The following is a 144,179-nucleotide window of genomic DNA, read 5'->3' as shown; positions in this document are numbered from 1 at the left end:
ATTGACGTCACCATGAGTGAAAATATCACCGTACTCGGCGATAGGTGAAAAATTGAAAAAAACGTCATAACTCCGAAAATACGAAAAATCGCATAACATACATGGGGGTGATTCGGATAGCCCTTTAGGTCCTCTACCTCCCAGCTTCCGTTCATCACTACTTTTTGGGACACCCTGTATATCTTTATTTTTAACAAGGTTACCTGACTTCATTTATAATTTAAAGATGATAAAAAACCACACTAATATTATAAAGACGATTTTGTGAGTATCAGATATCCAGGTCCTACCAGACCAGTTAACATGGTATGTGTCAAATAAGTACGAAACATACCATTAGTGAGTCAGACTCGCACTTGGCTGTTTTTTTTTTGTTAGTATTGCTTCTTTTTCGGGTCTATTAGCCGTCCCCTACGCTGCGCTGTCGTACGTTTCTGTACTTTGTATAATTTTTTTTTACATTTAAAATGATAGAATATATGTTACATGTTAATGTTTTTATAATCTGCATTAAACGGCCTTTCAGACAATATTTTTTATGAACCAAGTTTGATACAAAAATATAAAACTATACTGGTTTGTTTGGATTTTGTCACTACTAAAAGTTTATTATTTTAAGGATTGTGACATATTTTGTTATGGAACCCTAAAAATCTGGTATGGAGAATGAATCGGGCATCATCTAGTTACCTGATAACGACACCAAACTCGACTCAAAGGTCCAAATTTAGCCACCAGAATTTTTTTTCCGAGCGCCGGGCGCTCTGTTCTTTAACCCCCCCTCCCTCCCTCCTGCAGGGGAGTAATGACTGGCTACCGGGCGATTTGGGCTTAGGTGGACGAGTACAACATTCGTACCAAATGGCATTGCTTTACTCAAAAATGTATACCTTTCCATACAAGCATGCCCATAAGAAAACGGACTATTTGTACGCTTAGATCTTTGAAACTACGCAACGGATTTTGATGCGGTTTTTTTTAATAGATAGAGTTATTCAAGAGGAAGGTTTATATGTATAATAACATCCATTAAATAGTGAAGAAGTACTGTTATTTTTGAGGTTTCTAATGTGATGTCGTAAATAATTACATTTCTTCCGCTTACATTGCAAACGCAGGTTGAACCCTACGAGTTTTATCAAAATAATGTACTAAGTATTGTACACATTGAAAAGGTCTACAGAAAAGTCCGCGATGGCATATGTCTATCTCTTATGGATAACCCACAATAACTTTTTTTTGTCATTTACTTTTTACGACAAATAATGGCTAATTTTCGAAGCGATTTTAACCAATACAGCATTAATCCTTAACCAATTAATCCGTCAGTCCTCGGATCCGAGACACAATAGAAAATCTATTGTGTCTCGGCCCGATCGGGCCGCTCGGTGGTCAATGGGTTAAATACCTTGAATACATTGTTCATTTAATATAGATCTATATGGCCCTTTACACCGTATGATTTAAGTGAATATTTTCGAAGATATTACAGATTTAAAAATTGCGGGACGTACCGTTTGCGGCGGTACCGGCCGGCCGGGCCGCTATGTTTTTATATACAACGTTAAAAGTTTTTCTGTAGTGTATTTTGTATCAGCATTGCACCCGTGCGAAGCCGGGGCGGGTCGCTAGTACTAATATATAAATGGTTACACCATTTAAGCTCTTAACTTAAAACTGATCTGTAGATGTAAATGTCATGATTCTACATTGGATTTATATTTTGTCCGCTTATCAATATCTTCAAACATACATAAAAACCTTCACTCAGATGTAAAATCTTATTATCTTCACAACAGCATGCATGCAATTGGGCTTTTAAATATTTCTTAAAAAAAAATCATTTATAATATTCTATCAGCCAATAGGTTCTATATATAATAGGCAAAACACACAAATTTCATCTTCATGTGTCTGTTAGCAAATAACTTGAACACAAAACACACTAACTAGACAACGTATCTCGCATCGAGATTCAACAGAGATTGCGCCATAAAATATATATTGATGCAGTGGTCATTGTTGTGGATTTATAAAGTAAACATCTCAAGAGCTGCCTTACACGGAGGGAGTGTACGTGACTCCTATACGATACAGTCGCTATTCAGTTCAAGCAAAAATACGACACCTCTATACTTATGTGGATATAATTTAGTGCATTGTTAACATTCTGGTGTAGCTATCGCGTATAGAATTAGCTGTATTGTTTATTGGCTTTGATGTTTTGATGAAATATATTAGAATTTAAGTAAATATTTGTAATGAAATAGCTATGGAAAGACAGTGACAGTATTCTTTAGTTTTATATGTGCAGACCCATTCTTCCCATTCCTTTGTACAGGTAATCCAAGCTTTCATCTCTGTTGAAAATGTTTACAACCTAACATGGTAAAGCTGATCAACCACTAAGTCGCAAAGTAATTTGGTCAGTGTAACAGTTGTGAGTATTTGCACCTCGCTCCACAATACAACGTGTAGGTAACTTAAGTTTTATTTTCAATCGATACACTTTTTTTTATGAATTATGTATGAAATACAAATTGCCTTCCTTATTTGTATAGAATAACAAAATAATATGTAAATTACTGAAGTGTATCGAGATTATGGGTAGCAAATAGAAGCGGAGCGTGGCCACAATCGTGTACTTCCGACATTGATCTATTGAATCATTTCACACGATTGTGCCGGGATGATCTCGCAGTGGTCGCTCGTTTGTTAGGATTGTCTGGCGCCTCGCAGAACGTTCCAGAACCACGTGTAATGCCATTGTTCTATTAGTTTGCACCATGTGTTGCAATGCAGGCTTTCAGTGCTGAGAAAGATTAATGTGTACCATTGTTTTGTTCGTTTTAAAAGCGCAAACAAAACGCATTCATTACAAATATTAATTCAACGTTTTTTCTCGAATCGCGAGCTGTAATTTAAATAGTTTCCCGTTGGAATTTATAAATAATGTATCGCTCGATTGCGTTACATGAATTCGTAACACGCTTTTATTTCATCATTTTTACTTTTACACTGATAAATATTTAATGCGTACTATTCAAAACGCTGAAGCATCGGTGGAAAATCTAAAAATGTCCAGCTTCGTACCAAATTAACCGAGTCGACCTTTCGGAAAGCGAATTTAAATTTTTCAGTGGACATAGTAAAAATGTTCGTGAAACAGCTAACCTCTTTGCGGGAGCGCAGGACATTCCCGTTTATTGGTACAATGAAATTAGCATAGTAATGAAAAATATTGGCCGGTTGCGCCAGCCCTGTTCCCTCCGTGTCCGCACTCAATTTGCGAGTTGTTCGAATACGACAAATATTGCCTACTTTAGCTATATTTATACTGATAAATAAGTCGCTTCTGTTAAGGATTCCATATTTTTGTTCAAGATAGGCTCATCGAATGTTGTGGCATCTGTTTATTAATATAAAAAGAAATGTTTTTCATGTTATAAAATAAAAATTAGTTTCTGACAAGCTTGTTTGCACTTTATTGAGATGATTTTGGTACATTATTTTTTGTAAAACTTACTGCGTGTAAGACAGTATTAAAAATTATTTTTAATAGCTCGACACCGTAATGCACACCGTAGATAAAACTGATGTTAACATGATTAAAATACACTCTTAAAGCGTAAAATGTTTAACGAAATTAAAAAAAGATATCTGAAGGCGATATTAAATTTAACATTCTCATCGTGTATGCAAAATGTACGGTTTGGAGCGTTTTACCGATAATAATATGTATTCGCGCGTCGTGGAAGTAAAAAATTTGTCACGTTCTTAAGCGAAGCCACGCATAAGCTGAGATTTGTTTAATGAACGAGTATCATAAAAGCTATTTTGTATTGTAAACAAGAAATTCATTAGCCGGTACCCTTGTACGTGACTCGGTGATAAAATGGGAAGATGCTGTTTATGAGATTGCCGAGGCCGTAAATTATCAAACAAATTTTCCTATTTTAACACCTTTGCTGGATTTAAACGATTTCTACTAAGATTAGCGCAACAACACACTTTGTAAAAGGACACACCTAAATTAGAATACGTATTACGAACATAATAGGTATAACACTGAAAGCATTTTATGACTTCCTAGTAACAAATGACTTTTGACTGTAACAATATACCTTCAAGAAGGTATATTGTTACCTTTGACGATATTGGTCTTCGATTGAATTGATATTACATTGATGGCAAATCAAGCATGAATGCAATCAATATTTATAACAACAAATTTCTCCTTTATTGATCATGGAATGCTTTGCGAATATACTTAATATTCAAATTGTTCACTACTGATATATCGAAACCAACAAAACGAAACCGCCTACTTCATATCAAACAATACTATGTAAAGCGCTTCTATACTTTAGAATATAACAAAAATACAATTTTCCAAACAATAAAAAATTGTTTTCATTCATAAGATGCCAACCTATTTTTAATTACTGTTTTTCTTGCACAAATTAAATTTATAGCGAACCGAGTTGTGTTGCGGGGACCACGAAAAGATAAACATCGGGCCAGGCGAGAGCAATTAAAACTTTAACTTAACTTGTTAGCTAGATTCTAGAGGCCAAATAAGTGCAACAGAATACCTACTGGACCAATTAATTGTTAGGGACAATCGATGAGCTCAGCTGTTTGCGATATAGTGGTATAATTACATGCTAGATACCGTCCAAGCATTAAATTGACGTTCATTGCTAGTTTAATGCGTATTTATAGAAAGAAACGACTACAATAAAATTTAAGCTGGAAGCTGGTATTACGTCTTCTAGGATTGAAAAGTCTTCTCATTCTTGCGTCACACAAATACAGAGAATTACATGATTTTTTTTATATTTATATCACCTAATATCAGTTAGAATAGTTAATACACTTTTTCGGACTATTTATAGAGCAAAGTCATGTAAACTATACCTAACGTCATAATAAAATAACTATAGGTACTTAAGAAGAATTCTGAGAATTGATCACTAATACGAATTCTAAGAGACTAGAACTCAAAGGTATGTTAATTAATGCTATATTTTTTTTCTTTGAACGTTAAAGATGAAAATATTTTCTATACCGTTAAACCTTTACAAGTATAGGTACTAAAATGAAAAAGTTGATTTACCTAGAAATCTATTCTATCGGCATAACAGAATTTGTACATTGATTGCCCGAATATGTATGTACCTACTTTATAATCCAACTTATATTTAATTATTACACCAAATATTCGTACGCAATTTTTAGAATAGTCCTGTCACCTTTATCCTAAGCCTTGTTACCCAAATGGCCGAGAAACACCGATTAGAGGGTTGACATTGGAGCCAAGACAAGCCAAAATGTGGGTGACCCGAATATTTAAATCCGCTAAGACCCTTAAACAGAAAGGGTAAATGAAGAGATTCGTTTTAGATACATACTCCGCTAAAGTTTTACTGTGAATAAAGGAAAAATTACTATTTGAAAGAATAGAGATTTCACTTTTGAATAAAAGAGCCCTCAGTTATTAATTTATCACTATTTCTTTATTTTTAGGTCGCCATAGGAATATTCCAAGTATGTACGAAATCAAATGAAATCACAAGATAATTATTTGAGTATTCTAATACTACACTTAGTTATTGTAAAACCAAAAAGGCCTGCTAGGCACTTAAATAAACGGCTTTAAATCAATCTAGTATATTTGAAGTTTTTTTTGTGTATTTTCAGTAATACAGAGAACACATGATGAATAGTATATTTTTTATATATACCTTTAGGTAGTAAGTAGGTAGCAGAGGAATAGCGTTTGCATAGTGAACTAGTTTTAAATAAAATTATAACACAGGAAAATTTAACTTGCGTCCTACATAATAGCGATCGTATAACACCGTTTAAGCTTACAAGAACAAATGTACCGGATTCTTTTATAATAAAAAGATATAATGTAGTAGAAATTATTACATCACGTTTTCTACTACCGCTCCCAATCTCAGATCTAGCTGCAACTGTAAGAACCGAACATAATTCAAAGAAATCCCAGATTAAAAATCGCCGGTGGAGAGTTCTTGAATTTATTTTACGCGACGAAATTGCTGGCGGTTGGCCTTCCTTCCACACCGGCTTCCTTCTCAAGTATAAATAGCATGAAATTTCTCCGAGCCACTCCGATTTCATGAATTTTTGTAGCTTCATATTTCGTGACAAATAGTTAAGTGTAGCTTCCTCTTCCTGTTTTGAAATAGCTATTTTATACAGGTGGAAAATTGCAGCGGTAACTTATAAATTCGAGACCGTTTCAATGAAATGCAGCCCATATATACTGGGGTAGAAGCCTTTGAAAATAATGAAAAGATAAAAAAAATCGCAGTCGGATGAAACCCATTAGAAAAGGAGGGGAATATGATAAAAATGTAAGGAAAAATAAATTACGGTCAATCCGAGTTCGGGAAGCGGGAGGGGGGAGCTTTTAAGAGAAAAAAATGGTTTCTCTCGATTTCCGACAAAACTACAAGTCCTATAGAAAAAGGTTCAATGGCAAAGTTGTAGGTAATTAAAAGTTCTACAACTTTTGTGTTCACAATTTTTTCACATAACCTAAAAATTTAGGTGAAAAATTCAAAAAACCAAGTTTTTGGTCTTTTATTTCTATCTACTTCAAAATTTATTTTTTTTTCTACGAAATTTGGTGGAAACTTACTTTATTATGTCCCAAATACACTGTAATTTATCTGATTGAAAATATTTATTTTTTCGCCTTATTTTGAATTAATACCAAAAAAACAACCTAATTTTCAATCGAAAAGTCACCCGTCAAAATATCAGCTTTTTTCAAAAACTTGGGGTGCTTTTTATTCATTGAAATCTCTACTTTCATATGGTGTTAAAAAAAATAAACACCACTATAGTAAATGTTCTCAGGAAATGCATACAAACAGTGTGATAATGAGCTTTTACTAAATCAGGCACACTTCTTGAACTCTATATCTTCTCTTGTATCGGCTTTTCGGTAATATTTCAAAAGAAAAATAATTATCTGTTCTAAGTTTAATATTTTACAGCATATTCAAAAGCAAAATGATGTCGATAAAAACATTTCAGGTAGTTCGAGAAGTGTGCCTGATTTAGTAAAAGCTAATTTTCAGACTGTTTGTATGCATTTCCTGAGAACATTTACTATGGTGGTGTTTATTTTTTTTACACCATATGAAAGTAGAGATTTCAATGAATAAAAGGCACCCCAAGTTTTTGAAAAAAGCTGATATTTTGACGGGTGACTTTTCGATTGAAAATTAGGTTGTTTTTTTGGTATTAATTCAAAATAAGGCGAAAAAATAAATATTTTCAATCAGATAAATTACAGTGTATTTGGGACATAATAAAGTAAGTTTCCACCAAATTTCGTAGAAAAAAAAAATTTTTTTGAAGTAGATAGAAATAAAAGACCAAAAACTTGGTTTTTTTAATTTTTCACCTAAATTTTGAGGTTATGTGAGAAAATTGTGAATACAAAAGTTGTAGAACTTTTAATTACCTACAACTTTGCCATTGAACTTTTTTCTATAGGACTTGTAGTTTTGTCGGAAATCGAGAGAAACCATTTTTTTCTCTTAAAAGCTCCCCCCTCCCGCTTCCCAAACTCGGATTGACCGTAATTTATTTTTCCTTACATTTTTATCATATTCCCCTCCTTTTCTAATGGGTTTCATCCGACTGCGATTTTTTTTTGTTTCAAAAATTATCTACTCTAGTCTAATATTAATGTGTGCATTTATATCGTACGAAACCTTTACAGTAGGGAAATAAATAACGTCTATTTTGACTATGTGTATGTTTTATTTTTCATTTCTTATTTGAATAGGTAATGAGCACAATGATAATGTGATTAATTGTACTTTTACAACAATTACCCTAAACGTAAAAATGTACATATTTTTGGTTAAAAAGCATTGTATTTTTGTATAAGTTATACCTATTATGTGTCCTTGTCTATTAATAATAAAATTGCAAATTCTCAGAGCGTACAATTTGGGAACTAAAGACACAATGCTTGACTTGTTTGAGAGTGATCCTTTGTCATCATGCTTATATTCTTTTGATCTTAGTACTTTGATCACTATCTTTTCTCTTCACTATCTATTTCTACTTTTAATATTGATACGAAAGTAAAGACAGACCAGCTACTCAAATATCATTCTAAGATATTTGCAACAATGAATAGGAGGTCGTAAACTCTTGAGCTGAGCGTATCAGAAAATCTCAATTCGAAATACATAAGCCCGACGCGATTACATAGTAAATCTGAACATTGTGCGAATGCTACATTCTGCGTTCAAAAATCAGTAGCCATGTAACGGTCGATTCGGATATAAATACAATTTAGCATGTACAAGCGTAATTGTGGGGGCTGTGCAACCCACGTGACGCGCGTCCATAATTGATGAGCTGTATCACGCTGTTCCGGCATCACATCAGCATCCTTCACTTAACGAATACGATGAAATAAATTATACAAAGCGGAATACGCTAGCCGTTTGTACCGATCATTTTGTTTGGAATAAAATTATTTAACGCGGAAAACAATCCGGTTCAATACAATAAAATCATTAATTACACTGAGCCTGGTCTTAATGTCCCCTGACAAGTACCAATTATTCATTATTCGTTCATTATCAACGTGGACCGTTTACGTGATTAAATATATAAGTTGTTGACCACGTAGTGGGGTTTGTTCTAGTTAAATTCTTTGAGTTTATTTTCGGTCTAGATGTGCCAATTTTTATAATTTTGAATCTTATTTAACAATTTCAAGAAATTTCAGAAGTAATTTTGCCCAATACTTATTAATTGCTTACCATTGTATAGTTTGTTATCAAAAGAAGGTAAGGAATTGATTAAAGTAATCGTTATGTATGTAAAGGTTATACATATAAAATACAAATTACGAAGCGCCTGGTCTGAAAAAGCTACTAAATCAGAAAATGGGTGACATTTTCGGAGAAACCAGCTTTCCAAATAATTATTTCTGCAATACTTTTTTAATATGCAACAGTTTTTAGGTAGACACATGTACCTATTTTAGGGAAATATATTTTTTTTAAGTTTTAGCAAGCTTTCAAAGAGATTACGTAGTTTTACTATAAAACATGCATGCCTGCCATATTTTGTTACATTTGTAGAACTACATTTTTAGGATTATGGCAGTAGGTATATATTTTATATCTTGAAAAAGATTACTACATCAGTGTTACATTAATGTTGAAGACATTAAAGGAAGCGCATAACATAGGCGAATGAGGTTTTTTTTTTATTATTTTGATATTAAATTGACTTAGTATGACAATAACATTTGCCATGCGACTGCACCCAAAACTACTTCAATTTATAATCTGAGCCAAAAATAATTATATACCAATAATTATATTAACCCTTAACAGTCATCTTGTTTTAGTTTGAAAACCCTTGTCCTATTAAATATTTACAATATAAGGAGATTAACTAAGCAAAAGCAACGGATGTTGTGTACTTTAATATCGTACAAATCACTAATCAGTCTGCATGAGCGTTAATTCAAATTTGTAATTTATTTCAAACAGTATAGGGTCTATTTTAGAATACACGATAGGTATCAATAAAGGCTGCAAAAGCCTTCATAATGTAATCATGGTAAAGTTTATGAGAATAGGTCGTGTTCCCTGAATCACTTATTGATAAAACATCTTCGCCTTTAAGCCACTTTATCTTAGTTTTTCCTTTTATTTCACATTCAAAAGTGTAACAGTGCATTTTGGTAAGAAATTAAAAAGGTTTAGCTGAAATTTCACAAACTATTTCTGCTATTTTTCGCTAAACGTTTATTTAATATTAACGTAGCAACTATTAAAAATATGATAAATATTTCTAAATACAAAATAAAGATTGTAAAGGTAAAATTATATGTAAAAGCAATAGATACCTACACAAATGCTCAAATGCCTATGCGAACACTCACGAACACTATTCTGCGAATGGTGTTCCATGCCATGCATGAAAAATAGATCTATTCAAAAAAAATAATTGGTTAACGAAATACTAGCAACCATCTAGCAACTATAATCGATAGATAGATAGAGACAAATTGCGCCATAGTAATTAAAGTCAATGTCATTCATATACAGTTGTAAAAACTGGTAAGAGTCTTCCCATCGTAACAAAACAAACCACTTAACTAAATACCAAATTCAAACACAAATTGAACCCTTTGACGCCACACACTTGACCGGTGTTGTTATCAACGCTGCCAATTCTCTTCTTAGAATCCCGAAATCAAATATCCAACAAATAAGCTGTCAGATCTCAACTGAATGCGTGTCGCGGTAGGCCGGAAGGTATTTGTGTAATTCTGAACCGTGTTGGGCCCTACGTGACTGAAATAATCGGGATTCTAACTCTGTCGAGTCAGAAATCAGTTATCTTTGAAATAATCTGTTAAATTCGCAACTAGCAAATTAAACTGAGCACGGTGGGTTTAATATCCTCGTTGTTAAAAGCTCACAGCGATTAGATGTTACATTTCAGATAGTATACGTATATTAAAATAGTCATAAAATATTGTAACAACACGGAGCATTAATAAAATAATAATTAATTAATAAATTTTATGTCACAGTCAAGATATTTAAAACAGTGATCAAATGTTAACATGGAATTAAATGATAAAAATCTAAAATTTTAGTATAACTTCAAACAGTTAAACCACTTGAGTTACTTCAATAAAATATTTAAAGTTTTATTTATTATGAAGAAATAGTTCTTCATAAAACAAAGAACTCAAATTCAGGCCAGTGGAATAACTGAGGGTAAACAATTTGAATGTAAAATAACTTTGAGAATTAATAACAACGCCTACATTTATTACTTAATGATATACAACTTCAAGGTTACCACAATTCGTAGAACTATGTTCAAGTTATATGTTAGTTTTGATTTCATACAACAAATGTTATTATTAGCCATTAACTGTTTTAATGTGACGTTTATGGCATGCACCTACAATGTACATTGTATACATTCTATACATAATATTATACCTAACACGGTTAGATAGTATAAAACATTAAATATAAACATTAAGTATAAAAAATAAAAATCGCTTCCCGCTACCTGTATGTATGTCCGAATGTATAATTAGATCTTAAAAAAAATTACCCAACTGATTTAAGATTCACTTGATGTGGTATTTTTGTATAGATAGAGTAGGTCAAAAGAAAGGATGATAAGGATGTCCTAGCAAAAAACGTTGCTGGGTCAATAATTAATATGACCTATATAAAATAATAATCATGACATAAATCGTAGAATTGTGTTGTATCAAATAAAATTGTTGCGTATTTCAGGATACATGTTCTTTGAAATATGTGCCGTCTCTAGTGTTACCAGTAAAGATAACCTAGCATCTTTGTCATTTTATTCTATAGTTTATTCTATTCAAAGCTGAAATTCGATGAACGTATGGACTTGCTTCCACGAAGAGAATAGCACGTGAAGATGGTTTATTATTTCTTCTGAATGCTGTAGGACAGATTATATAATACAATGCCATTTAAGTAAAGAGAATGATTTTTAAACTTACGCTTCCGCCTAGACTAGAAGTGTATTCAGTTACGTAAACTTCAAAAGACTCTTTAGTTACAGATAAGTGAGCTCATTTTGAGCAAGGCATAATTTCGTTCAGATAAAAAAATCATTAGATATTGAATTCCTCACTTATTTATCACAAATTCGATTATTTGTTGTTGGAAAATTGTACTTATGGTATACTTAGTACCTAATCCAATGATACATACCTTGATTACATACTATGTATATAGTAGGTACTTACTATATGATTTTATTTTCCAGTATTTAACGTTGTAAGCAAAGAAAGCGTATATTAACTCCGGAAACACTGTTATTACACCACGGTTGTCACGTATACACCAAGTAACTACGCAACTACCGACCGTATAATTAAAAGGCAGATTAGCAATGTAATACATATTTTTATAAAAAGCGGACGGTCCGGTGTCATTATAGTTATTTATGTGTGCGTCGTGCCGTGGCTTTGTTACGTGACTCCAATCCACAAGCGGGGAGTATCAGATACCTCCTTCTGTCATTGATTGCTTTTTACGTTTGCGCTCGGCCACCATCTAATCTCGCCTGTAGCCGTGGACGGAATAGCTATGCAGTTATGTAATGCTTAAATGTATCTGTGAATAATAATTTGTTCCTGATATCTTTGTTCATATGTAAAGTGGGAACGTAACGAAGGAAGAGGCAAATAAGTTATTTTTACATTTACATATTTATTTATTTAATTTAGTTACATTCAATTTTAAACATTTTCTTTTTATTCTCATTGAATATAAAATAACGTCATAAATTGAGGTCATATGCGATCATTGAATTGTAAAGTAAAATTTAATTACACGCGGATAACTTTTGATTATGCTCTATTAATTTTATTATTGCGACAAAATGTTCCATCAGATTTTGCCTATAATTTTATTATGTTTGTTGACAAGTTGCGGAAGTTAATATGCACTCTGGAGTTCAACAAGTAAGCAAGAAACGCAGACTGCTTTTTGTTGCATCCTAGTTTCCACTCAAATACACTATATGCTTGTTAAACTTTGCATAAGCCATAGAATAATTAAACAGCAAAACACCCGTTTATTGAAATCGTATGAATTATTCACGATAGCCATTGTTCAGCTCTTTATTTTATTTCATAGAAGAAGAGCTTTGAAAGAAAATCTGATAGACCGGGAGATACTGACACAAAATTTCGAGTCATTTGTAACAAGGATGGCGGTTCTACAGGGGTCTTAGTACGCAATGACAAAAAGAAAAATGATGGTGTGAACGCTGGTACCGGTGGCTTAGTCGCGTGGGCGTTTATCGTACTCGTCGGAAAAATAGCGAAAGTCAAACGATTTGTAACACAAAAATTTTAGAATTTACCGATAGCCCATAAAAAAGTAGTAGGCGGTAGTGTCATGCCATACTTTTCCGGTGTGACTTACAGCCCGCCATACCGACGCGAATATGTTGATTTAAATAAAACAATCATTCAACCATTTGTACCAGGCTAACTTTTGCACAGGTAACTATCGTCGTGCAGCCATTTACGAAAATCGCCATGCCATACTTTTCGGACGATTCCAAATGGTCGCCATACCGCCGAAAATCTGCAAAAAAATTTTATTTAGCTAAACTTTTTGTACCAGTATTGCATTTGGATTTTTGGAGAGTATTTGATAAAATGTGACCATTATTATATTTGCCATACTTCTAGTAGGGGGAAAAAGTGCTGTCATACTTGAAAACTTAATTTATTATTAATTTATATAAGTGAAGATTTCCAACACATAGATCTTTGAAATTTTGTATTTATATTTGTTGATCCTCAAACTTACAGGAAAAATAAGTGCCATACTGTTACAAATCGTTTGACTTTCGCTATTTTCCGACGAGTTCGACTAACGCCCACGCGACTAAGCCGCTGGTACCAGCGTTCACGCCATCGTTTTTCTTTTTGTCATTGCGTACTAAGACCCCTGTAGAACCGCCATCCTGTTACAAATGACTCGAAATTTTGTGTCAGTATCTCCCGGTCTATGATATACGCAGCGTTTTGTAATTTGATTAAGGATTTTCTACTTTATCTGTAAAAGGAACTTAAGATCATCTGCTAGTGGAATAAAGCGAAATAGGCAGTATAATATTTACGTATCATAATATCTCTACTTAAATATTGTACCGAATCTCGCTGTTAAAAAAGAGCTATAAATATTTTTAACATGAGACTGAATTATTTTCTTTCGACTTTACATGTCAATGAAAATCCTGAAAAATGTCAGGTATAGAAATACCTGACATTTTAAGCTCTATATCTATTGATCTGATGACTGATGAAACTCAATACTTAAACAATTTTTAAAATACTTTTACCTATAGCGACTGACCAAAATTATTTATTTATTTTCAAGCGGTCCGAACGGCTAGTACAATAAATAATTTATATTATTATATCATTTGAACCTGAAGGTACTGTTATAACCAAACCTTTTCACGCGTGACCAATTCCGAATCGAATTAACTAATTAACAGTTGCTGATATGTTGTCTAAAATCCTTCTGAAGCAGACACGTGTTGAGAGGATTAGGGTAGGCTCCGCGGCTCCGCTCTTTGTTAACAGTGGCCATGTTTACAACGGACAGCGTAATCTCAATAACATTGACTGAGTACTGCTATTTGTAATTTACGGGCCGCACTGCTTTGTATGAATCAAGTCAACAACTGTTCGTGGCAGTCCATCACGTACGCTGATTGTGGGTATTTATCAACGTTATTATGTTTAAGTGCAACGTCTGTGTTAAGTTTTCATATAAATGTTTGTTCAAATAGCTGATTATGAACCCTGTGAAAAATATTATTTTTCATAAAGGCACTATAGCATGTTATGTCAATGTATACGACATAAAATATAATACAAGCCGGCATAGGAAAAAATATTGGTCAATTGAACCACCAGAGGACATATCTAGAAAGATAGAAGAGCATAAAATAATAAGATTCATCACTATGCCGTCACTTGTAAGCTGTCCAACTGAGTGCAGATGAGAATTCAAAAGTACAGGTAGACTCGGTAAATTTTGGTCATATATTTTTGTACGGCATTCTTAATCGATAGATCCATTAAAAATAATAAGAAACCGCTCAGTGCCGTACAAAAATGGTGGTCCACAAAGTCGGAATTTTTATTTAATTTCCGAGAGTTACCGGGGGTAAATTTGGTCATTTGACCATGTACGGCATCTGTGTCATACTATTTCTATACTGCTTTTAATCCATTATTCCGCAACGCCATACAAAAATCATGGGGACAAGGGGAAAAAATCGAGAGTTGCAATCCCCTCTCTTTCCCCACTCCAGGGGGTCATTTGACTAAGTACGGCTTCGGTTCCAAAACATTATCTAGCCTACTAGCATTAATTTGCCGAGTCTACCTGTACTTTTGAATTCTCATCTGCACTCAGTTGGACAGCTTACAAGTGACGGCATAGTGATGAATCTTATTATTTTATGCTCTTCTATCGTTCTAGATATGTCCCCTGGTGGTTCAATTGACCCATATTTTTTTCCTATGCCGGCTTGTAGTCTAAAATCCTGATAAATTACATTTTAAAACACCGTTAAATATAGTTTATACAACATAGTATTGACGTATAATATGAACGTGAAAATGTCTAAACTACAAGCCAATATTCATACGTCATCAATACCAAAAGCTTAATCAATTAAAACGATTCACAAAGGCGTGGTAATAGGTTAGCCATTTGTCAGCTTATACTTAGATTCTCATCAATCTCCGCGCATTAGCACCGCGTCTAGATACAGTCACCCTGGATCCCGAGCGACCTGACCAAATGCAGGTACCTAATTACCGGCTGGAGGGAAAGAAATAGCTATATTTAGACCCTTTACACACGAACCGTTAAAATAATCATTTTTAAATTAGAATTATTCACGGAAAATGGAAAGCCTCGATAGTTGTAAGTGAATCTCACCTATGCTTTCTACCGAAAAGTTTTATAGTAGTAATATTGCAAACGATGAGATGGAGTAAACGTAAATAGCAATTTTTATTCATTGCTTATAATTAATAGCTAATGTATGCCTGTGGACCGAAGTATTTGATATGTATATGATGAGTCAAGAAAACCATATAATGAGAAAGAGTATAGCTCCAATAAACAATCGATTACCTATTAAATATATACATTTTTGTAGAACTACGTTTATAAAAAACTAGCTTTCCACCCGCAGCTTCGCTCGCGCAGACAAAGAAAAACCCGCATAGTTCCCGTTCCCGTGGGATTTCCGAGATAAAACCTATCCTATTTCCCGGGATAAAAAGTAGCCTATGTCCTTTCTCGGGTATCAAAATATCTCCATACCAAATTTCATGAAAATTGGTTCAGTAGTTTAGGCGTGATTGAGTAACAGACAGACAGACAGAGTTACTTTCACATTTATAATATTAAGTATGGATGTACAGCGTCATCCTCTCATATCACGACAACAGAAGACCCCTATGCCCATCCATTCGACTCCAGGAATGTGTGGAAAGGGTCTAAATTATAAGAAAGAGAGAGTCGTAGTCTGAGAGTCAATCTGTCAATGTCGTATTGAGTAATCTTGTAGAGCGGGTGTGATAAATCCTGAACCGTTGGCTGAAGGATGATTTTTGTTTGCTATTATTTAAAGAGGTCTAAGCGGCGTTTATACGAATCCCACTTAGGGCGCGGGCACACGATGCGTTGCGGCGCCGCACCGCAAAGATTTCACCGTGTCAGTGGGCACACGAGCGGTGCGGCGCCGTAACGTTGTTCTGTCGCAGCGGCGTCGTAGCAGCGTTGCACAGCGTGTCCTTCCTTGTGACGCAAAACAACTAAGCGGTGCCGCTCCGACGTCGCACCGCATTCACCCCTCCCCGCCTCGTCTTGGTGGTTACAAGTCCGGTGCGGCGCCGGAGCGCATCGTGTGACATGCCACAGATATTTCTATGTAAGACGACGCAGCGACACCGCTCCGGCGCCGCACCGCCGCCGCAACGCATCGTGTGCCCCCGCTCTTAGCTTTATTAGAAACAATACATTGAACATAAGTCAAATGCTATTTTTTGTCTAATACAGGTATTGCAAATATTTTCTACATAGGTACTTAATAAGTATTATAATATGAAGTAAGGATCATTTACCTACACAATTATTTTTTGATGTATACCTACATAATATAAAAAAAAAATCATTTTCTCAAGATTGGAACGGCATAAAAGGTTAACTTGTATAAAGTCTTTAATCAATTTAACATTCTATTTATAAATTTATATCAATTTCACTATCCCGCTGCTGGGAAAAATATAATATGTAATTTAGGTATCTGTCTGTTAGTGGCATTCTATCTCCGGCGGTTCAAAGAGATGTCTTTATTTAAAGGTTTCCATTTGAGTGGTTTAATGAAAATCTGTTTTGTTTTATTAAAGCTGGATAACATTTATTTTAGGTAGATTACTCCCGAAAGCTCTGCTACTTTCATCCTAATTTTCTGATTGTAAAAGAACATAAACATACAATGTTTTCATTAAACAAGCGGGGAACTGTTCACGAATTTCTCCGTAGCTAAAAGCGACGAAACAAAGTCCCGTCTCTTAACTAAAGCCAACAGCCGATAGTTAGCGAATTGTACACAGCGCGGCTATTAGTCGGGATATACGCTGGGAACTTGCAACTTTTCCAATAAATAATATCCTTCAAAACGCGTTCATAAAGTTCGGATAACAGCATTCTTTCACTTGATAGAAATTAAACTGTGGCGATTGTATTCACTTACGCATATCGATTTGCTTGCTCTTTTATGGTCATAATATTATGTACTTTGACTGTCATACAAGCTATAACCTACATTTAAGAATCGTTACACTTTAACATCTTTATAATATGCCTTATTTTAGCCTTATTTTACATATATAAAAATGAATCGCAAAATGTGTTGGTAAGCGCATAACTCGAGAACGGCTGAACCGATTTCGATAATTCTTTTTTTATTATATTCCTTGAAGTACGAGGATGGTTCTTATGTAGAGAAAACGTAAACATGTACCACGGGCGAAGCCGGGGCGGACCGCTAGTTTTACATAAAAACAACTCTTACAATTTTTTAACACATTAAATATATTTTTTTATATATTTTTCTAAACATATTTTCCCATGAGTTACATAAAATAAAGATTAGAATAAATTAGGAAACTTAATTCAAGCTTTAACGGAAACACTCATTAGGAACATTAAATACTGCTGATCTAATTAAGTCGCGATGTGACGTAGCGAAGTAATTCCTACAGAAACGTATACTTCAGTTTGAATGAATAATTATTTTAACTTTCGTTTCTATTATGAAGTAGAAAATGAATCCTGATCAAACATATTCAAATGACGGTAATATTAGATTAATAGAGATGTAACAATGTATTGACTAGTAATTGATAGTAGATAATAATAATTATTCATAAAGCATACTGTTCGTTTTTTAGCTATAGATTCAATTATATTTTTTATTAGTAGTTACTTATTATTAAAAATATACTTATTTACTACTTAAATACATAATATCATATAACCTACTTACGCTGTGAAAAATCACATGTCATTTTTTACATCAGTCCGTGCACGTAAAATTATAACGTGCGTATCTTTCAAATTAATGAGAATGAAAAAAAATGAGCACATTATGTAATGGGAAAAAAATATTAAATGAATTCCAACAACATTCAGTAGAATTGACACGATTCCGTGTTTTCCTCTTTCTTAATTAAAATATGAAACGAATTGAATTCAGCTTGAAACGTGAATTTGTTTGAAGTAATGCTGGGTTTAAATTGAGAATGATTTTCAAAATGTATCACTAAAGCATATTTTTATCAGAAATACGAGTATGTTGATAATAACAACCAATACACCAAATTTGTTGCAGCAAAAATATATGATATAGTTGGCGGACTGCTCGTTATTTGCTTTTATACTATATCAACAATTATATTCAGGGAATTATATAATATTTGCGATGTACAGGAGAATATTAAATAACAAAATAATTTCCAGTTTAACGTAATTCAATTCAGTAAACAAGGTTCAAATGATTTATCAGCATTAAATATTGCATATCATTGTTTTACAAGTTTTCTATCGCATAGTTAACATCCGGGCTTTAAATTAAATTCGTTAAAAGCATTTTTTATGTCGAGCATTGATATTGAATTCATATTTCCAAAAATAATAATTAAGCTCCTCATTCGAAAGCAAAATAACTTAGAATAACGTCGTTATTATATCGCGGAAGTACTGAATCGCCAAACAATTGTACAATGAATATTCATTCTATCAATGAGCATTACAATTTAATAAGAAAGCCAAAAATTAAGCGGTTCAATTGAGCAAATGAATGGATCAGTAATAGAGTGCGAACTGTCGAGCGGCGACAAAAGAAAAGTGGGCTAGGAGCGCCTTTGTTCTTAGTAAATCGACTACTGAAGTCGTTTGTCGCCATTATATCACGCTGATTCGACGTTTATGGTCGACCTGCAGCGTCTTACTGTAACTCTTGGTTTGTTCACTGATTATTATATGGGCGCTCGTTTAGATATATCGAGTGCTAGTGTTACGAGTACTGTTTATTAGCTAATGAGACATATTGAAAAGGAATATACATATCTATTATTATAGCTAAACAAAATGATTACGATAATATTAGTTTTCATATAAGTTGGAATGCCATAAAACATTAGGTATACCTAATAATTAAAATATTGTATATCTAGTATCAAGCATCACGGATACTTTCATGAAAACATACGTAAATACAATTTGACCTGTTTTTCTTAGCAAACAACCCAACATAGTTCTTTCAAAAGTTTATGAAATATTTTTCTTGTCATATTATGAAAATTTTATAAACTTTTTTAGTGAGAGCAACTAGCTGCAAAAATAATTTCATTTCAAAATTGCGTTTATTTTTAAATTTGCATAGGCTGGTGGTGGGCTGGTGGTTACACAAAATGCACTATTTATTAATATTAGATACCAATTTGCCTTATAGACACTTTACTTTGAACAGACACATGTTTTGATGAAATGAGTTTACCTATAGGTATTATTGTCTGTTAAGAAAAGTTTCTATGTAGATGAGTTATATGATTTTTGTATTTATTCTATTATCTTCAAGTTCATGCAATGCATATCAATTTCTGTATAATTGTAAAGTATAAATGAAATATTTCTCATCCAACTTCTTCTTTACTTGTATTTTAATCTGCTTAATTCAATTTTATTACAATATATAATAAATAATAATCTTTAGTAGAAGTATAACGCTATCGAAACTTTTTGAACGGATAAATTGCCTTTCTATAATCTAAAATTAGCATCCGTTTTGAAGGACTGCCGTGAAATTGCTATCTTGATAACGTTATATTTTTATTTAAAAACTATCCAGTATATTTGCAACGAGCACGTCAAAACAGTCATTCATCATATTTATCTTTCGCACTCTATCGAATGCTGTAAAACTTATTTAATGTTTTAGTTGCAGTTTTTTAGTTATTTAAACAGACAGACAAACTTAGGAGAGTGCTTTCACACTAATAATAATATAAAGAGGAAATATTAGGTTGTTTGTTTGTTTGAATTGAATAGGCTCTGATACTACTGGACCGATTAACAAAAAAATATTTTACCATTAGATTACATATAGAATAGACACTTTATCCCTGATGGATATAGGCTATAATTTAAGATTTTTTATCCCAGGTCAAACTGGGCGGAGTCAAGTCGCCGCTGGTGTTTTTAAAAATAGATTTACGATGAATAATAATATTATTATCGAATTATATAGTTCATGTTCATTAGATTTATTTGACTTAAAAGTTTTAAAGCTTTGTTCATAAACTGAAGAATATGAATGATTTTATAAATATATAGAATTTCACAATAATAAAATAGTCAATAGTGTAGGTATACATCTTGATAATCTCACTGGTTGTCCCAATATGCTTTGATCAGTTTTTTAGAAGTTTTGACAGTAACAAGTTGACTCTCTGAGTGTTTGCTAAAATAAGGATGAAAATAGTTATCTCTGTGGAAATGTGAATCATTAAGTATAACCGTATATGTTCAAATATTATTGAACATGAAAATAAACGCTTGCGCTGAAAATAAAGCAACAACCCACACTACATGAAACAAATTTTTATAAATAATAATTATTTGTGTTTGTGTTGTGTTGTATACATCCCGCCTAATAGTCCGGAACGGGACTATCTACTTTTATTTCAAATACTGGAAGAATTATGTACTAAATATAAGAAAGTAATAATTGTTGGCGATTTTAATATGTTCTCGTGTCCTCTAAATGTTAAAAATTATTTTGAATATTTCATGCACTTTTGCGAATTCACCCAATGGAATAACGTTCCGAACAGTTTAGGCCGTCAGTTAGACTTGGTGCTGTGCGCGGGTTTTGATGAAGGGCCGGAGCCGCCGGTGTGCGTGTCGGCGGCGGATGAGACGCTCGTGCCGGTGGACGCGTATCACCCACCGCTCGCGGTGTGCGTGAGCCTTGCCCCCGTCGCCCCCGTCGCGCCCGCCGTCCGACACTCGCCGGTTCACACTAGAGATCATGACTTGCGGCCGAAGTGGAACTTTTACAAAGCAGACTATAATTCGTTATACACTAGGATTATGTCTGTCGATTGGAGCGCCCTGTATAAGATGCATGATATTGATAATATTTTAAATTATTTTTATCTGATACTAAACAATATATTAGAGGAGTGTGTTCCTAAAACAACAGTAAAAAAGGCCAACTCCAAATATCATTATCCAGATTGGTACACTGTTGACTTAATAAACAATATTAAAACTAAGTATTTTCTACACAAAAAATATAAAACAACAAAGTTAGAATGTGATTACAGAGAATTTTCAGCGTATCGAAAAATAGTAAAAAATAACATTGATGATGCTTATAAAGCATATATAAATAAAATTCAAAATCAATTTACTAAGGACCCAAATCAATTTTGGCAGTATATAAAATCGAGACGTGGTTCGTCAAATAAGGCCAATGTTATAATGAAAGAAGGGATACCTCTAACGGATGCTGAGTGTGCTGATGAATTCGCAGCCTTTTTTAAAACTGTTTATAATAAAGAACGGCCACTTCTCGATACGCAGGTAGCTAGTCAGTGCGGAGCCAGCAGCGCGCGCGTAAGTCTCAACGCTCTCACCGTTGCCGATGTAAGGAAGGCGCTAACACGGTTGAAACCGAAGCGTTCAGCTGGCCCGGATGGGATACCCGCTTTTATTTTTAAAGATTGTTCTCGAGTGCTGGCCGAACCGTTATTGCATATTTTCAATGCCTGTTTGAATGCAAATATATTCCCAAGGCAATGGAAAATTACGCGGGTGGTACCGGTGCCCAAGGGTAAAGTGAGTGCATGCGTTCAAGATTACAGGCCTGTTGCAGTACTTTCAACACCTGCAAAGGTTTTTGAAGCCGCTATACAGCACAGGATGTACGAACAGGTATCAGGGCAGCTCTGTGATGCACAGCATGGGTTTCGGCCTGCGCGTAGTACTTCCACTAACTTGCTCAATCTTATGGCTAACTTAGTACCGGCGGTGGATGCAGGAGTACAGGTAGACGTAGTATACCTGGACTTCCAAAAAGCATTTGACACCGTCGACAATGATGTCTTATTGAGGAAGTTGGCAGAAGTAGGATGCACACCGAAATTCTTGCAATTCTGGGCATCTTATATGCAAGACCGGCAGCAATATGTTTCGTTCAAAAGGTGTGAGTCCGACCCCTACCTAACGACATCTGGCGTAAGTCAAGGCAGTAATCTCGGTCCTCTGGAGTTCGTTTTAATGATTAACGACTTACCGGATGTCCTGGAGTACAGTCAGTGCCTATTATTTGCCGATGACTTGAAAGTTTTTCTACGAATAAATGAGGAGGCGGACTGCGAGCGTCTACAAAGTGACTTACGAAATATATTCGAATGGAGTCTGCGAAATAAGCTATATTTCAATATAGCAAAATGCTCTGTAGTTAGTTTCACTCGTGCAAATAAAAATATAAAACACACCTACTCGCTTGGATCCGTTCCTATTCAACGGGTGAATAAGGTGCGCGACTTAGGGGTTTACTTCACGCCGGACCTGATGTTTCGTGAGCACATCACAAACATATGTAAAAAGGCTTACAAAAACCTTGGATTCCTTCTGCGTCAAACAAAAGATTTTACAAATATTGCAACGATAAAAGTGCTCTTCAATGCGTTAATACGCAGTCACATGGAGCACAATTCAGTTGTTTGGTCCTCACACGAAGATAAATACAATGTAATGTTAGAGCGGGTCCAGAACAAATACATTAGATATCTTTATTTTAAGCTGTATGGGGTGTACCCCTTTTACCCGTTAATGTATCCTACACTATTCATTTTGGGTATGGTAGGATACAATGAACTGAGGGGGCGACGGGAATTCTCCATTGCGCTATACTTTATACAGTTATTGAGGGGTTTTGCACATAATCCCGGAGTACTCCAATCCCTCTCGCTGTATGTGCCGGACAAGTACGTTGAGAAGCGTCACAAGCCCCCACTACTCTACGTGCCGCAAGCACGAACCAAGCTGCTTGCGAAGTCTCCTCTGGTGCGAGCACTCCGCGTTCTTAATGACCTCCATGGGAGAGTGGATATATTTACATGCAAGTTGGGTGAATTAACAAAGGTTCTTCTTTATGTCATTTGTTATTAATTATATTGTTATTATTGGATTGTGTTAATTGTATGTTCTCTTAGTAGGTTGTAAGTTATTAGTTTAAGTTGTTAGTATAAGTATTAGTAGTATTAGTTTAATATATATGTATAACATCTATAGTTTTAAGTCAGTACCGCATTAGGAAATCCTGTAATGGTATTTGATATGTGTGAATAAATAAATAAATAAATAAATAAAATTAATTATAAGAATATACTGTTACTTTTTAACTATCCGTCGATAAAAATAACCTGAAATATTTCGATATTGTGAGCAATTTTATAAAAATGTAATTTAATTTTATACATAAGGTAAAATGCAATAAAGAATAGCACAATGAAAAAATACCGGTAGCGGGTAACAAGGATATTTTTAACGACAATGCTAATTATAATAGACGGGCTTATTGTAAAGACGATTTCTCATACACTTATCATTATGGTATACCTACCTAGGTATAATAAAATTTAGAATGTTTACTATTAGTCTTGTTCATGTTAAGAAACTATTCGTCACACAAAAATAAATAAATTATGTAGGTATGTGCGAATTAGAAACAAACTTCATATTATGAGTTTTAATTTATCATATTATTTTTCTGCCCTAGTGTATTTTAAATTAACTAAAAATATCATTAATTCTCAAGAAAAGCTATAACGATAATAATATCAAATTTACACCATTGGCTGATCATTATTACGGCATTAAATAAATCTATAGACGATAGGAGGAATAAATAGGTAATTTCTCAGTGGCTATCCACATAAAACTAATGGCTCGAAGGGAACAAGTGAAGCGAAAACCTGTGATAAAAGTTATCAAAGTGTCATTAAATTAGCTATTTTACTAGCCGTCATTCGGAACAATATCTGTCCGTGGGAAGCCATTACCGACTTTATATTTGTTTTAGTCTCTTCCATAATTACTCCGCGTTTGCTGAGACTTGAAAGAGTTATGTATTTAGATTTAGCGCTCTATATTTATGTTGCACTTCATAACCATTGGATATAAAAGTATGTGGAATGAATGAATAGTTTTCAGAGATTTAAGTATTCTCTCATATTCTTTGAAACCATAGTTCAGGTAATCATATAAATATTTCTCCTTGCACATAAAAACATATGTTCCGTGGCATCTTTTATTATCATTGATTGTGTTATGAGCTGCAAATATAGCTTAAACATTTGCAAAATAATACGATAAAAGACCCGTAACAAACACTCCCATTGACTGAACACACTGTAACATTTGCGAAATCCGACACACACGATAATATACAATAATATAATAATACATAACGATCGATTGAGCGCGAAGGTCAAATATTTGGTACATTTTATCTCATTCACAAAACAGTTTTCAAATTTATGACACTTGACTCGTCTAGCTGGACCCAAGGGGTTTAACCTGAAATGGACGCGGCCGGCAGCGAGGAAAATATATTTCCAAGTTTACTCGACCATAAATAACTGTAGAGTGACAGGGCGATGATAAACTCTCAAGCGAGAGTTCATCACGCGTCGCTTACTGAATATTGAACAAATGCGATACTGTTCATAATATCCCGGATTATTGAATTCAATTTTAATAGCAGCTGTGACTTGGATGTTCTGATTGAGAGAACCCGATGTTGATACGCAGTACCACGCCGTTTAATCTAAAAAAAGAAATATATTTTTCACGTCATCTTCAGTAAATAAATTGTTGGTGATAGATGCACAGAAATAATAACAATTGGTTTAACAAAAGAATATAAATAATAAAATATCACACTACTTAGGAATTGGACCGCTTGGCAAAATAATATCGTACAAGAAAGCGCTAAATCTATTACAAATTATTTAATTGATTTTATTACCCTTCATATAACCACCAACCCTTCATATAACAAGTATCCTGATGTGCTGGACATATATTATTAATATAGAATAAATGAAAATAAAACTTGTTTACGTATCTATAAACCCAGGTCTTACCATAATGCATAAAGAAGTCATTTGAAAGTTCTCAAAAGTAGCTTCTGTTTGTTGTCAGAAAGTTTGGTCAACCACAAACTCCGCTGAGACTGCAGTTTTATTTTCTCAAAACGTTCGGGAAACCTGGCAACAAACAACAGTTCACGAAAGAGAATTGCGAGTCGACGAACTTTTCAATAAAACTATAAATTTCATCTTGAGTTAGTTTTTATTCGCAACGGATACATTTTGCAGTTCCAAAGTCCAATAAAAATCTGCACTAAATACTGTTTTCAAGTAAAGTTCCTTTGTCTTCGCACTCTTTGTTTGCTTTGCAATTGTGAGTGGAACAATACAAAAAGGTTCGAATTTCGCTAACAACCTAAGCTAGAGTCGAAGTTTTAATTGCTTCGGAATAAGTCCACACCTAACCCTGCACTGAGGCAACTCCCGGGAACTTCTTTGAAGGAACCCGCGCTGATTTAAACTCATTTGCCTAAAAGGCTAGTGTTTACCAACGCAACTTTGAAATTACAAGGTTTTATTTCTTGAAAACAAAGTAACTTCTTGCTTATTGTTTATCTTAATAGCAAGCTTTCTTATAGTTGACCACGCGAGGTGCTTTGCGAAGCATTTTGAATAATAAGAAATTATTACTGAGACAAATATTATATCCAACTCTAATTCTTTCAAACTCCGCTCTATGGGTTTTTAAATCTCCTACTTGCAATTAAATTAACTTTATATTGTTAAAAGTTATTAAAAATCTTCATAATTATTAGAACAACAATTAACATTTTACATAACCATATCACCAGTATCACGTAAAAATAAAAAAGAAACATCCGCAAGAATCAATCGCAAACTGGACATCATTTATCAGGCTGACTTACATAATCTATAACGAAGTGTCCTCATTAGACCGTAATAAATCTAATAACGCTATCATTAGACTCGATCGAGCTAATCCAGTTGAAATGTACCGGCACGTATTGGCAAGTCCATAAAATAAGCGCAACGCGAAAACATAACAAAGTTTATGACGTCACAGGTGCGCGCCAGCCATAAATTCCTAAGTAAATAACGAGTGCATTTATTAATTCTAATAAACATAACGCTTTATGCACGTTTGTATTGTTAAAAGTTTTATATGGCTTTCATATAATTTCGGCACTTGCGTCGTAGCAAGCTGGTGGCAATACTATAATACCTACTACATTCTTTTGCCATGTTTCTCATATTTTCACGTATTCGCCTTTTTGGCGTCAATGTTTGATAGAAAAAAAGGAGTTTCTATTAAAAAAGCTTTTGCTTGATGGAATGAGAAATCATTCTGATAAAAGGAAAAATACAACCATCAATCGATTATCATTATCTAATAATAATCTACAACCTTTAGTTTTTCTTTGGAAAAAACTGACTATGTTTAACACCGAACTAATTCCATGTCAATAATGAACATCAATAAAGTTACCTTATTCTGGAAAGACCCATTTAACTTATAGACCTCGCTTTCTATTTGATTTATATTTTACTAGCAATGCCCTGCGGTTTCACCCGCATAGATGCGATATCGTTACAGTGAAAAGTCTACTATAGGTCGGACTATAGGTTTAATTTTTAATCACATGAAAATCACCTTTACCCCGTCCCGCACTACGGCCTTTGTTTTTTTTTTTTTTTTGTTTTAGTGGGGAAATCTTTCATAGATACCCACGGCCTCCGGGGGAGGGGCCGTGGGTTATGTCGGATTCCTACCGACCAAAACCCCACTGTGTTCCGTCAAGACGCATATTGGTAGAATTCCTCCGTGACCCCCGCACTACGGCCTGCTCGAACAGTATACCTACTATTTTCTGTAGATTGACACTTTTAAAAATTCGTTATATCTTTTGAATGGAATATCCAATTCTTTTCATTTAAAAAGTATTTTGCTGGTATTGAAACAGCCTATAATAAAACATCATTTAATGGGATAAGGATTAATATATGTGTATGGATAACATGGTTTGAATACTGTCGGCACTTCTATTTACTTTGAAAACGTAAAAAAGTTGTTGTAGTAACATAACTACTGAAGATGGACATATGGTATCGCGGACTTTCTTGTAGATATTGATCCATTCTATAATACCGTAGAACATTTTTTTGTTCTATCTTCAATAGATTCCGCAGCGCACGCGATGACAGAAGTTTTATTGAGGATTTTTGTACACCTTGGGTTACATTATTGCATTTTTGGTAAGGATCTCAAATTTTTTTGAAAATGCAATATAGCCTATGTTGCTCAGTAAAGATGCAGCTTTCTAATGGTGAAAGAATTTTTGAAATCGGTCCAGTAGTTTTTGCGTGAAAACCATACATACATACATACATACATACATACTTACAAACTTTTCCTCTTTATAATATTAGTATAGATTACTAAGTATTGGTATAGGTATTATATTATACCAAAAACGCAATCTCTTACACATCTTGTTTCCCGTTTAAGTCACATATAAAACTCTATAAAAACCCGCAATAAAATTATATATGAATATACCAACATTAAATGGGATTATGCTTATCTTCTCGTAGTTTCTCTTATATCCAGCGCACGTAATTATACCGAACATAATAAGTTATCATCGTTGCTATGTCTTTCGTAGTTTAATGGCAATAATATATGGATCATAATAATGAATGAAAATAACTTTATTGCTCAAACACAATCACAGAGGGATAAATAAAGATTAGACAATCGCGATCCGAGGGTTTACCATGATGTCTTATAGCAGTCATATTTCCAGTGCGGAAAAGCAGTGGCGCTAGACGATTTATTTTAATTAGTTAATTTTTTTATACAATTTTATAGTATTATTTTAGACCTGTAAAATAATACTGCCTTATACTGCCACATAGCCCGCAGGACCGATGCTCGTTTGGGAATACAGGTCCTTGAATGGCGACCAATGATCGGATCGGATCGGAAACGTCGGATGATATAGTTTAGATAGCTGGAAGCAGATGGCAAAGCCAAAGATCGGCAACTGTGGCACATTATGGAGGAGGCCTACGTCCAACAGTGGACTAATCCAGGCTGAATGGATGATGATATAATACTGCTTTATTAATTCACAGCACGGGGCCTGCATCTCTGCATACAGATTTTTTTCCAAAGAACCCATAAAAAAGAAAAGTAAATATGAAATTAAAAATAAAGACAGAACAATATTATAATTTTGTACAACTATCCGAAAACTAACTGAAGTTAAGACGATACACAAAAAAAAATCCACTGCTTGGCGGGCGGAGTCTAATAGCTCGCTATCGCGAACGCGGGTGTGCGCGAAGTCATTCTTGCATACTCGCCGCGCTGCCGCTGGCCGACTCGGGACAAACATGTATGGAGTCGTCATACAGTTATAATATTGTTATACATATATTTAATTGTTGATTTATTGGTTTTATTTTCTTGCTTATAAACACAAAATTATCTTCTTTTTAACAACTACTTAGACATTATTAATGATTATTAATTATTATTATTTCGTAATGTTTACTTTATTACAAAATAATACAGGTTATAAATAATCTTTAAAATAACAAAAAATATTGTTACTCTGAAAAAATGAAATGGTAAGTACCTAATTACGCGGACTACTGAATTGATTTAGATAGAATTTGATGCTGACGTAGATATTACATCATGCCCAGAAATGAAAGGTACTATTTCTGAAAGAAGTTATAAACCCTAATTCTTCTCAGTCAAAGTCAAGAGTGGAAGATATCGCTAATACAGTAAAACTGATGCGAAACTTTGGATGTTAATTTGTATATTTTTTTGTTAGTTGTTACTTAATCACGTCAAGACTACATTACCAATTTTGATAAAATATAGCTAATTGCCTGGATTTACACATAGGATACTTTTTATCCGAACTGAAACACTTCTGTGGGATAAAACAGGATTCACGATATAACCTAATTCCACGCGGGCAAAGCCGCGGTCGGAATGATATTTTTTTAAATAAAAAAATTGTTTAAAAAAAACACAAAATATATTGACGCATGTATTTATTTTTTGCACTCTATTTTAATTGTAATTATTCATTACAAATAATCAAAATTAAATAGCCAGAACAAAGTTAGGCCCTGGTAGGATAGGTAGGCAGGTGTGAGACGAACACTGGCTTATTTATACCAATAATAATGTATTATAAACATTAAATTAAGTTTACTTTCTAACAACAAAAATACATAATATTAGCTAATGTGAAAACGAATCAACCAATCATCCCACAACAATGAAATGTGCACACAAATATTCATCCAAATCGGTTCATGTGATTAGGAGGAGTGACTGCAGCGCCATCCTCCGGGCCCAATTGTGTTTCCAGATCACCCAGGAACTCAATTTAATATACTTACACAAAATTTTTCGAAATGAAAACTCACATTACTATGTAAATATGAATATAAACCGGTTTTAGTACTAAGCAATTTCCCGCACAGGTGTAGTAAGTATAAATGAAATAAATATCAACATCAAATTCTTTATACAACATACTTATCTACCACCTACTAAGAAATTCTTGAAATTTTTTCGTATTTTTTTAAAATATAATACTACTCCAACGAGCTCCTGTTCCATAATTCCATATTACGTCCACCATACTTCCACTAAGTTTACCATGATTTTTTATTTCTTTGCACTTTGTTGCTTTTTGCTAAAAATGGAATCATGCGATAAAACCAGTAGAGCGTTGATAACATACATTTTTGACTGAATAAAGGTACTTACGAAGGAGTGGGTTCACATTGTGAACAATCAGTGGGTTTATTTTCCTTCTGGATTCCGGATTTCTGAAAAGATTATCTATGCTATAAATAAAAATCTTACACATTCGTTATGTACTTAAAACAGGGGTACATATCAAACATCGTCTATAATACAATTATCATCAAATTTAAAATAAAACCAACTTACTTAATTAATTTGTTCCAATTGTAAGCATTCTTTTTCCTCCAACCTTTATGTTTCTTCTTCTTATTTTCTTTATTGTCCCCATTTGTCTCATTTTGTCTTATCGTGTTGTCACCCTTTTTTACGATTGCGCAAGCGACACAAGTTCCCCGTGTGACGGCCGTAGCGGGAATGACTCGTGCAGCGATCGGGGTAGGAAGGTACAGGGCGGCTCTCGCTATATTGGCTGGTCAGGCGCTAATTTCAAGTATTTCTTGTTTATTTCAAAACCATCGCATATTTCAAAATTCTAAAACGGTAGACGTATCGGTTGTATATTTTATAGTTAATATCCAAAAAGTCGTAACTTTACGTTTGTTATTTTGAAGATGCCAGAGATTAAAAAAAAATAACAATGAGAACTTTGTATTTTTTTTCTATCGAGAAAATATCATGGAATCATGTTTCTAAAACGGTAGACGTATTGTGTTACTATTGAACTTTCTTGTCAAGAATTTTCATCACGACAACTTTAATAATATAAAAATTACGAAGGTTTAAAAAGGGCCGTAAATGTTAGAAAAATTAATTCATCACCTTAAGTAGATATATTATGTCGGTAATACAATATGTAGGTATTAGCACAGACTAATAATAATATACTACGTATACAAGTATTAGTATAATAACACGGACCAATTTCAAGTTTCTACCTACTGCAATAAAAATATTAAATCAGAACATTATGTCCTCTTATGCGCGACGGCTATTGTTTTTTTGAAATACCATTCCAGTATGCCAAATCACAATACAGCGATATCGATTTACAGCATTTTGCAGATAAACATACTTTCCTTTTTATAAAATTAATCATTTATCACACTCACAACTCCAACTTGACTCGAGTCACCTGAGTACAAAAGCTTTAAAAATGTCTAAGAAAATATTTTCAGTGTTTGTGATTTTATTTTTATTTTGTAAGTACAAGTTCTTTTAAGAAGACAAATATGAATTTGTAAATATTTATATAATACAATTTATCGATTATAGGTCATCCACAACACATTAAAAGCGAAACATATTCAACAATGTACAATGACGAAGAAATTCAAAATCTTAATCAAGGATCTAAACAAACGGTCCATACGTTAAAGGGTCGTTTTAATGAAGAAGCACAAAGGCTCGTCAAATGTGGAGAAATAGAAGAAAATACGAAAAATATTACTCAAACGGGCCCGCCATACAATGAGTCCCATAAAGATCAATCAATTGATGAAAAAACTGGCAAGGATATGGATATTGCAGATGTAGAAATGAAAGTTTTAGCTGAAATGTTGAAAGACTTTGAAGACCATCCCTTGCGACTTGATGAGGATGAACCCGTCAAAACTGTTAACAATAATACAGATTCACATTCAAACGATTACGTAGTGGACAAAACTCACAAAGAGTTTGAATTTGAATCTTTGTTGATTAAAAATGAAGCTGCAAGCATGTTCAGATATACAGATGATGACAATGATGATAATGATGACAATAATAGAACGATAACTACTAATAAAAATAACACTCGAAGAGTTTATCCATACGATTCAAACCAGGCACAAATTCCGAGAAACTACTACAATCCGTTTGAAAACCCACCACCACGATCTAATATGCAATCACCTGTTACGAATGCGGATCTAAGTCGTAAGGTTACGAAAGCTAATAATCTTAATAATCCAAATAATATAAATAATCTAAATAATCCAAATCATCCAAATAATATAAATAACTTAAATAATCCGAGTAATCTAAATAATTTAAATTACAATTACAATTCCAACCCATCATTCGGCAACCTGAACAAGGAAATATCCCCATTGAATGCCGCTCGTGAAACAACAACAGTTTCTAACGACATAGCAAGTGAGTACAAAAACAATACATTAAAGCAAGACATTGATGATGTGGACATTGATTTATTCAGCAATTTAAATCGCAATTTTTCATCTGAGGAGTTAAGAAATATCACAAGTGATCCAACTAAAGGTTTTGGTATTTCAGACATGGTCAGGTCGAATTTGATGCTAATCGATCACCCCCGAGTTTGTTATGCTTGTAGTAGCACAGTTAGCCCTTCGTGCTGGTCTCCGGATAGAAGAACACCAACAAAATACTGCCGACAGGACCATAACGCGTGTTTAACGAAACTCTACAGACATAGAGGTAATTCAAATAATAATTCAAATAATACTTTCAAATGTAGAAAACATTAATTTCCTACTGACAAAGTATATAATTTGCAGGTATATCTTTCATTATTCGGGACTGCGGTGACGCCTGCTTGAACAACAACTTAGCTGAATACGGCATTCGATACAAATCTTGTACAATTTGCCACTCCGATTTATGCAACGGTGCTTACTCTGTACAAATTTATGCACTAAATATTATAATTATGCTACTAATATTTTTCAAAAACACTATTTAAGATCTGTATAAAAGTAATTATAAAATTGGTCCTTATAATACAACCTATTATTTTGATACTATGTATGGTTTTTTTTAATTTCGTTCCTGATGGGGATATATTTATTATGAATTATAATAATATGGGAATCTAGTATTTCCGCACTAATTCATTTTCTTAAAGATTTTCAGCAATCTGTTCTTCCAAGGATGCCGTTTGCTTTTCCTTTATAAATAACACACACACATATTTTTTATGATAGGTACATATACTAAGACATTTTTTATTTGGATATAAGGAGGCATATTTTATTTCTTGTTTTGCTACCTCGTTTTACATATTATGAAAGTTTTATCCTAGTCACGGCACGTCACGGTGTGGTCTGCGGATGACTAGTACAAAAATGAATCTCTTTATATGGATCGAAAAACAATCACTGTGAAATAAGTAAAAGTATAAAGGAGGAGAAATTATTATATGTATGTAGGATATATGTCTTGTAATCATATTTAATTAAATACTTTTCTAGTACTAGTCAATTTTAGAGCGCCTACCTAAATGCATTTGGATGACAAAAGAAAACTCCTTCACGAGTAGTACTAGGTATAGTCATATAAAATAACACTTGGAAATTTATGCAATTATAAAGCAAAGCACAACCAGACTAAAGTTTTCTTTAAAAATTCTATTCGTTAATCATTAGTATAAACTTCGGAGTTCAGTTGCGCCCGCGCCGGTGTTGTGTACGTACGCTGTTAAGATTTGTGATACCATTGTGTTTAAGAATGCAAGTCGCCATGAATAAACGATTTTTGAACGAGTATGGAAAATCATTTAAAATAAAAGGGAATTTAATTTAACAATTGTGGAGATGTGTTATTCTAACAGTATTTTTTTTTTATTATTAGTTATTTAATCGTAAGTAAGAAGTAAACTAGAATAGTTTTGGCAAGAAGGTGAGAATAGTTTAAGAAAAATAAATAATTTACTTCACCATCTTTAAGACGATACACAAAAAAAAATCCACTGCTTGGCGGGCGGAGTCTAATAGCTCGCTATCGCGAACGCCGGTGTGCGCGAAGTCATTCATTGCAAACTCGCCGCGCTGCCGCTGGCCGACTCGGGACAAACATGTATGGAGTCGTCATACAGTTATAATATTGTTATACATTTATTCAATTGTTGATTTATTGGTTTTATTTTCTTGCTTATAAACAAATAATCTTCTTTCCAACAACTACTTAGACATTATTAATAATTATTATTATTTCGTAATGTTTACTTTATTACAAAATAATACAGGTTATAAATAATCTTTAAAATAACAAAAAATATTGTTACTCTGAAAAAATGAAATGGTACTCAATAACGCGGACTACTGAATTGATTTAGATAGAATTTGATGCTGACGTAGATATTACATCATGCCCAGAAATGAAAGGTACTATTTCTGAAAGAAGTTATAAACCCTAATTCTTCTCAGTCAAAGTCAAGAGTGGAAGATATCACTAATACAGTAAAACTGATGCGAAACTTTGGATGTTAATTTGTATATTTTTTTGTTAGTTGTTACTTAATCACGTCAAGACTACATTACCAATTTTGATAAAATATAGCTAATTGCCTGGATTTACACATAGGATACTTTTTATCCGAACTGAACACTTCTGTGGGATAAAACAGGATTCACGATATAACCTAATTCCACGCGGGCAAAGCCGCGGTCGGAATGATATTTTTTTAAATAAAAAAATTGTTTAAAAAAAAACACAAAATATATTGACGCATGTATTTATTTTTTGCACTCTATTATAATTGTAATTATTCATTACAAATAATCAAAATAAAATAGCCAGAACAAAGTTAGGCCCTGGTAGGGTAGGTAGGCAGGTACAGCAATGTGAGACGAACACTGGCTTATTTATACCAATAATAATGTATTATAAACATTAAATTAAGTTTACTTTCTAACAACAAAAATACATAATATTAGCTAATGTGAAAGCGAATCAACCAATCATCCCACAAAAATGAAATGTGCACACAAATATTCATCCAAATCGGTTCATGTCATTAGGAGGAGTGACTGCAGCGCCATCTTCCGGGCCCAATTGTGTTTCCAGATCACCCAGGAACTCAATTTAATATACTTACACAAAATTTTTCGAAATGAAAACTCACATTACTATGTAAATATGAATATAAACCTGTTTTATTACTAAGCAATTTCCCGCACAGGTGTAGTAAGTATAAATGAAATAAATATCAACATCAAATTCTTTATACAACATACTTATCTACCACCTTCTAAGAAATGTAATTCTTGAAATTATTTCGTATTTTTTTAAATATAATACTACTCCAATGAGCTCCTGTTCCATATTATGTCCGCCATACTTCCACTAAGTTCACCATGATTTTTTATTTCTTTGCACTTTGTTGCTTTTTGCTAAAAATGGAATCATGCGATAAAACCAGTAGAACGTTGATAACATACATTTTTGACTGAATAAAGGTACTTACGAAGGAGTGGGTTCACATTGTGAACAATCAGTGAGTTTATTTTCCTTCTGGATTCCGGATTTCTGAAAAGATTATCTATGCTATAAATAAAAATCTTACACATTCGTTATGTACTTAAAACAGGGGTACATATCAAACATCGTCTATAATACAATTATCATCAAATTTAAAATAAAACCAACTTACTTCATTAATTTGTTCCAATTGTAAGCATTCTTTTTCCTCCAACCTTTATGTTTCTTCTTCTTATTTTCTTTATTGTCCCCATTTGTCTCATTTTGTCTTATCGTGTTGTCACCCTTTTTTACGATTGCGCGAGCGACACAAGTTCCCCGTGTGACGGCCGTAGCGGGAATGACTCGTGCAGCGATCGGGGTAGGAAGGTACAGGGCGGCTCTCGCTATATTGGCTGGTCGCGCGCTAATTTCAAGTATTTCTTGTTTATTTCAAAACCATCGCATATTTCAAAATTCTAAATCGGTAGACGTATAGGTTGTATATTTTATAGTTAATATCCAAAAAGTCGTAACTTTACGTTTGTTATTTTGAAGATGCCAGAGATTATAAAAAAATAACAATGAGAACTTTGTATTTTTTTTCCATCGAGAAAATATCATGGAATCATGTTTCTAAAACGGTAGACGTATTGTGTTACTATTGAACTTTCTTGTCAAGAATTTTCATCACGACAACTTTAATAATATAAAAATTACGAAGGTTTAAAAAGGGCCGTAAATGTTAGAAAAATTAATTCATCACCTTAATCATAACAGTTCAACCCAGAGAAATCTATAAATACTGTTCACATTTTGACACGGATTAGAGCCATTTACGTGACGTCACTGGAGCAAAACAGCTGTGCCGAATTCCCACATTTACGAGAAAATACGACGTGCCTTATTAGTCCACTTGTAGTTATCGTATAGGTATTTTTACCATTCCTACTACCTGGCCCTACATTTTCTTCATTTTTGCTTTCTTGGAATCGCGACGGTGTAATAATCTTTGGTATTTGTATCAATAGTATTTTTAGTAATATATCCACTTATTGGTTTGACGGAAGAATTGTAAATGTTTTTTTTTTGCGTTTGTATTTTATACATACAGTACATAATGTAGGCATTTACCTATTATATTGTCGACAGTACATTATACTGGTTATAGCGAGATGAACGAGTAATGCCTTCAATTCTTATCAATGTAGAACAAAAAAACACATCGCAATCGCATCCATATTATAATCTTATTCACTATTAATATGATTCTAATATGCAATCTAAGAAAGTACCTACTTTTAAGAAAATACAAGTCCAGTTTTCTGTTAATATATAAACCGATTTTCGAACACGTATCATATCGAAAAGTCAACTCGTGGCAGAGGCCAAGACTGTATCGGTTGCAGTAAATGTTTTTTGGTTTTTTATATTTTTGTTAGACTGAATCGGTTGAAGTGTTTTTATACGTGTGTTATTTTATAATATTATTATTATATTTTCAGAACTATCCAGACACCTTTAAAAGGATTACACCCGAACTTCTAGAAGCTTAACGTGGAGACATAGAACCAACATTGAACTGTACTTTAGACAAGGTTAATGTGTTGTACAATTAATTATTGTCATTAAAAGCAACCGTATACAAAAATTTCAATAAAAACCGAGTCTTGTAAGAATATCAGTCTTTGTCTAACTCGCGAGATGACGTGACGTGAGCGAACACATTTATCTCCTGTAACGCGTGTGTCATCAGATAGCTGGCAACTTATCTCACGACTGCAAGTTCCTCCGATTTTCGCTCCACTGAACTTTTATCTTGAGTGATGGACGCTTCTAATACTTTTAATGTATAGTAGTGTTTTAGCACGATTGATTTATGCTTGGAATGGTATGGCCACTTTGCTAATACTACACGTATATGTTGATAAACAACGCTTTTTCTTTATTTGTAGCCGTCATTTTTTGTATTCCCAAACAGACATTTGAATAGGTGATTTTAGATGAGTAGACTGTAGAGTATAGTTATTACATAGTGGAGTAGAGTAAAATATCACTTATTTACAATGTAAATCTTTCTCTTCACCTTCGTTGGTATAGTTTTACTCCGAAGACGCAGAGAAAAAAAATATTACAGTTTTGAACTGATTATAACAATAAGGACATGTTTTCGCAAATCACATTTGCCTATTTTGCGTGAACCTTTTTAATATTATATTCACAGCTTAATTATTTAAATTATAATATGCAAAATTCATTGCTAAATTTTTAATTTTGTTTCATACATAAATACATTGTAAAATTAATAATAGCCTTTTGTTCAACATACTTTTGAAATGTCAGTCTAATAATTAAGACAATAATTAAACACAATAACAATTCTGTACTCTGTTCACGTCGTAAACAGCTCTTCAGATGCCCAATACGAAGTAAGCTCGTTTGCACCAACTTCATGGAGTTACGAGCGAGTAAGAGCGAGTTGGTTACTTCGTATCGGATACCTAGTGTTACTTTTTGATACCCTCCTAAGCAACAAATTGAGATTAGCGATGTAAAAACTAATACAATACCAGTATTAAGTGCTGATTTACTACATATAGACTGGGGTAGAAGCCTTTAAAAATAATAAAAAGATAAAAAAAATCGCAGTCGGATGAAACCCATTAGAAAAGGAGGGGAATATGATGAAAATAAAAGGAAAAATAAATTACGGTCAATCCGAGTTCGGGAAGAGGGAGGGGGGAGCTTTTAAGAGAAAAAAATGGTCTCTCTCGATTTCTGACAAAACTATAAGTCCTATGGAAAAAACTTCAATGGCAAAGTTGTAGGTAATTAAAAGTTCTACAACTTTTGTATTAACAATTTTTTCACATAACCTCAAAATTTAGGTGAAAAATTCAATAAACCAAATTTTTGGTCTTTTATTTTTATCTACTTCAAAATTAATTTTTTTTCTACGAAATTTGGTGGAAACTTACTTTATTATGTCTCAAATACACTGTAATTTATTTGATTGAAAATATTTATTTTTCCGCCTTATTTTGAATTAATACCAAAAAAACAACCTAATTTTCAATCGAAAAGTCACCCGTCAAAATATCAGCTATTTTCAAAAATTTGGGAAGCCTTTTATTCATTGAAATCTCTACTTTCATATGGTGTAAAAAAAAATAAACACCACCATAGTAAATGTTCTCAGGAAATGCATACAAACAGACAAGATAAGGAGCTTTTACTAAATCAAGCACACTTCTCGAACTCTATATCTTCTCTTGTATCGGCTTTTCGGTAATATTTCAAAAGAAAAAAAATTATCTGTTCTAAGTATAATATTTTACAGCAAATTCAAAAGCAAAATGATGTCGATAAAAACATTTCAGGTAGTTTGAGAAGTGTGCCTGATTTAGTAAAAGCTCATTTTCACACTGTTTGTATGCATTTCCTGAGAACATTTACTATAGTAATGTTTATTTTTTTTTACACCATATGAAAGTACAGATTTCAATGAATAAAAGGCTTTCCAAGTTTTTGAAAAAAACTGATATTTTGATGGGTGACTTTTCGATTGAAAATTAGGTTGTTTTTTGGTATTAATTCAAAATAAGGCGAAAACATAAATATTTTCAATCAAATAAATTACAGTGTATTTGAGACATAATAAAGTAAGTTTCCACCAAATTTCGTAGAAAAAAAATAAATTTTGAAGTAGATAAAAATAAAAAAGCAAAAACTTGGTTTTTTGAATTTTTCACCAAAATTTTGAGGTTATGTGAAAAAATTGTAAATACAAAGGTTGTAGAACTTTTAATTACCTACAACTTTGCCATTGAGCTTTTTTCCGTAGGACTTGTAGTTTTGTCAGAAATCGAGAGAGACCATTTTTTTCTTTTAAAAGCTCCCTCCTCCCTCTTCCCGAACTCGGATTGACCGTAATTTATTTTTCCTTTTATTTTCATCATATTCCCCGCCTTTTCTAATGGGTTTCATCCGACTGCGATTTTTTTTTTGTTTCAAAAATTATCTACTCTAGTCTAATAGAGGTTTTATATCCTGTGGATGAATCCTTGGACATTGTATTTTTACGCCAATACTGTTTCTTGCCCCTTGAAATCGATTATTTAAAATGCCACCAAATAAAATGATTCTTTGTTTTACATTTAGGTACTCTGTAATTTTCTTTTTAACTTTATTGATTCAAAAATAGATAGCAATACTATAATATTAAGATTAAATAATTTAATTTTCAGAATTATCAGCGCAAGATCAATCCAGAGATGTGTGGAAAATGCAATTAATTATGAAATATTTTTTCCTGGCTTACACTATGTATAAATTATGAATTACACAGCGTTATAAAAAAAGATTTTTCTGTGCCAATTTACTTAACTATCATAAGATTAAAAGTTAAATCTCTTATTTAACTTCAATATAACCATGTGTTCCAAAAATTACCATGATCGAGTCTCAAATAGCGGCTAATTTTGCTGATAGTTTCCCCAATTTTGGTCCGCTCCATCAAGAACCAAGTCCTTTGTTTGTCATGTCATTAAATAGTGATATGGGTGTACAAAACGAGCTGGGGCACTTAATGCCAGTCATTGTGATGCTTTATTTTCCCGCTATTTATAGCTTATGACTTATTATTTATCCGTTCGTTAATTAGGATAATGATTCTATAATACGTTACATATTGGTTATAATGATTTGTGTAATTAGTTTCCAATATAGATGTTATCATGTGTCAGCGTATTGGAAAAGAATTATAATGGGTATTTGTTTTGCAATATTTTTTCAGTTTTAAGATTATTCAGTACGTAATACGTATGAAATGGTTTTAAAGAAGGGTGGAGAACGTATATGAGAGCCTCGGTCAAATATTGTATTAGATTAATTTAAAAAATAACGATCTTACTTTTTCGTATTTAATCGTAATATTATATTGTGGTAATCTGTTAAATATACACAATGATATGTTATATAAAGTAAACATATTATTGCCGATTTTTAATGTTGTCATTCACTGTTTGTTAATAAATAGTATAGTTAAAAACAACGATAACAATGAAAAAACAATTTTATGAGTCATGTCAAATGTCTTTGATACGATGTACCGTTTTTAATAGTATGTGTAAAACATTGGAACAATAAAATAACTTGTTCCATAAAATTTGTTCGTTAAAAAGCGAAATTTCATACCTGAATAAAACATGTTCATGATTCATTAATAAATACTGAAACATCGATATTCGTGAAATAATTAAAAGTGGCAGGCTATAAATTTAATATCACTCCGGCGCAATATCTCATAGGCGGGAAACCTCATATCATAGGAAATTGAAAATAAATTCCTTTAAGCTTCCAATTACCCCAATCGAGAACATTGAGTTTTCAGCCAAATAATTTCACTGGGAATTGTGATTTGTGACGTGTCAATTGTGGAACGTACCTGTTATTCAATTTGGAATGTTCTAAGCATGTACCTATTTATTTATAGCAGATACATTGAAAAGTAAAATCTTCAATGTTAATTGATAAGGTCTGGCGTCTGATTTGTCATAACATAAAAACAAAATACTATTTCTTTATCATTATTGAATTGTTTTGTAACTACATATAAACTAATGAGCAAAATACTTAGTATATTATTATGTATAATATTGTGCATCAAAATTTACACTACATAATATATTAGATATTATTATTTGATCCGTTGGTCAGTTTTTGTTTCACGCCTACAATGCTAGAGCAAATGCTAACTTCAATATTAATTCAAAAATGATCAAAACAATCAACCTGGCAAAACTCCATCAGCTACCTAAGTCGACTTACACAACAAAGTTTCAGTAGTAACAACTTAAGTAATTGGCACGTAACATAAGACCTTCATAAGAGACCCACTTCCAAAGGGTCACTCTAACGTCAAAGCCACGCATCAATATTGAGCTATAAAGTCGGGTTTGTTTGAAGGCACAAGTTTTGTCGAAGTGAGATGTTGACCTTAGGCATTTTGCTTATGTGCAAGCTCTCAGGATGACATATTCGAAGGACTCTGTTTACCTACCGCTTATTAACTGATGGAAGATGTTCTTTCTTTTTTCTTTTTTGAAGTGAAACTTCTTGAGGCACGTTGAGAGTAAAATTTGAAGGTCGCGTCATGGCAATATCGTCACGGCATGGAGTAAGACGAAGATTTTGGTATCTTTGAATTTTGTCAAAGAAGTTTCACTTCTGACACGTGTGCTCGCGGCACACACGTTCTTTTTTAAATTTTTTGAGATAATAATATGTTGATTATATACCTACGTAGTAATTATCTAGATTAGGTACTAGTGTGGTTATACGTGAACATGGAAATGTCATAAATGTTATCTAACTAACTGTAAGCTTTCACTCAATTATTTATTTATTTATTTGAAATGGAAGTTTTACTTTTGGATTAATTTAACTCTACTCGTAAAACGACAAAATTTAGATTACAGTACGGCGCTTTGTCAACCGACTTCTAAAATAGGAGGTGGTTCTCAATTCGACTTTATTTTTAAGTTTATTCCCTGATACCTCAGAGCTTTTGACTGGGAGAACTTTCCGGTTGGTCCCATTTAAAATATGTCCATTTGAAAACGGTTTAACTTTTTGTTTCAAAATAATTATTTGCGATATACTCCGGAATAAACCAAGCGAAAAGATACAAGCAGTCACCAATCATGGACCCAAAAAGATTTAACATAACCGAATGAAACATGTTTTAAGCGGACCTAATCTCACATACTTCGTTTAAGCGACGTTGTCACCAACTTAACAAAACCCTTTGAAGTATTTATTATCAAAGCTAATTAACTCGAGTTGGGCTGTTTTCAGACGTAATACGGAGAGGTCATTAAATAAAACACTCTTTGTTTTCCTTGAAGATGTCACTAAATTTCATACACGTACTTGATGTGTTGTTTGTTACTAACGATAAAATTTAAATGAAACAAATCCTCTATACCTATACTAAAATGAGTCATAAAATTAAAATGAAAGTAAAGTTCAAATGTACAATCTAATTTTGTTAATTGTAGAGCAAAATTTGTAAAGAATGTTCTGCTAAACAATTTTAAAGCAACTCGTCACAAATCAATCATGACTCACGAAGTCCCTGTTTGTATTTCCAAATTTACATTTCAATTCTCAGTTCAATTATGCTAATTTGTTGTATTTTGAGACCCAACTTGCTATGATTTATTACCCAGAAACATTGTTAATATTACTTCACGAGTAATGTTGTTTAAGAATAATTACTTTCGATAAATAATTTACTATTTTCAATTTCCCATAGGATTTATAAGAATTAGTATAATGCGTTCTTACAGAGTTTAAAACAAAATCTTAAAATGGTTGCCTAAATACGTTAATTTAATAAAATGTTACAGTCATCTTAATAGTAAGCAATTACGAATATTTATAAATTTTCTAAGAAGCTAGTTATTATATAATATAATATCACTCTTGTATTGTCTCTACGTGTGGGTGTAGCTTTTGTGATTGGTGAGTGGTGAATAAATATACATAGTATTAAAAACACGCAACGCATGGAATTATAGAGTTGTCACCGATTCTTGATAAGTGTCAAAAGCTTGAATTATATAAATCTGTCCGTTTAGAGTGGGTCAAAATTGCGTCTAGAGAAAAAATAAACACACAGAAAAAAGTAAAGAGGGTTGAAAAGGATACCAATCTACACCTACTCGTATACTTTTATATATTGCAAAATGATTACTCAATCACTAGTGCACTACAATAATGGATTTCTTTATATCAGAACAATTTATCACCTAGCAACAAGAAGACATAGGAATTTATATTTGACATTGTGATATATCACCTTTAAAGGGTCATCAGTTAGTATGATAAATGTATTAGACCTTAGGAGATTATAGCTTCGAATAAAACTCTCCAAGAGACTTTTTTAGCAAACACTGTTATTATCTGTTTACTTTTTGTTTTAGAATTGTATTAAAGAAACAATACATATTTTTGCATTATTTTTTTTTGTTTAGAATTGTATTAAGGAAACATTATATTATTAACATAATTAATTTGTGTATTTTTTTCTACATTCCGAACAAACCATCTTAATAACGACATAAAATCTGTGACATATTTCAATAATATTTTGGACAGCGTTCATTAATTAAATAACTTCTAATTGGGGGGGCAAGTATCTCGCCTCGCGGCGGTGTGAAAAAAAAAACTCCGGCTGAGTGGCCAGACGGCCGGAGTCTAGGGCGACTGAGTGAGGAACCTTCGGACTATTCGAGCGTTATCCAGAAGGACTGCCCGCTGTATCCCCACTGTCATGGGCTTTACCGGTAAATCCAACCTCCTTAAATATTGTTTTAAGGAGGCAGGAACCAGCCCATTGGTGGACACAACTATAGGGATTATCTCGGCAGACACACCGTCCCACATCTCGACAACCTCGTGCGCCAGATCCAGATATTTGAGCCGTTTATCTGACTCGGCCTTAACAAGATTGTCGTCATGTGGAATAGTGATGTCTACCAAGAAAATCCTAGAAGTTGCTCGGTCCATCACCACAATATCAGGTCTATTCGCTAGGATAGTCCTGTCTGTGATGATGGGCCGATCCCAGTACAACTTGGCACGGTTATTTTCCAGGACTGGCTCCGGCGCGTACTTGTAGTAAGGCACTTTTCCTTCAAGAAGGCCATACTTCAGAGCGAGCTCTTGGTGGATAATCCTGGCTGCTAGGTTGTGCCTGTGCAAATACTCAGAGTTGGCAAGCATGGAACAACCGGAAGTAACATGTCGGAGAGTTTCTCCAGGACGGTGACACATACGACATAAGTCCTGGGTCCCGTCCTTTATGATGTACTTCCGATAATTGTTCGTCTTAACCACCTGATCCTGTATCGCACAGACAAAACCCTCGGTTTCCCCAAAGAGGTCACCGAAACGCAGCCAGTGCACGGAGGACAAGAAATCTACGTGAGGTTCATGTAGACTCCTGTGAAACCTACCGTGCAGCTCTTTCTCTTTCCATATGGCCTCCCTGTCGGAAATGCTGAGTACCGTCGGCTTTTGCCAGTCCTGTTTGGCCAGGGATAGGGGAGTGAGTCCTTTGTCACATTCTATGACTTCAGCATGGATTGCATGACCAACCTACTACTTCTAATTTATTATTAATGGAATAGAAAATAAATAAAGTATAAAAAATACGCTATAAATATGTTATTTAAAATAAGATTAATAATTTTTATAAATAGTGAGAAGCTAATAGAGAGGTAGTAATATGTTTTAAAAGAGTTATGTCAAGCTGTGAATTCACATTAAAAAAGTAACACTGAAACGAAGTTAAGAGAGAATGTATCGCGTATTTGGCACTGGCCACAAGGCATTGTCTAATTAAACCAGGATCAGACGGCGCGCGGCGGTGACTTCTGAGAGCGTCTGACTGCTTCGTTTTGGTTGTTCGCCAACTAGCTCCTTACAAAAACGATCGCCTTGTGGTTGTTTGCAGAACAAGCAATTATAAAGTTTTCGATGCTTTTCAGCTTTTACTAGGTATCGTAACGAGGCTTACGACGACTTAATTAGTACAAGGGTTTATAGCGAAGTCAATAGAGCAATGCCTGAGACGTCTGGTTTTGTAGTTGACGGCTTTATGGTATCGATAAAATTTCTATTCAAATATTTAAGCGAATAATTTGCTTTATTATACATGTATATTGCTTTTGCTTTGAATACTACATGGTTTATTGATACTTACGTCCAATATTTTTGGTAAATTAATTCTAAACTTTATTGTGACAATATCTTGGGACTGCCGTGGAAAGTCGTTTTTAAATTATTAATCATTTTATCGCATGCTTTATGGCTACAATTCTGGGTAACTTATTTTCCTCACAAATATCCTTCCATTTAGCTTTCTATTGAATTTTCTCTTGAATCTCTCTCATCACATACTAAAATGCATTTTCATATCATAAATCAGCTGCATTATAAAAATAAATGTGTATTATTTTAACGCGTTCCCGACCTCGTTTCGAACTGGTAGGTAAAAGTGTGGCAGCGCTATTAAAACTTCGAGGCAAGCTTTGGTCGTTAGAGAGCTATACTTTTGCTTGTACATGATGCAATATCTATACTATGTTTTACTTTGGATCCTGATTCCTGAAGATCTGCGAGTGAAAGGGTTGTTGTGTGAGCATACTCCCCAAAGTTTGGTTAACGATACATGTCTTATTATGTGTTCGACGTCTGTTAATATCGGTTGTTGTGTTTTATGATGCAGTAAATAGCGTGCCTTTAAAATGAAAAAGGTGGATTTATCGTTAACGTAAAATAGGAAATAGTTATAAATAGAAAACATGAATATATTAATCACTATATGAATACAATTAAAACAATCAAGACCTACCTATTTGATTACTTAATGAGACGATTTTGCTCATGGTAATGTACCTAATAAACAGCTTTTCATTATTACTGCGAATAGAAATTGTTTTTTCAAAGCCTCTTTATAACAACCTAAAGTAAACTTGGATGTTGTTAAGCGAGCTGTATTTCTAATGATAAATTACCAACCACAACACCAAAGTAAGAGTCGTAGTGATATAACTGGTGTAAATGTACTCCATCTAACTAATGTTAGCTCGGCTAGTTACTAAACTTTCTGCAAGTGTAGTAGGAGAGTCAAACGTGATGTTTGTCGTTGCCATAGCAGAATTAATTAAATTTGTGTGTACTCTAAAGATTACATGCGCGTCCCTGTTTGGACAGAGGTTAATCTATTATTAAAATGCAGCTGCATACACCGCAGGCGTATCATAGGTACTTGTATTGTACGCTGTTTGCTATATGTGTAAACGAATTTATTTGTCAATTTATTAATTTTATGGTTTACTGGTTACAGCTAGATCGTGTCGGATCATATCATGTCGTCGATGATTTTTTGCACGTTGTGAATATTCTTTGACAAAATTGTATTTGAGATTGAAATGCATTATCATTTAAAAGCTTTGAAAAGTAACTTCAGTTTACACGTTCCATATAAATTGTTAAATGTCTAAAAGCTTTATGAATTTCAACATTATATTAGATTTTTCATGGAAGTAATAAAGATAACGGACTGCAGAACACACAATTATAACAATCACAGCTCTTACCTTCGCTCGCTTGTAATTGCAATGTTTTAACGTTCGTTGATTATTTTCAATTAAATTTAAACGCATATGGGTAAAGGATGTTTTATCAACACAATTGTATTTTTGTATCAGCCTATAAAAATACAGTTAAAAAATTTAATTACGGCAATGCTGGCTCACTTTCCGCATGAATAATTTATTTTGTCCTATATAAAGCAACCCGTTGCTTAAATGTTTTTAATGATATCTTTTTGCCCACGCCTATGAACCTTTCACTCGTATCATATTAAGACCTGAATAAACATTTTTTCAAACAAATGTATTTTGTAATATAGCTTCGTCAGAGATCGGTTAAAAAGATTTTAGGAAAATATTTAAAAGGACTGCCTATTATATAGAGGTTAAAAAGCTACCTACTATTTAGTAGCTGCTTTTTAATTAAAAATTATCATTTAGTTACATTTCTTGCTTTCAAATGACCTCTAAAAATATTCAATGTTACTCAATATAAAAACTAAAAAGTATCATTTCATGGTTTGCGCTCATAATTCTCAAATTTTCTGGTTTAAACATCATACGGGCTTTTAATACGTTGATGAATTTATAAACCTTTTTAACGAGGTTGTACCTTACCTGTAACAGCTATAGCCTTGTCTGTTGTCTCCGGTCGAGTAGCTGTACCTATCCTAAAAGACCTATTTGTTTTCTACGAGGCTCCAACTACAAACAAAATTCAACGAGTATTCATTCTACGCTTTTTGTCTTTACATCACAGTGCTATTATGTTGCGAAATATATTGCGCCTGCAGTTGGTTAAACTACCGAAAATTGTCTAGTGGAAAATTGGTCGTTTTAGAGATTTATAAGTATAGTCAAAAACCGGGCAATAGAAAAATTGCGTTCTGAAACACTGGAATAAAAATATAGTTTTGAAGAAAATTCTTTTAATTTAAAGATAGTTGTATAAATTCTACTACTAAACTAATATTATATAATAAATGCGAAAGTTTGTGAGGATGTGTATGTATGTGTGTGTTTGTTACTCTTTCATGCAAATACTACTGAACCGATTACAATGAAATTTAGCACACATAATATAGAGGGTAAATTGGATCAACACATAGGATAGGTTTTATCTCGGAAATCCCACGGGAACGGGAACTATGCGGGTTTTTCTTTGAAAACTCGGGCGAAGCCGCGGGCGGAAATCTAGTCTATATTCTATGCTATGATTATAATATTATGAGAAATTCATTGTTTTTTTAGACAAATTACTCTTAAAAGTAAGTGAACCTTGTAGATCATATAGGTTAATTTATATTTGAGTATAATTAAATAAGCTTTTCGCGTATACCAAGGTTTAACCTATAAGTATCTATTAACTATGTTTAAACCGTGCAAAGTTTGGAAACAGGAAAATGTAAACTGAAGCCATTAAACAGATTTTAAACTACTTCGCAAGTTATAAATAGCATTTTCGCAACTTGAGTTTTGACCCGCACAATAAATTTTTGTCACACAATTAGGGTTGAAAGATAAATATTTATATGAGTTATAGCAAGATGTATTATGAGGATGTTTTTGTTCTTACTTTTACCTAATTTCAATTTAAATAGGTACTTACTGTTAAATACCACGCTTAGTATTCTTTCAATCTAGGATATCATGATTCCACATCTAGTGTCTATTAATCTATACGCTTTTTGGTAAACAATTTGTGATTTTAAAATGTCCAATGTCAGAAAAACAGCTTTAAACATAAAGTGGATTAAACCTGAATCCGACACCTGTTATCAATCCCAGATTCTTACGGTATATACCAAGGTACCCATTTTAATACTATGTATAAGGTGTATACCCCATAACAATATAATATATTCGAAAACAACATATTAGGGATGCAAGACGCCTTGTTCGCTCTAATTCTCGATCAAACATATCACAGCAGATGCAATCAATAGTGAATAAGATCTTACGGCTCTATACGAGGGATACGACAAAACCTCTGCTTCGGCCTTTCAATCCTTTGTATTCATGACGCCTAGTAAACAAGGAGGATCCAAATAAGCCGATCTAAATTGTCGATGTATTCTGCTATTCAATTTGACCGCTTATAACACAAAACATAGAGTTTATTGTTTGTTGTACCTGTTATACACATGTGTGAATTGTTAATTCGATCGTTGTTAGATGGAAATTTAAAAAGATTCCACATTATGGAATTATGAAGATATTCCAGTTTGTTTTCTCACTAAAAATAGGCAACGCTGAGTGCTTTTTTATTTAATTATCGGAAAGTTACCGCTGTCCGAACCGAAATCTAATATTCAAACTCGAACTTAATTTTGCTTTTATTTCAATGTGATCGATTTTTATAAAAAAAAAACTAGCTGTCCCGGCAAACGTTGTTCTGCCTTACTCTTATCACTTGGGGTATGAAAAATAGATGTTGGCCGATTCTCAGACCTACCCGATATGCACAGAAAATTTCATGAGAATCGGTCCAGCCGTTTTAGAAGAGTATGGTAACTAACATTGTGACTGGGGAATTTTATATATTAGACGTATGCATTTGGTATACATTTTTTACTATCATTAAGAAAATATTGAATTATTTATGGAACCAGCTAAGGGTCAAGAATATACATATAAACTTATCTAGTATTTATTTTATTATAATAACTAGGAAAACGGAATGATTACCTACTACATAGTAATAAACGTATTTATTAATATCCCTTGCTGTTGCCATCAGCATATCCGGTCTATTACCTTTAGCTTCGGTGACGATCATATGGAGGACTATAGGGCTGCCAACGACATTTTTACATTTAAATTTAAACTATTTAACAAAACCCAAAAGTAGGGTAAATATAGCACAAGCACAGCAAGAAAAAACTTTAATTTAACCTTAATAGTTCACCATTTATACCAGTTTTAATAATAACTATAGCTTTATACAAAAAAAAACATTTATTCATTTGAATAAGGCTTTCTATCACAAGATACATTACCTTCAACAGAAAACAATTTCAATATAGGTATCCATTATCCAATCAACGTTCAGTACCTATTGAATATACATTTATCGGTCTATATAATATATACTAAATGAATGAATATACCCAGTAAACATTATTAACTATTCATATTTAATTAAAGTTCGCATCCCTAAGCTTTCTATATTATTTAACGTACGTATGGTTGACATCCTTAGTGGGCAGTAATATACAGGCTCATAGCAATTTACGCCTTACCAGCCTTCAATACACATAGCTATCTAATTTGAAACCCGTTCATCACAGTTTCAATTCAATATGTTAAATTTTCCAAACAACCGAGCGATCTTACCAACCAATGTTTAGATAATTGGAGAATAAACAGAAACGGTTTCAAATATATCGAGATAAAGGATAAACATGCTTACAAAATTAATCATGTGTTCATTAAGCAGCTTAATGGTCTACTTTGTATTACAATAAATTTCATTTCGTATAGCTTATATACTTTGATATAGTCGCTGCTTTTTAGTATAGTGAAAATAAAAATAAAAAAAATTTCTAAACCTAAATTACGGTAATCCATTTTGTAGATAATATTTATAATATCATTTAGATATATCGCCATTAAATTCATTAGCTATCCTTGAAACTATTTTTAACAGTATTTCAGTCAGACGGAACACTCAGTATCGCAACAAGTCCGATTTTAAATTTCACAGCGGTCCATTCGAGCGCGGGCTTGGGAACACAAGACTTCAATTTCAGCCAATAAAAGATTGATATACTTGTAAGTATCGGGGAAACTTAAAGCGGGGTATTGCAGAATCCATACGCAGGTAGGTACATACTCACCGACTATTTCTATCATCAGCGTCACAGTGCTATTGGAAAAGTTTTTCGATCAACTGAATAGTGCTTTCTACGTGCCATATAAACGGGCAGATGGGACTCTTTTGTAATTCCACACACAATGCTACGAGCTAAACAGTTTCATAGTTTCATCTTCACGCAACGTCTTCAAATTGGCCCGTTGATAAGATAAAACTATTTTTCCAAGTCTGCCAATAAAGGAATGTTTATTTCGTTTACTCGCTTTCAACCCGCAGTGCCACGCGCAACGAGAAAATGGCATCAACTTTTTTCTTACAAATTTGTTCATTCAATATAGTATTGGCTGATTATCTACGTCTGTAGAAGTAGTATAACGAAAAAGTAAAATTTATTTGAATAAAAATGAATTGAAAGACTGTGTGCGTTTTATTTTTCATTGTTCGTTAATCATAATATATTCACAGTGCTTATACTTTATCGAACGCTAAGGCATACTAACAACTAATAATAAGTAATAATATTGATATTTTTTTTAATTTAGATAGAAAGTTAGAAAGCATTGGAAGGCAAAGAACGCCTCTTTCAAATAATGTCAATAAATTTACTAATAAGCAATCGAATGTAATAGCTTAAAAATATCATCTAGAAATAAACCCTACAATACATTGGGAACAATCGCTACTTAAGTAATAAGTATATACAGGTTGAGGAGGGTAGACTGACAGGATAGGTTATAGTAAAGCAATAATCATTTGTCTAGCCACATGAGGCCGAAAAAGCAATTACGAAAAAAGCTGATAAAATAAAAACTAAAGAAATATATCGACTTACTTTTCTATATTATTTAGAATTAAACTGGTTTGAAATGTTTCAAAGCCATGTTTGAAGAAATAGGTACCTGAACAAAAACAGATAGATCGTAAATATAACTACCATATACATATAAATGTTTTACGTACCGTCTCAATATCTCTTTTACATAGTATGCATTATACAAAATCAGATTTGCAATTGACGGTCGCCGTGTTTGAAAAGGTTCTAGATAAACTGATTTATTCCCAAATCCTCTACGTAAGCATCGAGTAACCATCAAATCCTTTTTCACGGGGCCAGAAGTCATAAACAAAGGCATACTCGTTCACGAGTGCGTACCTCTGGGGATCCGCCTTGCGTTCCTAGGAGCATACAACTTAGATGCTGCCGTAGCGAACCCACCACGCAAATAACATTAGCATAGTTATCGAACGCGCTGGGATGAGACCTCCGTAAAGGTCCCGCCGGGACCGGGACGGCTCTTAAACCCGCTTTTCCGATAATGACTATCGATGATTCCACCCCGAATGTGAGCCCGGCCACAATATTATTACGTAGTTTAGCCGTTGTGGGGAATTGCGAAATATAACACGCGTGCTGGTATTCAGTTATTTGCTCGCGGGAATTCTGAGATGTTGTAAGGAAGTGGTTTGGGAGAAATTGTTATTTTAGTAAATGTACATCATAATTTCGCAATACTATATTCAAGCGGTACCACTTAATTGATTTGGGGAGCAAATTATATGTTCGAGCAATTAAAAGTTTAATGAGTTTGACTCATACACGTATTTTATTATATAATACCGAAAATTTGACGGGATTAAAATAAAACTTCAGTATTTATAATTGAATTACATAACCATAATAATTATAATTATTTACCTACGGATATTTGAAAACTAATTTACCTTAGCAACTGACTTCAATATAGAACAATTTCTCAATGTTTGGCGTATTTTATTTACTTTTCGTCAATTGTGAAAGGATTATGGTATTGATTTCTTTGTTGTGTAAAAACTTCTTAAAGGTTCGGTGCCTTGTATTTCCATTTTAGTCTTTGTACATTTAAAACGTCGTAAGCATATTATGTATTGAATATCGTATAAAACTGTCGTGTAATATTACATATAGGTAACTCAAAGGTTATTATATATTACCATAGAACGAGACTGAATAATTTCTTTAGACACTAACACTGGTTTAACTTGCTCCTTTGTCACTTCAATCGAATTATAGCTTAGTTTATGTCCTATTTTATCATTTAAGAGGGAATTTGTCAAGCTATTGCTGTCTTTCTGTCAAACCAGGAAGGGCTTAGCGATAGAAGAATGGTTCGTTTTACTTAGAAATCAAAACACGAATATTTCTCATCGCGAAGAATAAAGCATTCCCTTGGATGGGAAATTTTCGATTAATAATCTTTTCGTCGCATTAAAGGAAGGCGATGAAATAAAGGATTGAGCGGGCGTGAGATTCAATTTGTTACAGTCTTTAGGAAACGTTTTCAAATGAAACATTTTGTTTCGCGTGGAAGTTAAATTGTGTTTCTTACGAGATTCTTGTTGGTGTAGCTTGTTTTCTTGACAGAAGGAACTTGATATAAAGCCTTTAATATTCTATAGTACTTGCAGTGAATAAATAATTATATTTAGGTACATGATGTTTGTTTTGCTACCTATTTAGATTATTTTCATTTTTATAGAAAATCTATTGTGAAATATAACAACAATAAAAATGTGTCTCACAATTTACACTGCATTATATAAATACTAGTGGACCGCCCCGGCTTCGCCCGTGGTACATATTTCGCAATAAAAAGTAGCCTATGTCCTTTCTCGGGTATCAAAATATCTCCATACCAAATTTCATGCAAATTGGTTCACTAGTTTAGGCGTGATTGAGTAACAGACAGACAGACAGAGTTACTTTCGCATTTATAATATTAGTATGGATGTATTCGAATTAACTGTTTTAAGTATACCTCTTTATAATAATTTTAAAGCTCTTCGTTACGTTAACACAAATTCACTTCAATATTAATTTATTTCCCTTATTCAAACCAATTCACATCACATTTGTGAACCACCCCAACTTCGAACGTTCGTTACGAACAACGTTTTTGTTATTATAAACACAACACACATTTATAAAGAACTCAAAAGCTCGCACAGCAAAAGCTGACAAGCCGACAATCGGCCTGACAATAGCCACATAAAACATTACAACATAACGCCCGGAGGCGCAGAAATTCGACTTGTTTGATTAAAATGCGAACACATTTGCGATTCAAATCTTCCTTTTTTACTGATCAAAAAGTATTCAAATGGCCGAGTTAATATTTCCGACACGTCGGCGAGCGTGGTGGCATTTTTTCTCTTTATTTCAGCCACGGGACGGACGCAGCCGCGAGATTTATGCGATGTAAACCTTCATTTATCTGCAGCAATCGAAATTATTAAATGATTCGTACGCGCAATCAATTCATTTAAATTAATTGAAATTAAGGACATTATTTCTGTATTCGTAGACAGTGTTTTTCGAGTGGGATGGCAAAAAATAAGAGTTATGGTTGAAGAGAGATTTGCACACGTAATTAAAAACTAGCCTTATAAAATAGAAGTTAAAAACAAAAAGTAGTGAACATATAATTTGAAATCAATGTGCCTTTTAGAGAAATAGAAATTAAGATTAAGTCTTAAACATCGCAATAATCATAATAGAAATAATAATCTCGAAATTAAGTCTTATTGACAGTATAGCTACCAACTGGAATGGAATGATGTTATATCCAAAATGACAAATTGCTCGTAAAAACCTATATTCACATAACACATTCTTACACATGCATATAACACGACCTAATACCGTGTACGATTCAACTGTACTCAAACTTGTTACAAATATATCATTCCTCCGTAACACGATATCGGAATTAAATTTATATCCTGGAGCATAGCAACGCGGAGGATCGGAGTATATGCTGTATCGAGAGTAACAAATGCAATACCTCTCAAGTACGCACTCCAGGGTTATTGCCACCCTCCTATCGGATAAATATGGCCCGTAGGAAATGATGAGAGTGGCTATCCAAGGGAACCTGGGGTTTAACTCTGATGTATTGAAAACTGACGAGCCGTACAGAGTATTAACTTTGCCGTGTCAATTTCGTTTATTTGTACGACGGTGACACCCTTAAAATTTATTTTGCGTCGTAAATTTTGACTGACCTTTAGCGAGGTTTAACTTTTCATTGATTTTTTTGGAACGGTTTTTTATCTGGATAGTCTCAATCCAACAATGAAAACATGTAAGTATAAACATTTTATGAGTGTTTGCTTATTTTCTCTTTATAGATTATACCTATTTTTTTAAATGTCATGTAATAATATAAAACAAGTGCCATATTTAATCCTGTTTTTATTTTCTACGTTTCCTCTTATAAATTATTATTACCTCAACTATGGAATTTGTATTTAGTAGAGCAGCTTTATATGACTGAAAACATGTATAATTTAAGACAGTCACTATGAACCAAACTAAAAAGTATTAATTGTTTAGTACATAAGACGAAGTATGCTTGTAATTTAGCCTTAACTAATAGACGCATACAGCCCGCTGCTCCCAAACTCGATATATAGAGATAGCTTATAGTGTCAAATTAGCGGAGCCTTGCAGTAATTAAACGCTCCTATCTTCTAACAAGTAATGAAACTACGCTTCCTTAGTTCAAATTAAACTAAGCTATTGGAACAATCCGCTCGATGTCACTGCCAATTGGCTGTGTAATTAAAATACAAACAATATCTAATAGACATTAAGAAAGTATTTTATAAAAAGGTTGGTGATTAATACTTTATATTTAATGGCATTAAATGTTTACTGGCTCGTATAACAATGTTTAAACTCAAAAAGCCTTGAAAACGTACCCAAAACGAAACCCAATATTCAAAGACATCAAAGTGAACGGCGTTCATTAAAATCGATACCAATTAAATTAGCTGTCACATTTCTACTGAGGGGCAAATAACTAACTAGGTTATCGGACCAAATCCAAAGCTAATTTGTCAAAACCTCGTGGCAGTTAACGATACCCGTCGGGGTACAAATAACAAGATCGCTGTAAAATTCAACAGAGTGTAACGGTTCCGGAAGTCCTCATCGTCGGCCTGACTCAAAGACACTTTGATAACATTTGCCTTGGCCGACCCACAAACGCAATTTAAATAAATCAAATTTGACGCTATGTCTACAGTTAAAATGCCCATTGGAGCAAATATTTTGCATAATGACTAGTATAGGAGCTTCTCCGCCTTCAAATTTCTATTAGGTTGCCAAGGCAACTGTTTTACTTCGCATTTCGGTTGAGGCAAATATTATAAATCATTTACGAATTATGCTTGGAATGGTAGCATTTATAAAATATGGAAATAATGTAAAGAAGAAAGAAAAGGTATAGATGGTTACTAAAAAGAAAAACAAATGTTTCATTATTATAATAAATATTCAAATTTTATTGTCATCAAGTATAACTGGTTCCAAAATAAAAACAACAGACAGGGAAAAAAACATTTTTACCGCTTGTTTATAATATCTCGCCCATATACTTCTATTTTATTTTCATTGTTATTTTGTCCCCCTCAGTATATCTACAATTCCACGCAGTAAAAATAACGCGTCATCATGAACGATGATATGTATTTTCATTTTTTATTTTCAATAACGCGTCAACTTGTCAAAGATTTGTTGTAGCGAGTGTGTCGTTTGTAGCTTTTCATTGCCTCGAGGGCGAAGGGTGTAAGGGGACGAAAGCTTGGGGTTATTTTCTAAATAGAACTTTCCATGCATTATGGAAAAAGGTATTTAAAAATCAATAAACAAAATATTTGATGGTTGTGGATGGGGTGGTTGAAATTTAAATGTGATTTAAAATATGTTGTCGAAACGAATATTATAATGAATAACGAATTATCTCAAAAACTTGAACGATTAATAAAAACTAAATATACCATTAGAAGAGTACATCTCTTCTAAGCCTAATTTATTAAGCCGCTAGTAAGCAATAAAATATATTATAGCCCACTAAGAAGGTGTAATACTTCACACATAAATTTGACCAATCTTCATTTACCTTTCCTCTGGCTCAGATCCAGAATTCCGATAATGTACGGCACACTCCTTATCACATAGTTATAAGTAGGTACTTATGTTAGTGAAGACACCAAAAAGATATACCTTATGGAATTGTGGTATAATAAAAACATTTAATGACAGGCTTTTAGATAAGAAACCTATGTGAACAACCGCTGTATATGTATACTGTTTTAATTGTATCTCTAATTCAGTCAACATCAATCGTAAAATAAACGGAAAAAAATGCGTGAATATTATTTTCTTGTGTATGATTTTACGCGAGTATAATACGCTTTTTGCGCGAATTGATTATAATAAAAAAGTCTTATGCTATCTAAAAACAAGACTGCATCACGTAAAATATTATTTTGTCAAACGTGTTTGCGCGATCCAGCAAAGTTAAAAGTGCACCTGCGAGTAGGGTAACCATGTGTATGCTTTTTGTTCGAAACTCAATACAAAACTACCCATAGAGCTATGAAGCAGTAGACGAAAAATGCTTTGTTTCATTGGCTTTATGAAAGTGAATCTATAGAGTGATATTTCGACATCCTATGACAGTTGAAGTTTCGCTGACAAGCGTATCTATATTTCTAGTGCACGATATTTATCTCCAAATAACATACGATATTAATACCATGTTGTACCAAAAAACAATAGAGTGACGAAGGACTGACAATGATTAGTCTTATCTAACTTATATAATTACATAATGTATCATACATGGTAATATCTGCAGTATACGTATAATATAATCCATCAATCTATCGACGTTTCCCCGAAACGAACTCAATCACAGCAAGAAAAAAGTACACAAATGTAATTTTTGCAGTCACAAAATCGGTGATTTTATAGATTTTTAGTACCATATTTTTTGATTAATAAAGCAATAGAAGGAAAAACATCGACAAAGAAAAATTGGTCAACGTGTATTTTTTATTCCTAATATTTTCTCTTTGATGGTTGTAATTGCAAAGCGGTATTTCCTGCAGCGCTAGCCACAGTCACGTTTGTAAAACCAATAAAACTGGTTGTAAAACTGTATATTGTTACTCAGTAATAAAAAATATAAAATACCGTGATTTATTCCTGAAAATATAAGTGGTTTTGCACGTGTATGATTGATTGGGTGGAATTTAACTTTGTTATTTATTTTGTGTTATATAGCGTAGTTGAACTTTTACTGTAGCTTTCTACAAATAATTTTAAAACATTAATAAAATTATAGTTGAGTCTAAAATAGTAAGATAAATATAATATATAAACGAAGAAGCCCTACAGTTTGTGGTAAATGTTAAAAAACTATGTAATGACGATTCGAAAGTGCTACTAAATAGTAGTCTAATTGAATAAATGAATGTTTGAGTTTGAGTTTACCTATTTTTATAATTTTACTATAAACAAAGTCTCTCAATATAACACCGTGAAATCTCTAAAAATAAAACATCACACTGAAGCGCCCCAAATAATAGCTTCAATCGAAAGCAAAACCGTCATTTGCGAAATAGCTTCAAAGCGGAGTCATAAAATCGATCGTACAGGTGTTAAAAGTATTGACAACGCCAACCAACTTTACGGCGCGTAGGAAATACGGTAGCGAGAAAAAACACAAGTCTCTGATTGAATTGTACAGCTGTTGGTCGTCCTTGACGAAATTATTTCTATTGGAGCATTTTGTTCGGCGACAAAGTTAAATTGGATTTCTTATGGTGGAAGTGTCTTATGAAAGTGTCGGCGGGGCGGTGGCTTTATTCAGCCGCTCTGTTTTATATTATGACAATAGGCATTTTTACCACCGAACTCTGAGATTACAAGTTCCGTTTATTAACTTGTGTTATCTAAATTTTGCGTCTTTGTCCCGTTTCTTTTATCTTAGACATTGTATTTTTAAGAATGTCCCGAATTACTACTGTCTACCGTGTGACCTTTGTTGTGACTATGTTGCCTTTTAGGATTTTTGTAGAGCATCATGTATTTCGATGTATTTATAACCTAAATGAATTTGATGCAGCTATAATAATGAAATACCTTAAGTTTAATAGCGGTACATTATTTAAAAAATATTATAAATCTTGGTCGCTTCTAAGTTTTAAACTTCTCACCGAATACAATTCCAGAAACAGACCGAAACAATTTTCTGAACAATTCCGTTTACACCCATGAATAAATGAAGAAATAATTAAAACTTTCACGGGCGTTTATTTAATTTCCTAAAACGTGAAACAATTATAAAGTTGCAGCATATGTAGAGTTGAAATGAAACGTAATGTTCGATAAATTGTTTCGCCTAAAGTTTCAACAAAGCGGCTCAATTTTCTGTTACTATTAGGTCTTCGTAAATACATCACGCGTAAAGTCATTTGTGAAATTCCCTTTCTGAAATTGTAATTAAATTACGAGAGAACCTGATACACTTAACTACACCTTCTACCCTTTATCTAAACTTAGAGTTATTTTGTACAATCTGAAGTATTTGGAAGAAAGTCAGCTATCCCGAATTAATGCCGAGACATGGTGCCAGCTTTATCGGATTATTTGGACGTTGATGAAGTTAAAACTTAGCAATTACGAAGTATTTCACTCCGTTGTTTAGTCCCGGAGAGAGAACCAGATATTCATTTCAAAATGTTTGATACAAATTAAATTGTTCCTGTTTTATATTATTGTACTAAGTAATACAATCATACCTACAACAGCAAGTAATGAAAGAATATGAATTATTAAACAATAGAATAGAATATAGTTTATTTATAAATACATCGGTAATGTACCGGGTTTTCGTGATCTGAATTTAAGCTAAAAACAAAAAATGAAATCTTCATTATTTATGGACCACCAACAAAATTTCAAAATACCTATATGAGCGTGTGATGTGCTCTCGCCAAAGTCATAAAAACGAGCCCTATCACTTTAAAACTTGCGATGAAAAATGTTTAAAGGAGATGGTACAACTAAATAGAAAAGTGCAACGAAAAGATCTTCGAAGAATATTGTTGTATACTTTTAAAGAAGTAAATACAGATAATAATCAATGTTTTTCCGTATTTTCATACATTTTGTAAGTATACGCAATTTAACACAAGTAAATATAGTTAAAGTGAGAAAGTTTGTGTTGTGTATATATTTGAGTAATCTTTTGAACTTTATAACGGGTTCAAATCTGTTATTGTATTGTCGTGATAGTGGTTAGAGCTTTGCTTAAACTCAACAATATAATACTATTTCTATTGCGTGTATCTCTCTTTGAATACTAATTTCAAACTTTAAGCTTAGATAGAACTAACATTGAATCGTAAGTACATACTAGTGAAAAATGAACGAAAGAGTTTACGTTTTCATTCGATTTATGTAATGCACGGTTTATTTTTTTTAAATGCTATCCTTTTTTGGGGACAACATAAAAATTATGCATAGATGCCTTGATACTTTAAACTATTTAAATCAATTTTTAATAAAATATAAACTTGATATTATAAATGTGAAAGTAACTCTGTCTGTCTGTCTGTTACTCAATCACGCCTTAACTACTGAACCAATTTGCATGAAATTTGGTATAGAGATATTTTGATATCCGAGAAAGGATATAGGCTACTTTTTATCCCGGGAATTAGGATAGGTTTTATCCTGGAAATCCCACGGGAACGGGAACTATGCGGGTTTTTCTTTGACTGCGCGGGCGAAGCTGCGGGTGGAAAGCTAGCTAATGAAATATGCGTACAAACATTTGTTAGACGTAATTGTGTATTTATATTTGTTTACGGTATAAATAATTAAACTGTTTTCTTTATGAATACAAATATATAGTTACGATTCTAGGGCTTCCTATCTAGGCCAAACCTGTATTATGAAAGTGAATCTATTCCCGGTGTCCTATAAACAGTATCAAAAGTATTTAATACTTTAATTAATTTACTCTGTGCGTATAATCTCTTCTAATATTATGAATGCGAAAGTATGTTTATTTATCTATCTTACACATTGTAATAGATTGATTTTATAATACCTGTGATTTTTAATTATTATGTAATATGTATATGTGTAATTAATTATAACGATCGTCATTATATTATTATATTGAATCTCTTTCATAAATAAACCCAATGAAAAAATTAAAAAACCCTCTATAAGTCATTCACCTCTCTATTTACCACTCTTTAGTTCGTTCCAGATTGCACCTCGCATGATGAAGAGGCGGTTAATATGATACAGTTGATTTAGCTGAATCAAAGACGTCTTGTCCAGTGTGCACGAGGACCCTCCACTCCGGGACCAGCGCGATAAAGCACGACCCTCGCTCTGACATACACTCAATAGTTGCACTCGAAATGTAGTTAAATTTCATGTATATTTACGAGCGTTTATTCACGTATGGAAAGAATTAGCTTATACTTTTAATGATGATGTCGTTCCTAATATTTTTTAACAAAATATAAACTGTACCCCGTGGTTCCACCCGCATTGCTCCGCTCCTATTGGTCTTAGCGTGATAATATAGCCTTCTTTGATAAATGGACGGATGATGGATGGATGGATAAAATGAAATATTTTTTTAAATCGGGCCCGTGGTTCCTGTTAATTAGCGCGTACAAGCAAGCAAACAAACAAACTCTTCAGCTTTGTAATATTTGTATAGATAAGATGTTTTTGTGTAGTGTGGAGTATCAATGTTTTCATGGAAAATTTCATATCGAAGATCCCCTGACAAGGTCTTCAATATAAATACATTATTTGTCATATAACGCTGTGTTGTTTGTTGATTTTATTTTTACATTGTTTGTCATATAACGCTGTGTTGTTTTGCTGATTTTATTTTTCATGTTCCCCATAAAATTATTGAATAAATTATTCTCTATTCTTCTTATGCCAAAATAATATATAGCTTTTCACTTACGTTAAATACTGTTGCATTATTTGATACGCTTGTATATTGAAATAATATTATAAAAAAAAATAGTTTACTTCCTTTCTAAATTTTACACAATTTGGAGTAGTAGGGCCCTCCTAGTAAAAAAAATAAAATAAAATAAATCTAACCTAAAATCTATTTTCCGGAACGCTTAGGTTATGTTATTAAAATTAATTATTCAAAAATAATTATAACTCGAGCATCAGATTAAATTACTTAGCCAAAATCTCACAAAGGATGAAACATGAGACCTCGTAGATGGAGCCTCTGAAACAGTGGCTCTATTGCGGTAAACATTAATGCTTATTTTAGCAACTCCGACAAAATTACTTTATACAATACTAACATAAATTAAACATTGTGTACTGTATTATTGTGGCTTGCTGTATGTTTCATGTCTGTTAAGTTTATGTAAAACTGTTTGATAGTATATGATTGTAATTAAAATTGAAAGTTGATTAAGAATAAATTAAAACAATTGATTTGTTTACACTGATAGCACTGTAGCTGGGTTTGTATTCAATAAAAAACAACTTTGTTTTATCAAAAGGGATTTGCTCATAAGAGCAAACTTACCTTACGCGTTTCAAAATTTGAACATTTCCTTTAGTTTAAAGTTATTTTTTTTTTATTATAAATAATAATCTGTGCCATTTTATATCTATAAAAGTTCTTTAGTGGTCGAAATTCTACTTTCTGGTTATAACTCTCAGTTCTCACCTACATTCTAGTGCACGAACCTACTGCAATGAAACATACATTCTCGAATTCCAAATTGCGAGAATAGAAAAATAATATAAATACGTGGAATTTATATTGAACGATTATTTTACTTTTTTTTAATAAACAACTTACAACTGCGCATGCAATAGACAAAAATATTTGTCATTTCCCTTTTGACAGTTGTCTACGTGCACAAAAAACAAGTGAATACTTTCCGAACAAATGCAAAATCCAACTAAAAGCAACTACATGCACATCTGAAAGCTATAAGCGAATTAAAGAGCGTTTTTTACAAAACTGTATCGCACAGTTTTTCTGATTGAGAGCGCTAGGGTTAATTCTAAAAGAAAACGGATAGCGGTAAAAATAGGTTGAGAGCGACATTCGAACAATTTAAATTCAAGAATGTCCTTTGTATTGATTCGCTGCACATTTCGCTTCGAACTTTTTATCAGACGTTTAGTAAATTACCCCTATTTTTCTTGTAAAATAAAGAGAGAGATATGTTTTTTAAATTATGTACCGAGTCTTAGTAGTCGTCCGAAAGATTTTATCCTATTTTATATTTTTCTTTCAATTCTGGAATATAAATAACGACTTTATAATAAAAGAATTAAAGATTCGTTAATGTCGTAACTTGCAAGTATAACAAGATGAAAAAGACAAATAAACTGGCTTTATAGTTTAAAGCACAAAAACATAACTTTAATATTGTAAAAAGCTACAACATAAACATAAATCAAAGTCTGAGCAAAAACAGATGACACAAAGGGCTGAACATTATCTCCTGCTGGATAAACAGAAACGCGTCCCTGGGGAAAAATCGGGCCCCGTAGCACTAACTCGAGGGAACGATATTTCACCCATAGTGGTAGCACGTGGGAAAAATTAGGCGTAGCCATAAACGATGTAAACACGCTACGCTGCGTAGCGCTGTGCTACGAGCTTTGTAAGTTGATTTTTGAAATACTGCGTCAGTGATTTCATTGATTTTATTATGTGTTGAGCATGTTTAATAATATGTGATGTGATTTCGATTGAGTATACGAAATTAAATACTTTTAACGCGATTTATTCACCATGTATGTTTCGATGTTTTACTAAGTAAAGCAAACGTGGTCACAGGTAGAGTATTTTCAAACGATACTATTCAATAATAATGCTTAAATTTTTGTTTAGTATGGTTTTCACTATACTTTTAGAATTTCTTATACAATATTCATAACACTTGTTATGCTAATTATAGATTAACGCATTTCTTTAGAATGATTTCATCAACGTCGACATAGCATAACAATTAACCTTTTTATCTAAATATAATCGTAATTTTTTCCATTACTTATCCACAAGAGCTCTATCATAAAAGGTTGGGGGAAAATTATGTAGAAACTAGGCATACAATAGTCCGTACAATAGAGATGCAACTGCAAACGAAACGAGGCTGTCAGTCAGATTCATATTCCCATTTAACAATATCTGCCCCTTTGACGTTGTGGTTCATGTTGTATGGAGAAAGATGATCTTGGTTCAATCCCAGGGGAATATAAAGTATATAAGCTTCTAGAGAGAACAAAATATATTGTATAAACATCTGCTATTTTGTAAAGAAAAAACCACGTGTGAAATACTCCAGAAGTACCCAACGTTTTATTTATTAGATAAAATTTTATTAGAATAATAAAATACTATTAGTTACACACCTTTATAATAGTTAGTCGTGTAATAAGTAAAAAAAACTATTTCTATTAAAGAAAAAGCAATCATAATTCGATCAAATTAATCGAAAATGACGTAACATTCAGCTACCTCGTTTCACTTTCATATTACGTATAGTAACCTACAAACATAAACAAATGTTTTTCCTAATTATTAATTAACATTTAAAAACTGTCCATCTGACATTGAGATAGGTCTATGATTTGAGTACTGTTGAAGGACGTTAACTGGCTTGCCCGGGCGTGCCTTATCTCTTCAAGCTACGCAAAGCTGTTTCTCTGCCTAATATTATATCTCGTAATTTATTACTGTTACAAATTCGTTAAACTCACTTTTCATGATATCTGCTTGTAACCGGCATTAATCTTCGCGAATAATTGTCATTGTTTAAGCGAAAGACTAAGAGAATAGATGTAATTTTAATACGATTTATTGAGTATACTATTTATTATTTAATTCAAAGCTTTAACAATAAAATTAATTCACAGATATGTTTATAAAATACATCACACAGGTACGTGCTGCAAATAGTAAACCATGATATAATTAAATCAATACACCAATATGTTTAAATTGTTATACAGTAACCAATAAAAGAACTATTAAGATAAAATTTTATTAATTAAAACATGTATATTTTTGTATAATAACCCGTATTTCTTTGAAATATACTCTGTCGTGATGTTATTATCCGACCGAAATCGTTTCTTAAAAAAAAATAAACAATAAAAAAATAAAGATCGACTCTATTCAAAATAATATTATCTATCATAGACTAGACTTCGCCAATAGATATTCATAAGCTTAGTCAGTATTGAAACAATGAGCATGCAAATTATAACCTAAACCAACACGGCCATTCCACACCGTTTGCGAAGCTTAATAACATTTCAAAAATCATTTTCTGGATGTTTTCGTGCTCATAGTTTAAATTATAAAACTGTGTGCCATGACTTTGCTTGTGTTGGCTTAACGCCGTGTTGTTTAAGTTGTATAACCCTTCGCAAACAAACAAATTTAATTACTCGCTGAACCCCTTGCCAAGATAATGTATGTATTGGCTGTTTGACTGGCACGTTCCTATCTTACGATCAAAAGCTCACTAAACAAACTATTTTGCATGTATGCTCTGTGCTGTTAAAGAAATTACTCGTTTTATTTCACTCGAATTCTAGCGAATCAAATTCAGTGTTAGCAGAGAATACATAATAATGTTACGTGGTATTGGTAACGATATAAAAATTGACTAATGTTATGGGAACATAAATTTGTGTTATTTATAAAGAAACGAAATCAATTGACTTAATGTAAAGAAGTACAACTTCTGCATTTATTCGCATTATAGTCACTAGTCATTAATATATCAGTCACAATTCATTCGAACTTGTATGAGACAAATTAATAATTTCATTTGTAATTTGAATATTGAAATTTGTGGTTTGTAAACGTAGCTCTACAGATTATGATATGATTTAAAACTCTATCATATCCAATTTCTTTGCAATTAAATAAAATAATTTGGAAGAAAAAATAGGAACAACTTACAATAATTATTGTTTGTTGGAATATTCCGAAAGCACGTTTTATAAGAAAAGTGTTGATAATCCCGAAAGTAAAAAACACAGGAGTTATAGAAGAAGGAAATTGCAGCGTGTACCAAGATCACGTGGCCGTGTAACTTCTGAAATAACTACAAGTTTGGTGAGACTGTGCTCATAGAAGATGTAATGAATAACAAAGTGCTACTTTGTTGTGCTTTAAAAGAGACTAAATCTTTTACATTTGTTCTATGATCTTTCTAGAAATCCTAAACTATCGCATAGGGTTTTTATTGAGTCAAGATTTATTTGACGTCTGTAAAATCAACTAATGATTACGTATGACGAGGTCTTGGAAAGATGAAATCTTACTTTTTTCTAGATCTCCTATCCATAATGATCAATCATTTCATAATCATTTATTCACCATAAATATAAAATTAAATATCTTAAATTAATTAAACTTAAAAAATACAACAATATTATAATAGGACCTGATGATTAAAAGATAATATGACCTGCAGGCCTACACTAAGACAGCTTGTATCTAGGTAATTTTAGAACTTCATAAACTAGACACTACATATAACTGACAGTTAAACTACAATAATACGCATAGCATTGCACTTTGAACTTAAGTCAAAAACAGTTCTATTTCCGACAAACTGTTTTGCAGGAATATGAAATGAGTTGAATGCTAGAGCGTGTTAAACGAACTGTACATTATTGTTTTCTGTTCGTTTTTTCTCTGAATAAATCTGTACTGTTTACCTCAGTGAATCTTACGTCTCCGACAGACGACGGTCTAAGCTATGATTTGAAAGGAATTTACATAGAAGAAACCAAAATTGAACCCAAAAATGACATAAAATATTGTTTGATCTGCATGTTTTAGAATTGTATCTGCATGTTGTAAAATTTAAAAGCACATAATGAAGCAATTGTCTGTTTATACATTAATGATAAAAGTATGATAAATTGTTAAGGATGTCTTACATCTCACTTAAAGTAAATAAATTTATTTATTTATTTAAGCCTTTATTGCTGATACAAACATACATATAAAACTAAATCTATCTTAAACATTATTATTTAACACATGGGATTTTCCGGTTTGGTGATCAGCGTGTCTTGTGACACATAGGCCTCTTCCAGCTGCTTCCACTCATTCCTATTGTTCGCATATCTGGTCCATACTATTCCACCAATCTTTTTAATATCATCTATCCATCTCTTCACTTGTCTACCTTTCCTTCTTTTTCCATCACGTGGTTGCCATTCTGTTAATATTTGTGTCCATTTCGTTTTACTGTCCCTAGTCATGTGTCCCGTCCATCGCCATTTTAGTTGCCTTATTTTCTTTATTATATTTTCCACCTTGGTTATTGAACTTATTTCTTCCGCTGTTTTACGATCTTTAAGTGTTACGCCTATCATACTTCTCTCCATTGCCCTTTGACATGATCTTAGTTTTAAAAGATGTCTTTGAGAAAGTAAATAAATTAATAAAACACAACTTTATAAATAAATGGTATCACAATAAAATACTTAACAAGCAATTTATTTCCCGTATCGAAGGCCATTCATTTCCATAATATGCTTTCTTACTTTTATTACTTTACTACCTACCTATTTACTGTATTATATTTCTTTCAGGCTGTGTCGATTTCCTTTCAATGTATTAAGTAAAGCTTTTCAATAAGAAATGTTCTTATTCGTAAAATATGAAATTCTTTCCTTACAATCGAATCGAGATGAGTGAGTCGAAAGTAGCCGATGAATGCCGAGAGCGGGCGAAATCCTCACCTTTGGAAAACGTCGTCCAATGCCGTTTCAGTAGTACTTCGCGGCTCGGCGCGGATACATGCGGGAGCTTGTCAAAGCTTTCGGCACGCGAGTCTCGTCTCATTTAAAATAAAATTAGCAACCACATTACAATAATTACCTGTGAATTGTGACATGTTATTAATTAAGCTCTGTACTGACCTGTTGATTAGATATGGGTTGAAAACAAAATGAACCACATTGCTGAAGTTTGTTTGATTTTTGTTTGTAAATCGTAATTGTGGAAACTATTTTGTAAGTAAATATTAGTGTGTCAACTGAATGTTTAATTCTTAAAATATAGGTTGGTTTCTAAAGCAGTAAATAATAATAATTTATACAGATACAGTTTTATGTGTACGTGTGTTATAAAATAATATCGACTACATTAAACTAAAAAACATTTAAATATAAATTGAGCAATATATAAACAATAATTATAGCTTCATCTAATATATTCACTAGGACAATCACTAAGACAATATTGAGTATCGCCCGCATAAGGCATTAACGGTTAACCGTACATAATATTATGTATAATATAATCATCTGATACCTAATTCTACGTTATATAAATTTGCATATTATTTAAATTTGCTTTTCTTTCCGTATAAAACTGACCCAGTTACAGTTTATAACACCGGCGCAATTTTGTGACTTAGATCGTCATATTTTTTATGTTTTTATTCATATGTAATGACGGCTACTTGCTCCGCAGGTTTGCTCGTAAAAGCCCCGTTTTTCAATACAATAATTATCTTCACTTAAATGTTACTATTGTATAAAAATTCAGAGCTCCTACAGAATTATTAGTGTAAGCCTTAATAGGTACTTTTCTTCAAAATAAAGTATTGGTTTATTTTCTAAATATTAAATATTATTGACTCCGTAGCTTTATAAGCTGCAATAGCGAACTGTATGAATAGTCTTATATCCACTATGAAGCTATTTAACTGAAGGACTCGACATAATGAGAGGAAAGGTTTCTCACATTCGTTATATACGCTACTTTTATTTTATTTCACGCATTTATTAACTTTTCAAGAAAATTATATGAAAGGTCAAATGATAAGTTTAATTATTAAAGTTCTCGGAAAGCCAACAATAAAGCTTTATTCCTATCTTAAGCTTTATAATATTATCTTCAATGTCCCAAATTAAGGTAGAGTCTGCTGCGTCTTTTATTTCTGGACTAAATTATCCATTTTATATTAAAGCATTAGTATCTAATAATTTACAGTTTTAGATTTTAATACGCGGCATTTTATACGCGGATGATGAAAATATCAATCGAGGTATAAAGTGCGTCACACACGATGAAGATTTTATATTACAGTATCTTAAGATAAAATATTATAGTATCTTCACCGTGTGTGACGCGCTTTATATCTTTGATTTATAGTTTATAAATATGAAAGTCACACAAATGTTCAACTTAATAGGTATAAGTTAAATCTTAAAATTATGTTTGCGTGATATTACTATATTATAATGTTCGTAACTTGTTTAATTGTATAAAAAAAGTTCAGTTATAAATGTTGCCCGCATGGTCAATGTTCCCATGGATGTGATATAGGTATTTTAACGCCGTAAAAAGTAAAGAGTCACTCTCTAGCCTCCTAAATATCTCTACACATTAAAAGTATTACTCGAACATACTAAGTACATGCATATTAAAATTAATTTTAATTAAATAGCAATTATATTATTTTGTAAATAATATTTGATTTTATTGTAAATATAATATTATTTACAAAATTATATAAACGTATGACGAAACGTTTTAATTTTATTGTTTGTACCTACTATTATTTAAAACGCTGGTTACTACGTGTCAATTATAGAAAAAAAGAACGTGTGAGTGGAACCCACGTGTCAGAAGTGAAACTTCTTTGAAGAAATTCAAAGATGGTACTTACAAAAAACTTCGCTTTACTCCATGACGTGACGGTATTGCCATGACGCGACCTTGAAATTTTACTCTCAACGCGCCCAAAGTTTTGTTTCACTTCAGAAATATAGGTTTAGAGACATTTTATATAAACAAAAAATATACAGTTTAAAAGACGTAAAAAAACAAATATAGGCTTTGACTTAACGATAATATAATTATATTTTATTATGAAACAAAATACCTACATACACGAACAATTCGCATGTGTTCTTATTATCATGTTACGCAGAAACAATCGTCGTTTGCATAAACTAATAAAATGACTAATTAATAATTATATTACTTGTCGATAAGCTAGCACGCATGTGAATCAACTTCAGATTTATTTTTTCGTATTTTATAATTTTAAGTGTATTAACTATTAAGTTAGTAAAGGCTAAGTCGTCGTTTTATAGTTCAACATCTAAATACACCTAGCCAGATCGTTCATGGCAGATGTCATATTTTACTGACACTTGCAAAAGATCCCTCGAGCCGTCCTTACAAACTCCACCAAGACTATGAATGATAGAGACCACAGATAAGGAAGGCATTTGCGTGGGCTTGGTTTTACCTTTTCCATGCGTTGTTCAATACGAAACGTACAAACCGAGTCCTAACTGACATCATTTGTTCAAACCATTTTGAACCTTATGTCTAAACAAATTAATTAATTGCCTGGCCATTGTTTAACAAAAAATTCTTAACGGTTTCGTAATAAACTCCAGAAACACGTGCTTATTATTTTTACCCCTCTCGTTCAACTTTTCCATTATATTGATTATAATAAACCCAATACTTGTGACTTTGTACACGTGGACAAAGTTTTCCTCAAGACTAAAGACAAATAAAATGTACTGTGATAAAAATAGCCAATACATTCCACAAAGCCATCGTTTTTAGAAATAGAACTTTCGAAATTGGCTCAAATGTTTCATAGATTATTACCCCCGAGATACCAACTAAACAAATTTGCAACCTTTTTCTAATATTAGTCAGTGAGAATTTTTATGAAATTACTATGATGTCCGTCTCGGCAAAAAGCGTAGGTTTTGTTCTTAGTTCTTACAATTATAATGTTTATTAATTTGATACATTTTTCTATCGTGTAGGTTTTCTGTTTGTTTCACAATAAAAGTATAAAAATATCATGATTGTTTGCCAGAAAACGTATTAAAATAATTATAGCTTTATGTTTTTTTGTAAAAACCTACATGTAATCACATTGTGATTTGTAGATACAATGAAAATTTATTTGTAAAAGTCCCGAAAAGAATCGACTTCAATCACTCATGGTTAGACTAATGCATTATGTACAGAAGTATAGCAAACACACAAATGTAGCTAACATTTTCTCACAGCAATCGCTCTTTGTTAGAAAATCAAATCGAACCGAAAGTAATGGACGCACGATAAACAATTACATGTCTCGGTGAGAGCTCTAAAGTGCACGCTAGTGTTCGTTTCAGAAAGCCTTAGCTAAGAGAATTTCTTTCTATTCCAATTTTCCGATACACTCTTCGTGACTTAAACGTCGACGTGTTAACTTTGCCTACAAACTTTGCGTAAAAACGAAAGAAAGTCCTCCGTAATTCATCGGCCTCGGCTCGGATAAAAAAGACGCAACGCTGAAATAATCGCCTCGAATAAAGGATAAGATTAAATAGCTGCGTAATTAGAAGCTTATTTTCCGGCTATAAAGACGAATCTTTACGGACTCATAATCCTTTTAATTACGAAGAATGTAATTAATTCTTAACTAAACCGATGATTTAAATTTTATTAAAGCACAATCGTCACAGCAGTTTTAATAAGCCAAGACTTAAAACAAAATCCGGGGAGTTTTTCGTAAAATGAAATTAGTCGAAAAAGCTGGCGCCATTAAAATTACATTAGCATAAATAAGAGGAATGCTAATCTAAGGGAAATAAATCTTGTTGGAGAATAAAAATAATCCTCGCTGGCCTCTCAATGATTTGGTGACAGATTTACTCTACGACTTGTGCCCTGCTACTAAAAAAAAACATAATAAATGTTCTTAACTTACGTATGGGTAAAAAATCAAGTCAATGGAATTTTTATATTGAAATGGAAAATGTATTACGCAAAATAATGAATTATTTTCCTCCTAAATAAACAACTCATCACTGAACCAAAAGAACTACTATAATTTTTATAAAACAAAATTTATTTATTTTGATAAGCACGCCCGAGTTCACATTTATGTGATTTATTTAGCTTTTTTGGCGCTTCAATTGAACAAATGAGTTTTAGCCATCTTTATTAAACCCTAGGTGTTATATTAATAATACCCTGGCATTGCAAAAGTTTTGTAAAGTTAAACTAGATTTTCTTTTTTATAATTGTAAACAGCAATGGCTCGGAGTGTGCATATCGTTGGAATCGTTCCCAACAGTTATTTAAAAGTTTAACACTCTTTTATTCTAATTAGCCCTCTGGGATAAAACTTATACGAAACGATGGACTAACGCAAGGGACATTCGAGTTCTAAGGGTTGTACAATTCTAATAATTTCGGACCGTTTTAATGTATGCAAATACTTATGTAGAATTAATTAGGCCATAAATCGAGCGCAAAATTATTCATCCCAAGTTTCAAGTATTATTGTCCCTCGATGTTCTGTTTGTGTAAATACAAATTTGATACGAGTACAAAATGTTTTTGACTAAAGTTTAAATTGAGTTCGTGGAAATAACACCTAATTACATTAGTCGGCTAGCGTTTATGCAATAAATAAAACATTTATGAATACTTATTTTCGTTATGTATAAAACTAACGAACGGTTAACTAAAAATACTGAAAACTTGACCTTGAATATATAAGCAACGAGAATAGTTAGAACTAAGGTTACGAAAAATAATTTGCGGCCTAAATTCAGCCTCTTTTGGGCAATTTTCCCGCCTGAACGCCCTAACACAATGTTAGTATACTTGAAAAATGCCAACCATACCATATTTGAAAGAATTCCAACCATTTACAAAAGACGCTGCGACTGGAGTTAAACGTTAAACGAGCTGAAAAAATGTCTATAAGAAGACGTTCACGAGTAACCTCCGTTCAACCGTTGAAGTTGATTTAGAAAATATTCTTCCGCGCTTAATTTTCTGGAAATACTCAATTTACTTTTTAAATATTACTGTCGTGAAGATAAATGGTGATTTTCTAAATTAGCTTTATGTGAGTATTAAAGAACGTTACAAAGATAATAATTTTTGGTAACAATGTTTTTTTTAATACTTTATACCTACTGCTCTTTAATTCATTGATATAAAAATGTACCTTTTCAAATATAAGGCAAGATAATAGTTTTGAAGGTATTTTATAAATACTGTAGTTAATAATTTAGGTAGACCAGGAAGATAATGCTTATACTTTTCACCTCGTACTTTTTAATTATTTCTAAATCAGTTATGTTATAGAATATAATACAGTTAATAGTTATAGAATACGTATATAAGCCTCTTATCAAATAAATTTTAATTCAATATAAGTAACAATACCGATAAATATAAATAAACATCGATAAAACGCATTCACCTTGATCAGAAAAGCACACGCACGACAAAACTATTGAAAAAGCCCCCTGAGATTCAATTTCCGAAATAAACCGTATAATACAAGTTTTCTGATGACACACAATACATCCATATTCCCCGCGTCAGCAATTGTCTTCCCCTACCGACACGTATTACGTCGATTTCAATTCAGCCCTAAAATATTCCACGTGCAGAAAAATAGTGGAATCGGCTTCCTCCTAAATCGATGGAATGAAGCGAAAGGACCCTGGGAAATATGGCGTAATATCACAACAGATGTCTACGACGGTTATGTCAACTGGCCATCCATTCACAAAGCTAATAAAAGATTCAGGATCGTCGTTCACCCAAAAGAGGGTCCTTCCAAGGCATTGCCGTCCTAAACGTGTATGAGAATTTTGAGGTCGTCAAATCCTCGGCTGACATTATCGGGCTACATTTTATTAAGTGAATATGAATAATTTATATAAGTTACGCTAATTTTTATAAGTTTAATCATGTATACATGAAACATGTACGACGGTTTAAACAGGCCGATTTTGTGTAATTTAACTTAACCAATAAATAAAACTCATCTAGTCAATCTCTCTCGCAAGCGAAATCCAAATTGCGTAAAAAATACATCATATTTCGCCTTTTTAAAAATAGCAATAATAAGTGTAAGCGAGCTATTGTCGACACAAGTGAAAGAGGTAAATATTTTGCATATACAAATATTATTTGTATAAAGACACGTATACTGAACAGCTTATCAACTAAATAATTTATCCTCCATCAAAATAGAAATTCTAAGAAATATTAGAGTGAAAGTTACTGAATAACATATTACATCAAATAGCGATTGCCAATTCCGGATTGGAAAGGTTCGGCCTATAATGTACGTGAGGCGGTCAAAAACAAACTTGTGCAATAAATAAAGCCATCCAATAAGAAAAAAAGGAAGGCTCGCGTTGTATATTCAATAAAAGATAAGATAAACAAAGACTTATGACCTACAAACTGGATTTATTGCTAATGCGGAGTCTATGACCTATAATATTATCATCGTTCAATAAAACGCAACGTTTATCACAAGATCCATCATATTACATTATATATAGAACGTTTAGATACTTTTATTATTATATCAATAGAGTTGTTGTAATCTGCTGGGAATATATCGTCCATTACAAATATGAATAGTAGGTAGTTTACAAATTTTCACCCATTTTTTGATTAGGTATGAAAAAAAGTCTGACAATGTTCTTTCGCTATTTAAATCTATACAGAGATAGTCAAATTTTTGTTTAAAATTTATTGGAAAAATGAATTGAAACTGTAATAAGTTTCATATAATTCAGTCACGTATCCGATTTAAATTTACCGTCCAATCTAGATAAGGAGCCTCGAACTAGCCCTCTTCCCTTTCCAATTGACCGAATGTTATACAACATAATCGAAAAATACATTTTTCGTTACTGTTTCTAACCTCCCGCGAACTTTCTCCCGGAATAAGGGTCAGTCGTTTGTGTGGAGATTAAAAGACATTATTTACTCATGTATGCTATATAAACGTAACCGTGCGTCAAAGTTTTATATATTTTTGACAGGGGTATAATATATTATATCGTTCACAGAGTTGTCTGTCGTAATTTGATATGGAAATGGGTAACCTATTAAAAACTCGAATTTCTATTACCCGAATCTTAAAACCCCGAAAACGGTTGTTAGAACTTTTAAAAGACAGATGTAATGAATGACAAATTTTTAAAATTCCTTTTTTAATTTCCCAGATGAATCAATTTCCAGATGCACCAAAACCAGATTTTTAAAAAGTATTTTTTTGTTTCCCGTATTCTCATAATACAAATCTCATTATACCAGATTCTCAGAATACTTTTTTTTGTTTCCCATCGTACCATTTTCCAAATAAACTATTGCCAAATTTTCATAATCTTTTTATTTGGTTCCCATATAATCGTATAACAGATAAACTATTGCCAGATTTTCATAATCTTTTTATTTGATTTCCATACAATCGTGATTATACCTTTACTATCGACTGAAAATAAACATTGTCAGTAAGTAAATTTATTGTTTTACTTGTCCATTACAGACCGGTTTCAGTGTCAAAGTCGACTCAGTAGGTTAGGTTAGGTTTGAACTGTGACCCCCCATGCACGAGCCGAGCGAGCGAAGCGAGCGTGCCGCGGCAGCGGCCGGCGAGTGCCAGAACCGACTCGCTATTGTTTTACTTGTCCATTACAGAAAGGTTTAAGTGTCAAATTCGACTCAGTAGGTTAGGTTAGGTTTGAAGTGTGACCCCCCATGCACGAGCCGAGCGAGCGAAGCGAGCGTGCCGCGGCAGCGGCCGGCGAGTGCCAGAACCGACTCGCTATTGTTTTACTTGCCCATTATAGAAAGGTTAAAGTGTTAAAATCTATTCAGTAGGTTAGGTTAGGTTCGTGCTGCGACCCCCTGGAAGGATTTCGTTTTGCTGGATATCGTTTATTTGAATTTTAAAAATCTGGACATTGTTTGTCTGGAAATCAATTAACTGTATTTCAAAAATTTGTATTTTAAAAATCTGGCTTTCGTGCATATGGATTACGGTCATCTGGATTTTGTGCATTTAGATTTTGTATGTCTGGAACTCATTCGTCTGGATTGTAAAACGTCGTACAAATAAAGAAATGGGCAAATGAAATTCGGAGTTGCGATTATATGGCAAACAAAACTTCGAAATTTTAAAATTCGGGGTTATGAAAAAATGTCCAAACGTTTTCTGGATTATGATATTCGGAATATTAAAATTCGAGATTAAGATAGGTAACCATGGAAATGTTATGAAGTGGCTATTAAATAATGTAACAGTAGATTACTTACACATAAAACGAGCTGCATTCTCGTTATAAGGCATTAACATTGTTTCGTGCTTAGAAAACAAAACTTATTCTTTTTTTTTATTATTCTTCATTTAAAACATTAAGTACACAGCAAGCACACACAACTATTTCAATTTGACGTCGTCCGTAAAATTATCATTATAAATAATAGTGTTTTAAATTTTTAAAATAATTAAATATATAAAGGACGGTTCCTATACGGTTCCTCTGTTATACATTTTTCATAAAAATATATTTATTAAAAAAGCTGATTCAAGTAATGACAGTCCCTTTCAAGTCAATCTGCCTGAACGGGTAACCTTATTTAATCTGTGACGCATGTTAATATGTAAACTGAAATAAAGAAATTTTAATAAAATATAATATTTCCAATATTCAGACATAATATTCGTTAACACACTTATAATTCTTTTTGATGTATTATTTGGATTTTTTATCGTTTATTTTTATGCTGGCACAATGCTGGCAAACAATAAAAAAAGAAAAAGAGATCATTCCATTTTCAAAATTAGAAGCCGCTTTGCCGCGCATTTTGTTGCTGCGTAGTTTGTACGTGGTTTTTAAATCGTATTTTGTAATACCAATTAAGTATCTAGGTAATAAAATAAAAATTATATTTTCTTATAGAAGTCAGTTAAACATCTCAATGTGAATCAATAATAAATAAAAATCATATTTTCTTATAGAATTTAGCTAAAAACTCAATGTGATGCTCCAATAATAAACATGCCAAGGAACAGTGTTATCGTGACGAGAATGAAACAGTACCCGTTTATAAAGCAATTTAAGTGTGTGTGAGTGTCCATAATGTAACAATGTGTACGGTTAAGTGGATACGGTTGTTTGTGATGCTGGCTGCTTGCTGGGCTCAGGAGGGGGAGTGGAGCGAAGATGCAGAGGATCTTGGTATGTAAACATTCTATGTAATTTATTCTATAGGCTCTGCAGTTGTGTAGATGTGACGCATCAATAAAGATTTATTCTCGTAATAATATTGATGATTAATGATTCTAGTAAATGTGTGTTCTTGTTGACGTTGTACCGTGTATAATTCTTTTAGTTTGTGGACCGTTTGGCGAGGAGTACAAATAAAAAGACAGTACAAATATCTTCAATAGGTACGGAAATTATGAACTCTTTTTTTTATATTTTATATGATGAGCAAAATATTTTAAGTTAGAGCAGTGGAAGGTGAGATGTATATATGCACGTGACATTCTACTAAATTATCTCGTCAAGACAATGCAATATTGCGTATCTTCGTTCAAATGATAGTAACTTAAGTAAAGCAGTGTGATCTATCACTCTATAAATCTATATAAAAGCCCGGGCAAAAATGAAACTAATTAATAGCTCTTTGAAAATACTTATTATTCATATTTTATATATCTTGTGATACGTAAAATACATTTCTATAAAGACTAAGAAGAGCATCGGTATCCTTTACAAATACCGTGTTATGTATTCAAAATACTTATGTATGAATATTAACCTTTACTATAATATAAAATTACTGAACAAACACTAAAAAGTAGAAAAGCCAAAACTCCAGACTGGAAAACCTCGTGGGAACCTTATTGCATAACTCAGCCCCTGAAGTTAAGCGGTTGTCAGGCATTTGTCTTAATTATTCTTAACTAGCGCCTCGTGACTCAGCTTCCTCTTTTCATTGTTTCAGTTATTTTCTTCGCCTTTTACAAACTATTGTTTATTAACCCCATTATTAACCACAATTCATTAGAAGTTTCTATTTCTTTCGTTTAAAAATGAATTTATCTTTAGACGCTTACTTTCTAGACACCCATAACCTATCAGCTCGAAATACAATTAATCTAACGGAAAAAAGACGCAACTATAAAATCTTCAACTTACCTTTAGTTCATACTGTAGCAGCAAAACGTTGTAAAGCCTATATGGGTCCTTTTCTCTATAACAAAGTTAATAAAATTTTGAATATCCACAACTTGACGTCTTTTAGCCTTAAATATAAAATCACAAACATGCTACTCACCTTATCATATGTGGAAACTGAAGAATTTATAAAATGAACGGATGATTATATTGTGTAAGAATTGAAATTTAATGTGACTAATGTATTGAAAAGATAATCTATATAAAGCCCTCATTTCATGCATACTTATCCATTTAAACTCACGCACAATCTTATACCTATAAACTCAACCACACGCATAAACACACGCACACACACACACACACACTAACACACACACACTCACACACACAAACTCTAACACACGTTATAATGCTGGCACTATGTCTAATGGCTGGTTCACACTTTGATTAGTGCGAGTGCAGGTGATGAGTAGTACTACGTGTGGACAGCGACTGTTTAGTGCGAGTGTTTAGTAGGCTGTGTAGTAAAGTGAATAGAAGCGTGTTCTATTTTTTTGCGAGTGGACTGCGAGTAGCCACGTCCCGCGCGCCCTCCCTTCCCCCTCACTCGCAGCGTGCCTGCACTCGCACTAATCACCTGCACTCGCAGTCAATTGGACACTACTCGCACTACACACCTGCACTCGCACTAATCACCTGCACTCGCAGTCAATTGGACACTACTCGCACTACACACCTGCACTCGCACTCATCACCTGCACTCGCACTAATCAAAGTGTGAACCAGCCATTAAAGAGAGGAAAGCGTCGATCGACTTTAGCACAGGTCTAGTACCTAGTTTAGTCGATCGTCGTGTCTTTAATTTATTGTGTAACTATTTTATAATGTGTGTATACATAAACGTTTTTCATTCATTTTTCATTTCAATTTTACAATTTTGTTTTATTTATTAACCGACTTCAAAAAAAAGGAGGAGGTTATCAATTCGGCCGGTATGTTTTTTTTTTTTTTTTATGTATGTACACCGATTACTCCGAGGTTTCTGAACCGATTTACGTGATTCTTTTTTTGTTCGATGCGGGATGGTGTCGAATTGGTCCCATAAAAATTTTATTCGGATAGGCCCAGTAGTTTTTATTTTATGAGCATTTTTGTCTGTATATTTGTAAATGTCGCAAATGCAAGTTTGAAGTCGGTTGTTTTTAACGCAGTTATCACTTGTTTCTTCATAATGTTCGTGTGTTGCAATTGAACTTGTATCTATCCTCCTTTCTTATGTAGGTAAAAGTATAAGAAGCTTTCAAGCAACAAAATCAATTAAACTTTTGGAATCAAGGCTGTTAAAGATAATGATGGCGACAATGAGAGTAATAATTATTATTATAATATACGTATAAATGACTATGAACTAATTAGCAAACTTGCAACTTAGAACAACCTGCAAAGTGAACCAGCTCCTATTATTATATTACTCCGAGAAAGTTATCTCCATAGTAAGCTACTATGAAATTTTAGTTAGATTAAAACATTTATTCCTAACCTAGGTCAGGGTAAAGCTCTCGCTCGAATAGACGCTGACTGCAATAAAAATTATAGAACCATTATTATGAAGTTGTAAAAAATGCTATCTCTTCGTTTTTTCAATGAACTTGGAATATAAATTACTGCTACATATTATTTTCCTCTAATATGTTGAAATATTTGACCCGCTTCCAATACCTTTGAGTGCACAAAACTAATGACTTCTTCCAAAACATACGCGAATGCCTGGCGAATGCTATCCATACCCTTGAAAAATTTAAGTATGTATCTCTATAATTTTTCAATCCACTCAAAACATTTATAGAACTAAAAATACTTTTAACATTACATATTGTAAATACCTAACACAAATATATGCACAGAAATCCAAATAACTTTTATTGCTTTTATCCTACATTCCGGCACTGAATCGCCGACGCGATCAAATTAAACAAAATCGAACAAACTCAAGTGGGAATCGCGATCAACCCATTAAACGCGATTGCTTGTCGAAAATTAAAATGGGGATACATTTCCGTTTGTTCCATGCCTGTTATCCCATGCTTCTCTCTGATTTTTATTGTTAAACCCACCGGGAGTTCAGCTTATCCGCAACCAATTGCTCACTTTGACGAATTTTAACGTAACTTATACTACAGAGCATTGCTGAAATGCATTTTAAATGTTTTCACTTGTTAATCCATAGATATCAATATTATAAACGCGAAAGTAACCTAATCACGCCTAAACTACTTACTGAACCAATTTGCATGAAATTTGGTATGGAGATATTTTGATACCCGAGAAAGGACATAGGCTACCTTTTATTGCGAAATATGTACCACGAGCGAAGCCGGGGTGGACCTCTAGTATAAAATAACACAAATATCCCGTTAGTGCCAGACTTCAACTTTCAAAGAATAGTAATTGTAAAAGTAAGCATTTTCCGAGTCAATTAATTATTTTAAAATCCCAACAGAACGTCTATTAAATGAACATATTATCGAGTTTGCTCATAAACAATATTGTTATAACTTATAACTCCAACAAACATTCGTCTGCACAAAAGTTGTATAAGGAGCAGAAACTTTTAACCACTTAGTTAGCGGCCGCGGCGTCTTGAAATCGCCTTCATACAAAAGAACAACTCACTGAAGTTTGATTTCTCGTTGCGCTGTCTGCAAAGAACAAAATGAACGATCCAATTAAAAGGTACTCATGCATAGGAAGCTCTATTCTACTTCAATTTTATTGGAACGATTAATTTTATTGCGAAAATTTCTGGACAGCGGAACGAATGGGAAACGAGACTCGGCCGTAGCTTCACCGACCTTTTGTGGTTCGGCGATGGATGGGTTTGTTCAGTAAAAATCTAATCAAAGAGCAGACAGCCGAAAAAGTATTCGTTCGATTATTCCGATCGTGATGAATGAATTCAAATTTTAATGTAATTGGAAACCGTTAATGATCGAGCCAATTCAAAGCAGGTAATATCGAATGAAGCGGCGAAATATCTTAATAGCATCGTATCGACTAATATCGGCTACCTGCTTCGTTGGTTCTCTTTTATTATTTGAGCGAATACGGAATAAGCATTCGGTGTTATCGGTGTATTATTTTCCTTCGCGTAATTAAAGATGTCTCGATATAGATATACTTATGACTTATCGGAAAACTTCCTGACGCTAAGTGATTAATGATTTTTATTAGGAGTTGGAACGTTCATGGGAATACTCGGAATGCGAACCACAGAAACTATTATTTTACCAGTTTACATATTTATTGTATTTGTGTAAAGTCATCACTCAGAACTACATGTGTAAGTAAATGTATTGGTAAAAGTGAATTCACACCTTTTATTTTTATTAAATACTGTTCTACTCTAAAAAAATTAAAACCATTTCTAACAAGCGTTTGGTTTTTTTTACAAAACAGCAATAAATAGTTAAAAATAATCTACAAATTCCTTAACCTGGCACCAATCTGCGATGTATTACTAAAATATGCAAGCTATTATAACAATTTGCTATTTGCGACATCTAAGCATAGTGTAACAATGAAGTTTGCTCAATGACTAGCAGCACGTGTTGGACGGATAGGTCGTGCCTGAAGCCCGCAACGTGTCCCCACAATAATTTTATTAATATTACCCCGGAAGCCTGTCACGCTCTAGACCGCTCGTATATCACCAGACGCGGGAAAAAATATGATATATTGAGAGAACGAGAGACGTAAGAGCTTTTCTTAGCCGCTCTCACTGTGTTTAGTGTCTTTTTAGTGAGAAAACCTTTTGCTTATAACACAACATACTTGTGAAAACAATACATCAACGTAATAGTCTGTCGGATGGGTTATTTACTTAGTTTATTGTTTGATTCTCGAGATGTAACAATTGTATTACGTCCCACACCGACAAAGATTATTATTTTAGACCCATCTTCCATAAATAACAAAGTAGGTATAGTACCTCTGTCTCAGTCTCTACCAAACAAATTATTACCATACCTAAATAATAGTTAGGGTAACATGAAATTGTTTAATTAATATTATGTCTACTACAAAAGAATATTATATGTCTATGAGATACGTCTATAATACTTTAATTAATCTTGTATTTAATCACTTATAATATACGATCGTAAAATACATTCTTGCAAAACACACTCATCATACACAAAATCATAATAATATTAATGGTTGCATGTCTCCACAGTGGCACTCGCAGTTTCGTTCGCCGCAATTATGAGTGGCACAATTCTTTAGTGCCCTCAAACACGACATAATCTCAGCGTTATGGCTGTACATTACGCCCGAACCCTTAATTTAATATAATTTATATTTCCTATACATTATGTTAAACATAACCAAAAACTTTAGTTTTGCCTGAACAGCTTCCTTAGTTGAGTTTGTATTTACAGGTCATTTTCTTTTATAATCAATAGCATCGAGCCTCTACAAGTTTTATCGTGTTTACTGAACTTAATTTTAAACAGTTAACATTTTCAATAAATCGTCTACTAAAATAATAGTAATCCGTGAATTTAAAGTAATTCAATTTAAAAACATAAACTAAAACATTTTATTAGCAGTTACATGCAACAACAAATTACAACCAGTTTGATTGATACATCACCTAGCAAGTTTCAATAAAATAAGCACAACTCGTGTAACATTAGTTTGTAGTTATTGTATTTATCAAGTGTTATTCCCACACGTGCTTGTAGAATAAATAACTATTCTTTAGCCTTTCAACAAGACTCTTCGGCCTCCGAAACAAGTTTGCCCGAGGCAGAAGGTCAGTAACTTAATTTACCACAAGTAAATTATTGTACACAATGGAACGAAGAGCAAATTTCAAACATCTAACTTTAAGGACCTTTTCATTTTTAAATGTCAAGCACAAAATATTAAAAAAACATTATTTATTTTACATGGTGAGTTCACAAAAATGAGGTACTTTCTTGTTAGTGGGTAAAAATTACAAAGGATAGTCATTATTTGATTTTATTAAAAAAAAATTCTCAACCCGTAAAAATATAATTTACAAAAATTATAATAACAACGGTCAAGTGTATGTTTAGAGTGCCTTACTGAAAAGGGTACGATATTTATTTCACGCAGCCGATGATATTATACACTATCGGTGTCCCACTATCGGTATACTAAGCGCGAAGGGAATTGTAGACTTGCATACACTGATCAAGTAAAAAATACTTAAACAGCAAAATTACGCCAAATTTTTTTTTAATTTTTCCATAAAATTCATTTTTTCTTCTCTAGCTTCGCGCAGCCGGCATATAACGCTTTGCTATGAAAACATAATCTTAAACGATAGCTCACGTGTGCGTGGCAAAGTTGGGCGGATTGCTTGTATTTATCTATTTGAAAAAAAATGCATCTGGAATTTTATTAGTATTTTTTACGTACTTGCAGCGTATGCAAAACAATAACCTCCATTGAGCTTAGGATACCAACGGTGGGACACCATGTATAATTTTTTTTTTCATATAATATATAGGTAATCAATTTGATTTTAGCCTTCGAAAATACTACATTAAAGCCTATCTCAAACTTTTGTCGTAATTACTAAATAGAGTTCCGTTTAATTACGAAATATTTGCTCAGGGAATACTAGAGCTAAATGTAACAATTTTGAAACATGAGAAAAGACTAATAGTATAAAATCAATGTTTATTTCAAATAGCTGAAAATGAAATTGGAATATGATCTATAGTATTTTACTTCAGATTTTTCCTCAAACTACGTACAGCCTAATATAAAAATAGCAAAAACTGTTTGATATAATTCATCCAAAATAGTAATCTATCTTTATTTGGGGTATTCTTCACGGGAAGTAAATTGAAAAGTCCAACTAAGTATGAATGATGTTGCATATTACTTGGCCTGAACACGTTGACAATCTCCCGTAAAGAAAAGAGGATTATTTGATGCGGTGCGAAAGCGACATTTTAATATTACTCCTATTTATATTCATGTCCTCTTATCGCGAGAGGGGAAAATCAAGAGTCATAACCGTGTTGGCAACGAAACAGTGATATTCACTTAGTAATTCTTGGTATTTCCGATAAATGTTTCTGATATGAGAATGTAACGGTTGTTAGCAAATTTCTGCTTCTGCTTTTAATGCCAACGTTATATTATTTCATGTATGATATTTAGACATTTTCTCATACGTGTTATGAAACTTGAAACATTATACTTTAAAAAAATTAAGGTTTAGGACTCAGATTGTTAATGCGTTTTCAAAGAATTGAAATCCTAATTAATCACCTAAACAACTTACTTCATTTCATAAATTAATATCGATATAGTTACATATATAAAAATGAAACTCGTTTTAGCATCACGCGTCAACGGGTGGACCGATTTCGATAATTCTTTTTTTGATAATATTCCTTGAAGTATGAGGATTCTTCTTGTGAAAAGAAAAATCTAATCCGTAGGCTGTATTTTTCTCTATTTATGTGTTGAATTGTATTGTTTTGTATTACATATATATTTCAGCATCGGCAGATTCGCTACCTATTCGAAGTCTCATAGGTACGTGGCAACATGAACTTGACAGTTTCTTTTTACAGATAATTACTTAGCCTTTTATCCACATCTTGATATAATATCTAAACGATTTATGATTCATATAATGAACATTCGTTAATATTGTTGCAGTATCAACAGTGGACGTGGACGCAGTGCTGGGTCGCACCGCGTCGCTGCCGTGTGACGTCACGCCGGACGCCAACGAGGACCGAGTGTATATGGTGCTGTGGTTTCGGGCCGGCAAGAGCACTGGAGGGAAACCTATTTATAGGTATGGTATAAAATAAACGACGACGATACTGATCATGAGGACATTTTTTCTCTTTTTGAATAAGATCTCAAAAACTGGTTGATTCATTTATACCTTATTTTTTTTTGTTTTAGCTTTCCATTCAAAATAAAGTTTAATTTAAGAAATAATAAAAACCATGGACACTACTTTTTATTTTAATAACGCGAAACGTTAATTACAGTGTAAATTACGCTTTGATACATGACTACATTGTAAATTTAAACTTTTTCACCGTTCTCAATAATTAAAACAGTGCCCAAAATGGTGAACTAACAATATTTTCACGAATCAAAAATAATATCAATCAATACGTCGTTGTTGTTTGTATAAAAATACATTCGTTGGACGCTTGAACCTTTTTTATCGCGAAAGTTTGAAAATTGGCTTTTGCCCCATTTGTTCACGTACGAGCATACATAGATAATCAATTTCAAACGAACTTTGATTAGGATGAAATAAAATCTGCAATTTTGATTTCACAACTGTTAGCTTAAAATTCTTTACACTGTGTGTGTTTTTTCATCCAATTTTAGATATTAAATTGACATTTCATACTTGTAATCTAAAACCATACATTAGGTGTACATTATGCATTGCATTCCTCCTCCTCCAGTAAACAATTCCTGATTGAAATACCTAAGTGAATCTGCAACATACTTGGAATACTTACTACCAAAAAAAAATAAAAGCTCTGATCGAACATTTATATTCCAGTATTCAATGCTTGCTTCATTACTATTAAAAAATCCTGCGAGTAACACGGTACGACATTCTCTTTGGTAGACGGAAAACGGGTCAAGATAAACATGTACGCTAAAGCACGCCAGGAATTAATTTTGCTTCGTTTTCTTTTCGTATGTCATTGATTTTTGATCCTAGAACGTCCTCGTGTTTAATGAAACTCCATTATGCGAGTTTGTGCTTTGATTGCAGTGTTTGTATCATTTGTACGGGTCAACTCTTGAATCAGCAATTGAAACAGGTATAAAAAGTCGATAATGATGTTTCAGTTTGAAAATCTCTTACCTATTAAGTAGAAAATCAATATAAAAATAACTTTGAAAAGGGTAAATTTCATTTAATGTCTACTAAAACTATCTCATCTACTAAAATGAAGTCATAAAACGTACGTAAACGTAAACATTATTTTTATCAGTACCAACTACCAAACCCTGAAGAATATGTTACAACTACAAAATATCTGCAGTGTAATAATAATGATGAAAACAACAACACATAAATCAGATTCCTCGTAAAATAGGTACATACTTGAATACTTCAAATAAAATCTTCTTCGTTTTAAATGATATAATGGATTCTACAATTTCTTTAACATTTTTCCTCTCAATATCAATACAAACTATTTGTTCCCAGTATAGTTTATCATTCTTGGTTCTCTTTCGCTGAAACATACCATAATATCATTAAATAATTGTTCTCGACCAAGAACAAAATCGTCACAGTCGTATGACAAATATGGGTCCCGTGTGACCACCTCTGCGACAGAGTTTATAATTTCATTTCTACAGCAGTTGTATTATTCTTGGTGTTTTAAGTTTTTCTGTTGCATATTTCAGAACGTTGCACTTACCACAATTTTCCAACACTAAAACTTACCACTGCAGTCATAATTTTGTTAAAATATGTCACATAAATCTCATTTAAAGAAGAAGTACGGACCTCTTAATGTATATGTAGAATCTCTTTATGGGCAAATAGAATGAAATTTTAAAAGTATGCCGTTATTTATTGCCCAGGCATTTTATATGAGAACAATTTTTATACTTCGTTTAATATTTTGGTGCACTTAAGAATGTACTGGTCTATCTATAAATTTCTTTCGGCTTTAAAAATTCTCAAGAAAAGAGCTATTAAAAAAGTAGAAAGACAGATCTTTGGATTAAAATAGATATTCTTTGAAACATTTATCGTCCGTTCAGATTTTAAGCTGATCTTAGCCATTTTGCACCGAGAAATTTAATTGTCTTGTTCTAATTACAGCGAAGTGAGCTATAAGTGTAATATTTGCAAACACAACGCTGAAAAATGTTGCAGTATCACGTATACACGTATACAAAGTTAGATGGTTAGTTAATGTGCGGTATCGTACAATACGTATACGGTGATGAGGTATTGAGATTATCATCAAGGACGGACTAATCATATGCGTCGCTGTTACGTGAATAATTTATTGGAACCTTATTTCTACGGCAATTTGCCCAACGCGAACGTTAGCTCATCCGCATTAATACTACATTGAATTTTGAATTCTAATATTGAACGAAATGACCACAAATCTCGAATATCGATCAGTCTCTTTCACTTTTATTTTTGTTAATGCATAATTCTGCTTAGTGATTTATTTTTCATGTTTCTATAAAAACGTCTCTTTGAATCAATTATTATATTCATACTAACATTGTAGAACTTGTCCATAAGAAGTTTAGAATGAATACGATGCAAATGTTTTAATTTAAATATATCGTGCGCCCGGTATCTCGTCTTTAATACTGCATAATCTAGTGTTTTGAATATTCAAAGATAGTTTTATGGAAAAATCTATTGCATATTCATTAAGTAATATCATTTATTATTAAATAACAAAAAAACAACAGATTTTCCTTCATTATTATAAATTGTTTAATGAAACATTATATTCTGGATATCATTAGTGCTATTAAATTATCGTATAATGCTCTCCTTACGTTAAGCAGCAAATATTGTTCACGGTACATGCGTGTACTCCATTAACTGCACCGACAATTAATTATAATTACACAAACTATAAAATCTCGCAGACAATGTTATATATTATAATTATTATAGTACAGGATATCAAAACATAGTTATACTATTTACTGGTCAATTACACCTAAGCCCAGTGATTCAATGTTCGTCGTAGGTATGTATATTGTATAATAATGCAATACGTACGATAGAGTTTGCGAAATACGAGAATTTCACCAAAGTTCGGTACACTCGAGGATTTTAATACGACCTACTTACGCGGAGCCTACCTGAACAGAGCAAAAATTTAATTATCATGTTAACATTTTAATTAGTAACGTAATTGCTGTATCGTGCTGCGATACTCCTTCAGCTGTTGCAAATTTGGAGTGTTGTTTGTTGGAAATTTTAAAATTTGTCTGAACTGGGACAGGATTAACTATAGATAGAGTTAATAAAGGAACAAAATGATGGAAATAATTAATGTGTGGCAATATTTTTATGACTTAAATATGCGTGTTTTGAATTCACCAACTGCAATTTAAAATTTTAAAAGAAATGCGCTGTCTTTTCTTTCTGTTCTTAATTGGGTCATTTGAATCTTAAGTATATATAGTATGATACACTATAGAGATACACTTTATGGATTTAGTAGATAATTATTATTATATGAAAATAAAAATGATGTGATTCGTATTACGAAACTTAACTTCAAACTTACAAATAAGTGCATTGTTTATATTGACACATCTTTTTAAAGGTGCAATAATAAAAAGCCGATATTGCCAGCACACGTTTATTAGAAATCAATGCATATAAAAATAGATGAGTTAGATGAACGTTTATAAATAAAAATCATAAGGTTATATCAGCTCGCTGTGCTTTCAAATCACGAAAATCATAAAGTAGATGCCGATAACGTCAGTACTCGAAATTGTGGTCGTAAATCGTTCAGGTCATATTTTTATGACATACTTGTGAATCTAGAAAATAATTTTTAATTTCAATTATATTATAATTATATTTATAAGTTATAACTTATAACGTATATTTTGGATTTTACAAATCGAGGTGTGAAAATGAAATAAAGCATAAAAATCGAATATATTGACAATTTACATCCAAAATAATATTGAATTGACCAAAAATATCGAACCAAGAGCTTATGATAGTACCGAATAAAACCGACTAAATTCGTGACACTCAAGCAACATATAATACACAGAGAATTCAAGCCTTACCATGAAACCATCTATTTAGTTGCTTTCAAACGGATATCCTTGCAATGTTTCCAATTAAACAAGTCCGTTTTGAGAATGAGTGAACTTCATACAATAATAGTCTATCCCATTTCGACCATTAATCACGGCACGTCGTTTGCCCTGTTATTAGGGTAACTGCCGACACGACGCCTTTTAAATATCTACGCCCTAACCAATAAACTTCTGTTATTGACATCAATAGCTGTTACTATTTTGTGAACGTGTGGTATAAATGCGTTAGGGTCCTTACTTATTTATGTTACTCTTTTAATTTAACTTATTATTCAACAATTAAAATAAAACTTATCTATTCCTTAAAATTATATTATCAGTAGATTTAATAAATGCTCAGTAAAGCGTCTGTTAATTATCTATGTGTTGTCTAAGTTTTAGGTTTTATTTTAACACTGTATTTTTAAAATTGATTCATTTATGTAAAGCCTATATTCACCTCAATACTAGATGCCTACAAAATACTCCGTAACTATCTCATTAAATCCTATGTAAGAGAAAAATAGTATCGTAATTTTCTATCGGAAATTCATACAGTATTTTCCCTGAAATGTTACCCTACATTAGTCGCTAGTAAGGTGTTCGTTGCGCTAACAACTAAGCCGTCCTTAGGGAGTCGTGTACGGCTAACCAGAACATAATGTGGTCTATGCTTTAATCCATGGAATAAAGTTACTGAACAACGTTATGGTCTTCATGGATAAAACCACATTCAAGAGCAACGTTAGTAGCTAATAAAGCATGTTATGTAAACTATGCTCCTAATTAATTGAATGTTTTAACTGCCGTAATATGCAACAACCACCATACTATAATTTCTACATAAGAACAACCACATACGGATCGTCTGCTGTTTTTCACTATTTAGTAAAATAAATCCAAGCTTTTGCGTGTAATTCTTTAGTTAAAAGGCACCTACTTAATATGTGTTAATATTGTTACTTATATCTATATTCTTTAAATTATATACATGTATTTTTGTTCAATTTGTTACAGTTTCGACGTCCGTGGGCGTTCATTCAACAAGGCGCTGCAGTGGTCGGATCCCAATGTGTTCGGTCCGCGCGCCTACTTCGCGACCGTGGCCCGACCCGCCGCCCTCACGCTCGACACCGTACAACTCGACGACGAAGGCGTGTACCGCTGCCGCGTTGACTTCAAAAACTCACCCACAAGGAACTTTCAGATACGACTTTCCGTTATAGGTAAGTTTTATTGGACGTATACACACGCACCAGTGATAACCGACGCGCGTGCACCTTATCGCATGCTTTTATTTCCTTTTGGATATTAGGTAACTCCTACTATCGCATAAAATGTTACACATAATTATTTTATAGATCGAATAGAAAATTGCCTCTAATTAAACTATGTCATAAACAATTACAGCGCACTATCCAGTTTGAATACAATATTAGGTACTCAGATAATACATTTCTCCAACACGATAAATGTTACTATATCTAATACAGAATTTGAATGTATAATTTATTCAAGTGCAGTTTATTGTCTATAAATATCTTACAAACAAATTAATCGAACGTGTCGACTGACGGCTCGGAATAACAATGGGAACTGCAGCAGATGTCCGTATTTCTCCAAAAACTTTAACAGAGCGTTTGCTTCAGAATATATAAGGAACCTTATCTAAAAAGGCAGCCTTTCAGACGCTTGCGAGCGAGCGATGCAAAACAAAGCTTTGTTAAGGCTGCTTTGAATTTCGGTAAGGAAAATGAGAGGTTACACACGACCGCTCCCGTCAAAGACGCTCAAAATGGTGGTATTACAATAATGTCTTGCCATTTTAGAAGATAATTCTATATCTCTCTTGTTCTCTAGACTCTATATATACATATAAATATTTTCATTCCTTCTATTTATAAAATAGTATGAAACTCGCATTTATTTACACTAATCAACAATTAATGTTACAAACTCATTATTATTAAAGTTTTAGATATCTTCAGTATGTATACCGTCGTTACCCCGAGAATAGTCTGCGTTATAAAAAACAATAGTTATAAAAATGAGGCATCTTACGTTATGACTGAACTGAAACTATTAACCACCTCAAAGAATTCTTACGTAATTTATACTAGCTCTGTTTCTGTACTAGAAAGCAAAACTAATTTTATAGCACATTTAACTCACGAAACGTACAATTCCTTCAGACACATTTATTGTTTGCTACAAACTGAATTGACTCACAAAGTATTTTTATTTACACTCACCCAGGGCTGCCACGGCCGACGAGGGCTAAAAATTTATTATGTCGGCCCTATCTGCATATTGTATATCGCGGGATTTTAAATTGTAAATTAACTTCGTCTGGAATTCGGTGGGGAAAATTAAATGCATGTCTAAATCGAACCTGCAATCAAGAGCCAACAGTGGAAAATTTCCCCTGTGTAAATAAAATATGAAGCAATAAATTACTATTTGAAAACATTATTAATAATAGATAAAGATGACTTACTAAAAGGGAAACTAGATAAAAACTGACTAAAGAACAGAAAACCAAAGAGGAAACAACTTTAGTTAAATCCCTGCATTTAGAGCTTGCTAGTTGATTGTCTGCGTTTCATGACCTAATTCAAATATACAGGCACATATGACTCTGTCAGATTCGATCGGCGAGTTAATTTTTCTAGGTCACAAGTCAGTACAGCGCTCATTTGTAAATACCTGAGCTTCAATATTATATTTGCTGCAGCCCAATAGACGCTATTTGTGCCGTGTTAAAGCTAATGTATTGATCATAGATTCTGTGATCTGTGGTATTGATGTAAATGAATAATACATTACAAAGCATTTTAACAATAAATAGAACTAACAAAATCGAGAACTTGTCGTTTTTGAGTGGTAGAAATAAAAAGCATAATGACTTTTGTTTAATGATAGGTAATTATTTTTGGTTCTAAAAAAGATACTTAGCAATATTTTACTGAAAAGAAAATGAGAGAAAAGTATTGGGTAAATATTCCTTCTCAATCTCATAAATAATATCTACCAATTTCTATTTTTGGTACAGTGTGTCAACGAAAAATGTTGTCATTCATTTGTTTAATATAAATCGAATAACCAGTTATTTATAAGCCAATATTTTCACAATAAAAGAGGACTAACTCCTTAATAAAAGGAAGTAAAAGCCTTATACATCAAACTGTTTAAACACTCGGGTTCGAGTAAACTGATATTTTACCGAGTTTGTCAACATGTTTTTATGGACGGCGACCCTAGTAATGTGCTGGCTTTCATGAAACTAGATATATTATCAATACATTCTGAACATTTGAAATATACTATGTTTTTAATTTTAAGAGAAAATGATACGACGCGGACGTTGATATTATACCTATATGTCCGTCCGAGGTTTTCATTAAAAAATAATTTGACGGTAACTTTAGAAGGTTGTTCCCAAAGGTTTATATTTTGTGATGAATTTTTACGAATACCTATTATAATTATTAAAATATTTCTTTGAAAATTGTGAACATAAGTCCGTCCCGGTAACAGGGCCGCAAAATTATACAAGGCGTTATTTCTGCAATTAAAATTAATTCCATTTTATCTTATGTTTAAAATTAAAATGAAAAATATATGTTACGTTGTCCATTAATGTGTATAAGTATCCGTGGTATGAAGTCTGAAGAGCTCTATTGAAACATATCAAAGTTTCGACTTGGAGATGTGATTATGTAACAAACTTGCAAACTTGTTTTATAGTAAACGGCTTAACTGTAAACTTTGCTTTCATACAATCTGACTTTTGTAGTCAAAGTACATAATTCTATCTAACATATTGTTACTTGTAAACTTTCAACAATTCCTATCAAACCATTACAGAGTGAAACTTATTAGAGACCTTTAACATATGATATATAAATTAAATATTATGATATTAAGAACTAGTAAAAGTAACTTTTGCTTCACATTTTCATACTATTATTATTATATTTTGATATTATAAATCTGAATCTCTTCTCGCTCAAACTGTACAGAACGTTATTTCCTATGAAAAATTTCACCATATAGGTCTCATCGATAGGTCATTTCCTAGTCCACGAACGTTTGGAAAATGGCCAATTTTCTTTGCAACTAACTGTATTATGCTAATAACTTAGAGCCTTATAGCTCTCTCTTTACATTGCGAATATTAACGTTGTTGGTCGACCAAATATTGCTATTTTACAAAAAAGATACTTACAAGATTATAAATTAAACCGTAAATGGTTTACCGCACACGACCATAGGGCATTACTCGAAAAAGTCATAATAGTGAAAATATTATATCCAATATTCTTATGAAAAATATACCTACTGAAAACTTACTGTGCCTTCAAAAAATCTCAGCAATACATGTAATTACGATTTCTGTGTAAAAGTCAGATTTTTATATAGGCCGAGAGGTAATCACATCCTTGAGTGTAAATACAGACCTACATTATAATATTATAAACCAGAACGCAATAAAAGAGGTTGCGATAAAAGCCGTCGATAAGGCCTTCATACAACCCTTCCCGAGTGCTTTTCAAATTCTAAAAACTTTCTTAAATGGATACGAATATGCCGTGAATATAAAAAGCAGCCTGTTTAAGTCGCGACGTGCGGAGAAAACGTTCTCTTGAATTAATAAGTACAACACGAAATTTGAATTTAATGAAACAACTTCGTGGAGCAGCTGACAGAATATCGATCCTATAAGAAATGAAACGATGTGGGCTTCTTATAAATTAGCTACAAGTTTAAGATTATGTTTACCGGGGAAGTAATTTGTGGAAATAAATTTTTGATGCGATCTTCAAATTTGTGCAAAAGTTGTATTTGGCTTTCCCACCTCATTTGCTTTTAAATTGTATGAGTTTTGCCCGACGAAGACGAAATTTTGTTCTCTGATCTATCCAATAATATCGAAAGTACAGATAAACAAACATTTACAAATTACAAATAATTTATCCTCTAGTTGCAACATTACGACATCTATTATAATACAGTAAGCAATATAGTAGGGATGATAAAAAGAAAAATCGATTAAATAAACATCCCAACAAGTCTAATTACTAGGTACTCATAATGAAAAAAAAAAACATAATGTTTCAGTAAATGCCAGATGATATACATTATCAGCAAAAGGAAAGTTTAAATCGAGTGGTTCTGATGATGCCCGAGAGAAATATATTAGACTTAGGAACCGCTGCAATACGTTATGTAGGGATGCTCAGCGACGACACATACATACTTCAGTAGAGAACAGTGATTCATGTAAAATCTGGAAATTCCTCAGGAGCCTGGGTGTTGGCAAGCAAAAACACTCCTCGTCTGTATCCAAAATTAACACCGACGAGCTAAACGCACATTTCTCTAACATACAATGTAACTTTGACAGTGCAACTAAAGCTAGGACACTAAATAACTTATCTTCTACATCCTCTTTCCCATCCTTCTCTTTCCAACACTTCAGTGATTTAGATGTGAAAAAGAGCTTGTTATCCATATCTTCTACAGCAGTCGGTTGTGATAACGTTAGCCGTGCTATGATCCTTCCTATAATTGATATTGTTATCCCTGTAATTGCACATATACTAAATTTTTCTATCTCTTCTGGCGTATTCCCTTCAGTCTGGAAAGATGCATATGTGATCCCGTTACCTAAGAAACCTAATCCTAGTTCCTTCTCCGAATTCCGTCCCATATCTATTCTCCCATTCCTATCAAAAATTCTTGAACGTCTTGTCCACCAGCAATTGAACACTTTTATAAATAAGCACAATATCCTTAATCCCTTACAATCCGGTTTTCGCCCAGGCCATAGCACGGCTACTGCCTTGGTTAAAATTACAGATGACATACGAGCTGGTATGGATGACAGGCTGCTTACCGTATTGACACTGCTAGATTTTAGCAACGCGTTTAATTGCGTTGACTTCGACATACTTCTGAAAATTCTAAGTTCTCATAACATGTCTGCGTTAGTATTGCAGTGGTTACACAGCTACCTTAGTGGTCGTCGGCAAAGAATTAAAATTGATGACTCTTTGTCCTCCTGGTCGAATCTCACTGCTGGCGTTCCACAGGGCGGCATCCTCTCTCCTCTTCTTTTCGCTATTTATATCAACAACATAACAAAAGACATTTTATCACAGCATCACATATACGCAGACGACCTTCAAATATACACTCAAGCTCCTATCTCTGATCTCTCATCGGCTATTTCCACCACAAACACTGACTTGGCCACAATAGTAAGTTGGAGTAAACAGCATGGATTACATGTGAATCCAATAAAAACTCAATCAATAATTGTCGGTAGTTCACAATACATCCAAAAATTAGATTGGGAAAATCTGCCGCCAATAACTGTTGATGGTGTTGTGGTTCCGTACAGTAAGAATGTTAAAAATTTAGGTCTCTGCATTGATCGTTCTCTGTCTTGGAATGAACAGGTAAAGCAGGTCAGTAAGAAAATATATGCCGCATCACATTCGCTTAAACGAATTCGTAACTTTCTTCCAATTCCGACTAAAATTTTGCTGGCTCAATCCCTCCTTCTCCCTATCCTAGATTATGCCGATGTATCCTATCCCGATCTCACCGAACTTCTATTGGATAAGCTCGAGCGATTTCAAAATCTATGCATTAGATTTATATTTGGGTTACGCTAATATGACCATGTATCCGATTATCGTGCTAGACTCAGATGGCTCCCTATCAGATTACGCCGGGATACTTACATACTCCATTTGCTTTATAAAGTTTTGTTTTATCGTAACACTCCCTCATATCTCAAAGATAAATTTCAGTATTTATGTACTCACGGACTGAACCTGCGCTCTCATGAAACTCTATCTCTATGTATTCCTACACACAAATCTTTCTACAATTCTTCATTTACTGTGAAAGCTATTAAACTGTGGAATGATCTCCCCGTCACAATTAGAAAAGCTCAAACTTTCGAGACTTTCATACGATTACTGAATAATCATTACAATAAAAAGTGATAACTTATTGTATTTAGGTATATATTTTTATTATGATATTTATTTAATATATGCTTTATGTATATATATATATATATATATATATGTATGTATGTGTGTATGTATGTTTTTATTTATAATAATTTGTATGTACTTATGTATGTGTATGTGTAGCTGTATATTGTTTTTTGAATTTGTTTTTTAATTATTAATCTAATATAGCTTTACCACCACCCTCTGTCATGATTTTATGTTTTTTTATCTTGTGTTTGGTTGCCTGGAAGAGATGGCTACTAAAGCCATAAGGCCGCCATTTGTGCATGTCTCTCTTCTGTATATGTATGTCTTTTTCCTGTTTGTAATGGTGTACAATAAAGCGTTTTCATTCATTCATTCATTATATATGTATATATATATATATATATCATCTGATATTTTTTCATGAATTTGTAAACTTTGTCATTATAATACAAAAACAAAGTATGTACAAGAAAACTACTTCATGGAAATAGATCACATTTCAATTTCCTTAAATTGAAAGGATAAGTTCACGATATGCGGATATTCAAATATTCCCTTAAACCTTACACATAACATAAATAGACCTACATCGATCCTATTTCTTTATTGAATATCGTAAAAGTACCTTCGAGGGGGCGAATTTACGCGATATCAGAAGTCGGTGTCGAAAACTCGTAAACTTGTCATATACATAAACGCGATCTTGCAATAAAGTACAGTAATTTGTATACAAATAGAAGTGTTCGACCGGCCAGCGCCTGGACTAGTTTTACAAGCACTAGCGTGTAACAGCTAATGCATAATTCAGACGCCATAATTTCTGCTGTAGTCTCAAATATATAGTCTACTACTATTACATCTAGAACATTGCACTGTTATAAATGTAAATAACAAGTATATTAATTTGAAATTAACTTTAAAGACTTGAGACATAGGGACCATTAAAACCGGTGTCGATAACATGCAAAACAAAAACTCAATCCCGAGCAGGAACCATTTAATTTTATGACACATAATTACTATTAGAAGGGACTTTCGAGAACGCTCATAAAAATTTCCTGGACATTTTATGGACGCATTACTTTAAATATGCGAGCATGTATGCAATTATACTTAATCCCACATATAAGGAATTAAACCAGTCGTAATAGCCTGCTAATTCTAAATTGACGTCTATAAAAGTTGACAATAAAGCGAAGTAATTAACTGCCATGAATCAAAATGTAAATTGGTTACGACAAAACAAACGTCATATCGGTTCAGAACACAGTGTTTAATTGAGGCTGCCAACTATGAAATTCCCTTTAAATTGGATGTTGTTTCGCCGGCCACTGATTCCGCTATCGAGGAGCAAGTTGGGGGGTCGCCTTTGTAATGACTACTAACTAGCCTTGTGGATGTCGGGATCCCATTCGCTATTTTGTGGCTTTAAGGTCGCAAATAGTAGAAAGGTTTACGCGTAAACCGAATTTTGTGGCCGGCCTTTCTGTTACGTGCCTTTCAATTGTATTGTTTTAGGTTGAATGTAATTGGGTCTAGGCAATCATTTTTATTAGTATGGATTGTATTATGCCATACAACAGCGCCGTGGATAAAGTTATTTCCATAAATCATCGTACCTACATTAAATTCAGATTCCATTAAGACGCAGGTACTTACTAATTCTATGTGAATATAATATTATTCTAATAATTAAACAAACATACAGTTGTTTTGTTATTCATTCCGTCCAAAATTATACCAGAATAAAAGCTCTGCTAAAAATAGCACACACAAATAAAATGATCATTAAATGATGCGAAGTAAAACGTAACTCATATAAAATGATACGATATAAATTTGAAGATGCGTATAAAGTATATGGCACACAACCGTTCCGCGGCAATAAGAGGCCGTCGTAAACATCCCTTGCTATCGCGACGTGTCTTCCGTTTCCACTTTGCACTCGCTGTTTGTTCAGGCTGTGTTGTGTTAACCTTAAAGGATTATTGTTCACAGTAAAAGCATCAATCTAATTATTGTTCCTAATCACGTCTATGCTAATATTTGGTGCGGACGGTCTAGATTTAGCGTGATCTGGATTTATATTTACTCTCCTTAAGGACAATATCTACATAATATAGTCACGACTCACGACTTAAACTAATTTTATGTCTATTCAATCTTAGCTTTTATACGAATTAACATAAACTAAGTTCAGGAAACTAAATATTTTGCCCTATTATCTTTCTTTATCTTAACATAACAGTATAATTCAAATATGTTAAAAAGAGCAATTATTTACACGCACCTAACTTCATCATCAGGCTTACATAATATCAAATAACAACTACAACGTTCTTTGTATTAGGTACCATGGTAATCTGCGGCATTACATAAATAAAATAAGTGACACACTGATAATTATATATACGCCATTTACGTTTTTAAATAAAAGGTCTTTTAAATATTTTAACCTGACTAAATATCAATGCTTCGTTTTTTTTCAATATTGTGATCAATCCAAGTTTGAGTCTCCATAGCGCAATATTTAACTCGTTCATTTTAACCATGTTTATTATTTTTACTAGACATAATATAATAATTATTACAATGATATTTTTTGCAAAAAAATCCAAAAAAGCGAGCGATCAAGCGGTCAAAACGTACTAACAATAAATTTGCGGCTATACAAAAGACTAATGAGTTACTAGTTAGAGTAATTACGGCTATTTGAAAATAGAAATCTAACACGCGAACTAAGTAATTTCATATCTTTAAATCTGTGGAACTTTAAACACTTGCGGTTAAACGATGGTTAATTGTTTCTGTGGACGCTTATGAGTTAATGACTGTTTTTATGTCTTCATCTATTATTTTTCCTATAAAAATAATTAAAACACAAATTTCATACATGACGTAAAAATTATAGTCGTATAAATACCTCAATTAAGAATTATAATATAGTGTTTTGTAGTATATTACTATTGTATATATAATTTATTTTATAATTTAAAGATAAATTATTACCGCCCTCGCAGCATCGCTACAAAGTAGAAATACTAAAAAAATATACATGTAATTTTTTTGTTCGATACAACCGTCTCAGGTGATATTTCGAAATGACAAAAAAACGTTGACGTTGTTGTATTTGCTGCCATTTTAATGAAATTCAGCAATGTTGGACGAGTAGGAAATTTCGGATCGCATACAAATTGTAGAATATTCGTTAAAATACAACAAATCTTGTTACTTCTAAGTCTTTGGCTTAAGGAAACCTGATAGTACCCGAAAATCAATAGAATTTAAGTTATCATAATATGATAATAATCAGTATAGTTGTTTCTATCAATAAATATATAACAATAAATTTAGATATTTTTATTCTTATACTATCTACATCCCATTTAATTGGTAAAAAACTAAGAAAGAAAGAAAGAAGAAAGAAAGATCATTTATTTGACTCCACAATAATAACAAACACAATTGACACAGAAATACAATATTTAATTAAAATTAAAGCAACACAACATGAAACAAAACAATACAAGTACAATAAATGAAAGAGTAAAATAAAATAAAATGAAGCCGAAAAGTGGAGCCAAGTCAGGTCACAGCCACTCAGCATAAGTTGCTAAACTAGATATCATTATGTTCAGGAAAACTATTTATTAATTTTAAACCCTAACTCAATTTTCGTATAAGCAAAATGTGTAAAACTGAAACGTACCCCAACTCAAATGCACACACGTAATTTACGTACAAATTGCTTGCTCCGTCTTGATACCGTGGTCTACTATTTCAGTCGTAGTGTGTAAATAACAATTTGTTTCAGTACCACCGCATCAGCTCATACTGTACGATAAGTCGGGTCGTGATGTGTCCGGTGTCGTGGGGCCGTTGGAGGAGGGGAACGAGCTGGTCCTTGTGTGTGAGGTTAGAGGAGGTGAGTTTTGTACCTAATAATTAATTTATTACTATAATTTTTGAATTGGGCAATACTATCGGTCAATGTGACATTGCATTGGCGCGAATTTCTTTGAAATAGATGTAAATAATCGCTTGTAGTCGTATGTTTACTAAAAATATTTTCCTAAATCTTGTTATGAAGAAAACTCTGTTTGTAAGTCATTAATTATAATTTAAATTAAAGCGCTATGAGCCGGAGCGCTCTTTGAAACAAAGATATCTTCATAGAAAATATTAAAACGACCTTGCATTCTTTAAATTTATGGACGTTCATTTTGTGTCCTTATTAACATTTATTTACTTAGGCGCGCTAATGTTACCGTCTCCGTCGCTGCTATAATAACAATTTTAAGACAGAATACATAACAATTTTTACCTCTATTCCGTGTATTCTGTTTACACGAACTACAACGAAAATATTCCCTACACTACATCCCCCACGTTATTACCGCATCAGTGTCATTATAATATAGCGCAGAATCTCAAGAAATAAACACAAGTTTCCTCCCAAGTGGGAGATGAGAAATTAAACCGATTACTTTGATATATCGCGCTTAAACTTACCGATAAGTCACTCGGCGAGATCGCATCCGAATGGCAGCCGTGTAAAGTTATCTATCGCCTAGAGAGGGTACTTTGGAAACGGCCTGTAATATTTTTACGTATTAGAAGTAATGCTTCGGTTTCGACACTTTTAAATTAATTGTAGAGATTTACAATATAACTCGTGAAAATACAATTAATTTTGATTTTTTGTTTTAACAATGTAATCATTTAATTTTGCATAATAATATTTACTTTACTGAATGCATTACTTTACTTAATACGTATGCCATTAATTATACCTCTACAAAATTATTACCCTTTATGACTAAACTAAACTAACTTTACATTAACGATCTGCTTATATCGGCTGCACTTGTTAGTTGTTAGTAAGTTAGTTGTTTCTACAGAGCACCGGCATCTAGTACATTACTGAATATTAATATTAATTTTAGGGATGTAACGATACATGATTTTGCCGATACGATACCGATACCGATATTTGTAGTAATGTATCGGCGATACCGATACCGATACCGATATCGTTGGCTTGGTAGAAAAATAAATAGTGAATTATGCATAAAAAGTTACCAACATTTAACAGAGACAACTGTTAATCGTATTCTTTTAAATAAAAATGCCAAATCAAAAAACCATTTATTTTAGTATTATTATTTTACGAAGTCAGTTAAACTTTAAGTAATACACATACAATCAGTGCCTAATAAAAGTTTACTATAATTGGTAGAGTTTTTTCAGAAAACAAAGTGCGCACGCGCGGGCGGCCTCCCGCATCGTTCATTGGGCGCGGATTTTTGAATTATTTGATATCAAAAAAATTGGTTGTTTGTAAAGTAGGTTTACGATCGAGATGTTGATAATAATAAAAACATATAATAAAAACATGTAAAACGGCATACAGGAACCTTGGATTTGTTTTGAGACAGGCTAAGGACTTTACTAACATTACAACACTTAAGGTTCTATATAACGCGTTAGTAAGAAGTCGTTTGGAACACAATGCTGCAATATGGGCTCCTCATGAAGACAAATATAATTTAATGTTACAGCGGGTCCAAAATAAATTCATGAGACATTTATATTTAAAACTGTATGGTGTATATCCTTTTTATCCGTTGATGTACCCTACCTTATTTGTATTGGGTATGGTGGTGAACAATCAATTAAGTGTACGGCGTGACTTTTCGCTTGCCGTTTATATTATAAGTCTTCTTCGTGGTAGGGAACAGAACTCAAGACTACTTGAATATGTGAGTTTCTGCGTCCCCACCAGATTCGCGTGGAAACGACACCGTTCACCACTGTTGCTAGTGCCCACAGCACGAACCAACCTTCTTGCGAAAGCACCAATGGTACGGGCCATCCGCATAATAAATGAATCGCACGAAAGAGCGGACTTATTTCATTGTCTTATGAGTGAATTCGCAAGGGTGATATTGCAGTTAATCTGTTATTGTTTGTAAGTTCTTTAAATTTTTCTATGTCTATGTTAAGTTATGTATGTAATTTTAATTTAGTATTTAAGTTTCTTTTGTAAAATAAAATTGTATCTGTGTCGCATTGGGCATTGTCCTGTAATGGCATGTGATGTTTTTTAAATAAAATAAATAAATAAATGTTTACGTGATAACATAATGCAGTGGCAGCGCTCGAGATGAAACGGGAGATCGGTCCGTCTCTCTCTCGTTATACCTGCGATCGCGCTCGTGAGGTTTTGGTGTGACACAAGTTTATGAACATGTCACCCGACTAAAACGATTTTAAAAACGTTATCACGTTAAAAATTAAAAAAATTCAAAATTATTTATTTCTTTCCTTTAAATAAACAAATTTGTGATTGGAACACTCCTAGTAAGCAAATAAAATGCTTGTGTCAGGAGGTTCCGCTCTTCCTTAACACTATTACAGAAACAGAAATAAAACAATATGAATGAATACAATGCAAAAACATAAAAGAAAAGAAAGAATTTAATAAAAAAATATCGGTATCGGTTGATTTATTATCGGCGATACCGATATATCGGCTTGCCGATATATCGGCCGATATATCGGTATCGGTATCGGTATCGTTACATCCCTAATTAATTTACTCCATTATCCGAGCACAAAATATTTGTTTGAACGTTCATTTATAAAAATTAAATGCTTACAAGTAAGTCATTTTTTTAATAATAAAAAAATATTAAAAAATAGTTGTACTTATTATATTTTTATAATTTTGATAAGGGAACTGCACTCAACAGAATGCAACACGAAAGCACTGTTTCAAATTGTCTGCATTTTTATCGAGTTTCATCACATTACGCTAAGTTGAAAATCTTCTTGTATAAACAGTGGCTAATCCCCCGGGCGCTTAGGGTTTCCACTCGGAATTATGCATAGCCTTCGAGATTAGAGGGTTGTCATCTCATGCCACTTAGCGGTCAAATTTGTCGGTCATTACAAACATGAAGTTTATTGCTCGAAGACATTTTCAACCGCTGACATAACTTTTATAATAATTAGCATGCGACAGAATTAGTGTTTTCGTAATTATATTTAATTGCATGCTACTTAACGAAAGACTTTATAACAAGTCCATGCGGTACCTATTTAGTGTTATTTAATATTTATTTAACATAGGTAGGTATATTTATATACAACGTTAACCTTTGACCTCTTTAACACGTGCCCCGTCTGATATTTAGGCGTGAACTCAGATTTAACAAACTATAGCTATACATAGGCGAGCCCTATTAAATACCTCGAAGGCAAGTTTGTAAAATGAAGACAGTTCAAGTAACGGGTGACGTAGAATGATCAATACGGAGTGAAGCGACGTGGACCGCGGTGCGATAAAGTAATTACAGGGAAAGCCGCGCCCGTATCGTCGAACGGTTCTCCTAGCGTACACCCTTCCACTTAACTCGTATTACGTAACCTGACCTACCAAGAAATTGGATATAGTTAACATGCATTACCTGCTTTACCTGGTGTGTGTTCTTTTGGTAGGATTATCATCTTTTTATTCTGAGGCCTTATAAATGAATATACACTACGTATTTATTAAACGCAAGTAACGCCCGTTTAATTATATTTTAACGGATTTTCCAAGGCCGACGCTAAAAGGTTAGTCTAATAATGTAGTCTGGTATTTGATTTCTACGATATAACGTTTTCGAACATCATTTTGAATACAAAATATTAAGGGACAAAAGTGTATATAGAAAATATACAACCGAAGATATTAGTGATGTAAATTAATGTTCCTTTGATGATACAAATAAATCCCTATCGAATAATTGCCCTTAAAGAAAATTTCCAATGTACCTACCTAGATCATAATCACAAAACATAGTAAATTATAATATCACTCAAACATAATAGGTACTTACATAGACGTTTAGTAAAGACCAGAGGAGATATCATGTAGGTAATTGAGGTTTTATGGTAAAAAACACACATTTAAAACTATTCTAAACATACATATTTTATTCGGAACCTACTGAACCGTATTCAATTCGGGAAACGGGTAACTTCTATCTTGTTCGGCTATTTTTGCCCAGACTCAATTTATTTGTAAACCTCCGCGGTCGCAGTCCGGAATGATTGCAAATTATACTACGGATAAGGTAAATGCAGCAATTTCAACGTGCCACGCTTCAATGGGGGATGTAAATGTTGTATTGAGACATTTGAATACATAACTCTTTTATATTTATTCAAAACATTTATTTTTTTGCTTATATTGATGATACGGTGAAGTATTTGTAGCGTATCTAAGTTATGAAAGCGTAACTCGTACGTAGACTTTTCCTTCGAATATTTGTTCAGCCGGCATTAAAGATACGTGTGTAATCTTACTACTTTTACAAAAGTAAAAGTATTCAGAGATGAAATCATCAATGTATTATGACAATTCACGCAGACTGATGTAAATTCTGCATGAGTTTTAGGTTATGAACACATATTATTATAGTTTGAAATAGCATAACCTTATTAAACCCACTCATGAAAACATTATGCTGACTGGTCTGAATTTGTTTCATTCACTGCTTACGTTACTTTAGCTGCCACCTTCACTCAAACATAGCGTCTATGGGTGCCCATTCACAATAAATTGCCTTGATACTAGGATTGTCTAATCAAAATATCCAACCCAACTACCCTCATTAGTTATAAACCATACGCTCTACCTAATTTTTATCCAAGTCACCCCTTTCCTTCTAATTCTATTAAAGGTATAGGAAGCGGTGTCATTTGTAAAGAAACTGCTCAAGAGTTCATTATTTAATTTCGATAAAATTTGTAATGTAGTATGCATTAGTAATGTGGTGGAAAAACAAATACTAGACTATTGAAAAATGGTTCTTATTTCAATAAAACAACTCAATTTGAAAAGAAATATATTCATTGTATCCAGCATACAATTAGAAACTATTAATCCGCATCGCATACAACGATACACACATAGGAAATATTTAATTAAAAATTATTTTACAGTTTTAATTCAACCTCAGAACAAGATTAATCGCGAACACGTTACGTTATACGCTATTTAACTGCACATTTCCTGGTTTCGCGATAAAATCTCCAACCCTTTCACAGTTACAGTAACTGTTAATTGTTGATCATATCTTACAAACAAGGCTTTGAATTTAAAAACGTAAAGTACAACATAAATATTCAAGAGCGAGTGTTGAAAGTGTCTAAAGATAAAATTCGTGGGGTTTAAAATAGTTTATACTGAAAATAAAGTAATAAAATGGTTTTGCATACGAATTTGATAAAGATATTTTTGTAATTCTTCACTAAAATCAAATATACTGATTTACTTGAACATTGCAGCGATTAAGATTTATGATGCGAGAAAACCCAACTTACAGAGTTTCAAGCGAAAATTAAATTACACAATGAATTTCTTTTAATGCAAACTATTTCGGGGAAAAACCACAATATCTAATAGTCTCACTGATGTTGACCTCAACGAGATGTATTCAAAGGTCTCAACTAAAAGCTTAAATCAAAATTCAAATTTAAAATGTTCTTTAGTTTTGTTAGTTTAAAATTTAAATGAAATTTCATGAATATGAATCGGTTAACTTTAGTAGGTACGTACATAGTACAAAAGTACTAGGTTTTTTATCTAAAATATTCAAAAACCTTATTTTGAAATCGTATATGTGCGATTTATATGAGTGTAATGGCTAAAGAGTATTTAACACTGGTATAGTATACAGCTACTATAGACTATATTACAGTAGAAAGCGAATTATTACTAAGTGATATAGAGATTTTTTATGCTCTGGTATAGGTAATCCGTGCCTATCCAGAGCGATCGGCTAGTATAATTATAAACAACACCATTCAATGCATTATAAATTCCCATACGCTCAAAAAAGAATACTAGATCCCCATTTTCTATAGTGTTCTGTTCGCAGGTCGACCGTCCCCCACGATCATCTGGCTAATCGACGGAGTACCAGCACCACAATACATCGGCGAGAAGACAGATTCACACGTAGTGGTGAATAAGCTAGAACTGCCCCATGTAAAGAGATCCCACTTGAATACCACGTTTAAGTGCAGAGCATCTAATACCAACCTCGTCAGCCCGCAAGAAAAAACAGTCAGATTAGAAATGAATTGTAAGTAATGTCTCGTTATTTGTATTGGTAAATAGATTTTCTTTTAACCAGAAAATTTTAGTATAAGTAGTCTATATTCATTCTGATAGATTCCAAAGTAGCCCAAATTACTAAAAAAAATTGCCAATTGTTATGTTAATACTGACATTCTTAAATCGAATAAGGAAAGCGCAAAATACACAATTAACAATATTATTATAACTACGGCTTAAATACATTTATCTTAATAATACTTATGAATAAGTCCTTTAGTGAGTCCCTAAGGACCTTTAAATAGGTAGCAATATAATAACATAATTACTTCTTATAAATTATTCAGAATTACGTTTGTTACGAAAATGTGCTAAATATGTATGTCAAAATTTATTAATCTAGAGTCTAAAGTAAGAGAGTATCTAAAGCTTTAAAAGAGATAAAATAAGGTTAAATTCCATAAGAATCTTACATAATACTAATTGAAGAAATAACTATAAGTGCCAATTTCCAATAAGTAAGAATATTTTTACGGAACAATGATAACAATAGTTATCACAAAAATATACATTTGTATGACGCTTGACACATTCAAAAGCTCCACGTCGAAAAGTATTACGCCAAAGACAATAATGACAATAATGAAACAATTGCTGAAAAGACTCAAAACGTAATAATACACGATGTTAATCCGCTCAACATTTCCAAAGAACTTAAATAATGATGGAATGATGAATGCAAAATTATGAAATGCTGCACGTTTTGTTTGGTTATTGTTTTAAAGTGAATATGTAGAGTATAAAGATTATCATTTAATGTTTCTAGAAATGCAGTCTTTTATAAAAAGCAATCTAATTATTAATTTATTGAATACTACATATTACATAAATTCATATTGTTCAGTTAATATAACATTTTTTAACAAATCTTATGTTTCTTACGCACACTACGTAGACAATACAGACGTGACTAGAACAACGTATTTTTGAAACATCTGCGATCTTGACTATCGAACCAAGGGCATAATCCGAAACAACATAACCAGCCATTTACAAACAAATATGTCATTCGTACATAGCACAGGCGCGATATTCGCAAAGATACGAGCGGGCACATTTGTTACAGTGCGGCCGACGTCGGTGCAGATAGTGAAGAAGCCGGCGACGCTATCGTCGGAACGCTACGTGAGCTTATCGTGTGTGGCGGAGGGAAGCCGCCCGCCGGCTCAGCTCACTTGGTTCAAGGACAATCGGAAATTCACTAGGGGAAAGGTATGTGCTGGTTTATGGTTTGGAAGGTTTCATGAGAAAGAAATAGGATTAGTCGCAAATTCCGAATAAGAGACAAAATATGAAAGGCAGTCGAAAATAATTCGCGTTCTTAAGTACCTACATGTTTGTGTACATATTTGTATACATCCCCTCGAGATGGACAAAAACTGTCGAAAATTGTCATCCGTAAGATTTGCATACAATTAAACGCATTATTTATCAATAGACTACAATGCGGATATAATATTTTGACTATATATTATGCCAATAATTTACTTTTCCCACACAGCTGTAAGGTGCAGGTTGTGAATTGACGTAGCCTGGCGAAGCGCAATTTCTGTGTAGTATTTGAAAACGAACCCAACCTAAACAATCCTTTTGATAGATTATAATCTACCACTGTAATTAAAATTATACCGTGACATTATACGAAGTAACTACCTACGTCATAATACCCAATCAATAGAGGCAATTAAAAAAAAAACTTAAATTCGTTTCAGCTAAATTTTGTTTAAAAATATGATGAAATAAACATAACATTTGAAAAGGATTAATGGCAATATGAAATAGAAACGGTATATTGTAAAACATTGTATTATGCTCCCATTGTTGAAAGTCTCGTTATAAATGGAAGAGTTTAAAAGGTTACGTTTGTTTTTATGTTACATGATTGATAGGTCAATTTGCGTCGGTAACGGAAAAATTATTACAGTTTTGTCTTTATTTCAAACACAATTGAATTTGGGTATGATATGATTTCATTTTCTTAATATCAAACGTTATTCGACATTTTTTAAATAGTATCTATTCATTCCATTTTATTTTCCCAGTGTTCTTTTATGCTCCCAATTTATAAAAGATAGAAAATGGTATAAAAATGAGTACATTTTCATCTACAGACTTATTAAGAGGTACGCCAAAGGAGCTTCCACGGAAGCTTATACATTAGGACCTCTTCGCGAAATATTGAAGGAAACTAGCTTTATTAAAAATTTCAAAGAGACCTATTAAGTTTGAGATCCTACTTGTCTGCCTGTGACTGAAAGGCTCGCGAAATATCTCTGGCATCGTGACGCAATTATTAAAATATTTACTTTTCAATGTGTTTTTGGGAAAAGAGAATTTGAATTTTTATTTTTTGACGATCTATTATTTTTATGTTTAACCTTTTCTTTATATTATTAAATTATATTAATATCTGTTTGCTCTACATATATTGTACTTTTATGAATTGAACATTTTGTCTGAACTACGTACATTTACTTTCAAATAGTATAAACTTTAATTATGTATTGTAATATCTGTACGTGTGCAATTGATAAATTCAATAATTACAAAACCGAACGAAACTATTATCAATAAACTTATTTTTTAATATCGGTTCATTCTGTACGTGCTCTATTACGTAGCTTCAGAACTTCGTAACCACAATACACATACTGCGACTATACTTTATATACCTATCATTCAAATGAGTATAAACATTTAATTACTGTATTATATGATTATCCTATCCTACTTATAATATAAATGCGAATGTTTGTGAGGATGGATGTGTAACTCACGCAAATACTACTGAACAGATTACAATGAAATTTAGCACACATATAGATGGAAACTGTCTTGGATTAACACAAAGGATAGGTTTTATCCCGTTAATCCTATGGGAACGGGAACTATGCGGGTTTTTCTTTGAAAACGCGGGTAAAGCCGCGGGCGGAAAGCTAGTATTATCATATAATAAATAATATAAAAGCATTTACCTTAATTCCATGCAACGCAAGCATATCGTATAGAGTATCGTATCGTATCGTGTCATCGCATACGTAGCGTATTATTCATATTAATATGTTGTATTATACTACTATAGATAACAGAAGGCACAAACGACACGTGGGTGAGCAGCACATTGCAGTTCGCTGCGCAGCCGGAGGACGACGGCGCGCTGGTCAAGTGCCAGGCGGATAATAGCGCGCTGCCCGGACAGAGTATAGACGACTCGTTCAAGCTGGATGTCGTGTGTGAGTATATTTTAGGATATAGTAAAAAAAACACAAGTAGTGCACAAGTTCTTACGACCTTACTCTGCAGGCAAAGTGGAAAAAAAAGAATGAAGATAGATGATGAAATTACGCTTCATTTAATTTATTAAATACAGGGTTCCCGGTAGGTGTTATACTATGCTCAATAGAAGATACAGTTCTTCATACGCTTCCTCAAATTCTAGACATTTTTTTTCCTATTAGATGAATGCTTATGACTCTATGTGTACGCCCAACCCGCCTACCACATGCACGCGCGCGTGCAGTATAATATGCGGCTACGCGAAACTAGGGATGTAAAGATAGAGTTTAAGAAAATATGTAAGAACTAAAAAACACATCGTTTTTTGTTAAAGTATTATTAACTTAATTCGGCATTTGCTGAACTTAAAGATTCATTGAGCATAGTGTGTCGGCGGGACACCCTGTATAGTTAAGATCATATCATGCTCTATATCTTGAATTTGACTATATATTTAGTCATGGACAGCAGTTAGTAAATGTTTTAGTGAAAACATTTAAGACCAAACAGTGTACCTATTTTCTTATTATAATGTTAATGACTCACAAAATAACCTATATACAAAGGATTGAATGTCTCCCCTTAATTTTAATGAAAATGTTTACAATAAACGGGCGATGCTTAAATCGTACTTATTTTAATATGAATAGGCACCTATATATCGATGGAAAACATATACTTACAAGTTACAACTATGTTCCAAATTATTTATTGCACGTGTAGTCTAGAGAACAGACAAATAATGGTTTCTTATTTATTATTAAATACAATCCCAAATTTCAAAATAATTAACAAGGAAAGTAAAATTAAATCACCGAGGCTAAATCCTCCTCACGATAATTTGCTTAATTGTTTTAAAACCCGTATAAAAACAAAAATCGTATTATAAAAGCCTTACATTTACCTTAATTCCGTGCAACGCAAGCAAACGAGCTTAACACAATTTGCTCCAATACCCGCCTATTTGCTGAGACAATGAGACAATTTACTTCACTTCTTAATTCACGGAAACATTTCCTAAACAAATATTGCTGCAAAATAAGCAATAAAGGAGCTCAACTCAACCAGTTCTCACATCTCTGACATCGTTTAGCTTAATTATCATTGCTACTTAGAAGAACACCTTCGCAAAATGCCTCGTTCTCTTAACATACATGCTCTTCGTTTTGTTTATGCAAACTTAATACTGAGGAGGAGGCATTATGAGCTCGTGTACAAAATAACTTCTCATTTCAATTTGTTTATTATTTTTTAGAGACTTATGAAACCACTTTATGTATTGTTTTGTGTTTATTGAGGAATTGAAACAAAAAAGTTCAACGAAAAATGCATCACCTTGCCCTAGTTAAAAATCGATCGTTGGAAGTGTTATAAAATGCACCCGCCCTATCCTACTGGCAACACGAAATTCCACTCAGTCGTAGTTTAATGCCTAAATAATAGAGAAAAATAAAAGACGATATTATTTAATTAAATCTAGAAGTAATATACTGACGAACAAAAATTATATTTATCTTTTACAACTTTGTAAATTATCCCGTTTCATAAATCTTTCCCTACTCACTATTAAATTGAAAAGTTATTAAAAAGCAAACGTAGGATTTCTTTAGATTTAAAAATACTTGAAGTGAAGTCGATAAAGCTGTGAAATTAATGATTGCTCTTTTACTGCTTTCTATTAGGTCGTTTTCGATTTCCGAAGTCTGCTTCATGCAATTAGAAGTTTCCAAGATGAACTTTTTCTTACAGCGTTAAGTTTCTAACTCTTATTTATTATGCGACAACTTTTATATAAGCACGCGCGACATTTACTAATATGATAGTTTGCTCTCAATAAGCTTTGCACGATCGATTCAAATCAGTTTGAAACGCGGTGCCAAAATTAAAGGTTTTATTTAAATATTCTCGTCAATTAATTACTACTACGCAAAGTTAGAATGGATTCCAATTACGCCACTTGGAACTTATTTGTCGATTGTTCCAATTTAATTTACAATTAATTGCTGCAAACACACGTAAGATTGGATTAGAATTGTTCAATCAAATAATATGAAATTAGATTCACGTCCAAAATTATTATAACTATTATGTATAAATTGAAGCATTAATTGACCCATTTATTCGAACAAAACCTTTATTTGCTTTACATAATAATATTACAATTAGGTATTTTAACGAATTGCGCAACTGCTGTAAAAGATCAATCATAAATAAAACAACTTTAATAAAACAGATCTTAGTACTTGTAATGTCTTCAAAGTAATTAAACAGTGTCCCTACTCACGCATCACATCCAAACAGATATTGTAAACATTTTCAAAGAGTGACTTCGCTGGGTGTTATTAAAGGCTTGTGCGAAGTGTGGAGAACTGTAAAGCGTAATTAAAACCTTGTTAGTTTTGGCTAGTCCTCAACGTCAACAGTTAACAGCCGGGACTGGCCAAAAACTAATTCAGAGTAGTGTAGTCCGCATCCGTTTAGAAGTCGAAACACTTTCACAGCCATTACGTTATGTTTCACAGAGCTCGTACTAGCTTCTAGAAAATACGTAAATGTGAGCTGAGAACGTTGAATTAGAATGGAAAATTGTACCCATTCCTGCTACAACTTCATGCCTATTCGCGTTTCAAATGAACTTTATTGTATTTTCTATTGTTTTCAACTTGTAACTGTTATTGTTGTACAATTGAAACGCAAGCTTATTTTACCTACTGTTTTCATTATATGCCGGAAAGAAAAAGCATCCTACTATACACGATGTTCTGTTAGAGATGTTATATTTATTTGAAACCTTCTATGTTGAAGGTAATATTTTTGAGAAAGAAATTTTAATAACACGATTTTTGTACCTTTAAACGTGACGATCAAACAGTTCGACTTAATTCTCTAACGGGCCAGTCGTCAAAATAACTGACTCTATTATGTAACGACAAAGGAAATTAATTTTCAAATATAAATAAATTCTATTTACTTCTGCTTGGCGAACCGTAACGCATTTAGAGCGGGGAGAATTTCGCTGCTCCCGGCGCGAATCGTTTTGGCAACAATTTAAATGGAGGAATCGTAAATGTTTATTTGTAGGACGTTTCTCGCGGTGCGGGGCGACGTCGTTATAGGTCTTTAATGGCCAATAAAGTGTCAGCGCCCGTTTCCCGCAGATAACCGTTCACCTGAACGCGGCCAGACGCTTCGATGCAATCTGGAACGAGCTACGCGATCATTGCTATTCCTAATGTTACTTCCACTAATTCTACGCTATGATTGGCTATTTAATAGTTCTTGGAATTGCATTTCAAGAGTTTTGCTGAAACTTCTTATTTGAAGGCTCAGAGAAGTCCTGTGGTTTCTTAACTTTGTAAACATATAAGTACTCGATATGTCTTGTCCATTTACCTCCATATCCACCACCATGTGTCAGGTGGTATTTTACTGTCTTGTTCATTTAACGATTTGCGAAAAACAAAGACACTGTTCATTATAATAGAGCTTAACTGTATAAGCTAAGCACTACATTTTATAGAATTGATGAATCAATTTTAAATTGAAAGTTACTAGACCACACCGAAACTTACAACTCTATAATACTTAATCGGGTAATATTTCATTATTTATAAGAAGCTGAGATATAATTACAAGTTCCTTCAATATCAAGTATCTGTTATAATCCAGCTACTAGAAATGTTTCTGCGTCGGCTTTTATTAACAATTCTACGAAAACCCCAGCAAATTCATCTTAAATAATTTAATGTAATAGAATTTCGTCCTAAACCGAAGTTCTTCAAAAAGGGGAGACATCGCCTTTGAGCTTTAATCGTTTTAAGAGAATCTTGAATGCTATTAACTTTGACGTTCTTATATGTAGTTCAAGATCGATTAAATTGTCAAAACTTTGTACTCATCGCAAATTAATTTAGCTGTGCTTCACGGCCTTTTTATCTTTTTAATGGCTCCATAAGGCTTACGTTTGTCAAATGATCACTTGAAATTCTTTTTTTTGCCATAAAATGATTCTAAATCAAAATTTCCATAACATTTACAGTAAAACACGGGTCGAAAACTGATCATCCTATATAGCAGAATTTGAAATAGACTAAAAAATAAATAAGAATCTTGTTCTAGATCCTCCCGTGGTATCACTATCACTGGGAAGCACCCTCAACCCTCATGAAATCAAAGAAGGCGATGACGTGTACTTCGAATGCTCAGTTCGCGCCAACCCCAAGGAGCATCGCATCTCCTGGTACCATAATGTAAGTATTGGCTGTAAATTGGTAAAGCTACCAATTGCAGTTCCATTCATTTTACTATGAAAAGCATAGAAACAAGCACTTCAACAGAAATTATTTTAAAATATGAATGCTTTCTCCTTGATAGATTACCTACATTAAAAATGTAAAAAATCAACTCTTATTTACATGTTTTTTATCAATTGATTCTGTGGAATTCTTTCTTACCGTATTAAAATGGGTAGTATTTAAATATGTTCTAACTAATGTTAACACACTCGGTTTAAGAGCGCTCGAGTCTTATTTAGCATAATAATTTATACATTCCATTTCTTCATTTGGTCAATAACATATTCGAGTCTCACATAAACATTTCTATATCAAATAATAATCAAACACTACATATTAATTGCTCGTAATTCATTGAATTATGAAACTAATTTTCATCCTAATGAATTTATACATAAATACGACTGGCTGTAACGAGGTTGTACAAACAAATGCTTTCATTACATTTCGGGTACGTTTTGATGATTACATTCACACTTGGCTGAACTGTATAGTAATCAGGACGCGCTTTCGTGACCTTTATCGCTTCACACGAAACTCCCAGAACACGAACATTGTCGATTTAAAACAATATTCTATTGAATAACAATAACGAGATATCTAAATAGCATTGTCACGGAGCGATTCAGTTCTGTCGAGGAAAGGGGATGAATAAATCATGAACAATTCCAACTAAACGCGTAATTGTTCACGGTGTCAGCTGATTGTTTTACTCACTTATTATATTAAAAATGAACAATGTATCTTATTAAACCTTTATATAATTACATTCTACTCGGTAAACAAATTACAACAACGTATTAGATCATCATTTGTGTATAATTGTTTTATCATACTAATAAGCCATATTATAGAAAAATTATATGCGTGTTTGTTATGATATTAACACATACTCAATATATTTTATAAAGCTGTGACAGTTTATAAAATAAGTACGATTGGAGTAATATTGTTCGTTTAGCGGTAACGTAACTTTCTATGTTTATACCACCCTAATAAGCCCTAAACGGTTAGATTCCTCATGAAGTAAAACAACCGATTACAATTTTTCCATCAAAATATAATCTAGGCCTACTTAAATTATTTTTTGAAGTGAAACTTCTTTATCGGGGGTGGACAAAAATTTTGTGAGACATTTTTGCCGTTACGCCGCGCGCGTGACATTTTTGCGTTACGCCGTACTCGTGACTATATACATGTTATATTAAAGTGATCAGCAAAATCAAAGGGTTTGTTTTAATTCTAATTCCAGTGAATTTCTAAAAAAAGTAAATAAGTAATTATATCTATTTTTCTAATACTTAGGTGTAATAATGGTATTTATTTTTCTAAGTTATTTATGATTAACCTCACTTTTTGATTGTATTTTTCAATACACTAACACGTGGGTGGAATTATGGTATCAATTTTTTCTAATACTTGAATGTTGATTGTGGTATTTATTTTTCTAAAATTGTATTTAAAGTTAATCTCAGTTTTTGATTGAATTTTTTAAAACACCAACACGTGGGCGTGATCATGTTATTTATTTTTCAAGTTATTCAAGTTATTTAAGCTTTACATCTGTCTTAATATGTATATATTATGTACTATGTGCGTCATTAATTTCTGACTGTTTCGAGATTTGGTGCAAAATAAAACAGTGTGTAAATAAAATTAAACAATTGAGTAAAAGTATAATTTCATAGATAACACGTTGAGAAGTTCCCTGTATAAATATATAATATATGTACATATCTTGTATAAATACATACATAATATGCCTATAGATCTTTACTCAATTGTTTTATTTTATTGATTTTTTTACAAATTTTATTTACACACTATTTTATTTTGCACCAAATTTCGAAACAGTCAGAAATTAATGACGCACATATTATATATACGTTTTAATATAGAATATTTTTTATTTTACAACCTTTACAACTTGATCGTTAGGAATTTATTACCTCTATTGTTCGAACAAAAATAAGTTACCGACTTTAAGAACGTGCCGACAATGTAAGTACACTATTGTTTCTTAGAAAACATTTTAGGAGTATACGATAATAAATCTATGACTCACGTAAACACGTGTTTGCTTGATTGGTGTCAGGTGTTCAATTATAATTTTATGAATTCAAAATTTATAAGAATAAACCTCAAACTCTCTGTCCAATCAAAATCCGCCTAAGTCGAAATCCTTTATAAGCTGAAAACGGCAGTGGCCGGCGTAAATATTCAAATAGGTAGCGAGGAGCGAAGCGACGAGCATCTTAGGTTAACTTTTGAACTACCGCACGAGCCGAGCGAGCGAAGCGAGCGAGTTGCAGCAGCGGCCGGTGTAAATATTTAAATAGGTAGCGAGGAGCGAAGCGACGAGCATCTTAGGTTAACTTTTGAACTACCGCACGAGCCAAGCGAGCGAAGCGAGCGAGTCGCGGCAGTGGCCGGCGTAAATATTCAAATAGGTAGCGAGGAGCGAAGCGACGAGCATCTTAGGTTAACTTTTGAACTACCGCACGAGCCGAGCGAGCGAAGCGAGCGAGTTGCAGCAGCAGCCGGTGTAAATATGTAAATAGGTAGCGAGGAGCGAAGCGACGAGCATCTTAGGTTAACTTTTGAACTACCGCACGAGCCGAGCGAGCGAAGCGAGCGAGTTGCAGCAGCGGCCGGTGTAAATATTTAAGTAGGTAGCGACGAGCGTGTGACTAACGTATTTCTTTAATATTGTATATATAGTAAATTATTTTTTGAAAAATAAGGACATAAAGAAGTTTCACTTCTTACGTGTGTACTCTAGTACACGCACACATTTTTTGTTCTATATTGTTTACATGAATATAAATAGTAGTTAGTTAAAAGTATGGAGCGAAGCGACGAGCGTCTTAATAATGTTGACTGTGAATAGGTGGCCCTCCATAGAGCGAGCATCCTCGCGAAGCAATTCTCGTCAACTAACTCGCTTGTCAGAAACGTGTTTTGACACAGTATTACCTTATAACTTTGCTATAACAGGCAATTTAGTTCTTAATTTTATTCTTAATCTAATTAGGGGAAAGTTATTCCAACGAAAAACCGGTCTAACTGAAACACGTGTATCAACACAGGACAAGCCAGTAGTGCACAACGTGGTGCTCGGCGTGATAGTGAGCACCAAGTCGCTGGTGCTGCAGAAGGTGACGCGCGAGCACAGCGGCGAGTACTCGTGCCGCGCGACCAACGCGCTCGGCGAGACCGCCAGCCGCGCCACGCACCTCAGCATACAGTGTGAGTGCGCCTTTATTATTTTTACTAGGGATGTAACGATACCGACACCGATACCGATATATCGGCCGATATAATCGGCAAGCCGATATATCGATATCGCCGATTATAAAACAACCGATATCGAAATCAAATAATTCAAAAAACAATAGTAAACTTTGATTACTGATTGTATGTGTATTACTTAAAGTTTAACTGACTTTGTAAAATATTAATACTAAAATAAATGTTTTTCTTGTTTTTTTGATTTGGCATTTTTATTTAAAAGAATACCTACGATTTACAGTTGAGTCTCTGTTAAATGTTGGTAACTTTTATGCATAATTCACTATTTATTTTTCTACCAAGCCATCGATATCGGTATCGGTATCGGTATCGCCGATTATTTACGACAAATATCGGTATCGGTATCGTATCGGCAAAATCATGTATCGTTACATCCCTAATTTTTACAGATTTCTGAATTGGTGTTTAATAGGCGGGTCTGTAAGGAGCGCATCGCCTCGCGAAGTAAAAGAAGCAACTCGACCAGTGTGGTCGTGGCTCGGCAAAGGAAAATGTCCTGTGCTGCCATTTTTCTCAGTCGAACCATGTCTTACGTTTATGGAGCTGATACGTGTAGCAATTGCGTCGCGAGGCTGCTCGCTCTGTGCGGACTCGCCTTTTATTTTTTGTGTGTCGCCGTAAAATTGTAAAAACCCTTAAATTTAATCTATGTCGTGAAATTGTATACTATCGAATATGCTCCGTATCATCTAATTACTATTTAAAGCATGTTATTCGATAGATTTAAATATATCGAAATGAAACCGTGGCCGGACATTGTAAATGACGTAAAGTAAATTATTGGGGACAATCAAGGGGACATGAGCGACTATGAGCGTTTGTTTTCACTTCGATAGATTATAATCTCTTGAAGTCAAATCGTCGTCGATCTACCGAAAAATAATGCGCTAATTACATTGTACGTTATTAGTAAATAAGTATTTAATTAAACACAAGCAAGAATAAAACATTTCTAATTTACAACTTTAGAATTAATTGGATGATATTTCACTTTCATGCGACAGACAATTGAATCGTAAATAGGCCACTGGACTAAACGGCTTTCCGTTCCATAAAAATAGTCCAATAAAAACAAAACACCTCAATAAGTAAATTGTTGCGATTGTTTTTCCAATTTGAATCGGCCTTTTGTTTTTCATTATCAAGAAATACTAATTTCATTTCATCGGGAGGGCCGTTAATCGCGGAATATCAATCATTATTTCAGAGATAGCGGGGTAGATTTGTTACAGTCAACGGGGTAAGACGAATATTTATTGAAGGACGCATTGTTTGCTCCACAGATACACATTAACCCCGATTATATGCGATATCACTACATAGTATAACACAAGCCGCTTTTTCTGTCCCTATGTCCCTAACTAAGCAACGGATTTTGATGCGATTTTTTTTAATAGATAAGTAGAGTAATTATTTATTAGTATATAATTTATTAGGTTTTAGACAAAGCGGGCGAAGCCGCGGGCGGAAAGCTAGTAAATGATAAATCAATGCTCACTAATGACACACTGCTGTTGATTAAACAAAGCAATATATAATTTAACATAATTGCATGTTTAGTTTATTTCTGAGATATTTCCAGTAGATAAGAGTTGACCCACAATACCAGCACGTATTAAATTCATTAATGTTACACTCGGCCATCTTTTATGATCGGTTATTAATTCTGTATTTAAACTTGATGTTTTACTACCACATTAAAAACTTATTTGTTGTTCAAAATACTGTAGAAGTATTAAATACTTCAGTTATTTCAGTATTCTATGAAATTTAATCCCTATTAGGCAAAATTTATTTAGATAGAGCCTCTGTGGATTTATAATCGATCAAACCAAAGTACTGTAATGACTGCGTTGGGATTCGTTTATTCACAATGATCATTAATAATTCGTTAATAATATAACAAAGTTTTGGTAAACAAGTGGAGGTAAAAGTTCTGAATCGTAAATCATTATCGAAACATCAATCACAACAGTAACAAATTATTGATTGGAGGGAAGTACTGAAAGTTACGGTGTTTCGTAGATAATGATGTAACAATAATGGATAAGCAGCGTTCAGTAATTATGATATTGACTCGTAACAATGTGATCAAAACATTTCCTCGTTTGAGTATATTTGATATAGGTATCCTGATAATACAAATTTATTTTACCTCATATTTTGTTATGTTAAACGTTTATTTTTAAATCCCAATTCTTCATTCCTTATTCAGAACAAGTTCAGAACAAATTTAATTAATTTCATCTGATTTTGTCACTACATTATTTATGTATGACAGCTTGAAAAGACACCTTTATATAGACAAATTAAATTAAAAACCTTATATTAAATGTCTGCACAGTTTGAAAAATGATTTTTGTCCAATAATTCAGCTAAGAAAATAAAAGTAAAACAATTACATTATTCATTCGAGCGTAAAATCGCAAGATTCCATTAACTTCGAATAAAAGAGCCTTATTTTCAAGAGATTTTTTCCATTGATACTAAAATTGATAAGTTTAACAATGAAAATAATCTAGATAAGCAGGAATAATTGTTACAAGTTTTTTGAAGGCTACCCGCATCGTTTGAATGGTAAGCATTATCATTTATAACAATTAAAAGTGAAAAATAAAGTGTTGTTGGGTATAAATTGAGTACATTTTTATATGGCACTTCAGTGGACATGGTGTCCCAGGGGTTTAAGGCTTCCTGCTCAAAAAAAATGCGGAGATATTCAATAAGCAGGCAACATACAACAACAAGCAGTCTGAATTTAAATTAAGAATTAAATATGGAATATACAACGCTTTACTAAAGCGTAAAAAATATAATATAATAAGGGGTAGGATGGAAACTCAGAAATACATATAATATCTAGCTCCTATCATCATAAAACTTAGGACAAATGAATGAAGGATAATAATTTTAGAAAATTTAAAAAATCTTAAGATAAGTGAAACTTAAAAGTGTCTGTCAAACGTCAGATTCGTTCATAGACAGCCCAATTACTGAACGAAATTTTAAGGCGATGTTGTCTCTCGCTGCTGCTGTTAGCTTAATGCATTAAGGCGATTTAAAAACACTTAAAACGAAAATAACATAAAGCAGGACAGCGACAGATGTATAACTTACAGACTTTTCCACAGGGTTTAAATTTTTGTTATTAAATAATATTTTGAACCCATACTACACAATATTAAGGGTATTTCACAAGGAAGAATACAAAACAATGTTCGTAAATTATTGCAATCATGTTTTTTTGTTCTTTTATGGAAAGTTTCTAACTAGTCATTTATTTTTTGAAGTGAAACTTCTTCAGGCGCATTAAGAGTTAAATTCAAGGTAGCGTCATGGCAATACCGTCGTCATGGAGTAAGGCGATGAATTTAGTATCTGTAAATCTTGCCGCGAAGTTTCAAAGAACGAACAAAGAAGTTTTACTTCTGACACGTGTGCTCGGCACACGCTCTTTTTATTACAAAGTTCTATATGTGTGTAACAGATGCCCCAGTATGCACGCACACCTCACCACAAGTGCTCGGCGCGCAGTTGGACGAGACGCTCCGCGTGCGCTGCTCGGTGACGGCCAACCCGCCTGACGTCACGTTCTTCTGGCAGTTCAACAATAGCGGGGAGAGTTTGGATGTCTCACCTTCTAAATATGGTAAGATATTAAATAAATGTGAATAATATTGTGTGAATCGTTGTCATAAATATAGGTATGAGTATAATGTTATGTTTCTGAAATGTTTTTATTAACAACTACTTGACTAAAACATACTTTAAAAGTATTTATTTTTAATGAAATAGCGGTTAAAGGGAAATTTTCGCTTCAACGTAATTTTCTACAATCAATATTCCCTGAACATTTTCTATTACCGGCCGCTAACTATACTATCCTTGTAGTTCAGCATCCTTTGTTCGTTAGCGTTTACAAAGAACAATATGTTACTGTCATACTAACAAGCTTCATAATTGCTTAAAGCAAACAAAATAGCATGAGCTAGACCCAAGACTGAAACACAAAAGACAAAGTACGAAGCAAAACAGCAAACAAGAACAAAATCAAGACATCCCGCCGGAGAAAATCTAATTGTGCCGAAGACGGAACACGTGACGCGTGCTCAGAACTTAAATTAGGGACAAAGATTTCAAATTAATATCTCGCTTCCTTTGTACTGTTGCAGTCATCTTTCTTGGATTTTTCTTAAACGACTAGCGACTATAATAGAGTACTATAAGAATAAATATACCCCGTTTTATCACTTTTTTACGCTGGAATTTATTTACAACAGTACAATTTCATACACTTGAATTCAAGTTTAGATCGTTTTAAACTTTTATAGATGAAAGTATTGTGCATTTTCAAGTTTCATTTAGATTTTCTTTACAAGATAGACACTGTTAAACTTTTAAATTAAATCGTTATAGCTATAATTGTTACAAAATCCTCCCAAAAGTATTAAAATTTACATATATGCAATGTACCCTTATTTAAATTTACATTTGTATTCAAAATTCCTCTTCCCTTACGAATATCTTCAGAACTAGAAATGTATTTTCCATCACAAATATTATTTTGTTAGACTGAAACCAAAGCAACTCGAACGTAACTCTCTCAGGACATAATATCATAAATTGTATTGTTGTATTAAATATATCTATTTTATTTCAAGCGAATGTTTTGAAGATACAATTTATTTTATAACATTAGGTTTATTTAAGAAACCTTAAACGTTTTCTGTATCAATTTGTTCTTTCTTTATTATTTATGAAATGCTTTTCTTGTCCAACTTTAGAATTAATTAGTTGTCTCTATTGAAAAGCTGCTTACGTAAAAACTTAGGGCTGTTATTTTTTTAATGTTTTTGCTTCGTTTAAAGCACTTCGTATTCGTATAAAGCACTGACATCAAATAACGTTGCACAAAATAAACGTATATGAAAAATCAATACCCGGCAGTTCCCGCTAGTGATGAAACTACAAACCACAGATCGACAAGTTAACCAGCTCTTCTTGTCATGATGCCAATTTATGGACCATGTGCTCGCTTTTGTATGAAAACTACACCTTCCTAAAACGACTTATTGATTTTCTCTTTTAGTAGGGATTTAAAAATGATATGTAAATTTTGCAATGAAATAAATTGACGATTTAGACTTTAGAGTATTTCACAGCATTAGAATTCCATCTTGTAAAATGTTCCTTATTCCCTTTGTTCAAGTCTCTATCGATAGTGTCGGAATGCGCAAAATTTCAATCAAATTAATTGAAGGCAATTTGAATTCATAATTCGAATGCCATCTTCTAAAATGTTGCCTATTTGCTAATTTCTGTGGAAAGTCTGTCAGTAGCATAGTCAGTAGCAATGTGTGAAAGATAACAGAAAAAGGTATTTTCAAGGCTTAAAAATAATAAAATCATTTAATATTTAATTGGGACACTTTATTTTTGTTATAAATGTCAGCCTTGTCAGTCACGTAGGTAGGTACACGATTATTATCTTTAATTTTATTATCACTTTTTCAAATTTAAAAAGTTATAGTATAAACCTGAAGAGTTTGTACGAATGTGCTCATCTCAAGATCGATTTGAAAAAAAATCACCTTAAACCGCCTTAACACTCGACTTTAACAGAGCGGCAGCGGCGCGGCACCTGGGCAGCAGTAAAAATGTAATAATAGAAGCGCTGCTAAGGCACGACTGTTCTTATATTCTGAAAAGATATACTTCTGCCGCGCTTCCAACGTCTATGTTTTTCTTTTAATGAGCGTCCTAATGTATTAGGTAGCTCATTTATCGAGGTAGACATCAATATCGTGTATCATCATGTATCACCAATAGGATCGGAGTAATACAGGTAAAACCGCAGAGCACAGCTAGTTTCAAGTAATAGTATTGTTGTAGGCACAGCGAACGGCAGCACGAGCGAGCTGAGCTACAAGCCGCAGAGCGAGCGCGAGTACGGCGCGCTGAGCTGCCGCGGCGCCAACTCGGTCGGGCGACAGCTCGAGCCGTGCGTCTTCCAGATTGTGCCGGCTGGTGAGTTTGCGTACTTATTTATTTTTTATTTCTTTATTACAAACAACAATGTACTTACAGATAGAAGATATTGTTTAACTTATACCCTCTAGAGTCTCTATAAAGATAATAAATATAATTGACTTATTACTTTATGTACCTACGTATTGAATAAAATGATTAATTATAATATAATATTATGTACGTGTACATATCTATCCATATACATATCACACAATTTATTACCTACATGCTAGATTCCCTACCCTTTCACTTCTCGACTTGGATTATTATTTATAAAGATTTTTGTGCTTATTGTAATAGATACTGTTCTACTTTATTGTGCTTATTCGGGAATATTATTTATTATTATAACTGTGAAATTTTTAAATTTGAAAGTGTTCATAATATTGTTATTTATTTATTTTCAATCATTCATTTTATTTAAACAACTTAACATCTAATATTATTTCTTAAAGCAATGATTCACAGAGGTTCTAATTAATTAAATGGCTTGTTTTTTTATTATTATCGTTATACAGACAATAAATGTTAGCATTAAAACGAAGAACTACGCACAAAGTTCAGAAAGCTCGGAGCACAAACTTCATATAGTGTTTAGTTTTACCCTCCTGTTCCTACCAGCATACCATCTTGTGCCAAGTTATTTAACTTTGTGAATCAAGCTAACTTGGTACTTCATAAGGGATAATATAAAAATATCCTTTAAGCTAGCTGGTATAGGTATATTTTTATTGCTAATTTTAATTTAATAGTTGTAGCTAAAGCTGTTACCTTATTTAAATCATATTTCATTCACACATTTTAGCAACAACATTGAATGTCGTACATTTCAATAACAGGAAAATATATTCACACGTCACTTTTTAATCAAAATGATGAAATAAAAATCCAATAACAGCCATAATAAAAATACGAGCACACGTTTGCATTGAACGTTCTAAAGCCGAGAATGCTACACGTTTTATAATTTCAGTTTTCAGCTTTTAGTTCAACCTACATAAATGTGCAAAATCTCATATCTCTTATTTGCGGATCCATATGGCTGGATACGACAAATATAAGCGTAAAAGATATTTTCGCCACATTCCGGTTTCACCCCCGAGAGCGGCTGTAGCGGCTGTCTCATTATACGTCTTAAATTCAGTGACAATGTGAATTTCTTCGTTCTCTCTTATCGCCGCTTCCATTTATATTATTAGATATAATCTCAGCACGTCTCCAAATTATAGCATTAATATATACGTACGGTTTCTAGTATGGTTATTTAACAGTCGGTTTGAGGGTGCTAAAATATATCTTGCTCTGAAATCGAATCGGTTTAGGTAACTATATAGACATATTATTGCTATCAAATCATCTATAATAGCTTATTTTATAGATTAAACAATATCACTACAATTTTTTGATGTTTCACTTTTCAACTTTAGTACCTAACTATTCACTCTCGTTTCAACGTTAATTAAAAAAAATAATAGCGTTAATTCGTAAGCGTAAATGACATTTATAGAGAAAACTCTATCAATTCTATACCCATGTTCGCATGCATATAGTTCAGAAATTAATTAAAGTTTCCATTGTATTATATTTCTGTAACAATACGCTGAGCAGAAAACATAAGACAAACGCTGTCCTAGATAGCATTTATTGAGCATGAAAGTGCACATAAATTGTCCAGAACAGCCATGCCATTGAAAATATATCTATGACGCAGCTGCAGGGGGAAATATAAGTTAGGTGCAACGAAATACCGTCCTCGGCCGCAACGTTTAATATCCTCAGAATTATAACACATAACACGTTAAACTGTCGACCCTACCGCTATAAGTCAAGTCGAAATTAGTGAATTTAGCTCTGCACTTAATTTTCATTTCAACGCATGTAACATGAATTAATATCGCCCGAGCCTTTCGGGATTACTATGATTAAATTATTTGACGCGAAAAATGTTCTTAATAAGATATTACGTTGTTAAGCTGAAACCTTACCCCACCTTGCTTTCCGACAAAATTGTATATTATTTTCACAAGAACACCGAATAATTTGAGTATTCCTTTTTACCCTCTCTTTGCAGAAATTTTGTCGAATAAATACATACTCTACTGACAAAAACTTTACGTAATACGTTTAATTGACACTTGTACCAAAATTAACTTAATTTTATATAAGTTATTATATTTAAAAAAAATATAGCTCTTATGTTATCGCGAATGGAATTCACAACGGCACTCACCTTAGCTACGAGCTACGCTGCTACAACTGTCCATTTTTAATGAGGCTTTTCTTACAAAATTTATCAAAAATTTGCTTTTATTTATATCGAAAATCGTATAAAATTAGCTGAAGTAATTTTACAAATAAAAATTATCTCAATGTAATTTAGACTTCTTTTAAAATGATACATTGAGTATTTTGAATAAATACTAGAGTAAAAACTAAAAATATGAAGATAAAATGAAGTGTATATTTGATAAACCTTGGATAAATCTGATGTCTGTACTAATTATTCAAAATACGATGATGACATTCAGATTTATTCACATGCGCCCATGTATTAATTTACAAGTCATTATATTACACCGATCATGCTTATATCAGAAACATGCGAACGTGCCCCCAATTAACGTAGAAAAGAACTACGAAAATCCTTTCAAGTACACTTGACTTGTCTCACTTGTTTGCGTTTCACTCAATAGTTAGGAGAAATGGGAACTAGTTTCATTTAACGATTTTTGTTACACAAATCACTGACATTTTACAGCTGCAGTCTGCACGTGACAACCCTTGTTGTAAATTACTCCAACATAAAATATAATAAATATTATAAATACAAAAGTTTGTATGAATATCCAATTAGGTATTTAAATTTTAATGGAAATATGTATAAAAATTAGTACAGTCTGGATGTATACATAATAGCAATCTGGATAAGCACATTTATTTGATTTCCAAAGAAGTGAAATTTGCCAATAATTTAGTAGTACGCAGTGGAACGTTTTGTCCCTTCCACGTGTCGCGATGATACATATCCTTGTTTTCGTCACAAATCACAATGCAGATTTGTCGAATGTATGTTTCATCACGATACGTCCAGTGCAGTGTTGAATAGCTAGAATTGTAGGGACAATTCTAATATTAACAAATAACGTTGTAGTGTATAACCCGCTTTAAACTCTTTAATTATCAACGATTTACATCTTCTAGACATGTTCTTCTGTTTAGCTTATTTGACATTTAAATAATGGAAAATAATGTATCAAAAATCAACGTTCTTAACTGTAAGGGCGCTTGTGCACTACAAGGAATTTTACTGTCCGGCATTCCGATTTTTTACGGTCCGGTTTGGCATGAAAAAACCGATGAATTGGCTTGTGCACCTGTCCGTCTTTACTCGGATCAGTGCGGTACAGTTCAAGGAAGTTTGGCGGTATAATGCTATCATAAATGATTGTTTTTGCATTTTACAAGAAACGAGTAAAAAATATAGAAGATGAAATATTATATTACTTCGTTATAATAAAAATTAAAAAGTAAAGTTCCGTGAGAGATTTAAAATGCGTGTTTCACTTATTTATTTTAATCGGTGACGAGGAGCTAAAGCTATTCCCACTTGATTTTTAACTTACCAACACTTACTTAGATAATAATTATAGGTCAATGTATATAAAAATAACATTACCGACTTCTCAAATCTCATTGTCAACTAAAAGAAAGTAAAACAAGAGCTTGCTTTCAATTGGCATATGCAGTAAAAACAGTAAAATCCAAGCAAGTGGGCATTCGAAAACAATTATACCTACAGCGACTCGTAGACACAAAAAACCATCCGGAATAGGGAAAAGTAAAATGTCGGACAGTAAAATTACGTATAGTGCACAAGCTAGTATATAGATTAATGGCGTGCCATACCGGACCGTAAAAAATCGGAATGCCGGACCGTAAAATTCCTTGTAGTGGACAAACGCCCTACGGTCCGGTATGGCACGCTATTAATCTATATACTAGCTTGTGCACTATACGTAATTTTACTCTCCGACATTTTACTTTTCCCTATTCCGGATGATTTTTTGTGTCTACGAGTCGCTTTAGGTATAATTGTTTTCGAATGCCCACTTGCTTGGATTTTACTGTTTTTACTGCATATGCCAATTGAAAGCAAGCTCTTGTTTTACTTTCTTTTAGTTGGCAATGAGATTTGTGAAGTCGGTATTGTTATTTTATATACATTGACCAAGCATTGACCTATAATTATTATCTAAGTAAGTGTTGGTAAGTTAAAGTTCAAGTGGGAATAGCTTTAGCTCCTCGTCACCGATTAAAATAAATAAGTGAAACACGCATTTTAAATCTCTTACGGAACTTTACTTTTTATTATAACGAAGTACATAATATAATATTTCACCTTCTATATTTTTTGCTCGTTTCTTGTAAAATGCAAAAACAATCATTTATGATAGCATTCTACCGCCAAACTTCCTTGAACTGTACCGCACTGATCCGAGTAAAGACGGACAGGTGCACAAGCAATTCATCGGTTTTTTCATGCCACACCGGACCGTAAAAAATCGGAATGCCGGACAGTAAAATTCCTTGTAGTGCACAAGCGCCCTTCACCTTGCCTTTACTTTTGTTTTTTTAAACAAACAATATTTTCGATTCATTTTGAAATATTTCTAAACACTCCTTAGCACGACCAGCGCCTCCCAGGAACTGTTCGCTCCAAGCCGGTGCGAACGGCACGGAGGGCGCGGCGGTGCTGTACGTGCGCTGCGTCGCGGGATACGATGGAGGTCTTCCCCAGACCTTCGTGTTGGAAGCACTGGACCCTAACACGAACAACAACAGATATAATAGCACTATTAATGATACAGGTATGTTTGAATCTATATAATGAATCGCTGAATGTGTTGCTAAGCGTAAAACTCGGGAACGTCTCGACCAATTCGGCTATTTTATAACGGTTTTGTTAACGAACAAGGAAGGTTCTTATACAGAGACATAAAAAATATTGTTTTAAAACAAAAAAACACGCTTTAACTTATGAAATTATTGTATTGTCACTTAGCCTTGATAGTTAAAATCGGTGTTAAATGTTAAAAATATGAAATGACGATTCAAAAGTGGTTCTAAAGTCTAATTGAATAAATAAATATTTAAGTTTGAGTTAAAGGGGCAATGGGGTCGAACATCGCCTGCCGGGGCATCTAGTATTTAATAAAAACTTGTGGAACTAGTAAAACAAGTGGAATTAGTAAAACGCGTGTAATTCAATTTTGAAATCAGATTTCAACATCTAGATGTTCAAAGTAGATAGGTTAACAAAGTATTAAAATGGAATGGAAAATTTTTGACCTAAATATCTTCTATTTTAATAGGATCAAGTAAATAATATTATAACTAGAAATTTATAACAACGAATGAATTTAAATTGATGATATATATAAATGTTATGTTTATGAGTATTTTACTGATATCCCTGAATGTATCTCATACATTTCATGAATAGAATAATAAAGGTTTTTACAATGTTCTTAAGTTCAATTTTGCTGAAAACTGTCTAGTCTTTTTGTTCTTAATTCTCCGAAATCAGTTTCAATTTATGGTAGAACTGAGTTACAATAAATTAAATTCCCGTTATTTTATTGCCATTGAAGACGTTATACACAAAAATGAAAGTTACGTAGTATGGTTTCAACTTTCTGGGAAGCTCTTTAAGGTAACAAGATTGCTTGCTGGAGAATTTTAACAGAATTGTGTGATAGTAATCTAACAAATTATTCTAAAAAAACAGATCGTTAAATATAATTAAATAAATTTAAATAATAATATTAATATATTTGTTGCGTGTAACAGCCAATTACATAATTTGTGTCGATAACATTCTATTGCGGTTGAATTGAAAATTACTTTTCATTTCATTTAATTCTCTTTTATTAATTGTTATGTAATTTACCAAAAATAGAGTATCACTTTACAAATTCCTAGGGTACTATAGGTTCTATATATTTTAAAACGTGATTTCTAATGTATTCATACGTTAATCAAGAAATGGACATGACGAAATAACTATTTTAGACAGTTTAACTTGTAAGTGACATTTTCCACTCAATCAACTAAAAGTGTTATATTATATTTAACTTGCACCTAATATGTAAAAATTTCTATTGATCTACGACGAAATAAAATATCGACTTCGCCTTTGCCCAGTTATTACCTACTACCTACTTACAGTAACACAAAATTCTCACATAGAATCCCCATTACGTTTGTTAGTTGCTCGAGAGTCGAGATCATCACGTGCGCAGTGCATTTGTATGCAGCCGCGCGCGCTCCCTCGGGATCTGTTACCGTGTCTTAATTAATGACGTCTTGCCTTCACTTTACCTTTTATAAGAGTACATCCTGCTCCTGTAGGAATACTCGAAGAACAATATTTTGAGATTGACTAGCTAGGCGCTCTGGGTTCCGCTTCCAGCGGATTAGAAACAGAAAAAGAAAAAGGTAGCTTGAAATCAACAATAATGTACATCTTCTTATATATATAAAAATGAATCGCAAAATGTGTTGGTAAGCGCATAACTCGAGAACGGCTGAACCGATTTCGATAATTCTTTTTTTATTATATTCCTTGAAGTACGAGGATGGTTCTTATGTACCACGGGCGAAGCCGGGGCGGACCGCTAGTATCTTTATAATATTACTGTAGAAAAAAATGTATTTAAATATGTATAAAAGATTGGATAAATACATTGACAAACTTGAATAAATACGGATAATATCGATTTAAAAAGTTCTGATCCTGGGTTTTTACATTCAACTGACTAAACATTCGTTATTACAGATGAATTTTAATTAATATTTTAATAAAAAGGAAATTCAATAAACTACAAGGCGTTAATATTGAAAATGTACACTTCACGCATTTTAACTGAAATAAGTGTAAAGCACTTTAACGAGTACCGCTTCACACAGCTTTACCGATAACGGCGTTTTATACTAATTAATTATTTTCAACTGTATTAAAAATACACTTCATTTTGACAATGTAAGATTAATGTTATGATTCCAAAAAAAACATGCAAGATCTTTTAGAAATTAAACGGATTTAAAACGCGATTTATTCATTACATTATTATCCCGGCGTTTCGCACGTGACCACGCTCAGTTTAAAATCCTTTATTTCCAAATGAATAATACTCGCGTAAAATCAAACACAATTATGCAAGAACTTATGAAATAGATAAAAAAATATGGTTAAATTTAAAAGCGTAATCCTTTAATACGCAGTACGTTGGTGTAATTTGCCTTTCAGATGGTCTAGTGACGTTCAAATTAGATCTCGGGCAGCTGTCACCGGGCGATGCAGAGGGCGCCACGTTTAATCTACTCATTTATGCAAAAAACCTCAAAGGCGACTCGGAGAAAACCCTGCTGGAAAACATTGCGTTCAACGACGCTGCAAGGAGGACTGGTGAGATTTTTATTTACCTATTCATAATGTTGTTTTGGTCTTTTACTTTATATTGTACTAGCTATCCGCCCGCGGCTTCACCCGCGTTTTCAAAGAAAAACCCCCATAGTTCCCGTTCCCGTAGGATTTCCGGGATAAAACCTATCCTATGTGTTAATCCAAGTTACCTTCTTAATTTCATCGTAATCGGTTCAGTGGTATTTGCGTGAAAGAGTAACAAACACACACACACATCCTCACAAAGTTTCGCATTTATAATATTAGTAGAATTCATATAAAGGTGCCTTTCTGCTAACATTATCAGTCAATGATTAAAAAATACACTTATAACACTTTTCTGATTTACAAAGTTTGTCACACGATCAGTTAATTAACAGTTGAATTTTTTTTAATTGGCCTAAGCCAAACAAAAGTGAAGATTATTAAAGTTTAAAAAAAATAAACAAACTAAATTGGAATTCGCTTCACAGTACCCGGAAATTAGATCGGTAAATAAATATTGTTTTATCATCCTCACAAGTGCTTTCAACTTATAAACTAATGAAGGTTATAGGTAATTATTTTATAGATATAATTAAAGAATCATAACGAATAAATAAAGTCGTTAACAAGCGATCGCGGAATTGCGAAGCTCAAAGCTTTTCAGCTAAAAATATTGAGGTTTTGTGGTTGTAACAAATTAATTGTCAGTTATTCATTAAGTGGTCTGTTGTTGAACTCGCGCGCGGAATGTTACGATTGTTATTCAAAACGCTGGTGTCACAGTTTTTAATATAACCTAAAAATTGGATTAAGTGCTCTATTGCTCTATAACATTAGTTTTTATTTAACATCGCGGGTTTTAAGCGAATTAGAATGTTTATGTTGAGAGTTAAACAATTTTATATTTAAAGGACTGTATTTAAATGTTTTAGGCGAGTTATAAATAAAAGTTATTTTTCATGGAAAAATGTTTAGGTACCCGAACAAAAAAAAACTTCTGAAAGGTAACATAGCAACGAATAAGTTTCATATAAAAAATGCGTATATGAAATATTTGTTGAAAGTGATATTTCAGTCCAGTAACATATTCGTAAGCTAACAAAAGCCTGGTCTCTGTTGTCGACTCTTAAACAACAGTTACATTTTTTATTAACCTGAAAAATTCGAATAGAAATGCCGCTCTATTTTTACCGTTGCAAACGTTTACGAAAAATCGGAAAATGCACCAGTAACAAAGCTATATTGAAGTGAATTTTTATTGTATATTCTTTTACCAGTACTTCAAACTACTCCAGTCTTGTCTATCAATACGTTCGTATGCTAACTGCCTAAAGCAATCAAGTACGTCATACTGGACCGCTAACGTATCCAACTAATATGCTTGTCCTGTATCTCTGTATTTTGTACCGTGCAACGAACTTTTGCGGTAAGATACAGTAGGAATATACCAAAGTTCCCAGATAATCTAAACCGCAGCTTTTGCGAACAACCTCGGGCTAGACGTGTTTTTCATTTATGGGAGTAATATTGTACTTATGCGTTTACTCAAATAGATGATATTGTTGTATGTTATTATTCAGAAATGATATTATAAACATACATTGAAAAAGGGATGCATGAGTCTCTCTATTATAGAAATACGAATATAGGACATGCAATTGATCATTCAAATAAAAGTACGTATTAACCTTTTTTCTTTTTGTAGAGTTTCTTTACTATTTATTTATAATTCTATGAGATGTATTTTAATAACTTCTTGAAATTACTGATCTGTTTTATTTACATACAAATAGGTAGATGAATAAAACCCCTCAATTATTCAACCATTGTATCAAATACGCCGTAATAAAGAAAGAAAGTAAACAACGTCTATTTAATGGCACGTTAAGACTGTAACAACGATTGCAGTATAATCATAATATTTGACACAATTATTTCCTTCAACCAGACGGCAAGAACACGATGGGGGGTGCTACACTAGGCATCCTAGTAGCGGCTGGTCTAGGCGCACTGCTAGCGCTAGGTGGAGTACTGCTAGCCGCGTTACTCGCGCGCCGTCGCCGCGCCCGCGCGCCGCACAAACATCCACCAGGAGACATGTTAGAGCTCAGTGATGGTGGAAGACGATATGTTGTTGCATATACCATCAAACCCTCTGAGTCGAAGGAACCACAGCCTGATATATTGAACCCGCCAGGTAGAGTGTTGAAGTGGCGATGGATGTAGTTTGATAAGAAGTAGAGTAAGAATTGCTAAGTAGTATGTTTTTAGAAAAAAAAGTAGAGTTTTGCTTATTAATATTATATTGTAGTAGTAAGTGCATTTTCGAAATTAGTGTCAATTAGTAATAACTTGTAACGTAAAATGTAACTAACCGCAAATTTATTGAATTTAAGTAAAATATATAATTTCAGCAAAAAGTCGTACTCAGAGCCGAAAACCTTGCAAAGTGGCTCAATTTTAATAAAAATTTAAATAACTCGGTTATTTCAACATCTCAAGTTCATACTTAGAATAGCGGAATGGAAATTTGAAATTTGTTTTTTGTTTTATAGTATGCCTAGATCGTTACTTAAGTATTTTCACCGCAACGTTCTCCGCAACATTCTCGCAGCAGTCCATTAAAGATACTAATAAAATTGCGTCAGTGAATTTATTAAACAAAAATTTGAGAGACTTGTTTTCGTCCGTCGAAAACGGGCTCTTTATTCGAAAAAATAAAACGAGAACGGCGAAAAACAAGCAAGAAGAGGCAAAATAGCGAGCCCCAGTTTATATTACGGTCCCGTTCCTCCTTTTTGATCGCCTCCTGCATTATCGCGCTCATTTAGCTGACTTTGCAAAAAGACTTGGAAATACACGCTTTCTTAACATTGATTCAGATGGCGAAACTCAGAACGTCGCTCAGGCGAACGCGGATTCCGAAGAATGGACTACGGTGCGGGAAGTTAAAGGTACGATAACTTGGGCTGTTTCGTAATTTAAAATGTCAAAAATATTTTAATTAATTTATAAAAATATTCTAGGTGACTGGTCTAAAACTGGAGCAGTATTCTCCGCTGAAGATTTAGCACTTTTGGACTCGGCGGGACGACCGCAACAAGTAAGTTGGCAATAGTAGATATTGGAAATTAATTTATATAGTTAAAATTACAATTATTGCGTTTTCTTATAGCTCACGCCCGGCAGCGACATGACACCCATCAGCAGACAAGAAGACGCGATAAATCAAAATATATCACAACCTCTATTAGCTAATAACTTCCGACCGAACCTAAGTCCAACGCTAGGAAGCCCCAACTTCGTGTGTCCAAACGGCAACGTTGGCTCGCCATTTGGAAGTCAAACTTTAGCATTAAGTGGCCCGACTCTAAGTTCTGGAAGCCTCGCCACCTCCACTTTACATAGGAAAGGGAAGAACAACGTGAGGAGAAGAGAACACGTTTTAGCTGAAAACTTGCCGGGACCCGAGAGCTGTGTGTAAAAACTTATAGAATAAACGCTTAAAACTTTTGGCCTAACTTCTTTTCCTAGCTGACTCCGAACGACTCTCATAAATTGTCCATATTTTATGACTCAGCCGAGTAATAAAATAAATATTAGTTTGATTGATTCATGGAATCCTCGAAACTTTTACTATCAAAACTTAAAGTCGAGCGAGGAACATCAATATTGTTTTGTTTTATGGATGATTCAAGCGAAGTTACCGTTTATTTAGAATTGTAGAAATCTTAGCGGAATTATTATCTTCACAAACAATTGATTTAAGATTCTCTCCTTTTGATTGAATCTACAAATTAGGCAAATTTATTAAATGATTTTATCACATTATGTACATTGTTTAAAGTATATAATTTGTAAAAAGCCTAACTATGTAATTAGTATGTACCTATTCAGTAACAGTAACTGCCATAAAGAATTTCGGCCAAAATTATTAATTTATTGACGAGTCTTAGACAATACAAATTTTCCTATAGAAAGAATTAGAATTGTAAAAAATAATTTAAGAAAAAATTAAGCTCGCTTATTTCATTATACTTTTTTCATGTGCTGTTTACAGTTATAATAATCTTATTGTGTTATAAAATCTTATTTAATGTAAACAATATGTTATATTATATCGGTCAAAGAGCAGGCAACTAATAATATTTTACAATTTTGCTCAAAAAATGTCTTACCATTATTTCATAAAGCTGAACGCATTTCAAGAAATTAAAGTTGATTTTATGACTGCATTCCATCAGATTAAAAGCGTTTTTATAAAATAAAATGTAAATTTATCGTTTAAAAAAAAACCTATTTTATCTTTGCATTTATGATGAAATCTTTAAAATTTCAATACACATTTTATATTAGGCAGTTGTATTATTGAAAGCTAGCGTAATTATAAGTATTAATTTTAATAGAGAGATTTGTAAAAACTGTACATTTTGTAAATACTTCAATGTAATGTCTCAATTAATATTAAGTTTTCCTTACATAAATTGTAGCTATAATGGCTTGTAGAATTTATATTTATTTAAAATAAATCGGTTGTGTGTGTAAATACGATTTAGTGTAAGTGTATAAAAATGTAAAGTTGTAGCGATGGGCGCTTTTGTTGTTTCTTTGTGAAATGTATATATTTACCTAAATTAGGTAGTGCCATTTTATAAGATAAATGCCTAAATGTTTTTATTTGTGTTGATTCTATATAGAGTTTAATATCCTGGATTAAGTCAAACCATATTTGTTGTAGTCGTCGGTATCGATTTTATGCGGTCCTAACTATCTGATGGTAATTTTATATTCGGTAAATAAATAAACCTTTTTACAAAACAGATTATCTTTCATTTTCATTCTATTGTATTCCTTTACTTTAAGAAAACATAAAAACAAACTCACATATTTTATGACCCAGTTTTCTAAGTATATTAGTTTTAAAATTCAAGTCATTGAAACACAACCCGACTTATTTCTAAGCCAAATTTACCCAAATTAAGTTATCATACCAAGCGATGCCACTCCAGAAAAATATTTTGTTATCCAGACAACAATAAAGTCATATTTTTCCAGGTCCTTTATACTCTGTGGCCAAACAAACGCTTTGATATTGTTTTATCAGGTGGCTGGGTGGAATATTATATTTGAAAAACACCAATCTCCATACACCAGTTACAAAAAGATAAAGTGTCATATTATTTCAATAACTTTACTACGTACCTACTATAAATTTAATGTCGTCTAGACTGCATTTCAATAATGTTACTTTATGCCAATATCTAAAGTTTTTATCTCAATAAAATATATCACCCAATCAATAGTTAACAAAATACACATTAAAGCAATAATATGGTTTCAACATTATGCTATCCTTGGCTTAAATAAAATATTATCTTTTACATTTTTGTAAAGTTGTCAAACAAATCTATAATTTACTTCCAATCATTGGAATATGTCTCTCAGAAAAACAAAACTGTAAGTATAAACTTAATAATCGCTAATACAAATTTCCGATATCCAATCTCAGGAATAAATTGGAAAAATCTACGATTTATACGAATTGTAAGTCGCAACCGTTCACCGTGGGTCTCAAATATTGACAAGGCTCAAACAAATAGACTGTCGAACTTAAATTGTCTACGTTAGACGATACTCAGGGCTAATTATGTATAATAAATACAGTCGTTGACAGACGGTCGTGCATAATACACGTCCTTATACAACTATAAATAACTTTTACTATCTACCCGCTAACGCAATGTCTAAGTGTGATATTTGTAAAAAAACGGTTACCAAATCAATACCTGGTTGCGAGTGTAACAAGTGTGAAAGAATTGTTCATCTTAACACCCGATGCAGTGGTCTAACTAATAAGCAGATTGCCGCGCTTAAGGCTGCTCCTAGTTTAGAATGGACCTGCTTGGAATGTCAGCGCGAGTCACCCAGACGTAACTCATCTATTATCATTCCCGAAGACGACGATGAAGACGACACCCATGTACAGATAAACGCGAAAAAGTTGCTGAATAACATAACGAGGGAAGTCGAAAAAGCAATTAAAAGTGAAATGCGCGAACTAAATGAAGCATTACAATTTAATAGCGCTAAATTAGATGAAGTCGTAGAAATCATCGATACATTCAAACAAACTATTAAAACACTAGAACGGAAGAACATCGAACTAACCAACCGAAATAATAATCTAGAAACTCGTGTCGGTGCATTAGAGCAACGCCTACAAGAAATTGAACAAGTAAAACTCTCAAAATACGTGGAAATCGCAAACATTCCGCATGAAGCTACAGAGGTTGTCAACAAGCTAGTAGAAAAGGTGGCACTAAAACTTAACCAGCCGGTCGAAAGTATCAGGAGTTCACGCCGACTACAAAGCAAAAACCAACCAGCTAATATAATGGTGGAATTAAGAAACGAAAAAGCACAAGAAGATTGGCTAACGGCTGCCAGATCCTACAATACTAAGGTATCAGATGTCTGCCCATCCCATCTAAATAACAACAACACCGTTTTTATTAGAGAAGCCATGACAAAAATGAATAAAAGTTTGCTATGGGAAACTAAGCAAGAACTAAAAATCAATCTAAATTTCAAGTATGTATGGTTTAAGAAAGGATTCGTTAAAGCTCGTAAAGACGATAGTTCAAAAATTTATATTATTAGAAGCTCGGCGGACATACACGCTATAGCAAAAAGTAAATCCTAAAATTTGTTTTGTATTTATAGTTAACGCTTGCAACAGATCAAAAAATTATATATAGTATGGATGGTTTGTCAGATAATATCTATGAAGTCTTCGATTGTATAAATATAAACGATTTTTTAAACAACATCCCCAATATGCCTATAAATCTATTGTGTATCCACATTAATATAAGATCCGTTATTAAAAACTTTGTTACATTACAACAGTGTATATCATCCGCACAAAAGCGCATTGATGTTGTTATACTTACTGAGGTTAACATTGCGGATAATATTAGTAGCTTATATCATTTAAAGGGCTATCAAATGTATACGTCTCTAAGAAAATGTAAAAGGGGTGGGGGTATTATTGTATATGTAAGTAATAAACACACATTTAACGTACACAATGTAAACACAAATTATTTCGAAAACATATTATTCACAATAACCACTCACACAAACTATAATACAAATATTTGTGCAATATATCGTCCCCCTAACACTAATAAACACTTATTTATCGATGAACTTAACAGACTAATAATGAATAAGTGCCCTATAAAAACTGATCTTTATATACTGGGTGATATTAACATAGATCTGCAGTCAGACACTCCTATAAAACATAAATATAATAATACAATGCATGGTCTAGGCCTTTTGTGTGGGATCACAGCTTACACTAGAATCGAAACATATAATAATAAAATAAGCAAGTCATGCATAGATCACATCTACACTCGATCACACGCAAAAGATCTATTCACAGCAGCGATCGGTACGACACTAGCGGATCACCGGGCCGTAATGCTCGCTTGCGTCGGGGCTTGTACACAGGATGATACAAATTATAAAACTATGATAGATAATAAAAAATTAAATACATTACTAGAGCAAATAGATTGGACATGTACGGACAATATGACATGTCCAATTAATATATATAACTATATACACGATCAATTTAAAAACTGCTATGAAAAATGTGAATTTACCATTAAAATTAAGACTAATAATAAAGAACGAAATAACAACGAGTGGATTAATAGGAAGGTTATACAAGCTTGTGAAATTAGAGACAAACTTTTTATACAGTGGACTAAAAACACAAATAATTTTATTATTAAACAAAAATATAATAAATATAGAAATTATGTAAATTCATTAATTAATAAAACAAAAAATAAATACACTAAATATAATATCATATCAAACAAGAACAATTCAAAAAAGCTGTGGGAGATACTTAACAAACTCACTGGTAGAATAAAATCTTCTATTGATTCAATACTGCGTAATGCATTTATTAAGAAAGGGACAACAAGTAACGATATTGCAAATAATTTTGCCTCAACTTTTCACAACAGTGTCAAACAAATAATCCCGAAATGTGTGGAACCATTGCTTGATAAAAAATGCTATGAACACTCGGCAAATGTAAGCATGCGATTTAAGCGAGCCGACGCCAATTCAGTGGCCAAAATAATTAGAGCATTAAATAGCAACAAAGCTCCTGGGTTGGATAGAATAAGAGCAATTGACGTTAAATTACTTTGTGAGAAAATAAAAAATACCTTGGCAAATTTAATAAACACCAGCATCATAAGTGGTAAATATCCGACAGAACTTAAAAAAGGCATTGTTCGTCCAATTCATAAAAATGGTAACAGAAACGATTATGACAAATATAGACCAATAACCATATTACCTACTATAGACAAAATAATAGAAAAGTATATTAGTAGCCAAATTTACAGTTTTTATGAACGCAACGACATATTAACAAAAAATCAATACGGATTTCAACCGCATAAAAATACAACACAGCTGCTTTCCACCTTTACAGATAGTCTTTATAAACACCTTGACAGTAAAAAGCATGTCCTAATCGTATTTATTGACTATAGTAAGGCGTTTGACACCTTAAGGCACAGCACACTGATAAAAAATCTAAATGATAGCGGTATTAGAGGAAGTCTCTTGACATGGTGTGAGAATTATCTCCAAGATAGATCATATCAAGTTCGAGTCCTCAATGCTGACAGCTACCCAGTACACGTTACGGAAGGCACGGCACAGGGCTCGGTCCTCGGACCGCTGCACTATCTAACATATGTAAACAGCCTCTCCAATGCATTAAAACAGTGCGAGATCTATCAGTTTGCTGATGATACGTGCCTAGTTTCAACTGGTAATAGTGTAGATGAGGCTCTAACAAAACTTCAAAGTGATTTTGATACTCTCATTAGGTGGTCCCACGACGCAGGATTAGTACTCAATGCTTGCAAAACAAAATTAATGTACGTTAGTTCAAGTCATAACCGCAGCGCAATTTCACCAAAATTAATAGCTCATAATCATAGTTGCCTACATTCCAAAAAATGTGACGCTATACATGCGTGCTCATGTGACGCTATAGGTCTCGTTAGCAATCACACATATCTTGGCTTAATCATTGACGATCGATTAAATTGGAAAGCTCACATAAACCACGTTTGTGATAAGCTTAGAGCCATATTAGCTAAATTCTCTCTAATCAAATACAAAGTGCCATACAAAACGCTACTGTTACTTTATAAAGCTCTGGTGGAGTCTATAATACTATACGGACTATCAAGTTATGGGAGAACATACAAAACACATCTCGATAGCATTTTTTCACTACAGCTACGTATCCTAAAAGTAATTGTGCCAAGTAATCTTAAAACAACTTACAATGACGACTATAGAAAATTATTCTCTTTTCTAAAAATATTACCTATTCACGAACAAGTTGAACTAGTGTTATTAAAACAATACTTTTTTACAGATAATTTCATCAAAATAAAACACTCGTATTATTCAGCTCGTAGGGCGGACCTCTCAGTTCTTCAGTTACCAAGCTATAATAACCTTTATGGAAAAAGAACATTAAACTACGTAATCCCTAACTTAATAAATAGACTACCTAAAACACTTAAAGATACACTAACAGATAAAAATATTAAAATAAAACTAAAAAACTACTATGAACAATTAATTATTGATAAATATTCATAAGTACGACCATGACTAAAATTTATGTATATGTATACTTATCTTAGACTAACGCCATAATTTGTATTAGAATATGTGTATATATACATAAAATACACACATCCATTATCTACTGACATATAATTGTGTATGTAAAAAATGTAAATCAATTTATCAATTAATTAATTCTGTAAGCGAAAATCAACACCCTGTGGGTGCAGAGTGCAGACCGCAGTTGCGATAAGATGTAGATTAATATTTTTTGTTTCTACCCACGTTTGTTATTCTTATGATAATTAAATAAAAGATGTATTGTACTTAGATGTTGCGGGATATTTTTGTTAGTTTTGTGAATGAATGTCTGTAATAACTAATATGTATTTTTGTTTATCAATATTATATTATCGAATCTTTATTTTCTATGTCGACGGCGCTGGCGCGCGGTAAATCTCTAAAGAGATTATGTTTGTGCCAGTTTAATTTAATTTATAATGAATTGTATTATTGTAGTAAATAAAAATAAATAAATAAATAAATGTCTATGTTGGATTATTGAAATAATTATATACGGGACGATGAATAATTCAACGAGACCGGGCGTCTACAGCGGTAATTTTGGCTACAAGACTTAAATATTCTATTCCGTGTCAATATTATTGGGAGTGTGAAAGAAGATAAAAATGAATGAATTACGAGCGTTCATAAAACGAGTCCTGAAACGACAGATGTAATCTCTATAATGATAATTAAATTATAATAACTTACGTTCTCGGTTCTGGGTTTGCGCTCATTTAGGGTGCACTCACACACATCAGTCACCGTCAAGTCACCGATGACTGATCGGTGACGGTTTGTGTACGTATCCACAAACACCAGTCACCGTCATGTTGTCCGTCAGTCACGTCGCCGGTTTGACTGAATCATTGAACACATACATCAGGTTAGTCAGTGATTAGACGTGTGTCACACTAGAGAACATGTAGCAATTGACGGTAGCACGACGCTGACTGAACTGAGACGTGACGGCACCGGGTGAGTGGGGATAAAAGTATGATACATGTATGGAAAGATTATTTGACGTGCCTGACCGGTGACGTCACTGATAGATTTCGTGCCGGTGACTGTCGTGTGGGAACAGAGTCATACTAGAACTATTGATACATATTTTTTTTAATCCTGTCCGGTGACGTGCCGTGACGGTGACTGATGTGTGTGAGTGCACCCTAAAGGAAGCACGATATTCTAATCATTTAATGAAACATTTTCAGCGTAATATAACATTATGAGATAAAGTTACACAGTGTTTCTTGGATTAAATATAAGAAAGAGGTCTATAAAAACATGTTTGTTCAATTTTGTTTTGTATTTTATTCTTTGGTTGAAACGATAAAATATTTTACTCACCACTTATAAAAAAATACGCTATGTCTTTGAATGTAAATTGAATGTTGTTTATTGGAAACATTTCAAATATAATTTACGCAAATATATTTCAGTTGATAATTGTTTTCACGAGGATATAGAAGCGTAAGTTTAGTAAAGCCAGTGTGGTCGAGTTTAGCTGAGACAAAGGCCCGGTGGGGGCTTTCATTGTGACCCACTCCAGCGACAAAGCCGAGTGCAGGTAAACTGCGACTCAGCTTCTGTAAACACGTGCATGTGACAATTGCCAGACTCATACTAGCTATGTATATTAAAGGCAAACTTGCACCATTGAGATGTTCCATAACTCTAATGTATTAAATACGTACAACGCTGTCGTAAACACAATTTTAAACATATTACATATATTTATTCAACTATACTTTATTTCTAAGCGCTTTTGAATCGTCAAAATACAGAAAAATAATAATATACCACATAAACATAATATATTAAATCTACCTTTTATAAAGTTCATACACAGTTTTTCCGATGATAATAAAATCCAATAAAATTCGCAACAAATTTGTTTTTATTCATTTTATTGTTGGTCCGTAGAGCTCTAACTTTACAGTTGAAAGGATTCGCAAAATAATACCTAACTACGCTAAACAATACAGTTCGGTTTATTGAATCCTTATCAAATAGATACATGCAGTAGTATTGTGCCCAAATGAAAAATGAATTTGTTCCGGATGCATGCATTTAAAGTACACAATATATCTTTAAATATGAATGAAATATTCTCGCATTTGTTTATAATCCGATCTAACAAAGATACATAGCTAACAATAAACAGACTCCTTTGAACATTATCAAGCATTTCCCTCAATATCTGTTAACCCCACTCTGAATATTTAACAAGCGTTTCAGGGACCATTTAATCTCTACGCTCGACGCATGGAAATCACGCCACTACTACAACCCCACGACGATAATTTGTTTATTTCTCTCTAATTCAATATAACATTTAGCAGGTTTACGTTTTATTCTCAGTGTGTTGCAATTGTTTCTTCACTTAATAGTACAGCAAAAGTACTTGAGACTTGAGACTAATTAAGTTACTTTGTGATTGCAATATTAACAATAACATTTATTTGATATAAATGCTTTCATAAAGTTCCTGTCTAATTGCATTTATAAATCTCATCATAATTGATACTCATATAAAACGATCTCGCATCATATATACCAAATGTGCCATACGAAAATACATAAATCACATGTTATTTTTAGGCCCTTTGACTACAATAGCCCCGAGTAGAGGTGTTACGAGCGAATTCCGTGTTTGAGCCAATAACACCGCTTATTATGATATATAATATGTAATTGGGAAAACGAAAAGAAAACCTTATTCCACCTGCGTGTTTTGATTAATCCCGAAACGATTTTATTAATGGAATAATTATAAAAGTTCCCAAATTGGAAATTAGTGCTGTACAGGAAAGCGTTTAGTTATTGTATCGATACACGATAGTTCTACATGGTTCTACATTCAGCAAATTGATTTAATTTGAATTATGCCCTAAGTTATTACTTTTAAATTGTTCTTCATGAACGAGCAGAATTCTATAGCTATCCTGATTCAAACATATCATAAAAAGACTAAATGCAGCATTAGAGTCGCATGTCGATTGTATGATGATCTTTTCACCGCTCTAAATTGCATCTAAATAGGGTCATTGCGCCTGTTCGCGTCCACTTAGTGCAGTTGGAAAGTTTGAAGGAGAAAATAAAAATGTTCCAGAACTAATTTCAACGCAAAATTTATGTAACGTGTTCATTACATAGTCTATTTTAAGATTTACTTTCAATTGTGTTGGAAATATCATGTGGTTTTTATTTATCTAGACAAATAGCAGAATTAGGCGTTTTACCCAGTTCGCGTCCAAAAATTCCAGTTTGCGTCCACCCGTGGACCAGTTCGCGTCCACCAGCTTAGAAAAAGAATTAAGAGTGTATTGGGTGATATTTTATCAGATAAATGCAAATAAAAATTAGATTTTAATAAATTATTTATTTACGAATATAGTTATTTAATAAAAACCGGCCAAATGCGAGTGGGACTCGCACACCGAGGGTTCCTGTATAAACTGGTTTTTTTTCATATGTTTTAACTGTAAATGATTATTTTTTCAATGTTTCCCTTATTTGTGCTATAAGACGTTGCTTCGTACCAAACTTCAAGTGTCTGTGTTCACGTAAAGTACCCTGTAAGTTTTGATTCCCTTGCGAATGTCGAAATTTGCGAAAATTTGCAGCATAAACGGCTGTATCTTCGGATTGCTTTGGCTTATAAGTTTGATTTTTTCACTGCTTCAAGACCGTAGACTTGAGTATTCAATATAAATTTCAGCTTTATATCTCAACGCGTTACTGAGAAAAAGGGTTTTGACAGAAAGACAGACCGGCAGACGGACATACAGACGAACGGATATCAAAGTGATCCTACAAGGATTCCGGTTTTTCCTTTTGAGGTTCGGAACCCTAAAATCAACATTATTATTAATATACTTCACTGTAAGGAAACTGGAAAAACTTATTTATATTTATCTTCTCATCATTAATAGAACTAAAAATTAACAAAAAACAAAGTTACGTTATGTAAATAAATAATAATCAGTTCTATTAAGATTACCTACCTACCCTATTTTTAGTTTCTAATGAATTAAATTTCTTTTTTGTTTATATTATTTCTTAACCACAGACTTATTGATTCTCATTCTCAAAGATACTAGTCTCATATTCTTAGAAAACCCATTTTAAAATGAAAAAAATTGCATAAAAATTTGCTAATTTGAATGAAAATTTAAATTATCAACTTGTAGTCTTAGTCAAAAATTTACAATCTATTTTAAGTTACATATTTTAACAAACAATTCATTGCTACTTAATGAAAAACAATGTGGACGCAATATGTTCTATTGTTATGCACTATAGGTATAGTTTGCGCCCACCGTGGACGCAAAATGGAAGTTGTACAAATTCGTTGTAGTAATTCGCGTCCACCTTATTTTAGCTATTAATTGTAAAAGAAATAAGCTGATTTATAATCCATACTATTCCATGTTTTGTTAGCAAAGTAAAGAAACAGTTACATATTCAAAAATTCACATTTAACAATAAGATACTTACCGTGAAACGCGACGCTGCGCACTATTTTTTTCTCAAAATCCCGCGCGTTTTAGCTCTCTCGTTTAATAACCAAAATTAAATATTTTTTTTTAATAGGATAGGCGGTGCGCAGGCATATTTTGAATATGTGTGCATGTCTCTTATACATTGAGGTATTATCGGAAATTTTTCTTATTACAATTTTACTTAAAGTATGCTTATTTTCGTGAATTTTCTAAAAGATATCCGCAAAATGGACGCGAATAGGCATGTGGACGCGAACAGGCGCAATGACCCTACCTGATATTTGAAAATATGCCTCTAGTTTAACATAAGCACCGTAATAATAAAAAATCAATTGCTATTATTTCTGTCAATTCAATGTGAAGCTATTAAAAACGTGAGTGTATTTCGATTAG

At 33.0% G+C, this 144,179-nt stretch overlaps 4 protein-coding genes and 1 long non-coding RNA gene across 5 annotated transcripts; 3 read left to right on the top strand and 2 right to left on the bottom strand.

Annotated features, from left to right (window-relative positions):
• Window positions 1–29,731: 29,731 nt before the first annotated feature.
• On the bottom strand, window positions 29,732–30,568 carry LOC149480417 (uncharacterized). The gene is made up of 3 exons (XR_016317053.1): window positions 30,312–30,568; window positions 30,126–30,187; window positions 29,732–30,051 (listed from the first exon to the last, which is right to left on the bottom strand). It is a non-coding gene; the product is annotated as an uncharacterized LOC149480417 (long non-coding RNA).
• A 426-nt stretch (window positions 30,569–30,994) lies between these two features.
• On the top strand, window positions 30,995–32,816 carry LOC149480416 (uncharacterized). Its single transcript, XM_089706911.1, has 4 exons — window positions 30,995–31,264; window positions 31,338–32,198; window positions 32,337–32,498; window positions 32,579–32,816. Exons 1-4 carry the CDS (start codon window positions 31,219–31,221, stop codon window positions 32,761–32,763), a joined length of 1,254 nt encoding a protein of 417 aa, XP_089563037.1. The 5' UTR covers window positions 30,995–31,218; the 3' UTR covers window positions 32,764–32,816.
• A 10,704-nt stretch (window positions 32,817–43,520) lies between these two features.
• LOC149480415 (uncharacterized) lies at window positions 43,521–45,393 on the bottom strand. The gene is made up of 2 exons (XM_089706875.1): window positions 45,301–45,393; window positions 43,521–44,351 (listed from the first exon to the last, which is right to left on the bottom strand). Exons 1-2 carry the CDS (start codon window positions 45,391–45,393, stop codon window positions 43,521–43,523), a joined length of 924 nt encoding a protein of 307 aa, XP_089563001.1.
• A 21,535-nt stretch (window positions 45,394–66,928) lies between these two features.
• Window positions 66,929–134,347, top strand: LOC149480414 (neural cell adhesion molecule 1-like). Its single transcript, XM_089706984.1, has 18 exons — window positions 66,929–67,146; window positions 75,954–76,173; window positions 83,830–83,971; window positions 88,990–89,198; window positions 98,806–98,916; window positions 104,924–105,130; window positions 106,229–106,374; window positions 108,245–108,395; window positions 112,558–112,688; window positions 115,823–115,982; window positions 119,533–119,694; window positions 121,938–122,072; window positions 126,761–126,943; window positions 129,385–129,543; window positions 131,474–131,722; window positions 132,408–132,479; window positions 132,552–132,628; window positions 132,701–134,347. The coding sequence occupies exons 2-18, from the start codon at window positions 76,083–76,085 to the stop codon at window positions 133,007–133,009; spliced, it is 2,694 nt and encodes an 897-aa protein (XP_089563110.1). The 5' UTR covers window positions 66,929–67,146; window positions 75,954–76,082; the 3' UTR covers window positions 133,010–134,347.
• Window positions 134,348–135,202: 855 nt separating this feature from the next.
• On the top strand, window positions 135,203–137,385 carry LOC149480413 (uncharacterized). The gene has a single exon (XM_089706743.1). The coding sequence runs from the start codon at window positions 135,266–135,268 to the stop codon at window positions 136,226–136,228; it is 963 nt and encodes a 320-aa protein (XP_089562869.1). The 5' UTR covers window positions 135,203–135,265; the 3' UTR covers window positions 136,229–137,385.
• The last annotated feature ends 6,794 nt before the right edge of the window (window positions 137,386–144,179 follow it).

The sequence above is a fragment of the Colias philodice genome, chromosome 18 (assembly GCF_061535455.1).
Source record: "Colias philodice isolate Cphi_HAF_F1 chromosome 18, ilColPhil1 Martin Lab GWU primary, whole genome shotgun sequence".
Lineage (NCBI taxonomy): Eukaryota > Metazoa > Arthropoda > Insecta > Lepidoptera > Pieridae > Colias > Colias philodice.
The sequence above is the reverse complement of the archived record's forward strand: the minus strand, read 5'-3'. Positions and strand labels throughout refer to the sequence as shown.

Bases quoted from the DNA above. Each gene is read 5' to 3' on its own strand.
- LOC149480416 (XM_089706911.1), top strand. From the start codon at position 31,219: ATGTCTAAGAAAATATTTTCAGTGTTTGTGATTTTATTTTTATTTT. The intron at 31,265-31,337 runs GTAAGTACAAGT...TATCGATTATAG, and splicing joins TGTGATTTTATTTTTATTTT to GTCATCCACAACACATTAAA. The intron at 32,499-32,578 runs GTAATTCAAATA...TATAATTTGCAG, and splicing joins GAAACTCTACAGACATAGAG to GTATATCTTTCATTATTCGG.
- LOC149480415 (XM_089706875.1), bottom strand. From the start codon at position 45,393: ATGTACAAGCAAAAGTATAGCTCTCTAACGACCAAAGCTTGCCTCGAA. The intron at 44,352-45,300 runs GTCGGGAACGCG...CTGGCCAAACAG, and splicing joins ACCTACCAGTTCGAAACGAG to GACTGGCAAAAGCCGACGGT.
- LOC149480414 (XM_089706984.1), top strand. From the start codon at position 76,083: ATGTGTACGGTTAAGTGGATACGGTTGTTTGTGATGCTGGCTGCTTGC. The intron at 76,174-83,829 runs GTATGTAAACAT...ATATTGTTGCAG, and splicing joins CGAAGATGCAGAGGATCTTG to TATCAACAGTGGACGTGGAC. The intron at 119,695-121,937 runs GTAAGATATTAA...GTATTGTTGTAG, and splicing joins TGTCTCACCTTCTAAATATG to GCACAGCGAACGGCAGCACG.
- LOC149480413 (XM_089706743.1), top strand. From the start codon at position 135,266: ATGTCTAAGTGTGATATTTGTAAAAAAACGGTTACCAAATCAATACCT.